This window comes from Buteo buteo, chromosome 3, assembly GCF_964188355.1.
Source record: "Buteo buteo chromosome 3, bButBut1.hap1.1, whole genome shotgun sequence".
Taxonomy (NCBI): Eukaryota; Metazoa; Chordata; class Aves; order Accipitriformes; family Accipitridae; genus Buteo; species Buteo buteo.
In genome coordinates this window covers 30,728,377-30,852,856 of record NC_134173.1, presented here as the reverse complement: position 1 = coordinate 30,852,856, position 124,480 = coordinate 30,728,377, and the positions used below count along the sequence as shown (strand labels likewise).

The following is a 124,480-nucleotide window of genomic DNA, read 5'->3' as shown; positions in this document are numbered from 1 at the left end:
GAGACAAGGATGTTGTGTGGGACAGTGTCAAATGCTTTGCCCAAGTCCAGGTAGATGACGTCAGTTGCTCTTCCCTTATCCACCAATGCTGTAACCCTGTCGTAGAAGGCCACCAAATATTTTACCGCAGTGTTTCTTTGCAAGCTAGTAACTTATGTCTTCTGGCTTAGCTTCCTAGATTTTTCAGGTAGTATCACCTAACCGGTAACATGCGCTGCTTTCCTGATCAATTTGAAGTAGAAATTATTTGTAAAGAGTAAATTGGTTTTATTTTCCTTTTTTTCCATGCGAGAATGCATGCCTGTGTGAATGTTCAATTTTCTGTGTACTTACACTGCATTTTCCCCTGAAAAAAATTCCCCCGGAAAGGGACCGGCAACCCTGAGTTGGTGGCTAGCTGAGGGATCTAGAGAGCTCACTCCATAAGACTAGGCTTTTGCAAAGTGTACCAGAGCAAAAAGGGGTAGCATGAGCAGGAGGGACAGGTAAAGCGAGCTATCACAAAACCTTTAAATTATTTTAAAAGGGTGTAGCTGCACAGACCACTCTCAGATTAGAGGCACTACACCTCTTTGCCCGTCTCAGCTGAGACGTATATGATGACTTTGACAAAGTATAGTATGCGTAGATCTGACAGGTAATTTCTGTTCCTCAAGAAATGACCTCATTAATTTATTTCACCTTAAACTGGAACAAAAGCTGAAATTTTGAAATCTACCAACTGGCATTTTTGGGGGAGAAAAAACCTCTGTCTGAAGTAAGCTGGAATGTTTAATTTTAAAAAAGCTTCTGTTTGACTTGGCAACATCATGCTTTTGCTTTTTAACCTATGCTGTAATGTAAAATACCTTTCTGAATTAAATTGAATTACTGAATGTAAAAATTTCATCACCTCCTGGGTGGTTTTGCAGATGGCTGAGGTCCCTCACAGCCCCGGATTCCTTTGAAAGGGCTGGTCCCATCTCCTGCCCAGAGCCATGGCCCCTTTCTCCTGTTTCTGCAGCTTTGGCCAAGTGGTAAGCTGGACTACTTCTTAAAAATAGGGTTAATTTTCAGATGGGTTAGTTCATTGCTGCAGGTGAATATGGGTCCACTTGAGAAAGACTTATGGAGGTACAATATGATAGCACAAAGTGGAGAGCAACTGGGGATGGTGGAAGTGCTTTTTTTTTGCCAGTAATTGGGGCTTAAGTTGGCTTCAATTACTTGTGAAACTATTCTGTAAGTAGACATCCACATGATGGCTCCTTAGATAAATAGAAATGCCCAGTAGTTATTTTTATTGCTGATCTTATTCAGTGAGCACTAGGGTTGAAAGAATTATTAAACTGAGTAAAACTCATAGGTTTTACATGCTATTTGGATTGTTTCATCTTTCCCTAAATTCTACAGACACACAGAATGAAAGGAACATGTAACTTGAAGAAACCTTTTCCAAGAGAATTTTTGATTGTGCCATTAGTAAAAAAAATACCTCTTGAGTAGTATTCTTTTTTGCTTTTCTCCTGCTCTTCAGGGTTTTTTTTTGCCAACCATGATAATGTACAGTCACAGAGAGTCTAAACAGGGTACTTTCTAGGAATACTGCAAATTCTGTTCATTAGAACCCAAATAACAAAATGCTGGGTTGGAAATATTACTTCTCACACCTTTTTGCATACAGTAAAGGCAGTTTTTAAAAAATCTTTCTACTTAATCAGACTGTGGTGTGATAGATGAATTGCATCTACTTGACTATTGCAACTGTTAAATTCTAGCAAGCTTGAGATGGCCTTTCTATGGCTGCTTAGTTGTTTCTAATGCATTGAAATACCTTTTGCAGTGAAAATCTGCACTGTTGATTCCAAGACTGAATTTCTTTAAATGATGAGGAAAAGTTTATTTAGTCTTATTGCTTTGCTTGGTCTCTTAAAAGTGGTAAAAGAAATCTGTTTGTGGAAAGACAGAGAGGCGATTCTTATCATACGAAAGACAGGAAATCTCAGATTGATTTTATCCCCTGGAGTAATATCTGGTGAACAATGGAAAACTCTGATGTTATCATCCCAAGGCACTTTATTATTATTGTGTGACTTTGCACTATGTAGCACTTTATTTATGTAACTAAAAACCCAGGGAAAATATTCTTTGTGAACCAGAAAAATACTGATTGCTAAATGAGAATCTACTGTTTAGCTCACTTTCATCCTTCTGTCTCCACAAGTAATTACTTAAATATGTCGAAAAGCAGAAAATTGTTACATACAACAATAATGTGCCACGATTCCCTTTTAAGAAAAAAAGATGAGAAATATTTAGTATTAAGATGTCTTTGCAAGTCCTTCTGCATTACGCATGTTGCTGTTTGACTCAAAATATTAAAATAGCAACAATTTTTAAATTCAGTATCTCAGGTCTTTTAACAACACAGCTTGTGCAGGTAACTTGCAGCTTCTCTGAGGACACGACTAACAAAAATCCATATGCTAGAAATATTGCATGTGCTCTTAAACCACAATCAAACCCGACTGCTTTTAAAGTAACTCGAGGACATGACAGCTTCCCAATCCCGCCCTGCTGCTGTCTGTGCCAGCAGGCCGGGGCGGCGGGGGGCATCGGCCCCGGCTGGCATCGTTGGCATTGGTGGCAGCAGCGGCGTGGGCCCCAGCATCGTGCTGCTGGTGGGGTGTGCTCGCCACACGCCTTGCAGTCACTGGTAGGAAGGTTGGTTTTCATACACGGCACTGTACGGTCTAATTTACTGTACATTTTTTGCAAACTAACTGAAAAGGTAGCTTTGGATCAGGATCTATTTAGTGTTTTGGTATATAGTATGGTATAAAAAAAGAGCACTTTATGTTAGAGAGAAAATAGTGTTTATTTTCACGGCATAGCAAGGAAAAGCTTTTTTTTTCTTTTCTTTAATTGAGAGGCTTTTCATGTGAATCCACCTCAGGGGAACAGATGTAGTATGTTCATGATTACATCATGAAAAGTTCTGAAATCACAAATCCACTGACAATGCATTTTCACATCCCCAGCTGTCTCCACATTTAAGTTCTCTAATTATTGTCCCAGTGATTTTTTTTTTTTTTTTTCCTGTAGATTGCTTAAATTTAACATCACTCTGACAGCTAAGCTCAGTGAAATCAGAGTGGAACCTAAGGAACTGGTTTTAATTAACAGGTTTTAGTTCATACTTCCAGTTATTCGTCTACATTTCTGTGTCCATATACTGTAACCAGAGCTTACCTTGCATCCACGTGACACGTACCTACTTGTTTTTGACCGCCTACAACTTGAAGCTGCGTGCTACCCATATACTAAGCCACATTATCCAGTATAGACATTGATATAGGGCCACATTATGTGTAGGGCTTTTGCATGTGACTAAGACTGCAAAAATGAAACTGGTTTGGGGAAATTAGTTCAAATGCTGCCTATACATTAAGAATCAGTTCATTAGTCAGTCCTTTTTTTAATTTAGTGACTCAGTTTCATCAAGCGGAGGCAACATCCCCAGGAATTCCTCTGACAAGGAGCCCCCCAGAATCTGGAAGATCATCCAACTACAATTTAAAGAAACGTACAGTGAGGATGACTGATTTAATTTGATTTAAGGTAGAAATCTCTTGACATCATCAGGAAAAGAGAAGGAAAGTGTGAGAGAGAGGGTGTGTGAGAGAGAGTGAGTGAACAAGCTTCACTTTTTCTTATTAGGAAAGTGAGAAGAATTATACCTGTCCCTAAATTTTGTGGTGAGTGGAGCCAAGGTGCTGAGTTTGGATCCGCTTGCTTTCCTTCCTTCCTTCCTTCTATTTCTGTCTCTCTCTTGTTATGTGCAGGCCTCATATTTACATGAAAAACTTACATTGATTCTTATTGAGTCTTTTTAGATTTACATCTGTTAATAAAAAGAGCCTCTTAAGCACTTTACTGCAATACCGGCAAAGAATAAAAGATTGCTGTTAATCCTGGGCTGAGTCAGGGGAGTGGTAGATGGCTGCTTCTAGGGGAAACAAAAGAGAGGTTCTACAGAACTATTACCTTGGAATTCCCACCCAGAGCAGGATCATCAAGAGCTACCAGCTCTTCCTAGCTCTCTCTAGGTACCGGGAGTTGTTCACAGGAGGAGCTGTATTATCATCCCTGGAAGGAGAACTGCATGACCTGACCTCGCATTCCCATCCCATGCCCACCAAAGGCATTGGGATCCCCAAGCTGGCATGGAGAGTGTCCCATTGATTCAAAAGAGCTGGGGATTGACCATCTACTACCATCTACTCCTCTTTATGACCCACACTGAGGCATGGGTGGGCAAACCTTACCGTTTAACCCTTGCAGCTTCAGATCTGACCGTCTGCTTCAGCCAGCCAGTCAGAGGATTGCATGGGCCGTGTTCCAGCCACTGTGGGCTTGGTACATACAGGCTTGGTAAATGCTTGAGGCACCTAGCACAGTTCTTACTGCCTTGGTGTGTAAAATCTTCCTTCAGAATTGTTTTTTTTGGTTGTCTTTTGGGAAAACGTGTGATGATTCAGCACAGGATGAGCTCTTTCTTTTGTCCGTGTGTGTTGTTTTTTGTTCATCTTGCAAGCTGCAGAAGGGCATTTCAAGAGCTTTTCCTGATCTATGGAAGGCAGTGAAACTCAGAGGGTTACTTGTGCATGGCAGACTGCAGGGACCACAGCCTCAGACATCACAGCCTCACTCTGGCAGCAATTCATCTTCCATACCAGTGATGCTGGTTCAGCACAGCTAACACAATCCCATTGTCCAGGAGGCTTGTGAAGGCCATAAGCAAATCCAAAAGCTGAGAAATTAGGGTTCTGGATTAATCTTGAGGAGTTACCACATGACAGCTATCTGGCTGTAAATCTGCACTGGTACCTAACTTGCAATGATTTGTTTGTGTATCAGTGTGGTTTATTAAAAAAACTTCAACCAACCCACTCCCCCCACCAATATGTAGCTTCTTGTGTGATGTTAGCTAAATCTTAAAATCTCATGTCAATTTATGCTGGAGTGAATTGCTGTGCAAAACACCACTTCTGTAACTCTGCAGAAGCTTGAACTGAGCAAAAAGCCATGTGTCCTTGAAGTTTCTAGGGAGCTGGGAGTCCACGATGTAAACTTTCAAGGATATAGTTTAACCTGTAACTAACAGGGAAACAGGCACGTTCCATATTGGAATAACTGCAAATGATAGCATTGGATTCAACTTCAGATTGCAGCATTTGCAATTCTATATTCTTTTTCCTCTGTCTTAAACCTACACAATAATACAAATATTATTTTATTAACAAGTGAAAAACCCCTTTCAAATAAACTTCGTCAGCAGCAGCTTAGTTCAGCAGAAAGCTCCCGCTCTCTGGCTCAGTGATTTGCATAAAGGAATCACAGAACTTGTAATTTCAGGAAGCTTTCAGCCTGAGGGAGTGAAAAAGAACTCCTGGCAGCAGCAAGGGAGCAGCAGAACGGTAGAGGCTAAGCACTTGCAAGTCCAAATTTTATAGTCATGTTCTGTTCTTTATACAGTTGAAACAGTGGAAATGTTTTTCTGCCTCGGTGATGTTTTAGTTCTGGTCTATTCAAGACACTTTATGACAATTTGTTCTCCTCTTCTATTCCCTCCAGCTAGGCCTCCCCTGACCCACCCATACTACACAATCTAACTTCTGTTCACCTGCTTTTTCTTTTGAGCCATCCCTTCCTCTGTAAAAACCAGTATTTTCAGTTAAATAATTCAGATGGTTGAAGCATGGATTCATGACTTCGTATTATCCCTTTGTAATTCTGTCCGCTATGTGTCCTATCTACTTGTACGCTGTCAGACTTTGAAAGCAAAACTTTGTGCACACATTGCCAGCCTTGGGAATGATACAAGTAATTAGCAAGGATATATTATATTCCTTCTAACGTGCCTTCTGCCTTGTAAATAAAGATAGCATTATTTGAATCCTCTTTGACTACACCACTTTTAGCAAGAGATCTGGGATACACCCTGAGCTACTGTCTTCATTGAAGATGGGGTTGTTTATCCCTCCTTAGTAGGGCAGGCAAGTCAGAGGCTGCATCAAAGGTTCTCAGTCATGGGGAATCATTACCTTGTCTTAGGACAGCAAGGCCATGAGACGGCAGAGCTATAGGAAACCAGCATGACAGAACTAGTCCTTTGGACAGTGTCATACTGGGAGAGAAGGTAATGACAGACGGAAATTCTAAGGACCAAATTCCTAATACTGGGTAAAAAGAATGTACATGTTTTCATACACAGAGAATAAATTTTGAGCACACAAATGTAGGTTTAGAATGCAGAGCTGCTCTAATTAAAAAACCCCAACGCATTTACAATAAAAATGAACGATTTCTCATTCTGTAATGGCTACGTGATTGCTAAGAGCCACACGAAATTTGAATCTCTGCCAGAAAGACATAATAATGATCAGAATTTTAAAATAATTCTAATGTCAAGCCATGCGTGAACCGGATTGGGATTTCTGATTCACTTCAATCTACCAGTTGTAATTTGTGTACTGTTCTGAAGAAAGCGCCCATGAGGAGGTCGTACTTTAAAGTATCTGTGAAAACTTTATTTTGGAATAGCTCTGGGGAATTTCCAAACGTGGATAAGCCCTAAATATTTGCAGAATGTTGGCCTTCACCTTGTTCTAAAAATCTATCAAAGCCAAAATATTTTTTTCTGCAATATTTAGCAGCTTTTGGATAACATTCCCAGGACACAGTCCTGAAAATTAGTGAGTTGTATGGCCTATTAGTTTTTTTCTTAGTGCCTACATTGAATTAATAACTAATTTTTCATTCACAGAGAAAGTTGCTGACCCAATTGATGTAGATGAATGAGGTAACACTAATTTCACAATTGCTGAATTTGTTAGGGAAGACAATTAGATACTATTTTTCAAAGTTTTATTTGGTTTTCAATTAGGATGTATTAATCCTGTAATATCAACTATAAAAATACCCTCATCTTCCTTTTGCTTTTTTTTTTTTTTGAAGTGTTCTTATACATGAGGATTTACCGTGGAAATTAGTTGCACATAAAGAAAACAGAAATAACGAGGCTTGGCTTCTTATGCCTTTGTAAATCATGCATCTGAAAAATAACGTGTTATCTCCCATGGAATCTAAGCGATAATAGCATCTCTGCCTCTGACATTTGCATTTAGGAAGGAATGATCTCATGTTTTAAGTCTTCCCTTGGAATAAGCTGTCTCCTGTACTTACCTTGCTCACTTCAGTGATTTGTAAAAACTTCCTGCTTCTGACAGGCCTGTCAAATACTCAGACATTGGCTAACGATTTCCAAACCTTACTGTTGAAATCATGCTCTATTATAGTCCTGTTAAGCCTTGATTTCCAAAGACATAAGGGCTTTTTGGCGATGTTCACAAGCCGTGTCCTACAGAGTGTCCCTGACAGCATGCTGAATCCCAACCCTACACCAGTACTCTATATTTGTAAAGAACATACTCAAGATGACTCGCTCTTAATTGTCACTGGTCATCACAGCCGTCTTCCTCGCATGTCACTTCCTTACTCCGATTACAAATGCAAAAGCCGGGCTTGGTATAACGTCACGCTTTAATAGGCGAATCTTGAACACGAAGCTATTTTGCACGATTTTCATTTCGTGCGTAGGACTGAGCAGTGACAGGTCCGCCAGAGAAACCCCAAACAACTCTTTCCTTTTTAACCACTCTAGCTTTTTTTTTTTTTTAAATAAACCCTCCAGAACTGTTTTTCTGCCGGTGTGTGTGTGTGCGTGTGTTAGCCCGCACCAACCCCCGCCCCGAACGCCCGCCGCCCAGCACGGCTCTGCAAAACCCCGCCTGACCCAACTTCCCGCCTCCTCCCGCACCTCCTTCAACAAGCAGCGCCTCCGCCGGACGAAAAGCCGGCCTCGGCTGCGGGCGAGGCGAGCGGCCTGCCCGGCGCGCACCGAGCCCCGACCCACGGCGCGGCCGGGAGCAGCGGCCAAGCCCCGCCCCCCCGCCTGCCGCCAACCCACTTCCTCCCCCTTCGCCGCCGCTTCCGCCCGTGGGCGCCCCGCCCCGCCCCGCCCCTTTCGGCCAATCACATGAGCGAGCGCGGGGGCCGCCGGGAGCGGGCGCTACCCGAGGGGCTCGGCTGAGGCGCAACATGGCGGCGCTGGCCGGTCGCTGAGCGGTCCGTTGGCCGCGGCGTCGGGGCTAGGCGGCCGGAGCGGGAGCCGCGGGGAGGCGGCGGCGGCGGCGGCGGCGGCATCGGCGGGCGGGCGGACGGGGTGGGGAAGCCGGCGGGGCCGGGCGGAGAAGAGCGGAGGAAGGTGGCGGGGCCGGTTCGGGCCCCCGGGCGGCGGCGGCGGCGGCGATGGCCCAGTGCGTGCAGTCGGTGCAGGAGTTCATCCAGGACTCGTTCGTGCCCTTGGTGGCCGCGCTGTGCAGCGAGGAGGCGGAGAGGCTCACCCGCAAGAACAGCCTGAGCTTCGCCGAGCTGGTGAAGCCCTTCTGCCGCCTCACCTCGGAAGGTCGGTGCCGGGAGCGGAGCGGGGCGGGCGGCTTGTTTACACGGGGCGGGGAAGGCGGCGTCCCCCGTCCCCTTCCCGTCCGCCCGGCGGGCGAGGGGTCCCGGCGGGCGAGGGGTCCCGGCCGGCCGGAGCGGCCGCCGCCGCGCCTCCTCTGCCCTGCTGCCCGGCGAGGCTGAGGCGAGCGGGGGCGGGAGGCGAGACCCCTTCCCCGGGGCCGCGGCCGCTGGGCCGGGCGTTGCCTGGAGCAGTGAGAGGCTCTGCGGAGGCACGCGTTTGCCGGGGTCGCCCCAGGTGGCTGTTCAGTCTAATTTCATTCGCTCTGTTCTTCTCTGTGGAACCCTGGAAGTTGGGCTTCTCCTGGAGACATCACAGAGCGCGCGGCTGGAGGGAAAGGTGCCTGTAGATCTAACTCTTCCAAACGCATTTTTCCTTTCTTCAAAACGACTTTACTGTTATCTGGCCAATACTTGGACCTGACTCTTGCTGTCGATCTTGGACTTCACGCTTGTGGTAGGGCTGTTACTAAAGTACCCAGTCGTTGAAAGTATGGTCAGTCTTTCAGAAACAGTAATTCTAATTTCAGTTTCAAGTCTTTGCTGTTTCTCACCTGTAGTTTCATTGTATATACTTTTTTGTTGATGTTTCTGTGAGTACACCTGTGCAAAGAGAAGGTGGGAATTGAGCTGGTTATGTGGAATAGGTGAAATGAACATGTAGGGTAGTGGCAAAACTTGAAATTGACCACTTAAGAGAAACAATAGGATTCTTCTACTGTAATGTTTTAGCTTACTATCTGGATTTTTTTTTTAATTTAACTGAGCTATGCTTTTCAAGCCACTGCTCATCAGAATAGCATGCAGGACAGCAGTTGGAATAGAACCGCTCGTCAGGATAGCAATGTGGTGGCATTTGTCAGATCTGGTTTCTGACAGACCCTTAGCTCAGACTTCAGTCTCCTCATGTCATGTGTTGAGGAAACAGTGTGAGAAGATGAAGCTTGTACTGTCACTTGAGTTAGATTTCTGCATTGCTATTTAAAAAACGGCACCAATTTAAAAGCTAGTGCATGTTAAAAATCTGCCTTAATTCTGTGGCAAGTCTTAATAACTGTAACCAGAACTTGTTTATAGATGTTTTTCTCTTTGTTTAGCGACATTTGTGAGCTATGTGAGAACGCAGCAGAGATAAAAATAATAAACGCAGAAGCTCACATCGTTGGAGTTGTGAAGTTACTTAAATATCTCTTTAGGTTCTTTGGTGAAAGGATTTCAAAATGCATCTAGTAAACAAAACCAGGGAGACTATTCAAAATGAAGCATTCACTGTGAAGAATACTTAATTCTGTTGTCACTTAATTGTAACTATTATTGTTCCAACTATTATAACAGTTAAGGAACTTGCAAACCTGAATTACCATCAATGTTCCTGGTGTAAATACAGACCTTGGTAGTATGTCCGTGCTTATAAACCAAACTAGTCTTCATCCTCTTTTAATAAAGGAGTTAGTTATGCCTAAAGACTAGACTCCCTCCCTTGATGTAATGGAAGACTTTGAGCTTATTACTTGAGAGACTGACACTGGCTCGATTTCTGCACTTGTCTAAAAACTTGTGAAGGAAAGCTCCACTGTTTGATTTTCATAGTTTCGTATTGATATTTGATGTTTCTGTAATTGGTCTTCTGCAAGCTCTGTCACATAATGAATAAATGAACGCCCTCATGAACTGCATCTAAATCCATATGATAGAGTTTTAATTTCCTAATTTTGCAGCTGTGGCCATTGCAATGAATCTTTGAGAAGGGCATCCTTGCTGTTCTGTGTAGGCTGGCTAACTGACAGCCTGAACCATCCTGTTCAAAACCTGACCTGAGGGTCAGATAACCGAGAAGCTGAAGCTTGGTACAGTGGGTTTTGTGACTGCACTACTCTCTGTGTATTCTGATTAAACAGGCCACAAGCCTGACTGCAGTTCTTCGCTCGAAGTGTGACTTCCTCTTCTAGCTTCATGGAAAAAACATTACTGCATGCTGTCTGTAACTTCTTATGGTGAAAGCCAGCATGCATGAGGGAAAGGAAAGCAGTACTAGGCATTTTCTTCAGGCAGAAGAGTAGTTCAGTGGAATAACACTTCCCATGAGTTTGTATAATGGTAAGCAATTTCTCTAGCTCCAGAATTTATGGAGCTCGGTGGCAGGGAAACCTGCTTGGAGTCTGTACAAACACTGTTGCATAGTGACACTGTTAACTGTATCCTGTGTACAAGGCCTGGGAACATAGCGTAAGTTCTTAAGTTGCTCTACCTTAATAGGTTTGACCAGACTTAGCAGTAAAACTTTTCCATGGTGCTTTTCATGTCCAATTAAGAGGATGAGAGGCATGATTAATGATCTGATCATGGTACTGCAGAATGTGTATACATGCACATACCTCCACAACTGTGTGTTTTGCTGTATGAAATGCTGTCCTTTTTTTGTTAATACTCCTGTCTACTTAGTGGCTATTTCATTGAATTTGTAACGTAAAAATGGGTTGATCAGTATTTAATCTCTTTAGAAGTAAGCTGTCCCTTGTATTTGTGCAAAACTTTGAAGTACACATGTTACCTCCTGAACTCTTCTGTAATTTGAAGAGCTCAGTCACTGGTTTGCTACTGCATTTTCAGAGTCCTGTTATAATACAGATTTTTCTCTGAAGTTTAGGATTTACGTAGCTTAAGAGCCCGCTGAAGGCTGTGTGTTCATCAGCTTTCTTGCTTGGAGAAGCAGTGTGGTTATGAAATGAATCTACCGATTTATGTGCCAAACAGTTTTGATACGCAAAAAACAAAGCTGAGCTTTCTGCTGTGCATGTATCACTTGTCCTTCATGTGTCAACAGAGATGTGAAGCCCCAGACCACTGCTTGATTCTTCAAGTAGTGTTAAACCTCATGTTTCTTGTGGTTTTTCGGTCCAAGGAGACAAGATTATATCTAATTTCAGGTAGAACCCCACAAACGTACACGGTGTATTTCTTAACTATGGTGTTTGTTGGTAACAATTGATGCCTAATTAGACACATGTATATATTGTATAGGTCAGTTTTCTTTAAAATAGCATCCTGCTTTTAAGAATTTTTAAAAATAACTTTCTGAATTAATACTGTCTTGGGAGGGAGAATTACAGCGTACACTTCAACTAGCAAGTATCGCTTTTAAGAGTAACCAAGGCTATCTTAACCAAAGTGGTTTATGTCTTAAAAAAAAAAAAAAGGGGTGGGGTTGGGGTGGGGTGGGAACTTCTGATAACTGTATCTGATTCTGAGCCTTAAATATATGCTGAAAGCAAGAAGGTATAATGGGAACACTGCATTTATTTAATGAGCTTGGTTTGATGTTAGGAATTCCTTGTTCATGAGTACCTTAGTCAACATCTGAATATACTCAGCTTCTGATGAGAAAGATCTTGTGGTAGTAGTAGTAAATATTAGAACTTCTGGCAAAATGCTTTCTGAAATGATCTTATGAACACTTGAAGGAAATGTATAACACTACAGATTTTTTTTACTGGGGATTAGGGCAAGAGCTTTGTGGGGCTCCAGGGGTGTCCTTTATGTCAGTACTTAGTGTGGCACACATGCCAGAAATGTCATCTGCATCCTATATGGAAATGTGTTTCCTCTTCATTATTATGGCTGTTAGTTATATTTTAGGAGAGACACCAAGGATGTGTTTTAGTGTTACAGCTGCACTGGTAAAGGCAAACTGGTTTCTTAGTTGTTAGTCCCTCCCTCTTCCTTTACATTTGATCTTTTCAGTAATCATGTGGCAATAGGGTTGATAATTTACCTATATGATAAGATGGGGAAAAAAAACCACCTCCTCCCTTCAGCTTTCTGGTAGAAATACTGAACTGGCTGAGTTAAGTTTAGCCAGCACAATTGCTCTCCTCTGTGTTGATACAGCCTTATGATGAACTGGGTCAATCTGAAACTTGCAGCTGAAAAAAACCCCACAGATTTTTAGGTTGTTTTGAGCAGGATCAGTTCTCTAAACTGCTTCACTGTGTTTTTCCATGAGCTTAGGTGTTGGCTAAAGGTTGGGAGTGAATGTGTGACTGAGGAGGGTAGAACTATGCCAGTCCAGACTTCAACTGCGATAGAAATCTTTAACAGCTAAGATGGACTGTAAACACATCTAGTGTGATCTGGCTTGGGTTAGTAGTTGCTACTTCTGAAAAGGCTTGTGGAAAAGGCATGGAGTGCTCTCCAGGCTGGAGGGGACTAAAGACTCAGTTTCAGAACTTCATGGTGTGAATTTTGTGGTTAGTTGCAAGATGAGGAGACCAAGAAATTTCCTTTGTACTGCCTTTTATATGCTATACAGTGATTTGTGAAAATAAAATGCAGAGGAGTCGAGGGCTGTACTGTGGGGCACATGGTAGCACCAGGTGTCTTGGGTGGACACACACTCAATGTGCCCTGCCTGCACTTATAGTCTGGCTTGCGTGGTGGTGCTTGTGATTTGAAATAGGGAAAACTATGTGAAAAATCAGAGCAGACCCAAAATTGTAATGTCTGTGGAAAATGTCATGAATACTTTTTTTAAAAACTGATGGCTTGAGGGAGCAAGTTTCACAAAGATTCTACAAAAGGAGCTCTGAATTTACAAGTTGTGTGAAGCTCAAATTATTGCTTGGGGTAAAATGTAACTTTGTAAGATACAAAAGAGATTTCAGCCCAATCAAATTTTAGTGAAAAGATCATAGACCTAGATCTTATGTAGAAAGGCAGGCCAGTACATGTAAGTGTAAAAAAAAAAAAAAAAAAAAAAAAAAACAAAACCCACCCCTTAGTTTTCCTGTGACTAATCATTTTTTTTTTGCTTTTCAGGAGACTGAGACTTTTTTTGAAAAACAACAAAACCTCCAAAACAAAACAAAAGCAGGAACTTAGGGAATAAAAGCAATCACTTACCATTAAAGAAAAAAGTAATATTTGCATGTTAAACATAGAGAAAATAAGGGCATCCTACATACAGATGTCACAGTTACATGGAATTTCAACTTTAACTTTCAGTTAAATACCATTGTTCGTTAATAATCTTGCTGGACTTTGCCACCGTGTCCTTTAGGTTTGGTATTGACCCCTTTGTGTGGGCTTGGGACTCTTTCTTTGGTGGTATTTTCTGTCTGATGCCTTTCTTGGAGAAGTTGGTCTTAAAGTGGGGGGGAAAATATTTTTTTTATAAGTCATACAAAGCCAAAACAGTGTAAGTTACTGTGTGCTAATAACATAAGGCTGGTATCACCCTTTTAAAGGCTCATTTTAATAATGAATCTGTTTCTTTTTTGGAATATTAGTTTCATTAGCAACAGTCTACATCACTTTTTCTAAATAAGCAACCTCTCCACACCTCCAACTTACATGCTGTCATAAACACTAGGTCCAAGGACACTTTCACTGCATTGTTGGGATTTTTTTTTTGAGGCTGCATGCAATAATCCACTATTTGTCAGGCAAAATTCTCATGGATAATTCTGAAATCAGTATTTAATACTCATAAGACTTTTTCTGGTTTTTAAACAAGCATTTAAAAGTGAATCAGGAATGCTGGTGTTACTAATGTTGACTTTATTTTTAATTGATTAATTTTAACCAAAAGTTTGTCACTCAAGAAATGTAACTTCAATAACACACTTTTAAGATAAATCAGTTGTATGATGCTGTTTAGAAAACAGGGGAGTTCTAAAACCATTTCTTAAAAACCCAAACAAACTTAAGATATTTAGTATTAAAAATGAAAACATATGTTAATTTTCCATGAACTAATACTATGCTATCCCTGTCAAGTTTCTTGAATGCTTTTATCCTGTACTGGGGTTTTCTTGGAAACTGGTGACTCCTTGGAATGTGAGATGTTATGTGAAATCCATATGTGGTTACTATAGGCTTTCTGTGCAAGTTGAGTATGTTCCACAAGGAGGGGAGTGCAGCAGTGTAGGGCATGCATTTTGAGTACTTTGTTACTCTGGATATTCTCCTAAGCTAAGATCCTATGCTATGTTTTCATCAGTCTGCCTAGATGAACCTAATGTTGAACATGAAGTAATTTTTTTGTTCTTGCATTCCTCCCACTCCATTTTTGATACTCAAGTGTTATGAACTGAGAAAGTAATCTTTAAAGAAAAAGAAAAATCTGTTGGAGAAATACTAATTTATGGTAACTACTTTAACTCTGTTATACTCCTCAACAAGGACTTTTTTCTTCTTTTTTTTAGTTCACATGAGAGATCCTAATAATCAGCTTCACATAATTAAAAATTTGAAGATTGCTGTCAACAACATTATTACTCACCCACCTCAGCCTGGTGCCATTCGAAAACTTTTGAATGATGTTGTATCTGTCAGTCAGCCTGCTGAAGGACTAGTAGCTAATGTGATCACAGCTGGAGATTATGATCTCAACATTAGTGGTATGTAATGATATTGTATTTTTCATAACTTAAACTGGAATTTACTGTAAGGTTTCTAACCTTGATTTCAACTTCATGGCATGTATTAAAATTACTCTGAGAGTTGATCAGTTTTGAGTCATTGTTTTTACTGAAACTTCACATTTATCAAATAGTTTTGGTTTTATATAATGCTAAAAAAGTGGCTAAACTTAGTAATTCTTAATATTTCCTAATGTTATGATTCTTCTGAACTTGTGTTAAATGATCACATTTTAATGTAGAAGATACTCATGCTTTGGTTGTGTTAATAGCTCATCAGATGAGAGAGGTTTTCTTGTTACAAAACTGATATACTGATTTGTTATACTTGGCTGAATAAATATCAGAAAATATTTATAATGTTAGTACTAATGTTCAGCTTTATGTTGAAGTTAGTCTTCCTGACTTCTTTTGTTTTTACTTAATACTTAATGCATAGAGTTCGTAAAGTTGTCATAAAAAGTTTAAGGAAAAAAGGTTTTGACGAAATGTTTGCGATTACTTGTCCTTCTTTTTTTTTTTTGCCATGAAACTCAGTGCTTCATATTTTGCTGTCAAAATGGCTAGAATATTCTAAAAATGTTTTTTTTAGATCTCCAAGGGATAAGGCCTTGTGAATAATACTAAATGAGACCTGATCTTGAGAGCTGAGAAGATTAAACTCCTCCCAATTAAGACCCTAATCCATTAAAGCCTTTGAGTACATACTTAATTCAAAGCATGTATGCATTGCCCTGTTTAAACATGAGCGATTTATTGTACTTAAAGTTCAGCATGCAGTGAGGAATTTGGCTCTGCTATAGCAAAAGACTGACAGAACTTCATGAGGATTAGTAACTGATGTTGTCATAGTATGTTGATTTTTTTTTATGTTGATGATGAAAAACTTGAATAATTCTACATCCTTAATACCTAATTTACAAGCACATCCTCAACTTGATGTGAAATATTGATATTAAAGGAAAAGACTTGACCCTGGAAGTTCTAACTTTTGAGAGCTATTGGAAACTGCACCCTTTCTTAGTTTCTCTGGCCTCGTTTATCTGTGAAATTCGTGAATTGTCATTTTTTGTGAAATTTTTTTTGGAGGGAAAGTCTGCTTCAATTCTAGAGACTGGAAGACCCTAAGAAAGCAGAATGATTTCAATAAAGAGACTTTTTCATAAGATTTCTAATGATCTCAATTTAGAAGTGAGGTATTGGAAGAAGGGAAGAAAAATAGTGGCTATATCAAGCCATGCTTTGTAGTTGTAGAAGCAAATAAATCTTTTGTTTTCCTTATTTGCTGCTGGAGCCTCAGATGTACAAATTACCATACTTGACTATCTTCTGTCTCTCAGTGATTAGGCTCTTATTTCCATTCAGACTGGCTGTATGCTTATGTGATGGAGAGATGTGTAAGTTGTTTAAGATCATACAGAAGGACAGAATCATGTAACAACTTTGTAGTTTTGTGGCACTCCATTTTAGGGCTTTAGCACAAAACACTGGCAGTGTTCTTGATGATGAAACTTGGATCCCATTTCATTGTAGGAGGATGTGAGGTAGTCCCTAGCTTGTCAGGTAGAGTTCCTTTTCTAATTGGAAAACTATGAGTATTTACTAAGAAACTTATTTTTTCCAACTTTGTTAGAGCGTTTTATTGAAAACCAATGGAAGCATTAATTCGTGGCAACAAAAAATAATCTTTTGGCATGGAAATGTGAAATACTCTAATCTGTTTTGTAATTAACTCTTTCTTTTGGTGGATTAGTTTTCTAGGATAGCAATATTAAAACATATTTCCTTAATCTTTAATGATGATCAAGTGCAGTCCATTTTGAAGGAAGACACAAACATTGTTTAAGAAGCTCATGTATGAGTGTTTCTGGCAACTGGGATCATGATCATGCTCTTTTTTTTTTTTTAGAGAAGTTTTGGAACTGCTGTGGTGAATTGGTTGAATTGTTTGTAATCCTTCTTTGTTACACATGTTGTTTAGTAGTGTCATACTTTCATAATTATCTTGCACTGAGAGACCTGGTTGATTGCTGGAAGGATGCTTATGTTCAGCCATGCCTGTTTCTCCCATGTACTGGTGCATGTGGAGAGTGAGGAAAAGTGATCCCACTAAAGACTTAAATTTTTTTTTTTCTCTCAAATAAGTTTTCAGCTGGATCACTTCCCTGGCTATGTTTGTTCAGGGCTGCATAATGCTAGTGCTGGCATGCAGCAATGCAGGAATGTGGTGGACATAAGGGAGAATGTTGGGGTAACCACTTTCAGCAGCTAACATCTTCAGTTACTTTAACTGTAGTACTACAGGCTGGGAGATCTCAGAAATTAGTGTCTTACATTTATAGTATCTTCCAACTAGAAAAATAGAAATAATATCTAAATATAACTCAAATCTTTACTACTTTATAGATTTACATTTTTATTCAAGCCCAGAATTTGGGCTGAACCAGAAATGAATATTGAATTCTATTAAAGTACACTGTCAAATGTTGAAGATCCTGAAATGTTCATGATTAAGGTTAGCTGGAATCAAATGTCTTCAGTCCCTGACGGGCCTGCATGGTATGGATTTTCTGCTTCATGCTACCAGAGCATAAAAGCCAATAGTGTGTTTGCACCTGACCCTTTTTAGTATAATAATACCATGTTTTTTCTATCAGATCGCTCAGTTAAAGCTAGTGTTCCTTGGTACAGTAATTGGAAAGAGACCCTGATGGAACTGAACACATCCACGTTTTATTCAGGTATTTTTTGTGGTTGGTGCCAATTTGCCAAATTGCCCTTTATTCCTTTTCCATGTGCCCCATCCACCTTTCCTTATCATCTGCTACAACTGTTTAGCACTTTTCTTGGCGTAGATGTGTGTTCCTCCATTTTTTCCCCCTAAATGAAAAATTGTTGGTGATGGTTGTTTAATTTTTCTTTTAGTCACTTTTCTACTCCTGTTAATCGAAATCATTTGGTCTTTCCATATAGTCCATAAGCTCAGAGTGGTGGTGGGAAATGACCTGATGCTGTAAAAGCACTGTCTTGTTTGATCCTATGGAACTGTATACTGTCACTGTTTTGTATTTCAAATGTAAATACTTTCTGCTTCTCTATAGAAGTTCCTTCTCAGGGGATAGTAGCGCTTTTGAAATTGGAACTGAATTGCTGACTGTACTTAAAGCACATATGCCTCTGCTACATTGACATTCTTTCTGGAGTATGACTCTCTAAAAAAAAAAGCTTTCTAATACATTTTCACCTAGTTTTTAAGACATTGATACCAAAACACATTGGTTATTGACTTCTCAACTTAGAGTGAAGCTCTGTGTTGTGGTCTGAGCCAGATTTTTATTGTTGTCAGTTTTAGATATTAACAGAGTTTATGCCTTTGGTTAGTAATAGCTATCCTTTCAGTAGTCTCTGTTCAGCTGCTGTAAATGCCTTCCTTTCTGAATGTGCTAGAGTACCAGTATCTGTGAAATTCATCTTGGTCAGTCAGGTAGCTAAAAAGTACAAAACTTCATGAAGTAGACTTCTCATTCTTAAGCTGTTATGTATGAGTATTACTTATTTTTGTTAACAATTTCTGAACACATTAACAAGTTTGCCTAAACTTCAGTTCTGCTTTTTTAGTATACTGGAAACATGTTACTGGAAAAATACAAAACATACAGGTTTCTGTACCTAAATGACACAGTGTTGCTATACACTGCTATAGTGTGTTATGAAATGCTATGTCTGTGAATTTTTTTTAAATATTGTTTTTGTTTTGAATATGGTGCATGTTTATTATTTTAAATATCTACTATAAATGATTTCAGCCCTGTAAATGCTCTTGAGTGAATACTGTTAATATATGTTGTGGTTGTGTAGAGGAAATCCAGTTGCTTTTGTAGCCACTTCCAAGGTTCTTAATAGGCCGAATGAGAAAGCAGGAGGGGGGGAGGGAAACACCCCACAAAACAAAGTAGTACTTCCCTCTTTGTAGCTGTGTCAGATTTTAAAAAACTTTTTTTTGCTGTGGTTCAGCTGTAAAACAGAAATGGAAAACTGAAAATAGAGCTTGAAACTAATATGCAGTTGAAATTTCTGCCTTTAGTTTAATATTGTTTGGTTTGAACCTGAGTTACTATAAGGCTGTGTTATACTTGTGAAAAATATGCATATGAGTCACTTCCTCATGGTTTGTTTTTAATAAGCTGTGTTTTCCTCAATTTAAATAGTTGGTATATTTACATGTAGAACTTAATAAAGCCAAGAGCTTTTTATACCCTAGATGAGCGCTCAGAGAGCGGTTGCTAGAAAGGCTACAATCAAAATCTAGAAGTTTGCTTCCTGTTGATCTTTATGTGAGTGAGATGTGCCGACTTCTAGGCTGAGTTCAGTTATAAAGTGTGACTATATCTGGCTTCCGTGTGGATGAAGCTGATGTAAGGTGGCCTGACAATGTAGGATTAAACAAAATGCATTAACTTAATGCACTAGAAGATAATTCCAACATAAGAATGAAACTCAATTTCTTAAAGTCAGCTAAGAAATCAAGGTGGTGGGGTTTTTTTTGGGGGGGGGGTGGAAGAAGGCGGGGGAGGTTTATAAAGTGTTAGAAATTCTTATATTAGTTAAATCAAGGAATGTGTTTTCTTGGGGCCATATAAAGAAAATAAATACCTTCAGGATTCCTTATAGTGCATGTTTTTCTGTACTAGTTATTGTTTTCTAGTTTGCAGGTGAGTTTACACTGGATTCCAGCTAGTTCCAGCATGAAACCAGGTTACTGGAAATGGACTGATTTTGCTCTGGGGCCTTATTTCCACTCAAGGGAAGGAGTTGCAGAATTGAGATGGCATAAAACAGAAATAATACTTCATTGCTTGACTGATAGTTGGAGTGGAGAGAAACAGACAAGATTTTTAAGTTCACATGTTCTTTGGATGTCCCAGACATACTTGTTTTGTTACTCTTAGGAAAATGAAATCCCTGTTGTAAAAGGGCATTTGAACATTGCAGGTTAACATTAAAAGGCATTAATGGCACAACTCAGAACTGAGCTTTTAGCTCTTTGGATCTCTGCTTTGCCAGCTGACAGCGGAACTGTTTATTTTAGCAGGGCAGAGGAAGGGGACTACTGTCAAGCCAAGTCATAACACTTGCAAAAGCTTTAGACAAGCTGGCAGGATAGGGTTCTGGTAATCCTTAGTTCCTCTACATACTCAAAAATTAATTTTGCATCTTGGTCAATTCTTATATTGCTAGCCAAGGCAAATTCAATGACTGCTTAGAAGAATTTTTATTTGTTCCCATGTGTGTTTAAATGGGTGATAAGGAGTAGTTACCCTGACAAGGACTGAATACATGTGAGCCTACAATATTGAGGAAGTTGAGGATATTGAGGATATCTTATGCTTAAGATACTATTCAGTTTCACAGGATTTGATTCAAAGTGTTACTGTTTTCCCCACTTGTGTGTATTTTAGATGCTTTCTCCTTAGCCTGTTCCTCCTTCTTTCCCCTGCCATGCAAACCTTGTCAGAGTTAGCAAGCCTTGCTTTCGGGTGTAGTCTTTCATATTTCCTTTTCATAAATGAGTAAACACAAGTTTCACTGAATATTCTAACTTGTCCTATCTTATTGTGTATTCCAGCTACTACTCCTTGGTTTGAGTCTTACAGAGAGTGCTTTCTTCAGTCCATGCCTGCATCAGATCACGAATTCTTAAACCACTATGTTGCATGTATCCTTTGAGTGTTAGACCTCTCTAGTGACTGCTGTTAGAGCTAGCTGCAGAAATGTAATGTAGGAGACTTTGAAATTTTGCAATAACTCCTTTTGCCATCTTTTTTTCAATATGTCTAACTATACAGACTCATTTCATAAGGGGGTCAGGGTTTTATTTGTGGTTAGTGTGTTGTTTTTCTTTTTTTCTTTTTTTTTTAAAACACACTTTTTTGTGTCAAACAACTCCTAAGTTAATACCTGTAAACTAGACTGCCTCATCCTAAACTGCTTTCTGCTTTAGCTCTTCAGGTATCTGTTGACTGTCCCTTATGTACAAAAGAGGCTTGTGTGTTTGGGATGCACCTGCTGCTTCTTATAGCTTTTCCTAGCAGATGGAGAGGGGAGGTTGGGGGGCGTGTTTTGGAAAATTGGTGAACTTTGAGCTATTTTGGACAAAAAGAAGTCTGGAAAGATGCCTAAATGCTTTCACTTTTACCAAAAGCTAGGCCTGATTTGCTTGTCTACAGGGAAAATAAAAATATGCACTGTTTCATGAGGTAGCTGCTGTTTAGCTTTACAATAATTATAATGCTGCAGGTTTCATAACACCTACTCTGTTTCTAACTCTTTACTGTACTTTATAATTTCAGTATGGTGAAACAGTTATGTTAGTAGCCATTAGAGAGAACCACTTGTGCAGAATTAACTTGGTAAAATATTGATTCTGGCCTTTGACTTCTGAATTTTAGTAACATTTAAAGTAGAACTTGATTTCTGGCTTCTCTGAATTAATGTCTTCAATTTGGTGGATAGATGTAGCAGAGCAGGATATTCCTTAATGATTGTGTAGTTGCATTGAGGTAAAAGTCTGAACACTTCTGCTTTTTACTGAGAAGATGTTGCTGTGTTTATGAATACTGGCTGTTACTGTTGCTCAGGTGATACTTTAAAGTCCCAACTCTCCTTGGAAGTTGAAGACTAAAGTACACTGGGGGTGAATTGCAGTTATATGTCTCATATGTGAACAGTTGGTCTGTATCTAAAATCTTAAATGAACTATTAGTTACTAAGTATCAGCTTAAATTTGGATTCAGTGTCAGAACTGGAGTAAACTCCTGTTCATCTCATGTTACAGATGTTAATTAACTGACCATTTAAATAGTGTTTTTTTAATCAAGACTAAGACCAAATTCTGATTGCACATACTTTTGTGGTGGTGTGTTTTACAGGCTTAAACATTGTACTTATCTATCTTATTTCATACACTTCCTATTTTATGATATGATTGGTGGTTTGTTCCTGGGTTCTTTTGGTAAGTGTCCTTAACATGAATTCAGGTATGCTTGTAGTTTCTTCTAGTGAACCAGAGCCTGTGGAGCAATTTCTGAAGCTGTCTCAAGAACAACATCGAATTCAGCATAGTAGTGAATACTTATATCCCAAGTGGTTTATACCAAACACGCTCAAATACTATGTGTTACTGCATGACGTAAGCACAGGAGAAGAACAAAGGTGGGTCTTCTGCATTCAGTGAACTTACAGATGAACTCTTTGACTGAAATGTTTGCATTTATAAATTCTAGTGAGAGTAGACATACAATAGGATCCATTAACTAGTATGCTGACTATTATCAAGGCAGATTTCTTTAAGTAATATTTTTAGATCTTCTACTTGTTTTAATATAAAATGAAAGGAATCAGTCCTAGCTTCTTGGGGTAGATGCTTTCTTTGCTGGCTCGCTGAACTAATTCTCAAAGATTCTCAGTTTCACTCTTGCATAAAGGACTGCTTTAAAAATAGGAGAATTTTCCTTTTAATCCCTATGGATAATAGTCTAAAATAGTTTGTTGCCGTACACACTTTGAATAGAATTGATTTGATATCAAGACAATTTATTTTTTCAGAGCTGACTCCATTTATGAAGAGATGAAGCAGAGGTATGGAACTCAGGGTTGCTATTTGCTGAAAATAAATTCTCGGGTGTCTAATAGAGGAATGGATGAACAGATACCAGATCCTTGGAGTCAGTACCTTCAGAAAAACACTATCCAAAACCAGGTATTATAGTATTCTAAAAACAATATATAAGGTGCATGTGAAAGCCCATTTTAGTTGTGTTAAATTTTGCCTTAGTATTATCTATGTGTTTTTACAGAATGGGCTAATAGACAGACTTCTGACATAGCTATGAATTTTGTGAGGGTATAAGATGATTCTTCTTAAAAAACTGTCCTCTGTGCTGCTTAAATTGACAGTAAGGAGCACTGAAATACTAGACTGAAATTGACTGAAAGAATAGAGTTGTGCTTTATGCACTGACAAGAGCAAGTAACCTCAGAAGTGTCCTATTCATAGTAACTTTCTACCTTCATTTTGATTAACTTTCTTCACTCTTAATGTTAGTGGGTTTTTGTCTAGGTCTTCTGTATTTCACTAAACAGTGTGGGTGTGTTGTTCTGTGGGAGTATATGTGGTTTTTCTGGTAACTTGCAGCCTGGTCTGGTCTGTCATCTGCTAAGATGGCAAATGATAGTGTGTGTTAGCTCTTGAGTTCAGTTTGCAGTAAATGTCTGTATTTTTGGCTTCAGGACCAAAAATATTCCTTCTTGAGTTTGCTTTTGACTGACCTGCAGTTTTAACTGCATCTGATTAAAAGGTTTGTTTGTGGAATCATAGTTCTTTACTAAATCTAGCTGGCGCTGGAAAGTCAAAACATCTCGTATTCTGTAAGCCAAGAGGACCAGTAAGTAATGTTCCACCATAAACTAATTAGATTTTTTCTTTTTTTCTGTCCCATGCCAACTGTCCAACATAGATGCCTTTTTTTTGTATGACGTTGTTCAAGAATTGCTTTAGGGAGTATATTTTCACTGCTGTAGGCATTGCTGCGTAAGCATTGGAGTTGCTTGCATTAGTTTACAGTAAAGCTATTTGAGCAAGCCAGAAGATACTTGCTTCATTTGGTGAATATAACTTTCATCTTTACAATAGGACAAGTTCTGAAAGCATCACAAACTACTTAAGAAATTAATATATATGAACAAACATGCTTTCTTAATAATTCAGTTAACTGTTAGTAAAGTTAACAACTACTATTGACTGACTTATGTGTGTGCTCTAGTATTCTTAAAATTCTGACTTTTTTTCTTTTTTTTTTCTGGCAGGATTGCTATGAAGATTGTCCTTATACTGTCATTTCAAACAAGAATACTGATCACTTGATATCAGATGGCTTAGACAGTGAAATTAAAGGTATTTTTATAACTTCTATCAAAACATTGATGTGATAGCATTTATACAGCTATCTCATGTCTTGGACAGTAATCACTTGAGTGGTCTGTTAGGGAATTCAAAGTACTAATTTTCTAAATGCTCAAAGATAATGTAACCTGGTGTTCATGAAGCAAAGTGCTGTGGTGCTGATCTGCTGGATTGGTGGTAATTGGTAGATGTATCCTTAATGAGATGGCTATTGATATAATGGGCTCATATTTTGTAAGATTAAGCATATTGTCTGCAAACTCTGACAATTAATAAAAGGTAACATAGGATTAATGGTTAATTTTTATGATAATAAAAATTCTGGTTAGTGTGCTCTAGCTTGGAAGCTGAGGGGTTTTTGTCATTGTTTTTGGCTTTAAATCTGGAAATGACTAGTGACTGACTTTGTAGATTGGCTGGAAGAACTTGCCTCTCAATTGAGTTCACAGATGGCAGAAGACAGTAAATGAAATTGAGTGCAAATTAATGCATGGTCTTTTAAATTTTTTTTTTAAAGCAGCTGTGTAGGATTCAGATGAGAAGCATCATCAGATAGGGAAGAAGTGGAGGTACCTCATGCTGTCTGGCCTGATTCAGCCCAGATCCTTCATACATGACTTGAAAGGCACAGGAAGACCTAGCGTATATAGGAGAGCCTGCAGTTGCCTGAAAAAGTGGCTTTTGAGGGCCCTACAGCCCGGATGTAGTCTGCAAGCTGCTGTTTGAACTTTACGTACCCAGCTTTATACTTCATGAGTAATTAATCCATTAAGGATTTGCTTTCACAGCTCAGCTTTGCTCGGTGCTAGTTAGGGCCAGATAAAGCAAGCTGATTTTCTTATTAAAAAAGGGAGTAATAAATAAGATAACTATGTAAGTCTTCGAGTGAAATGGTGTCTTGGTCTAGTTCAGAAAGCTAGATGCGATAGTGGTCAGCAGCCCTTCTCACTGAACTAAGAGGACTTCAGAGGAGGTTATTTACATCATGATTGCTGGGAAGGATGTGGAAAATTAGTTTGTTTTTTTTTTAACCTTAAAACATAAACAGAAAAGAGTGTATAGATCCAATGGAGCTGTTGTAATTGCTGCATTTCCACCTTTTGTGAATATTTGACTTTGATTTTAATGTTTTCATACTTTTCCTTCAATGTTGCTGATACTAGTCAGTGTACATGGGGTTTCTTTGCACTGTAGTTGAGAACCAAAACCATACATATTTAGCCATGTTGTAGGTCCTGAGATTCCCTGAGCTTTCTGAAGAATTTCAGGAGTGATGTAACACTTGGGTAGTGCTCTCCTGCTGTCTGCTCTGCATTGATCTGTAGTGCAGAATAACTTATGAATAGCTTTGCTTAACAGAGTTCTGATTAAGGAAAACTTTAAAGTAGCTTAATGAAAACGACATTTAAAACCCAAAATGTTTACGTAACTTTATACTTATTGGGGTTTTTGTTTCAAATTTCATTAGATGGCCTGTCAAATAACTTTAAGACTCACCCCCTTCAACTGGATCATCCCAGCGGCAGTTTGGATAGCACTGATTACGTGAAGGCTACTGCATCATTGCAAGACTCAAAGAAATCAAATTCTGGAACGCCTCATGGTGCTTGTTTAACACTCACAGATCACGATCGAATTAGACAGTTCATACAGGAATTCACATTTAGGGGACTTTTGCCACATATAGAGAAGACAATTCGGCAACTTAATGATCAGGTCAGTTTACTCTTAAAAACGCTTTGTGCTGTAATAAGAAAAAAAACAGTTGGGGTATAAATCCAGTTATGCAAAAATCTGTATTGAAATTATTACTTCCTTCTGCATCTTAATGATTTGATGATCTTATTGAAAACTGTAAGTAAATTTAAGAGAAATAGCTGAAGTTATCATTTTAGCTTAATTTGTCTTTAAAAAAAACAAAACCCAATTTGTATCAACAGAGCTTCAGTGCAAGGTGGCTTCTTGGTGAAAGCCTGTCTGAACTGTTATCAGCGATATCTGTCCTTGTTCCTAAAATCTTAATATTTTATGCTTCTGGACAATTCTGGCATGGGGAACAAAATGTACTTTTTGTGTTTCAACTTTAGAACGCACAGCTAGAGTTAAGAAATGTATTTTCATCAATAATTGTCTGCAAAAAAGCTGCGTACTTCCGTAGCTACTTGACAGGGGAGAAGTGCATGGACACCCTAAATCATGCAATTCTGTTTTGATCTCAGCAGTTTTTGCAACTGAATATTCTTCTCTCAAACTAGGATTTTTTTGAAGTGTGATAGTTAATATCATGCCCATGTTAAGTCACGTACATGTGTTAAAGTTATTTCCATCACAGTAAGGTCCTTTCTTTTATAAGTGTTTCACTTTTATATGGTCTTAAGCAGCTGGAGAGATGGATTGACTTACATTAATACAATCAAATTACTGTATTTAGCATTAGACTTGGATGCAAATATCAGTCTGTTATCTGAACTCTGTATTTTGATTGAATTGTCTATTCGGGTTATAGTTTTAAGTATGATGGGTTTTGATACTAAGAATCATATCCTGTAAGGAGTACTCTCTCCCTGAATTGACTTGTGGGAGTTTGCATATGCTGACCATGTTTGGAAAGTTTTATGAAGAAACAAAAAAAAGTGCATACATAAAGTATAGCAAACAGGCTTACCATTAGGAATGTAGTACTACATTCCTAGTCACGGTAAGAAAAGCATGATGTTATGATTTTTAAAACTATCTTTAAAAAGACATGTAGTTTGCCTTAGATCTTGGGAATGGTAATTCCCTGTGGAAGTTTCCTCGTTAGTGGAAATTATCTAAAAGAATAGAGTTGTGTAACCTTGCTTGCAGGTTTGACTGGTACCCTTGACACTTGAAATCACTGTTCACAATGTGGTAATGCTTTATGTGGGTGGTGATGGGGAGAATATTCTCTCTTGAAGTATGTACTTAGTCTAGATTTTAGATTGGACTAATACCAGAAATTAAGACATTATGTTGGATTTCAAACAGATAAATCGAATGTTTCAGTGTTTAGGATTGAGATGTCTGCAGCTTACAGCAACAATAGTGAACCTCAGCTGTCTGAAATAGAATAAACAAATGAATTGCAACTTCTCAGTGTCAGTGATTCATTCTAAAGTAGTGTGCTTTTGGTTATTTTGTTGTTTTTTTTATTTCTGTTTTATGGGAAAAATTATCTAGGAAGCCTTAATGAAGCTTGGGTTTTTATATTGGTTAATATTAGTGTATCTCTTGCAATGTAATGCTCTAATTCAGTGTCTTTTTGCAGTTAATATCCAGGAAGGGCTTGAGTCGATCACTGTTTTCTGCTACTAAAAAATGGTTTAGCGGCAGCAAGGTTCCAGAGAAAAGTATTAATGAACTGAAGAATACCTCTGGTTTGCTGTAAGTAATTTCAGTCTTACCTTTAGATCTAAACTGAAAATGTACCTTTTTTGTGGAGGGAGGGAGGTGAAGGGAAAGCCTGTGTCTATTTGATGGTGTTCTGCAAAGTGAACTACATGAGCAATATTGTAAAAGACTTTAATTGGAGAAATCATGAAAAGTGCTATGCCTGAACATGTACATTAAAGGAGTAGCAGAACTTAAAGAAAAAAGGGTTAAAAGAAAGTGTTTACAGAACCATCTTCCTGCTATACTTACAGTGAAGCTGTCTAAGTTACAAAGAATGTACATTTTTAAGAGTAATAGTAATAAAAAGAAGTTATGGTCTGCCATAAGGGATTTTTTTAAAATTAGTACAAGATATTTCTTTTCTTATTTAAGCCAAACCCCATGTATAGGTGGTTTTTTATGTAACTATGTAGTTTACTGCAGTTAAGTGTATTGCTTTTACAAGTGAGAGCTAAATTAAGGGGAATTTCATACCTTTTGCACCTGTATTTTACACTAAAACCAGCTTTTAAATTTTACCAGAATATTCATTCTATATGCTTTGTAATTTCCCTCTACGAATGAGGATGTATAATCATGAAAAGCACTCTCTTCAACTGTCTTATCTTAAGCACAGAACTCTAAATAGTTCTTGGACGTTACCTAGCCAGTTAATGTCCCTGACATTACATACTGCTTTAAATTCATGGGTTGTGTGTCTTTGGATTAATAATCAAAATGTTGTTAATTTTGGCTTTCTGCATTGAACTTGTAAGCATGGTTTGCTTCCTACAAAGTTTGACTAACAAGTGTTTGTGAAAATGTATTTGATCTTCACTGAGGTGATTTGTATATATTTGACTAACTGGAAGTTAGGCTGATGCTTGCAGAGAAGAGGAATTTGCCCAGTGTTTTGGCATAAGGCATAGTTTTTTAGTGGGATTTTTCTTTCAAGAGATATGGGGAGAAATAACTACAGCTAGGTGAACAAAGTCTTATTTTTTTCATTCTCATACAGCTCTGTTTAGCTCTAACAGTTAATCTTACTGAGCAGTTTGTGATAGCTGCATACTTTTTTCAGTATTTCTTGGCTAAGAGGAATGCTTGCTTTGAATGTTAGTGGAACAGTGTATCTTGTTAATCAGAAAGTAGGGTACAAAACCAAGTTACGTGCGGCAGAAAGGAAGCAGCTTCACTCTTCATAGCTGTTTTTTGGGTAAGGCTGAAGCAATGCAGTTTTTATTCCTACTTTGTGAATAAAAATTAAGATGAGAAGGGACAACTTTATAGAGCATGTCTTGCTCTATTTATTAAAATTATGACTTTGAATTTAAATATTTGTATTTATAGGTATCCACCAGAAGCACCAGAGCTTCAAATCCGGAAAATGGCAGACTTGTGCTTTTTGGTGCAACACTATGAACTTGCATATAGCTGTTACCATACAGCAAAGAAAGACTTCTTAAATGATCAGGCAATGCTTTATGCAGCTGGAGCACTGGTTGGTACTTCACATAACATAAACATTTTGTGAACTTTCCTAATAATCTCTAATATTTGTCTGAAGGTAACAATGCGATCTCTTCCCTCCACCTCCAAATTTATAAGGGTCTTGCCAAATTTGCTGCATATCTTTAGCAAATCCTAAAGTGTTCTCACATCTGTTGGCTGCTGTTTTATGAAGGGAATAAAGGTGTGAATAAAAATTGAAGAGTTAATTCTTAAAATGTGAAATATGGAAAGGACAATACCTAGAATGCAACTTCCAGCAAAATGGATCTTTAAACCTTTGGTCTGATAACTCAAACAGGTGTGAAATAATTTTATAGTATCTCTTTTAGACTTTAGCAAAATACTTATTTGACAGGAGGTCAAGACTATGTCACTATTAGTATGGTATTCTACCACTTTTTTTTTAAGACTCTTGAGGGATATAGTTTGAGTATGTCACTGCTGAATTTCACCGTAAACACATACTCATTCATTAATTTCTCTTGAGATTGAAAGTATATGTGACTAAAACAATTTTCAAGATAAATGGGAACACTGGGGAAAAAAGTTTGTTTTAACAATTTTTAGAAGCTATGTTTTGTAGACTTTAGTCTGGTTAACTTGTTAAAATTTGAAACTTTGTGGAGCTGTGGAAGAGTTCTTGTACACTGTCCCATCTTGATGTAAAACATTTACATAAATGTTTATTTTTGCAGTACAATTTTGCAGACAGTGGCTCTGCATTTGGATAACCTGAAAAGTTACCTTAATTTCTTAATGAACTGTTTGTGGAGCTCTTAATTATGAATTTTTGCAACCTACAAGTCTTAGCCTTTACTCACTGCAGAAAAACTTTGCTATCCTATCTTCACCCCATAAGCAAAGAAGTAAAATTTCAGAGTGCGTGTTTACTAGAGTTTCCTTAGAAGCTGAGAATGTAACTTCATTTAAGCAAAACTTAGAAAACAGTCCTCATCTTAAAATAGATGGTAGTGCTGCTTTATCAGAAAGACTATTCCTGCAATAGGAAATTATCTCTTGGACTTGTAAAGCAGTACTGAATCAACGTTTCTGTATATTGTCAGGGGTCCCATCAACTGGAAACACTTCTGTGAGTGTGTATAATTCTCTTGCTGTTGTCTGGTTAATTACAAGCAGAGCCATAAATAGGCTATTGTATTAAACCTTTTATCAGTCACAGTGTGTTGGGTACGCTTTTATATGCCAGTAACTGATTAGATGAAGATCTTGAACTAGTAGCTGTTGAAACTTGTTTCTCAGCATTTTGAGCTCTATAATTTGTTGAAAATACTACAGTGTCAGTAATCAATTTCTCTTGTAGGAAATGGCAGCAGTATCAGCTTTTCTTCAGCCTGGAGCTCCTAGACCATATCCTGCTCATTATATGGAAACAGCAATTCAGACCTATCGAGATATCTGCAAGTATGTTGTTTACTTCGGTACTGATCCAATGAAAGTTGAAAGACCTAGTGGCTTAACTTTATTCCCCTGCACAGTGATAGTGGCAGCTGACTAAAAGATCACAGAATGATGGTAACTCTTTAGAGTAAGATATGTTAATTTATCTAGGATAATATGGAAGGGGATCTGTGCTGTTCTTAGCAAAGTGCCTATTAAGCTTGTGTATTGGATTTACCTGGTAAGATTTTGGTAGTGGGGTAGCTGCAGGTTGTCTTCTGTGAGAAGACAGCAGGAGCTGCCTGTGTTGGACAGAGCCAGTTTTCACCCAGCTCCAAAATGGATGTGCTGCTGCCCAAAACTGAGCCTGTCAGCAATGCTGGTGGTGCCTCTCTGATAACGTACTTAAAGGGTAAAAATCACTGCACAGTAGCTGTGAGAGTGAGAAAATGAGAGAAACAGCCCTGCAGACACCAAGGTCAATGAGGGAGGAGGAGAGCGAGGAGGTGCTTCACTGCAGCCTGTGGAGAAGACCATGGTGAAGCAAGTTGTCCCCCTGTAGCCCACGGAGGGCCACAGTGGAGCAGGGATCCACACTGCAGCCTGTGGAGGTCCCAGTGCCAGAGCAGGTGGATGTGACCTGAGGGAAGCTGCAGCCTGTGGAAAGCCTCTGCCAGAGCAGGTTCTTGGCAGGAGCTGTAACCCGTGGGGAGCCCACACTGGGAACAGTCTGTTCCTGAAGGACTGTACCCCACGGAAGGCACCTATGCTGGAGCAATTCCTGATGAACTGTATCTGTGGGAGAGACCCCATGCCAGAGGAGGAGGAAGGAGCAGCAGAGGTGAAATGTTATGAACAGATTGCAAATCCTTTTCCCTGTCCACTTGCCCTGCTTGCAGGGAGGAGGACGTAGAAGAGTTGGGAATGAAGTTGAGCCTGGAAAGAAGCAGGAGTTAAGGGAAGGTGTTTTAGTTCTGCTTTTATGTATCACTAGCCTGTTCTGTTATTAATTGGCAATAAATTAATTTAATCTTCTCCAAACTAAGTCTGTTTTGCCCGTGACTAATTGGTGAGTGATCTCCCTGTCTTTATCTCAGCATGTGAGCTTTTAAATCTAACTTTCTCCCATTGTCTTGCTGAGGAGGGGGTGTGATAGAGCAGCTTGGTGGGCACCTGGTACCCACCAAGGTCAACCCAGCATAACTGTTTCTGGCTGTTGGACTACTTGTTTATCAGATCATTTAGGTGGATCATTTTGGTATTTCTATAAATACAATACTGTCTTCAAAAATGCTTTCTAGCTTTGACTTTTGAGAAACTGCTGTTATAGTAGGATAGGACGCTTAATGTGTCAATCTGTATGTGGTTGTCTTGCAGGGGAATGAACTTAAATGTATTTTACTTTACAAAGGATAAGCAGCAGAACATCAGTCTGATGTGATATGGAGAAAATGTCTCAGATTTGAGGTGAAGTTTTCCATGGTTTTTTTGATAAATATTTATTAATACACTTATGTTTTTGCTTTAGGAACATGGTTCTGGCTGAACGATGTGTGCTGCTTAGTGCTGAAATCTTAAAAAGTCAAAGCAAATATTCAGAGGCAGCTGCTCTTCTGATTCGTTTAACCAGTGAGGTAAAACACTTAGTAGCTTTTCCCACTCTTGCCCTCCCCCCATTTGTTTACTTACCCAAGCACTTCTAGGTTATATTCTAATTCTTGTCCTATGATATTTTCTAGACAAAGGTAGCAAATCAGCCAATATAAAGCACGAAGTGAAAAAAACCTCTGTTCTAGTCAAGTGACTTGCTTGATTTCTTTAAATGTGCATTTGTTATCTTTGGCTTTATAACTAATTTTTGTTGACTTTTGCTTAGCTCTTGTATGGCATAATTTCAGTTTAAGATCTCACGGGTTAAAAGTATTAGCATGGTTTTCCAGAGCCATAATGGATACTATCCTGCATATGATCAGAAGTTCTCTAAGTAACTAAGGCATTACTGTAGCTCAGCTGTTATGAATCATTAGAGTCTTACTGTAAGCGAAACCTAGTCTGAACACTTCGGTAATATTAATTGGTGGAAATTAGGCATGGAATTAGCTTCTAACAGCCCAGTAAGTGTCTTGCTTGAAAAGTGAAACGAATGTAATACAGTAATAGTATAGCATCTTCTATGTAGCTTGGAGGAAGGTCTAACTGGCAGTTAGTTCTGGCTTTGTGGCCAGCTGCACCAAATGTGATGCTTCTGAGACTTTTCCTGGGACAGATTAAGCATGGAATAAATTTGCTTAGTTCTGTAAGTTTTGCTCTCAAGTGTCTTTGTAGCTTCATTCTTGCCCTTTCAACTTAAGCTTGCTACCAAAATTTGTGAGCAGTATAAATTATTTAAACAAGAAATTTAAATACTACTGGCTCTGCACAATCATTTTATGACTGAAAATTATATGTAGTATGTTTGTGGTCCCTTTTGGCAGTTGCAAGGAAAATCTTCATAGGATACTGTATAGGTGTGTCTCAGAGTATATTTGTAGTCCAGACACATACTTGGACATCACTGATAGCATGGAGTTCAACTGTGGTAAAATCAAGTAGATTCTGTTCTGATTGGTTAAAGTAATATAATTGTGTCTTGGCATGAGAAGAGCAGGGAGTAATAATAAGAAATTGTACATTATTAAGAAATCATTCTGGTTCTTGTGATACAAATTTACTAAGTTCCACTGCTCCCTTTATTTTTCCTTTATCCTGTTAAAGCTTTTGGTTTGTTTCTAGCCTTAATATTTGCAGGGGGAGGGAGGGGAAAAGGTAGCAGAGTACTTCAGAAGTTATAGTAAGTGTTAGAAACTGTAGCTTGAGTAACTGAAAAAGCAGAAAATATTTCTTCTGTCACTTCTACTGAAACAGGTTGATACGTAAATCTCTCCACTGAAAAAAAAAAAAACAAAAACAGTGTGTTTGATATTGAACACTGTACATGTAACAAAGTGAAAAATACTTGTAGTCTTATTTTCTTTTGTATGCACACATAATACATACTATGTTTGTATATAAAAATCTTCAGTGTCAGCACTGTTACAGCCTACTGTCCCTCGTAGCATTAAAACAAGGCCACTGTTATCTTCGTTTGTATTCAACTTTGAGGCTAATTCTTCTTTTTACTTTTAAATAGGATTCAGATCTTCGCAGTGCGCTTCTGTTGGAGCAGGCAGCCCATTGCTTTATAAACATGAAAAGTCCCATGGTTAGAAAGTTTGCATTTCATATGATATTGGCTGGCCATAGGTTTAGTAAAGCAGGCCAGGTAAGTATTACCTTTCTGCATGGAAAATATGTTTGGTATTTGATACTTACTCTGAAAAACATGTTAAATGTGTCATTAGTCTGGAAAAAGATGCTTGGCTTCTGACACTTTTGTGTTAGTCAGAAGTATTGATCTTCTGAACATGACTTCTGCATTGATCAGCTTAGTCTTTTACTTCTGTATTTGAAGTAATGCTGAAGATGACTGACTTGAAACTTAAGTGATGTGTGTTTTTGATTTCTGGGTCTCGATTTTATGCACTGTGAAATACAAGGCTTTTTATTTGGGTAAAGGAGTATTTTTATCTCAAGAGTGAGTTGCAGGAGTTAGGAGTTTGTTAAACTCTAAATTTATTAGAGTAATAGCAAAATTTAGATCTCTGTTTTTCCTGGTGCCTTAACCAAATGCTTTTTAGTGGAGGTGCAGGGTATGAACAGTTACTACAAGACAAACTAAAGCATCTCTTTATGGCTGCTTAGACTTAAGTAGCAATTAAACCAATACAAATCCGATTGTTTTTACTACCAGTCACATTCCTGTGCAGGTAGCTCTAACTGTGGTAAATAAACTCAAAGTTTGTTTGACACAACTTGTGTGCTTTATTTCTGCCTCAGTTGTGGGATAGACTCTCTGAATATAGATTGTGCTTGATTCTTGCTGAGGTTAGCCATCTGAGTTCAGTTATGGGGCTGTCCTTGAATACAGTCAATTTAAGTTTACTGATAAGCTGCAAACCTGTGATACAAATTTATTTCTATTGCAAATCAATAATACAGGAGAACCCAGGCATCAGAAGTCTATTTGAAACAAAACCCTGTGGTCTTGGGAGGGGTTGTTCTCCTACCCCACCCAATCTTGTTTTTATCATCCTGGTAAGGACCAAGAAAGTATTGTTGTATTCTTGACTTCTGTTATTAAAATCACGGATGTGAAGAATAATAGGAGTATTTCTCCCCCCTCCTTTGTTTTTTTCATGCATTAGCTTCCCTGTCTATTGTTATGACAATACACTACTGACAGGGAGCTATTGATCAGAGTTTTTTTTATTTATTCTTTATTTCTCATTCCTTTGCTTGGAAAAGTGCATGCATTTTGTAAAGCTTTGACTTCTGTCTTCATGTGACAACTCTCTTGTCATCTGTGTCTAATTCTTACACGGATTCTGGTTTCCAAGGAATGCTTTTTCAGTGTTACAGTAAATGTAGGTTGTTTCTTTTCCATATCCTTCGAGGCATTAAAATATTAAATGCTACTGAAGAGAAGTCAGCCAGGCTGCTCAGCTGCATACTGTAATACCGTATTTTAAAGTCCCAGTAGTATCTGCTGATGTTAAGGACTTATTGCTTGTACCCTGTCATCACCATACCAATTTGAACATATCTTAGATTTTTCCCATTACTGCTGTAAATAAGGGAATGCTGTTCCATTTTTTTAGAAGCTGAGACTTGCCTGTATAGTGAATGCCTATGCAGATGTTCAGTACCTAGACTTGGGATTGAATACCCAGGTCCTGAGGTATCCACAGGAAAGGAACTGTGGAGCTGATTGGGAGCAGAGCATCTGTCTCCCAGTGGGTGATGTGATTGGTAATTTTGTCTTGTATGTACTGTAGGGCTGTTGGTTTGCTTGGCACGGATTTTGTCCCAAGTGTGTCTACTGAACACCAATTGACTGGAAGTGTCACACTGAAAGTTCAGTTACAGAATTGAAATGAAATGTGTTGAATCTAGCCTATATCCTAAGGCTTGGCAGTAGAACTTTAGCAGTCAGTCCTAAAGCAACGCAGAACACTTTTGAAAGTAGTATTCTCTTGTTACTTGCTTTTTTAACTTACTGCCTGTTACACTAGTCTTTGAAAACATGAACTTAATCTGCAGGCTAGGCTCTGTACTGTAGGAGCCAACACTTCTGTGCTTACATTAATGTTGACCAGATGCTATGAGGTGTAGTTCTGCAAACATTCCACTTAGCATAGTGGGGGTGGTGGTAGAAACTTCAGTAACTTTTCTGACTTACTGATCAATCTTCCTAATATTACAATTACAACGAGTGGTTAATGGGGTTATTTGAGAAGTTAACTTGGTTGTTTTTTCTTGCAGAAAAAACATGCCTTACGTTGTTACTGTCAAGCCATGCAGGTTTACAAAGGGAAAGGCTGGTCTCTTGCAGAAGACCACATTAACTTCACTATTGGTCGCCAGTCCTTTACACTTCGTCAGCTTGACAATGCTGTGTCTGCCTTCAGGCATATTTTGATCAATGATAGTAAACAACCTCCAGCTCAGCAAGGAGCTTTTTTAAGAGAATATCTTTATGTTTATAAGGTAAGTGTCTTTTGATTTTCTTTATTCCTTGAATAATAAGAAATTTTATTACCAGTAATTTTCTATTAAGTCATTAAATGATTTTCTGCCATATCTGCTTTGTTCCAGGATTGTTTTTTTTGTGTAGTTGATGCATTCATTTTTTACTTTAGGCTTCAAAAAACTAAATATGCTGTATCTCATGTATGTATTAAGTGTACTTCCAGTGATGGGTATTAGTGTGACTCTTTATGTGTGTGTTTTATTATAGAAGATGAACTCTTCCTTTTGAGGGTCGTGGCTGAATTGCAGCTTGTGATAGCTCAGTTTATTTTAGAGGAGGTGGACCTGTTTTGTTTTGATCAATTTATAGCGATTTTTGAGGCTTTTGATGATAAACATTTAGTAAAGACTAGGTAGTGCTGTCATCTTTTCTGGTACTATAAAGTACTCCCCATCCATGTTATAGTGAATTTTATTCTTTAATATGGGTTTTTATAGATCAAGTGTCTCTGAGTTGGCTATAAGTTAGTGAGTGATTCTGGGTTGTAGTATACCATTTACATTCTGGGATGTTTAGTGCTGATATTGCCACACAACTTGCAGCTGTGTAGTTACCTGCTGTCTTTTAAAGCTTGTAAACAAAATTGCTGTGGTGTTTGCTAAGTTATGGTAGACCTTACCAGAGATTGCACAGCTCAGCTGTGGTGAGTCTTGTGTGATGGTGGTGGTGTAGTGAATGTGGTTTATCAAATTGTGAATTAGAGAGTCAAGCTTTGCATCAAGTAAAGCTTGTTAACAGCCATGCAGCCACAATAGCGATTAGAGTGCTAGATTAAAATCATTATTCTTTTTCCATAAAGATTTAATGAACTTTAAAATCTTAGTGAAGAAAAAATACTACTTCACACTGTCAAAGCACAAGAAACTATCAAAATAGTTAATTGAAATTATTTGTTTCATCTTAAAAATACTACCTGTTCAAACATTGAGTGCTTATAACTTGGCTTCCTTATCATTCAATCATTGGTAACGTACAGCATGGACATTCTGTATTTGCATAATGGCATGACACTCTGTTTTCCTTCTTTGCTTCAGAACGTAACCCAGCTATCACCTGATGGTCCCTTACCACAGCTTCCTTTACCATATATTAACAGCTCAGCAACCCGTGTTTTCTTTGGGCATGATCGAAGACCAGCAGAAGGTTAGAAAATTTTATGTAAACAGATTGAAGTCCCTTATTTATGGAACCAAAATATATGTAAGAATTTGTCATTTAAAAAAGATATCTTTCATTATGTAAAACTAATGTGACAAGGTAACTTATTTAAGAAGACTTCAAAAGAAAAGCTTAAGCTTAGTATCTACTCACTTGATGTTTTCAGACTTCTTGCATAAATATGAAAGCTGCGTATGTGGACGTGCTGACTTCCACTATTTTTCATAGCTGGAAAGCTTCAATGCAAGTTTGTAATGAACTTAATGAAAGGGATAATTAATGCTTTAGCAAATGCTAGACACTAGTGCCAGTGCTAGAAATTAGCTTTACAGTTATCTTCTTGGATGAAATGTTTGTAACACTGTGATTTGTGAATGTAAAGTAAGCTGAGTGGACCAGGGCTGTACTGTGAAGCTGTAGTCTGTCATAAAGTAAAAATAATCTGTAAACTGAGTATACCATGTAGCATGCTAAAATCTTAAGATTCCACAATTTGCAAATAGAATTATACTCAAATTATCCTCAGCATTGTCTTCCGTGTATGTATTTCAAAATGTCTTGCAATTCACTGACTTAAATCAATTGTAACATAAAAATGACAGTGTCTGAGAACTTAAAATATTTTAACAACTTACCAAATTGCTAGTGCAGCCCTCTGTTGCAACTGTTGCATGCCACTGTTATCTTCTAAGATTGTCTTACTCATACTAGGTGAAAAGCAGGCAGCTACGCATGTAAGTCTGGATCAGGAATATGACTCAGAATCATCACAACAGTGGAAGGAACTTGAGGAGCAGGTTGTTTCTGTGATAAATAAGGGAATAATACCTTCAAACTTTCAACCAACACAGTTCTGTTTAAATCGCTACTCGGATAACTCCAGATTTCCACTTGCTGTGATAGAAGGTAAAGTTAAGATTTATATGTTTCAGAAATAAAGTGAGCTAGATAAATTTGTACAATATTTCCTGTGTTACTATAGATTTAAACCAATGTTCTTGTGCAAGTTGTTTGCACAAGAATGCTTTGAGTTAAGTGAACCTTCAGATTGTGGAAGGGATAGCCTGTTGTCATTATTTTCTTGCATTTTTTTAATAGAACCAGTAACTGTAGAAGTGTCCTTCCGAAACCCTCTGAAAGTTCCACTTCTTTTGACTGACCTTTCATTGCTGTGGAAGTTTCAACCTAAAGACTTCAATGCAAAGCATGATGGAGAAACAAAAGAGCTGGTAAGGAAAACATCCTTTTTCAACCCAAACCAAACAGTTACAGTTATGGAGTATATATTAAGTCTTCAAAATTCTGTGGCATGAAAACAGCTGGTTTAAATGTAAATTTAAAAAAAAAAAGGCAAAAAAAACCCTAGCTACAGAATTTCTTTATGCATTGTTTAAATTCTCCTAGATCCATAGGGCACAAAGCAGCCGAGTTAACAAATGTACTGTAGTGAGTATTGTACAGCTTAATGCAAAGCAGAATACTTACAACATTTCATTGTATGTGTAGTATGTCTATTTTGAGTAACGCTAGCCTTGACCAGCAGAAATGACTTGCAGTGTCAATAGTTACATTATCAAATACCTTTTTCTTACTTGAGCTTGGAATGTCACTACATCTTGAGTACGTAGTGAAATGTATGTTCTGAAAAGCTGTGCTGATATGACATAGGAACTTCTTTGTATCTCGATTAGAAGAATGAACATTTATTGTATTAAAAATTTTAACGTTTTGAATACTTTAGATGAACTACTTACTACAGTTTATTTTAACACTTCAACTGATACTGCCAAAACTTCCCTCTGAAGGACTGTTCTCACATTCATATTTTTAAGGTTTTAACATGTTCTGATACTGAATATTATAGTAAATTCCTTACTTTGGTTTCTTGGCCAAAAGCATTTGGAACATAGTGATCTCTAAAGGCACTGTAAGCGTTTGCCAGAGTTATAAACATGGCTTCATATAAATAAGTCTCAAGGATTACCATACACATTCCCTTCTGTTCTGGTCTGAACTGCTACTTTAATGATATGGTAAATACTTCTGTGAGTATCAGTGAAATTGATTGGGAGTGGTTCCAACTTATAGTGTTAAATCTTAAATTTCTCTCAAATAAATGTTTACTGAGCTCTCTAGCTGCTTTAATTCAGAAAGCCTGAGAAGCTGGGCATAGAGCACCTGCTGGTCCGAACTGTCTGCAGTTTGAAATTTGTATGCTTTTTTTTTCTTGAACACTTTAGGAAAGGTGGGGGAAGTAATATTTATGGCACTTTTTCTGCCTAGGAGTAGTAGTATCTGAAAAGCTGTTTCTTCTTCTCAGGGAGCATGCGATGATGATATGATAGGAGCTGAAGCAATAGCAGAATTTTTAATTAATAGTGAGGAGACAAAAGTGGTAAGTATTATAATTTGTTTTAAAAATGGTCTTTACAGTGTTGAACTTTAGGTTGGAGTTCAGACTTGTTATGATCTAAACTTAGTGCTAAACTTACAGAAGACATTACTCATATGAAGTGCTGGAACTTCTGAATCTCATCAATGTGTGTAAATATCTGAAGGGAGGATGTGACAGGACGAGAGGCAGTGAGCACAAACTGAAACATAGGAGGCTCCATCTGAACATCAGGAAACAGTTGTGTGTGGTGTTTTGGTGTGGTGTGGTGGTGGTTTTTTCTTTTTTTTTTTTACTGGTATGGTGACTGAGCGTGGGCTGCCCAGAGAGATTGTGGAGTCTCCATCCTTGGAGACAGTAAAAGCCATTTGGATGTGGTCCTATATAGCTGGCTCTAGGTGGCCCTACTTGAGCAGGCAAGTTGGACAAATGACCTCCAGAGGTCCTTTCCAACTTCAACTGTTCTGTGATTCTTCCTGTGTTAAAGTTCATTTTTGTTACAATTTAGGATTCTTTCCTAATGTAATGAGCATCTCTCAGCTGTGGACTGGCTTGATAAATTCTGTGCATATGAAATTAAATCTGGTAAATCACTTGTAACTGCACACAATAATTACATCTGACACAAATATAAAGTAAACTTAGCTGTGCGTGTCTTTAGCAACTGGACATTTAAATGTAATAATACATTTTTTCTAGTAGCAACAACAACAAAAATTTAACGTATTTCCACAGGCAAGACTAAAGCTCTTTCCCCATCAAACAGGGGAGCTACATATTCTGGGAGTCGTTTATAATCTTGGCACTGTTCAGGGTGCTGTCACATTAGATGGGATAGATCCTTCTATTGGATTACAGACAGGTAAGTATGTTATTCCTGTAAGTTGTGTGTCTCTGGAAGGGGTGAGACATGGCTTCTAGTGTTTAATGTTTGATTATCATGATGCAAGGCCTTCCCTCAGGTAAGGATGCAGAAATAAGGGAAACCACTGGAACAGGAAAGAAAAAAAAAAATTGGCACCTGTAGGAAGGAATCCCATGATAAAGGAAGTAACCTCTGCCAAACCCGTATTTTCCTTTTAAATATGTGGAAATTCTGAAGCCATTAAAAAATAAATAATCCATCTATGCCATGTTGAATCTATAACAACTTTCACTGACTCTTTTGCCATTCATTTTTCTTCTGGGTCTTTTCTCTTTGTTAGTTTTCAACTTTTGTCTAAATGTTGCACTGAAGTTCTTTGCATAGATTCCCAAATTTAAATTTGGCTGATATAATTTTTTAGCATCTTGACTTTATTTTGGTTCACTTTCCTTTGTATTAACATATAAATGGCTTGTTAATTGCATGTTACTTGATCTGTTTTGTTGAGTCATTCATCTGAAACTGTCTCTCATGGGGAAAACTTAGTTGTTGGAGGAAATGGGGATTAAAGCACATGTTTAAGAGTTCTAAAAGAAATAATGAAGCTTGTTTAGCTATCTACAAACTGGAAAACTTAGGAGTAAAAAACATTTGGAGGGGGTGGCCTGTTTTTGAAGGAAACAAAAATGTTTTGGGTGACTTCCAGCTCTGCAGAAATGGGGAGAGGAAATAAATACATCACCCTCATGCTCCATGCACCACTCCCCTCCCTGTAGTCAAACTGTTAAAGGGCAGAGTAAGTCCACAACAATGGATAACTGGCTGTCTGAACTCACAATAGCAATGTGTAACATGTGATAGTAAGCTTTGAATAGTTCTTTGTCAGTGATGTTGTTTGATCAGTGAACACTGCATGTGCCCAATAACAGAAAACTCAACGTGATTTTTGAGATTGGGTAGGGAGCTTTGGATCACTTCTCAGAAAAAAAGTTAGGAATTACTTTAAAAAAAAAATCATACTACTTAAAAATCATTTCAGGAAAGTTTGTCTCCAATGGGTTATCTGTACGAGGACGACAAGATTTAGAAATCCAGGGGCCTCGACTTAATAACACAAAAGAGGAAAAAACATCTATTAAATACGGACCTGATCGACGATTAGATCCTATTATTACAGAAGAAATGCCTTTGTTGGAGGTATGTGGCTACTTTCTATTGGCAGTTTTGAGCAAATAGCTGAATCCAGAGCTTATAAATGTAATTCTAACAATGAAGTTGTAGACTTTGTTAATGCCTAAATCTTTCCAGTTAATTTCTGATCTGTCATTGCCAAACTTCTGTGGGTTTTTTCAAGTGAAACTTGAAGGCTCCAAACTGATATCCTTCTGAAATTATGTTATGAAATCAGTATGAATTTTAGTTGGCAACAGCTTTTGTAGCCAGATTTCGAAGTGAAGGGGAATAGGCAAAGAAGCTTTTTTCTGTTTGTTTACCATTCATCTAGAATAGTTCAAGTTGGTTAACTAAAACACAGTGATTTTCCTTACTAGGGTTATTAAAATGGTCTAACTGGTTAATGACAACACTCTATAGAATAGAATATTTCAATTGAAAGGGACCTACAGTGATCATCTAGTCCAACTGCCTGACCAATTCAGGCTGACCAAAAGTTAAAGCATGTTATTAAGGGCACTGTCCAAATGCCTCTTAAACACTGAAAGGCTTGGGGCATTAACCATCTCTTTAGGAAGCCTGTTCCAGTGTTTGGCCACTCTCTTGGTAAAGAAGTGTTTCCTAACGTCCAGTCTAAACCTCCCCTGGTGCAGCTTTGAACCATTCCCACCCACCTGTCCTGTCACTGGATACCAGGGAGAAGAGATCAGCACCTGCCTCTTCACCCCTCATCAGGAAGCTGTAGAGAGCAGTATAGTTTTAAATGTGGTGTTGGTTGTTTTCATGTGCATTTGTAACTTGGCTAAATGTTTAGGTTTTTCTTTTCTTCTGTTCTGTCCCATACAGGTGTTCTTCATAAACTTTCCTACAGGGCTGCTTTGTGGAGAAATCAGAAAAGCATATGTAGAATTTGTGAACGTAAGCAAGTGTCCTCTTACCGCACTGAAGGTTGTGTCCAAGCATCCAGAATTTTTTACTTTTGGTGGAAATACTGCTGTTCTGACTCCACTAAGTCCTTCAGCTTCTGAAAACTGTAGTGCTTACAAGACTGTTGTGACAGATCCTACCTCTGTGCGTACAGCACTGCTATCTTCAGCTTCTTCTGTAGACTTTGGGGTTGGCACGGGAGGTCAGCCTGAAGTAATACATGTCCCACTTCCTGATGCTGTTCTTCTTCCTGGGGCTTCAGTACAGCTCCCAATGTGGTTACGGGGACCGGATGAAGAAGGTGTTCATGAAATTAACTTTTTGTTCTACTATGAAAGTATTAAAAGGCACTCAAAAATGTGGTAAGTTTTTATCTACCTTTTTCTGTCATACTTATTAGACACGTTATAAACATTGTAAGCATCAATGTAAATCTTATTGAATTTCTCTCAATTGCTGTGATGTAGAAGTGTCCTGTTATCTGCTATTCTAAGCGATAATTTTTTTCTACTATAAGATCTAATTTCCATATGAAACTATATAGCCTATACTGCTTCCATCAAAGTGGCAATTATAAAAATAATTTAATGGAAGGAGGGTTAATGGTATCCTCTTAATACAAACTCTGTTTGTATTTAGTTTCTCTGGAAGCACATCTTCCTGAGGCATAGGGGGAAAATTAATTCATTTGTTTCTGCATGTTATAGAACAAAGTCTTGTCTACTTTGAAAAAAGGTTTTGTTCTTAATTAAAATTTGGTTAGTAATTGTGTTATGGTGAAAGTTATTCTCTTTGGAGGGGTTAAATACCAGGTTTGACTTCCATGCTGTTTTATAGTTTCTTTTTGGACCATCTTGAGACAGTGGACAGTCAAATTTGACACCACAAGCTAACAAATAGTGGTTTCTTTGAACTTTACTTGAAAGGTAGCAAGTTGACTTTGTATGTCACTTATTCCCAAGTCCCACCCATGTCTGAGGCTAAGAAGGCTCAGGAGAACTTTTTTGAGACCTGTTCTGCAAAGATTCTGGGGTGAATAGGCCTTTGTTCACAAAGTGAAGAGATCAGCCTTCAGGAAGCCTTAGTGTACTCATCTAGCAAACAGCCACAATCAGAAATGAAGAGTGTCTCTTTACCCACCTCTTTTACTGTTCTGCAAATACTGTTATTACATTGCTACCTTACAGCTGTTAGAGCTCATAGCTAGAGCTGAGAAAAAGTTGCAACAGGCTTTATCTAGATTAAGTTTTTAGCCCACTAAGAGTACTGACCACAGACTTAATAAATGTTACTATTTAATTTTCTGGGAGATAAATTTATTATGGAGCTGGGTGTGCTGGATTTGTTTGTCTGGAGGATGTGTCTGTGCCCACCTTAAGAAGCAGTGCAGACTAGGAGGAGAGGATCTGTAATCAGGGCTGGGGACCTGGTGTTGTGGTTTAACCCCAGCCGGCAACTAAGCACCACACAGCTGCTCGCTCACTCCCCCTGCAGTGGGATGGTGGAGAGAATTGGAAGGGTAAAAGTGAGAAAACCCACTTCTGAGTGGGTTGAGATAAGGACAATTTAATAGGTAAAGCAAAAGCTGCGCATGCAAGCAAAGCAAAACAGGGAATTCATTCACTACTTCCCATCTGCAGCCATCTCCAGGAAAGCAGGGCTCCATCACGCCTAACGGTGACTTGGGAAGACAAACGCCATCACTCCGAATGTCCCCCCCGCCTTCTTCTTCATCCCCCAGCTTAACATGCTGAGCATGACATCATATGGTCTGGAACACCCCTTGGGTCAGTGGGGGTCAGCTGTCCCAGCTGTGTCGCTTCCCAACTTCTTGTGCCCCCCCAGCTTCCTCGCTGGTGGGGTGGGGTGAGAAGCAGAAAAGGCCTTGACGCTGTGTCAGCACTGCTCAGCAGGGACGAAAACATCCTGGAATGATCAACACTGTTTCCAGCACAAATCCAAAATATAGCCCCTTACCAGCTACTGTGAAGAACTGCTGCAGCCAAAACCAGCACACCTGCTCTCTGTACTGTACATAGTCAGGATGATGGTGGGGAGCAGGGCTACTTCAGATGAGCTCTAGTCACGTGGCCTGAAGGTCTGCTTGTGGCTGGAGCTTGTTTTCCTGGCTAGTTCTGAGAAAGAAACCAAGTTCATGTGCTGTGAGACTGCTCTGCAACGTAAACCAAAGGCAGAGTAACTTGAAGATGGTCAAGAGAGTGGATCAGCAGCATATTCTTGAAATCAAATTAAACTGTGCAAATGCACCCTTTGTTTAGATTTTTTGTAGCTTCTGAAATGCCAAAAATAACTTTTCATTTGGCTTTAAGCTAGCCTGTAGGTGTAGTGACTTTGACCCCCTACAATGTAGTTTTTTTTTCTTCCCCCTTTTTTTTAAGAACAGAATTTATTTCTTGTGAGTTTGTAGTATTCAGAAACTGAGTGTTTCAGAGCTGAAAAGTGGATGTTTGGGGAATATATTTGTTCCCTACTGTATTGAAGTTTCCGGGGGAACTTTAGTGATATGATCTTATTTAACAGTACTTTGTAGACTGAGTATAGCTTTTAAATTTTAAAAAATTATTTAATTTGTACCAGTTGAAAGCTATATAGACATCAGTATATCTGTCTGAAGATTAACTGTAAAACTGTTAAGTTTATTCTGTAGATCTTGACATTATGTGAAGTAGAGTTTAGGAAACAGATGATTTTCCCTCCTAAAACAAGTATTGCATGAAGTTTTGGCATATTTAGTAGGTAATGCATATCAAATTTTTACATGTCTATTGTTTCCAAGTGGAAGTTATGGTAACACAAAGCTTCTGTGTGGGGAAAAAACTCATGTGTTTTGATGGTGTCCAAGAATGGAAGTCTACTCATCTTCAGAAAAACAGGAAGATAACTTTTACAAAGGCCTTGCTGGCCTGGAGGTTGAGTGTGTCTGGAAAAAGGTAGAGTAGTGACGGTTCTAGAAGTAAACGTTCAAGACTCTCAGTTCAGGGGAATTTGTTGAATGCAGTGGTATTCTGTCTAAATGCTTTTTAGTAAATGTTTATGCAGGAGATGTGACTAACTAGTGGGCCTTTTATGGTTTATTTACTTAAACCCTCAAATTTCCAAAGCGTCGGGTGGCATTAAATAGCTTAATGATATCCCTGTACCAATAGGTGCCTGTTTGCTTTCACTGGGCCAGTTACCTTACATCAGAAATATTTCTGATGTATTTTTTGTCATGGTAACATGTGAACCTTTTTCTCCAGTATTTCAAACTGGCTAAGAGAATGCATGTTTGAACAGCACCTACCCATGCACCATGATTGTTAAAAATAATATAGTCTTGATAGGAAGCTAAAAAGAAAAGTGTCTCTTTGGTGGTTGAAAGGAGTAAATTGTCTAATGGCCTTAATATTGATGACAAACATAAAAGCTAAACTTCTTGATGACAGGTTCTGGACAGCAGTCCTGGTTGTTCAGAATGTCTTTTTTTCTTTTCCCCCCTCCTTCCTAGTCATAGAGTATTAAGGCACACTGCAGTTATTTGTACTAGCCGGTCTCTGCATATTCGAGCTACTGTCTGCAGAAGTAATGCACTTGAAGATGAAGAAGGCAGAGGGGACAGTATGTTGATGTTTGTGGATGTAGAAAATATCAATACTGTAAGTTCTTATTTTTAATAATCTATTCTAAAGCTTAGTAGATGTGTAAGTATCACCAGCAGAACCAAGACTTAAGTGACAGGCTTTTTTACAACTACTTTGTAAATGCTAAGTAAAGCTTGTGTATTTAATCATTCCAGTTAACGTTGGAAAAAGCGTACTAACATTAAGTTATATCTCAACTCTCTGGAAGTCTGCTATAAACTATCTCTATCCTAAGCAAATTCCAGTACTGTAGTGTAGAGTCTTTTTTCTTTTAGGAAGATTTATTCCAAATTCATGAATGTGCTTGATGATCACAATTTTCAAGGTAATTCTGAATGAAACAACCTGTGCCCCCTGCAATGTTTCAGTGAAAATACTGGTAGAATTAGTGGTGATGTGAAGTCAAAATTTAATTTCTAAATTGAAGGAGGCTTCTATGTTTACATTTATTACCAAACTCTAAAAGACATTTTTGTAAATATAATCCAAATACAGATATGTCTGTTATGATCTGTTGACTTAGCAAAGCAGATGCAAATATTTCAGTTTATCATACCATGCTAGTTTAAATTTACTCATTTTTTTTGGTAAAGCTGCTCCTATTTTTTCAACTACAAGGTAATCGAATCCTCTGTTTATAGAATTCCTAGACACTTAGCTGGTAGTGGGATCACTGAGCTGATTTGTCATTTTGTTTTAAAGGTGTGTATACTCAGTTTTTTGTTTAGCTACTAAAGTGAATATTGTCTCCTCCTTCTTTGAGGAGGAAGGAATGTTTTATAAAGTACTTACCAAGTTAACAGATAACATTGTGTGAGACTTGATTTTCCACTACCACCTCACTCTTTCCAAGAAAGGAAACCAACCCCAAAAGCTACTTTTCAGTGTGTATATATATATAAAAAAAAAGCTTGTATTTTTGGGATTTATGACCTTGCAATGTTCCTAAAGTAATCTTGGAAACTAAGTGGTCTTGCGGACAGTGTTCTGCATTGGAGTTAAAAGCCTAGGTTTTATAGTAGTCGCCTTAATCTAAAATACTAGCTTGCAGGTATTTTTCTGGGGGATCTTTGTTTCCTTTTCGTGTGGCTTTGTTTACTGGAACTGGAAGTTGCTGTGAGCTGGCACTGTTGTTTTACGTTACAGTGGGTATTAAATCTCTTCTTGTTTCTTAGTACTGTATTACGGATGGTGTGAATAATGAGTTAAATTAGGATTGTAACAGTGCCACCTTACAATGAACACTTACTATGCGATGTAGAACATCACAATTGTGACTGGTCTTATTTGACATAATTTTTGTTTCTTCCTTAGAGTGAGACTGGCGTTAAAGAATTTCATATAGTGCAAGTTTCAAGTAATAGCAAGCACTGGAAGCTTCAAAAATCTGTTAAAATCTCTGAAGACAAAGGTGTGTATCTTTATCACCGAAAGGATGGCAAGTCTAGCTTCTGCCTGACAAGAACAGTTAAAAGAATCTTACAAGGAGTTGAATTTGGCTTTCAGAATAATTACTTTCTAAAAACTTCATATCCCTTTCAAACATACTACAGCCTCAAACATACTATAGCCCTTCTTTTGTTAGTGTTTCAAGAAAAAATAGATTGACAGATAACTTTCAGACTTCATTAATTTTAAAAATTGGTTTAACATACAACTAGATTATTTCTGTGATGTAGAGAAGTCCATGTCTGGGTTGGCTGATAACTTGCCTCACAAGAAATATGTTTGAGTTTCTTTACTTCTAGTTATTTATATCAGTGTTAAATTTAACTGATGAACAGAATATTTGACAAATGCTCTATTCAATTACTAGAAATATACCAGAATTGCTAGTGCTGTATCCTGCCTTAGCTAATATAAGCTGCTAATTTTTGAAAAGGCTAACTATCCCAGGCAAAGACAAAGTGCTGTTACTGTATCTAACAAATGTTATTTTTACTTGTGTGCTGACATTTTATGTACCTAAAAATTAGTCTAGACATGTATTCCTCTTGTATTAATATTGACGGTGAACCAGTCAGATAAACTGAATCTTTTGTCTTCTGTTCCTTCCTTCGTTTCTCTGTATCTCCTTTATGTATTATGGTTCACTTCCTGCTCTAGAAGTAGGTGGAAGGGGTCAGCAGAAAATGCGTCTTCTTTACTACCGTGCAGTTGCTCTGCTTGATTAGTTATGCTTCTTGAGTATCAGTGTTTCTTATTTGTGAAGTTTAAAGGCTGACTTTTGGCTAGTGAGGAGGGACTCTGATTGTGTTGAGGGGGAAAAAAAATCTTGTAACCTTTTTCTTTCAGATACTAAACTCGCTAGCAGAGAGCGAGCGAAGTTATGCTTTAAAGCAGTAAGGTGCAAAAACTCAGAAGGTAGGTTCTGTCCTGAATATGGTTAACTTTTTGTTACTATTTGGATGCTGTATGCTGAAGTTGTGACTTCTCATGATGCTGAAACGATGCCCTCTCTTTTTATCCCTTAGAAAATTACACATTTGCAGACATTGTCTTTGGAAATGAACAGGTAGGTGAATGCATACAACTGCATATTTTGTCTTGTGCAAGGTATCCCTGTCATGTGCAAGTATCCTACTGAAAGCCTTTTTTTAAAATTAAAAAATGGGAGCAGTGCTTTCATAGTTGGGAAGTTGAGTTTTGCATGCCAAAAACTATTGGTCTTCTAGGTCAGCTCTCTTTGTAAAAAAGAGGAGGTAAGGTAGCATAGGCTAGTGGATGGTCAGGTATTTTAAGTTCCCAACTCCACAGCTGAACTACTTTGGGAGCACATTGTGATGCAAACTTCTTTGCCTAATGTTTTTCCTTCCTTTCCAACTCTTCAGAGCAGTTCTGAATATTTCTCAGCCCTCTAGTTTTCCAGTAGAGATCTGTGGATGTCAGATTCTCGTTCTATTGTTTTTTCTTGATTATATTTTTACTAAGATAAGTTAAAAATTCTAATTACAGCTTATTCTAAAAATAATCTGGAAACCTTTAGTTTCCAGAATTTCAAAACTACTAATGTAGGTTGCAGTCAGTTCAAGGATTCTGTTTCTTTGATTTTTCTTCAGAAAGTTTAACATTCTAGACTACTATGCTCTCAGTCTCTTTAAGTATACAGGTATCGTCTGGAGAAGAATCCTTTTAGCAAATGATCTTGGTACAGCAGGTGCTTTCCCAAAACCTGAGGAAAGTATGCCTCTTGCATCAGATCAGAAATCTACATTAGCATAGTGGATTTAATTAGCTGGATGTCAGATTGCTTGTTTTATGCTGAGTGTACATTTTCCATATATGTATCCAGGTCTTAAAAGCCAGAGAAAACTTACACACTGCTATTTCATTTTGTAGGCATATAAATTGAAGTTAGGACTAAAAAATCTGAGGTAGATGATCCCTGTTTGCATTTTTAAAGTTGGATGAGCTGCATGAACTTCAGCCTTCTTGTAAGAAAATATTCTCTAATGGGGGGATGGGGCCCTCCCTTCTAGACAGTTATTCCAAAAGCAGATTGTCTCCCTGGGTATGAGTATTCTACTAATGCAACAATTAGCAGCTCTGCAACAGTATGTTCTGGAAAGGCTAACGTTTTTGAAAGAGAGGGGTTAGCAAGATAAGTAAGAAACTAGGCTTCCTGTCTTCAAGTATCATTGCTGTCAGTCTTAAAACCACTGCTTCCTTATCAAGCTTTTGTGTTGGAAAAGCTCAGCACAAATGGTGACAAACAGCACAGTACTTCTGGCTGTGCCACTTATACATGGCGAATATGCTGTGGAAACTATTATCTTTGCTATTGCTAGCAAAATTTATGTTCCTAACTTTGATAAATAATTCTAGCTAACATGAGGGGAATATTAATAAGCAATAATGATTTGCATGTGAGTTAGTTTGTGAATTAGTTGGACACTTTGGCTCCCTTCACTACACTTAATTTATCACAGTAGGCTGTTTGGTAATGATTGAAGACCTTTTTTCCAAGTTTGGTATTTGTAGTTTGAGGCCAATAATCTATTGCTCTGTTTCCCTATGTTACCTTAGACAGCTCATTAGGTAGGGCTGATCTCTAACAGGACAAGCATGGAAACCAGGATGTGTGCCATCCTGTAGGTTTGCGAAGGGAAGCAAAGCAAGATAATGGAACTGAAATCCTACAGTGATGAGCTTTGTTAGACTAACTTGTGTCAGCTTGCATTCTGTTCTGAGAGCATTCTTTGTTTTTTTCGTTCTTGCAGATAATAAGTTCAGCCAGTCCTTGTGCAGACTTTTTTTTTCAAAGCTTATCCTCTGAATTTAAAAGAACACATGTGCAATCTCATGCTCATGCATCTCAAAGGGCTGCAAAACAATCATTTGATGAGACAGTCAGATTGATACAACAATGCAGTGAAGTTGATTTGAACGTTGTTGTACTGTGGAAGGTATGTATGGTTGTGGCCTTTGTAGTAATTTGGCCATGAAATATAACTATTAGAAAATAATTTAAAATGGCATCCTGAACTTTAAAGCATAGTCATACAAAATTTATGGATGAATTTTTTTTTTTCTGAAAACTTGCAAATGAACTAAAACAGTGTCAAGAAGCAAAGACAGTCTTAATAGCTGTTACTGTAATAAGTATGCTTAAGTGGTTTTACATTACTGTTGTGGTTTAAGCCCAGCCAGCAACAAAGCACCACAAAGCTGCTTGTTCACTCCTTCCCCTGCCCGGTGGGATGATGAGGAGAAAATACAAAGAAAAGCTTGTGCCTCAAGACAAGGACAGGGAGGGATCACTCACCACTTACGGTCACAGGCAAAAAACAGGCTCAACTTGGGGAAAAAACAAAATCAATTTAACTTATTACCAATCAAATGAAAACCTTAGAACACCTTCCCCCCAACCTTCCTTCCTTCCTGGGCTCAACTCCACTCCTGGTTTTCTCCACCTTCTCCCCCTGCCCTGCTGGGGGAGAGGGGATGGGGATTGTGGTCAGCTCATCACATGTCTCTGCTGCTCCTTCCTCCTCAGGGGGAGGACTCCTCACTCTTCCCCTGCTCCAGTGTGGGTTCCCTCCCACAGGAGGCAGTTCTCCATGAGCTTCTCCAATGTGGGCCCTTCCCATGGGCTGCAGTTCTTCAGGCACAGACTGCTCCAGTGTGGGCTTTCCCATGGAGTCACGGCCTTCTTCAGGGGCATCCCCCTGGTCTGGTGTGGGGTCCTCCATGGGCTGCAGGTGGGCTTCTGCTCCCCCACTCCCCACCATGGACTGGGGGGGACAGCCTGCCGTCTCACCACGGGCTGCAGGGGCATCCTCTCCTCTGGGGCACCTCCTCCCCCTCCTTTGCTGACCTTAGTATCTGCATAGGGGTTCCTCTCACATTCCAATCCCCTACTCTGCTGCAGGTTTCCCTTCTTAAATCTGTTATCCCAGAGGCACTACCACTGTCACTGATGGGCTTGGCCTTGGCCAGAGGTGGGTCTGACTTGGAGCCGGGGGAAGTTCCAGCGGCTTCTCACAGGAGCCGCCCCTGCAGCCCCTCCCCTGCTCCCAAAACCCTGCCACACAAACCCAAAACAATTACTCTGGACACACAGCTCTTATAAGTTCTCTTAAAAGAGAAAATTCTGAAGTCTTAAACCAAGAGATTTGTTAATGTTTGCTTTTATCAGAACTGTAAGAGTGACCCAGTCTGTTTTGAGGAAGAGGATCTTATTTACCAGAATGCGAATATTAAGTAGTGGAAATTGGCAGTCTAAACTTCAGCAGTTGTCTGTGCTTGCAAAATTAAAAACATACACATAAAATAAATACATGTCAAGCTAGCGTTTAGGTTTTGAACAGTGCAACATCTTCCACTTAAGTCAGGAGGAAAGTCAGTAATTCTGTGTTATGAAGCTTATGATTGTTTCTGGTCTGCTAATGTCTTTCTATTATATTCTGTAGGCATATGTTGTGGAAGACAACAAGCAGCTTATTTTGGAGGGCCAGCATCATGTTGCCCTTAATACAGTTGGGAAGGAGGCTTTTTCCTTTCCTCAGAAGCAGGTAATCTAGTGTGAAGTTTTTGTTTACAATTGCTTCTTTCCCAAAATAGACTTGATGTGTTTTTTTGTAAATAAGTGGAGTCACTTTGGGTCCTTCTGTAGAATCTAACATCAGATACATGTTATTACTAAATGATTCAGACTTCAATTTTGATAAGTCATCTATATTGAAATAGCTAGGCTCAGTTTAAAGATGAGAAAAGCAATTTACAAGTATACTGCTATGCAGTTGTTGCTGTAAACTGTTCTGTGGTATTTCAGGGTAGAACTAGGAGCTTATTAATGGTATTAAGTCAAAGTTAACGATTATTTCATAACAAAGTTCATAGTAAAATGGTGGTATTATTTTTGAGTGTTACAAAATCAATTTTACAATTTCTACTACTATGCACAACTTTAAAGTGACAACCTGTAGTGTAAAATGCTAGAACAGCAGAAATGCTGGAGCATTTAAAAAGACATTGAGAGCTCCATTGGAATTGATCAATTAATAGCATATTATTTCACTTTGAAGTTTATAGCCTGTCTGATTGTTCAAATAAAATAGCATCTGTAAGAAACTGGTGGATGTCTCCTGATACATGAATCAGTAACAGCTATGGAAGCTATAGATAAGTTTCTGTAAAAACATCTATGCTATATGCAATTTGTGTGTGAAGACTAATGTGCAAAATAAAAAAGAAAAGTCTTGTACTTGTTTAGTTTTCTGCTGAGCAGTACATTGCTGTTCCTTCTTGCTTGGGTGCCATTCTCATTATGTTTTTACCAGTGTTACAAACATTGTATATAGCTTTTAGTGAGCTCTTACTCACGTTACAGTAAATAGTACTATACTTTATTGTTTTCTTGACAAAATTATAGGTCAAATGTGTTTTCCTATAAATATTATGCTATAACATAAGTAGTGAATTACTCTGAAGCTGTGCACTTGGCTTTGGTTCATAAGCCTTTAAGTATTTTTACATCATTAAGATGATTTTTCCATTTACTACTTTGTGCTGTGAAATAGATGGTAATAGGTTGAAAGGGGCATGTAGTTTGAGCTAAACTGGCTGGTGTTCCTTGGTGAAAAATAGGAAAATTTTAAGTTCCAATGTCTGAAGATGATTTTTTTCACTTAACACACACCACACATCACCCCCCCACCCCTCCCACCCCAGAAAAAGCCTTTGCACATGTGGACTCAAGTTGTGCTGAGCCATACTAGGCTGTATTAGTCTAATGACAACTGCCCACTCTGATATTATCTTTCCTGTCTTAAGGTGTATGTAGAACAGTAGGTCACGCTGTAGACATCTAAAGTTAGGAGAGAAAACACTATGGACTTCTACTTCTGATGTCACTGAAGTCTGATTCTAGCAAATGGGTGGGAAGAGAAGAGGTAGGAATGAATCACATCTGCATCCTAAAATAAACAAATGACTGAATAATGCTAGGGGTAGAAATTAACACTTGTTGATTGCACTGGAACTCTAGTTGTCTGCATCAAGTTCAGTTACAAACTAAAAAACTAATTCTGCCACCAGCAACAAGGGGGATCCAGATGTACCCTCAATTTGTTTTGAGGAATACATGCTACTATTAGCATTCTTTGTCTATAACCTGTTTCTCATCAACTATTATTATTATTACAGCTATGTTCAGATAGATGCTACACTGATTATTCTATTCACTTTCTTCGGCATAAGGAACATACTTCCGTTGAAGTATTCTGTACCTTGGTTGGAAGCAAAGATGCATCTGCATAGTGATGCAGTTGAAATCTGGTATAAGAGTAACGGTGGTTGTTTTTAATAAATGTGTAAATTCTGTGTCCTCATGGTAACCAAAGTCCAGATTTAACTTGGGTTTTAAGAGCCTGTAATGTCAGGACTGCTAAGGATTGAGAAATTTCATGTGCTTACATACCACTATTTTTTTTTTTTTAATTTGCACTTTATACTGTGAGGATTGTAAACCCCTCTGAGATGGGAGGTGAGGTATAACAAATTACGTGATTTGAGACTTTGCAGCAGTTTACTTTGTTCATTCCACATTTAAGAATTAAGAGAATCCCCAAAATAGGATTAAATGAAGCTAGGTAGAGAAAATAATATACTTAATCTATTAAGGATTGCATATCGTCTTTGATCTTTTTCTTGCATTAGACAAGCAGTGAAAAGCTATGGGGGTGGAAATCTCAAACCCAAACATTACTTCTAACTTAATGTTTTCAGTATATAGTTTTGAGACTTACAATGTAACATTCAAATAGTTTGTCTTGTAATCTGTATTTATTCTCTAAGTCATAAACAGGGTTGGAAACTTTAGACTGTTCCTGAATGTCTTGTGCTGACAGTATAGAAGTTAGTTGTTTTCTGTGGTCTAGACAGCAGAGGGAGATGGAGATGCATGCTTTTTACCAATGCATGTTGGTTACCCATTCTTAAATGATAGCGGGCTGCTCAGATCTGAAAACATAAATTTATTTGCAGATTCTGAACAGGGTGTCACCTAGGATGCAAGGGTCCACTCCCTGCATTTCTTGCTGTGTTCTATTTGTTGCTCCTCTTCAGCGACTTTCTTCTTGACTTGAACTGCTTCTGCTTGATGCTGTTGCAGCCAGCAAAGGAATTTGTGTCTGTCTGGCTATACAGCCATCCCCAACCAAGAACAGTCTCACAATAGACATGGAGAAGACACAAAGATTGTTTCTCTCTGCACCCCTTTTAATTTTTTTAGCCCTCTAAGGAAAGTCTCAAATCTTACCTGAATTCATCAAATAACTACACTGAACAAATCAAGATAGCTTGCTTTATATTTTAGTTAAATTCTATGTACTGGTTGGCTTCTGCTGCTTTGTCAATTATAGTATATCTCAGACTAATTCTTTGCCAGCTTTTAAGGGTTTAGTTTGGATTTATAGAAGCTTTAGAACTTTTCAGGGAAGCAAAGCTGCAGTAAAGCACTGTAGTAGAAGAGCAGTAGATCTGTATTCATTGGCACCGTTATGTTTCTGAAGTTCTTCCAGCAGTTGCTGGTAGATTGGTAGTTAGGTGCACTGATGTAAAGTAACCTTTATCATATGTCTAAGCTAAGATGTTAGACTGCAGACTGAGATGTAGGGACAGGTGGTTACTTCTGCTTGGTTCATTGTGGAACATGTAATGCATGCAACAGGGATGTGGAACAGACAGCAGGATGTGATTATTCCTGTATTGCAGTAGCATAACTTGCCGTAAAATTTGATAAAATCAAGATAAAACCTCTGGTTTCTATAAAACACCAGTGGGGCTTGGGGGAGGCCTAAAATATTTTGCTGGGTAAAATTCCTGTGTGTACTAGCATAAAAAGAAAGAAAACAGTGAAATTCTATACAAATTTTACTTGGATGCTCAAATGCATGTGCTTCATTCCCATGTCTGTTCAAAATAGAATTATGAATTGTAAACTTTTTTCATTCTAACCAAGACAATGATAACTATGATATTGACACTTACTGGTTTTCTGTCATTGAATGTAGGGGTTTTTGTTGTTGTTTACACTGCAGGTTTTTTTGTGTGTTTAAATAGCACTGCTTTTGAGCATAGGTTACTGGATGTAGACTTGTCAGGTGATGTGATGAACTACTTACATCTTTATGTTCTAGAAGTTTGGAATCATAACACATAGTATGCTTGAAGGAACACTTAAAGAATATTGACTCAGTTAAATATTTCTTTGTTTCATACAGAAAGCTCTCTGAATAATCCTTTCTCACTTGTATTTTTGAAAAAATGGCCTTTTGCTAAAGGTGGGGAAAAAATCCTAAATATAGTTTATTTCTTTGAATCAGAAACACAAAAGGAGCCGCAAAGTTGTTACTAGTGACTATAACATATCAATATGTGAAGAATAAATCACATAAGGTGTTAGTAAGGTGAATAGGTCTGAACAGATGTGTTGGCAGTGGGTGTTTGAGTCCAAGTAGTAAAAGCCTCGCTAATAAAAATTAGCTGGGTATTTGTAACTAATGGCCATTCTTTTTTTGACAACAATACTGCTATGGGTTCTGTTTTTCTTCTGAAACTTGCTTTCAGGAATCAGGTTGTTTTAACTGAAGGTCAGCTTACAGTTGCATCCAAAATACAGCTATTCTGTCTCTTGTTCTTGACCTCCCTACCTTAACTTAGTAAAAGGACAAAAACTTCAAATACTTTAAACATCCATTCACAGTCAGGGCTGTTGATCGATATTATTTCTTATTGCTGTCTCCCATATTTTTCTAATCTGGTGAATTCAATCCAAAAACTCCAAAGGAAAAGCACTGTGTGATATGGTGGGATGGAAGTAGTAGTGTGGAGCTGGGGCATTTGCCACGCTTCTGATTGGCAAAGACTTCATAGTGGAAGGTGAGAAGCGGTGTAGTAGAGGCTTGTTACTTGAGCTTGCTGGTATGTTTGGGTATAGTGCACCCATATGTCTGAAACACATTAGCATGTGAGCGTAAACTTAGTTTTGACTGAAGTTTGGATGAGATAAAGTGTCTATGAGTGTGTTTTACATCAGGTGTACCTTTTTTAAGATACTGTCTCCATTTACAGGCCTCTGTTTTCATTGTGAAGTGGTCTTGTAATGCACTAAGTGGATACCTTCCAGGCAGATTTAATCCAGATGTGCTCCAGGACTGCATGTGATGTGCTTCTGGGCTGCTCAGTCCATCTTGTGGATTAGACCAGTGCTAGCCCAAAGTAAAATCCATAAAGTGCATACAGCATGGATGCAGGCTTTTTGGCAGTGTTTCACTTCAGAGATGATAATTTTTAGTAACACTGCTTCGTAATCTAGATGCAGCTTGGTGAGGCAGCAACAGTTTGGTTGGAAGTAGGAATTTCTGAAAGGTAGGAGTGGGTAAGGTTTAAACAACTTTATTTTTCCTAACAGTGAATTACTGGAAGTGACATCTTGTGCTAGTTCAGAATTTTTTTTTACAGAATACATGGGAAGTGATACTTGAATCAAACACAGATTGTTGGAATGGATTTAAGACTTTCTTTAAACCAGATTGGTGGAAGGAAAGCAAAGTTATTAAGGGTAAACAAGAGCTGAAGTGTACATTCTCCACTCTGTTGTATCAATTAATGTACCACTTACTGTACCAATTTGGGAGGACTGGCTTATGTTATTGTTAGGAATGAAATATTCCAAATAGCTGCAAAGCTACATCTGTTGCTTTACCCATTGATGGACTGCAAAGCTGCTGCTATTTGTGTTTTCAAATGCATTATTACTGGTGTCTTAGTAAAATGCTATTCCTGGAGTTGTCATTTCTATAGTTAGGAGCTAGAATGAATATAGATGAGTCACACGGTGAAGGAAACGAACTTAAAACTGAGGTTTTAAAATGGGAGTTCTCTGATCTAAGACGGGAAAGGGAGAAAGACACATCACCTAAGATTTCACTTTGTCTCACTCTTCTTCTGTTGCTTCCATGTATTCTGCTTTCACTTAAACTTAGTGTTGTTCAAGAGTTTCCTGTCTAGGTTTTCTTGTGCTGTGCATATTGGTCCCTCTTACTTGACCGAGCATGTTAATAATCCTTTTGGCTATGTGTAACTTGTGATTTATCGGGCAAATATGCTGAATTTCCATACAACTTGCACATCAAATCGCAGTGGTTAACATTTTATGGTGTGTTTAAGAGCACGTTGACCCAGTCATTGATAAGATTGTTTTAGAAATTGAAAACTTTAAGTTGTCTAATATTACGTAGAAAAATCCTTTAAAATAACTGTGTGTGAAGATAGGTACCATCACTCCCATCCATCTGATAGAAAGGAAGAACTTTTCAATTTGAAGTGCATTCTAAGAGATTAAAGAATGTATTATGGACAGACCTGTCAATTGCATCTATCAGATAATGCAAAAGATGCTTTGAATGGTGTAAATGTTGAATTTTTCCAGCTTTTAGCTTAGTACGGTTTCAGGAGATACCTAAAACCGGTGTGAATGTCTAATAGCAGTTTCAGAAGTATAAGTAGGGTTACCATGTAACTTTGTTTCAAAGTAGCAAAACATCAGACTCTAAAGGACTTTGCTTTTTTTTGTAACTACTGAATAAGTGAATATGTTGAGATAATTCTACTTGGAACAGCAGGCATGTGTCTAGTTTTAAGTATCTTTCTCTGAAGCTGGCCTTTGTAGATGGCTTGGGGCAGCAGAAAGCTTTCTAAAAATAGAAACATCTTTCCTAGCACCAACTGCACAGTTTGTAGGTCGTGGAAGGTAACTGTGGGAGCAGTGCGGTTCTGGTGCTACTGTCTGTTGTAGGTTTCTAGTAAAAAACCAAAAAGCTTAATGCAGCTATAAAATTTAAAACAATAAGAAAAAGCACACCACCACCACCACCACCCCTCCTGCCCCATACAGTTCTTCCAAACTGTTCTTATGATGAAGTCTTTCAGTGAAGCTTATCTGTACCTCTACCAGTATGTATGGATGAGACCTTCAAATTACACCTTAACCATTTTTTAAAGGGAGTACCTTTACCATTGTTGTGGCCTTCTTGTGTGCAGTATATGGTGCTTGCTGTTTATTGGAGCCTGTGGCACTTCTGGAGACTTTGTGAGGAGCCATCATGGGTCAACAAGCAGATTTCAGGTGTCAGAACTTCTCTTTTTGCCTTTATAAAGGCAGTACTCCATTTGGGCTGGTATTCTAGCAGTTCAGCAACAAAATACCACCTGTTTTAATTCTTGGTTTGTTTTGCTTTGTTTCTAAGTGTAAACAACCAAAAGTCTTGAGGCTGTTATCTGCTTGGTGTGTATTCTTGGAGGGAGTGTACAGGTGCCTAAGTAGGTATGGGTGTCTTTTTTTGTAGCCTTGATCAATTTCCCAAGCTACAGAGTAGGGCAGGAGTTTAATGCATCCTTAAACCTAGCATATCTTATTAGCCATCTCTAGGTAGCTCCTTGATCTGTATGTACATCTTCTTGGTTACCATTCAGAAGTGCTTAATTCTCTCCTGGAGCATTATGTGAGAGAATCACATTCAAAAATGACATGTCTTAGCCTTTGTTCTAGGTACACAATCGCAAAAAACTGTAGACTTTGAGCAGCTGAACTTGGAGACGCAGACATCTTTTCTGAGTCTGGTACCCAGAGGCTGGCTGGATTTTTTAGCTCTGTGATGGTAAATGGTTAATCTTACTGCTTTCCAGTCCTTCAGTAGGGGTATAATACTAGAACTAAAGGTTTGAAATATTAATGGCACGCTGTGCTTTTACCAGTAAATGTTCCTGCTGCATTTCATGATGTTTTTGTCTGTTTGTAGAGATAAACCTTCGTATTTGTCTTTTGTAGGGTTTTAAAAAAATACTCGGGATTTCTGATTGGGAGGACTTGGAACAGGTAATTGATGCTAGGGCAAACTACAGTGTGTAGGATGTTGAGATGTCGTTGAAGAAGGCATTGAATAATTGGTTGGACTGTAATTTGAGGGGAAAGATTAATTTAAATGAAATCCTATAATCTCATCTTTTGGAGGCCAGTGTGTTTCATGCTGTCAATTTTCATCAAGTTAGATACCCATAGGGTAGGGCGGAAATACCAAATTAATTCATCACTTAAAATATATTTGTTACTGTGACATATCTTTTTTTTCTTCTCAAATTACTTTAAATGCCCCGCCCCCCCCTTTTTTTTTTTTCAAGAAGAAAGAATTGTAAGCTTGATAAAACATTTGATGTTTTCCTGGTATTACCAGCACAGGCAAACAGTGACAGACATTCACACTCCCACTGTTTGTTATTTTGAGTCAGGTTTTGTTGCCTATAGTATTTCTTTTCAACTTAGAAGGTACAATCCACCACCCTTAAACAAATAGTATTACTTTCTTATGCTGTACTGACTTATTGGTGGCTTTTAAAAAATCTTTCACTTGCTTTTAGTAGTCAGTCATACTTATTGCTGCAAATTCTTTTTTTTTTTTCTTTTAAGGTAGACATTTTGCAGAATAGATTCATAAAAGAATAATGAAAGGCAGCCTCTTCCCAAATAAATTCTGTTTGCAAAACAGATTAGATGATCATGTTGGACAGAGTTACAGTAGTGCTGTAATGCTGGATCAAATGCAGCCTGATTGCCTTGTTTGGTGTTGCATCTTTCTGTACCATCTGTCTTACTCTGCTTCAGAGATTGATTCTGCCCACAGGGTTAGGATGAATCCCAAGTAGTGTGTCAGTGCTTGTCTTGGGCTTTCAGCTGGGGACAAAGGTAACTTTCATATCTGCAAGAGCTTGGCATACAATTTTTAAGATACGCTGCATTATTAAATCCTTCTGTCATTGTTAGTGTGTTCCTATAAACTTCTGTTTGCTTTACTTTGGATCCGTTTTGGGAAACTTGGCTATTGGCTTTCCTGTTTTGAACTTCCCAGGGCAGGTGATGGAATTTTTTTTTAGGTGCAGCTGCTGAATAGGGAACTGTTTAAATGCTGTCCCTTTTCCTTAGAAACAAAACCAAGCACTAACAAACCACTGCAACAATGGCATGCCTTTGTGAAGCTTGCACAGGTAGTGTTTTCACAGGCAGCTGTGAAGTCTCTGTCTCAAAAGATGGTAATGGATAAATCGTATCAGTTCCTCCTCTAGCACACTTAAATAAAAACACATTGGAAAAAACTGTAAGCTTCATGATGCTGTAGACTTAATTCCCTGGAGTTATAGTTTGTAATGGAAAATTGTAGCTTCTGTGACTGGATTTCTTGTGTTGTGTTGCACAGTACCTTACGTCAATATTTTAAATGTCACTCTGAATTTGTGTTTCAGGAATTACCAGAAATGGTTCTCTTAAAGTTTTTTCGACCAGAAAACACACCAGTACCTGCAAGACCAACACCAGAGCAGCTTTCTAATCTTATCAAGACAAGTCTTCATTATCCAGAGTCTTTCAATCATTCTTTTCATCAAAAAAGGTTTGTACAATGTTTTCTTTAGAAACTATTGAAATATTTTTAATTTGACGTAAATAATGAGAGATGCTACGTGGGTTATGATATAAAGGGTTAAAGTGTGGTGTGCAAGGGTGAAATCTTGCGCAATTCTGAAACTCACTGCTTCAGAATTGTATAGGTAAAATGGAAGTTTCATGTAGAGAAACAGGCTGTAATACCACAGTTGACAATTTTAATGTTAACTAGTAAAGTTATTAAACTTACTGCAAGAAAAATAATTACTCTGCTGGCTTTGTGTTTATTTTTGGTGTCAGAGTAAACAGTGTGACTGCTTTGAGGAGGTAGACAGAAAGTAAGTGGTGGTACTTAAGTCAAAAGAACTGCATATCTATGACATCTGACTTGCCAAGATTAGCTGTACATGGTTCTGATTTATGTTGGAAGGAAAGGTGGTAACAGTTTAGATCACTGGGGCTTGTCTCCTGGAAGAACATCAGAATTAACCTCTGTCAAAAACCAGACTGCTAGAGTGAATTAATTGGGGCCTGTGAAAGCCATGAGTCTTTCAAATTAAAACGATCTCAACAAAGCCCTCTGGATTCGTTTCCAGGTATGAAGTGAATTGTACTTGAAGCTACCTAGTTAGGTTTGTGTTGTTTTATCTGAGAACTCTACTGTGTTATACTTTTTTCTAGAATTTCAGTTAATATAAGTAAGTGGCCAAAAGAAAGGGATATCTTTCTTAATAAAATCTAATATTTAAACGTTTTATAAGGTGGCATGTTTTATTGACAGTTACAAAGCATGCATTATTCCAGTAACAAGTTCATATCTTATGCATTTTAGTTGCTAATTGTTCTTTTCTTGTTAGTCAAGTTTAGGATATTTAAACTGTTAAGCAATGGCAAGGAATTCCAGTGGCAGAAATCATTTGTTGCATACATGGAGCTGTTTCAACTGCAGTAGTTTGTGTACCTGCCTGTGGATATATTGGGGTCTTTCATGCTGCAGCATTTCTTATAAAAACAATCATACTAATTGTGAGCAAGCAGAATATCAACTAACTGTATTAGTTTTATTCAGGGTAAAGGCTTAAATTAACACCAAATGTGTATGTGCTGTCTGTTCCATTTGGGCACTGTTCTGGCTAAAACTTTAGGCCAGATGCCAGCAATTCCTCTACAGGAGACAGTGCAGAAGAAAAGTATCTAGACAAAATGCACTAAACAGCGGTTCAGAGAGTAGCATAGTGGGCCATGTTATCCCATTCTGAAATGTCTCTTGTCATAACAGTAGATTTCCTGTAAACTAGGTATTATTAATGATTTTACTAGTCTTTCTCAGCTGGATGAAGGAAGGTGGTAACTTCATTTGGCTTAATTGAGCCAAAGCTGTTTGCCTCAATAGCTTTTATTATAGGAAACTCTAGTCAATGTAAATGATTACATTGCTATGTACACTGACTGTTGCATAATAGACAACTACATGTTAATTTTATATTACTTGAAATTTATTTTAATTATTGAAGAGTATAATTAAGACTATCCAGAGTAAGACTTTTTTCCTTTACTATGGAACTATTTCTTTTCACAGCCTCTGTCTGGTACCTGTCACTCTCCTACTTTCCAATTGTTCCCAGGCTGTTGTAGATGTAATGATTGATTTGCGGCATAAAACAACAAGGTAATGTGTGAATATTAAAAAAACTGTATTTTTTGAGACTGCTTCCTAGTTTTGGGGAGTGTTGTAATCTTTTAACTGTATTGAATATCTGGAATATGATTTTTTTTCAACAGTGGCTTCTTTCATAGAATGGAAGATGATAAAGTAAAGGCTTTATACAGTCAAATGGGAGTCTTCAGTCAGTGCTCGATTTTACTTTGCTTCTGACTATTGCTAAGACAGGACCTTGAATTGTGGCTCTTGAGTAGTTAAACTCTACAGATCTTTTCTAGGAAAGTGAAAATGCTTTTGAACTAGTGAAATATGAACTTCAGCAACCTTATTTTATTAAGCATATGTTGTGGGGTTTTCATTTTTAAAATATCAAGTAATTTTGTAGAAAACTTTTGAAGTTTAAAGAAGTATTTCCTTGTGCAATTTAGCTTAGTATAAGATGTCATTGAACCTTAGGTGTTTTTAAGACTTCACCTTGGTTTATCAGTTTATTCTTATGACTGGCTTTTTGCTTAGAACTATAGTATTATGTATGAAAATATTAGCACTGAGGAAAAGTTTTGTTAATTGTTTCTAAAAGTTTTACTAAGGATTCTGTGGGAGAGAGAATTCTGTACCATGATACACCATTGTTAACTTTTCCACATCTGTTAACTCATATTTTGGGTGACACCAGCTCACCCCTGCCCCCCCGGTAGACATAATGCTACTTGGTCTGCTTACCACAAAATAGACTCTGTGGGATCCCTGATTGAATGGCAGGAGGGGGAAGGCAGATTGGGAAGACATTGAGGTAGGCTTAGTCATGGGGAACACTTCCTTCTGTGTCAGACACAGTCTGTCCAGGCAAGTAAGAAATTAAAAGGCCAGGGCTTAACACACAGGTTCAGAAATAGAGAACAGAAGACTTAAGTCTGTTTTATTTATTGATTGAGATTAGGAAGCTATTCACTGATCTGGTGTGTTTTCACAAGATGGTCATGCTTTGTAACAGTGTTGTAAGACTTGTCTTTGAAAGGATAGTGTAGTCAGGTGCCTTGAAATGTCCTAAAAGCAAACAGAAAATGAAACACACCTCCCATCCCCAAACCAATATATTAATGCAATGTCTCTAAAGCAGTGTATGTCCACATTGACTACTTCTGTGACATGCACTCTGATTTAACTTTAGTTCATGGGACAGGCCCAAGAATGCCTTATGTAGGAATTCCAAAACCTGTGACAATTTGGATCTCGTTACTGCATCTATTGTTAAGTGTTATGTGTTCATTATATAAAAAGCTAGGAATATACTGAAATTCATTATACATATATGTATGATTAATGTTCTGTATATAGTGTATGGTATGTTGGGAACCAAAGAAATGTTTTAAACTTTTGTACTGATTCATCTGAGCCAAGGGGCAGAGCTGCTGTAAAGGAGTGTGTTAAGTGTGAGTCAAAGAACACTAAAAAGTGTTTGTCAAGAAGTAAGGACCCAGAGTTAAGTTGAGCTAATGGGTGAACATAGGGATCCATGAAGATACCCAAGGGTACCTTAGGTACTCTGTCTCAGTGTGTGTATGTTTGTGGGGATGGGTGTGGATGTGGATGTAGATGTAGTAGGAAAGAGGACATAGACATGACCTATTTTTTTGAAGTTGCATTTAGCATCTTGATAAAATGTTGAGTGCAGTTCTGTCTATATCTATGATTGCAACTGTTATCCTTTCAAAGTCTAGCCTTGTCTTGCTAGAAGAATCTTAATCTCTTAAATATAAGGGTGGTGATGTGGGAAACAAAGCAAGCATGATGCATTTGGGGAAGGCAGTGACTTAAGGGAAATTATTGCAGGCAGTAAAAAAGACTCAGTAACTTTAAGTCATCAAAGATGACTGATGGTGGGCACTATCACATCCAAAGACTGCCAGAATAGTAACTTAGGTTTCCAATTCCTGCCTTTTGAAAAGAAGTTTTTGGAAAGCATAAACAAGCATCTCTTTGTAAGGGGATAGTGATGGACACATAATGCATTCTGAAATCTTGGGGAAAACTTGCAGTTGAGGGAATCATGTAAACTGGTATGTATGCTTCGAATACAGAGAAATAACTTTGCCTTCTTTTTCAGCCCAGAAGCACTAGAAATCCATGGATCTTTTACCTGGCTCGGGCAAACACAGTACAAGCTTCAACTTAAAAGCCAGGAGGTCTATAGCTTGCAGCTGACAGCTTGCTTCGTTCATACAGGTGTCTATAATCTCGGAACACCCAGAGTATTTGCCAAGCTAGCGGACCAAGTTACTTTGTTTGAAACGAGTCAGCAGAACTCCATGCCTGCACTGATTATTATCAATAATATCTGACCACTTCCTGAAAAATATCACACTAAAAGACAAAATAAATGGGATTCTTTTCTTATATTGCTGGTTGACATTTTGCTGCAGTTTTTGGAATAGCACCTCAAACATCTAACTTGTTACTAAAGATTGTGTAGGAAAGAAAATAGTAAAATACTCAGATGACTTGTCAATTTGTTTCTCAATGCAACGCACGTTGGACTGAAAATATGTTTATCCTTTTATAATGTATTTCTTCTCTGGTAATTAAGATATTCATAACACAAAATACTCTTTAACTCCAAATCTGAACATATTTGTATGTCCTATGCCCTGTCAAAAATGCAGCTTGACTGCTGTTACAACTTCCAGCATGGTGTGTTAATATTTGTGGCTGTATTAGGATATGGTTCAGGAAGAAACCCTCATTGGCTTTTTCCTGTCTGAAGCCATTAGTCATGATAAATCCCAACCTTACTGTGAAGTTCAATAAGGTGTCTCAAATCCATTTCTGTTTCTCAGTTCTTCAGTTTAAAATTTTGGTTTGAGTTTTCATGTTTATGGAAACTGGTGATGTTTCAAGGTTTACATACAAGTCCCACCTAAGGTGTTTCAGAAATAATTCCTTCAACCAGTTTGAGTATTTTCTCATTCATCTCAACACAGAATGCACTATTTCACAACCATGAGATTGTCATTTAAATTGTCACTTGCTTTATTATGTAACTATAACAATTGATCTGTTTTAAAAAAAAAGCTACTCAAGATTTTCAAGAAATGTATTATATTTATAACAAATGTACTGTAAATAGAATAAAACATACACCATATTCACTGTATGGACTCGTGTCCTATTTTCCTTCCTTTTTATACAGCTGTAGCAATCGACAGGTGCTGATACTGTATATATATTCTGTACTGTCTTCATTCTGGCCCTCTTTGCTCAGGTGAAGTTCCTGTCCTGTTGCCACATATAGTGTTGGTGTACATTGAAACTTGTAGCAGCTGCTATATTTGCCTTTTGAGTTCTTACCCAGTGTTCCCATGTACAACCCCCAGAATTCAGCTGTCTGGGAGATCTCAGTTACTTGCTATTAGCTGGGGATTTTTAATTTGAATAATAGCTGCTGAATGTAGGGAAGGCTGTGTGATGCAATAAAGTGCAGCAACACCAGCTAAGAGTTAGGAGTTATGGTTTATGATGGGTTAGCTGAGTGCAAGGGAAATTGAGCACCTGAAGAAACCTAAGACTTCTGATAGTCTGCTGTATCTTGTGGCTGAAGGTAATTCCTTCATAGGACATTGACTTAGGAAACAGTATATCTGCCTTTAGATGCCTATTTTTCTTTTTAGACAAGGTTTCCAATTTTACTTGTATGCAGTACAACTGTATGACTGTCTCCCAGCCCTAAAACTTCCTGGAAAGTCTTAGAACTGATTCACAGCACAAGACCTTTTGTAGTCATAACATGGCTGTGGATCATATTGATTTATCAAGAGAATACTTGAGTATTATCTAACAAATATATTGCTTCTGGGGGTGAGGGCTTTTTTCTGCTATTGGGCAGATTGGAAGACTACTCGTTCTAAATGATGGTTGGCATTGTAGCCTTACACTAAGTCATCAGTCCTCTTTTCATCTTCGCACTCTTTTAGGGAAAGAGAAGTCATTATTGATGCCATTCAGCTATCCAGCTGTAGACTACAATTTTCTAAGTCACAGTTGGTGTATTTTTAAGACTTCTTCAAATACTCAAGTGGCACAAATCACGTTATTCTGATAGAGGATGTTTCCACAAGAGTTTTGTGAGATATGGGTCGGAAGTTTAACTGCTGCTTTTTTTTCAGCCTGTCAGAAGAAACTGGTAAGAAATAGTGTCTCCTGTGATTTGGAAATTGCACTCTTGTAAAGAGCAGGCTTGACTAACAGTACAAAACTACCAGGCTGTGCTGTCCTGGTGACTGGTATGTTACTCGTCAGTGATCCTAACTTTCAGATTAAGTAAACCAACATTTGCTGTTTCCGTTAGTGCTAATCTAGGTAAAAAAATGTGATAAGATACATTATGTAGCTTGGCTTGAAGGAAATACTCTGTTGAGACTGACCCTTCCTCATGTTTCTGAGAATGTTTATAGGGTTATGGTGAGCTAATGATGTGGAAAGAAGCTAAAAGAGCTAGAGTAGTGTTTTCTTTTGTTCAGCATGGGTAAAATCAGCAGCCTCTTCAATGATGCAGTTTTGAGATGCTTTTCTATGTTTGTGTATCTAGACCTGGATTTTTTTTTGTACATATACCAAGTGTTCCCAAAGAGTTCTTGACAAGGCAAAGCTCAGCAGGATAGGCTGTCAACCCTATTATAATAATAAGCCAGACTTTAATTTTGCTGTAGACACAGTATCATGTAGCTAGAAAAATCCACCCCAAACAAATCAAACTTTTGCTTTCTCTTCACAATTAAGTGAAACCTTTCCTTTATTTTCTTTCCTTAGGTGGTGATTACAAAAACACTGAAGTCTTTTAACTTGTCATATTCTAAGACAACTTACTGAAAAGCAGTATCTGTCACACTAATGTCTAAAGCTTAGCATACTGCTACAGAAGAATGCTGTCATCCTGTGTCCAAGGAATGACTATTTTGTAACGATTAACACGCTTTATTTCCAAATTGGCACTGGTTCCTTCATGGTGCGTTGCTCATGATGCACATTATGCTGTGTAAAAAGCATGGAGCTGTTCAAAATAGTGTCATTGGCATGTCAGAAGTTTATTATGTAATGGCTTAGGTGAGGAGCTAGCGTGGAGGTAGAGGTAAACCTGGCTCCTTAATGAATTCTCACATGGAAAAATGTGTGCCTATGTATGGACCCACAGAGATGATGAAAAACAGTTGTATTGAAATGAAACTTGTCTTGCTATTGAGCAAGTAAGTATCTCTGCAAAGACTGAAACTTACTTGCAGAGCAATACTCCTTCAGAAGAATCCTGTGAACCTGCTGCAAGGCACAAGAGCATCCTAATGCATCTGTCACAGCAATGCTACAGCTCAGAGTAGATCAAAATATTGCATCTTACTTTGAGATAGCTAGAACAAGCCCTCAGAAATGACTAGATCCAGGGGATCTTTGTTGGTTTTAGCAATCTAATGAATTTTCATTTTTTACTACTTCTGTAACAGAAAACCATTAGGGGGTTTTGGTGAAAAGCAAAATGCCCAGTTTCATTCTGGGCTGGAATACTTGATATATGTACCAAAAAAAAATAATAAAAAAAATCAATGTCTAGATACACAAAAAATCCTGTTTAAACATTCTGTGTAATGGAATAAGGCCTTAACTAGCAATAAATGCGTAAGTCACTAACAAACTTGCTCCTAAATAGAGATGAATTCTGCCTTCAATTTCTGACTTAAGGGCATGCACTGGTCCATCCTGTGCTATGGGAATTCAGGTGGTTCTAGGCTTCTTTGCCAAAAATTGGTGAAATGCTGCATTGGCAGATTACTGTTTTGTGCAATGCAAATCTGGAGTAATAAGGCTTTATAGTGTCTTCTGTAGGCTGTGAACGTGATATAGAAAGCATGCAATATTTATGAAGACATAGTTTGTGAATGGAGAGAATACCAATCTGTGCAGCTGGTGACTTCTACACTTTACATCTCTTAAGTTTGAGAGTGAATTCTAATATTTGAATCCATTGTATAAATAACGTTCATAATATGGCAGCTAAATTGTTTATTTACTTGCTATTCTTCCACTTGCTCTAGTAATTCAGCTAGCCTGTTCTGTTTCTCTCTTCTATAAAACAGCAAAAATAATCTTCCTTGGTTAGTTTTCATGTGCACATTGAAGTAGGATGACTAATACTCCATATATTTCTAGTCTGCTTACAGAACTTGTATACATTTAGTAGTACATGTGACTTGGGGCAGTATCTAGTGGTCTTCTGCTTGTATGAACTGTCACACTTCCAAAGTACTTATAATTAAAGCTGATTAAGAATATTAGAGAAGAATGCCACATGGAGTTAATAGAAGTGACTAGGTGGCCGAATGGTATAAAAATTCAGCTTAAGTTGCTTTGAGTTCTGCATGATGCTATCTGACAAGGGTGCTGAGAAAGCTGCCTGTCATGAGGAGTTGGGGGAATGTACGAAGTGCTCAGAGGGAATGGGCTGAGTATGTCTCATGAAAGAGCAGTAGGAAACTCAACCACTGGGAAGGGAAGGAGGAAGAGAGGAGTGGAGTTGGACAGAGCTTTCCAGGTGAAAACCGGGGACCTTCACTGTAATGAAAAATAAGGATGATGGCCAGATGGTGCCTGCAGGCAGAGTGATTACTGAATGACCTCAACTGCTGCTTTTTTGAACCAAGAGGACCAAAATCTGGCTTTTAAAAAGGTGGTGGTTATCACTCAGGCAAACTGAGTGAAGGTATGCGAGCTGGGCAGGAGGGTTGAAAAGGAAGGGGCGGGTTTAGAGAAATTGTGGGAAGAAGAGGGATGGGATCTCATAGTATGGAACCAGACAAGAAGGAAGAAAAGGAGCAGAGCAGCACAGGAGAAAGCCCTGGCAGACAACAGGCAAAACCTATTTGCAAAAAAATGCTTAAAAGTCTGCCTGCATCTTGAAGGTCCATTTAAGTTGTTGTTCAGGCTCTTAAGCACAAATTCTGGAGTAATTATAGGTGGTGGTTACTAGAGGAGATGAAACCTTTATTCTGGGGGCAAGCAAAGACTGCTTTTAATGACTCACTTGCAATTAGACTGGCCACAAGTATAGCAGAATGAATGGCCAGAATCTCCTTTATAATTTTCACAAAGAGGCTCCATTTTGTGCCTCAGTTACAATATTTACCTGAAGGGAGATTTCTTTGATTATTTTTACTGTTCTAGAAGAAGACTATGATGTTATAGCAAGATCTTGTGCCTTTTCTGGTCTTGAGTATCAATCCCCATCTACCTTCTCAAAAATAGCAATCATACTAAATGCAGTATTCCCCTTGAATTGTGTACTTTATTCTAAAGATTTCTTAGAAGGACTGATTATACTGATATAGCTGTGGAGTTTTCAGAACTTGTCACCTCATCCTGTAAACTAAACTCTTCTATGCATTGAAACAGAAAAAATAATCTTAGCTTTAAATTAAAGTTTAAATTACTTATGACAGAAACTCATCTTTGATGTCTCTATCTTAAACTACGTTATTTAAATCCTGTTAAAACATTCTGTGTAATGGAATAAGGCCTTAACTAGCAATAAATACATAAGTCATATACTTTGCAAATTTACAGGATTCTAAAGTAGTTGTCTGAAATAGACAACAATTAATATTGCTTTTGCTATAAACTTAACTTGTAGACAAAATGGCCATTTCCTTACTATTGTGGTTGGTTTCATTTTAATTGACTATTACTGTCCTATTAGAAAAATGTCTACCAAATTACTTTAAATACATAAGTCCATCCATACAATGGATTTAGAATTCTACATAATGCTGGGCTTTCACAATACAGTTATTAAGATAGGTAGTATTCTCCTGATACTTGGCAGGAGTGAAAAGCTATCCTCTCTGTAGGAGTTGGTTACAACTTCAAGTTTGGAGATAATTGGTCTTTGTCACACAGCCTGAATTGATACTAATTAGTAAGAAATCATCTGAAGTCCACTTAATTTAAAGGCTGTTTCCTAAAATTAAATTTAAAAGCTGCCATGCTTCTGAAATCATGCACTTGTACTGGAAAGACTTTTAGACTATCTCTACAGTGAAACAAGTAGGGCTAGCTACATAGGGTCAGTGAAAAATTTACTATGAAAGATGAGGAAAAAAATCTAAAATTATCTCTTTCAATTTCAAAATAATAAAACTTTAACTTTCTAATTAGAAAAAAGACATTGAACTAGTTTCCTAGTTTCTCCATTGCATTTTCATAACAACAAAAATTTCTGAAGTAAAAGGCAACTTCTCTAGTTAGATTTCCCAGAGACTTTGAAAAATTCCACTCAAAATACTTTAACTTCTGCATCTGAATTTTTAGAGTGATAAATGAGATAGGGAGTATCTTGTAAAAATCAAAAGCAAAGTCAGAGAGACTGTCAGTGATGCCCCAAAATGTAGGTAGTTTGTGGGAAAAACACCATAGACATATACTGAAAAGGTCATGGATAAATCACAGTAACTGTAAAATGTATCCACTACACTGGCTTTGAAGATATATAGACCATTATAGGGAGGGAAAGTGATCTTATTTTTGTCTCCATCAAGAACCTGATACTTGACTGAGGGCCACATTAGTTCAGGTCCATTCCTATCCTTACAGCTCATGTAGTTTCTTCTGGTCCATGCAGTATTTGGATCTGGAGACTGTGTTCCTCCAGCAAAGTCCAGCTTTGAGGTTGAGAGATGCAGTTTGTATCATGCACAGTCAAAAGATAATCATAGTTATGCATTCTGTTTATTTCAAGTAGAACAATAGGGACATGCTCCTGAAATCTATTGTTTCCCTGTAACTTAAAAACTGGCACCCAACGATTTTTATAATGTACCAGAAGAGGACATTCCAGATTCGTAAAGTTATATTTGATCTGCAGATCATCCTGCTGTATATCTTTTCTGGCAAGAAAGTGTGTGTCTCGTATGTTATGGCTGATTGTATAACCGAAATTATTTCTCAGTCCTGCTTCTTGAATGAGGCCTTTGTCACATGCTGTTAGATTTTTTTACAATTCTGATATGTTTTGTGGGTGGGCAGGACACCGCAACAAGTGCAGTCAGGGGAGCCACATCAGTACAACTGACTGCATTGTCAGGGATATCCACAGTGGCAGTAGACATCTCTCCATCGTGTATGCTGTCACAGAAGTCTGTCTGCAAACTCAGAGAAATACTGCTGCTTCAGAACTATATGCAAGAGGTATTTGGTGTTTCCATCATATGTAAATTCCACTTCTATTACATATGCACTGAAAGCCAGCACATGGGTGTTGTTCAGTGTCACCGGGGGAGTGGACCTTTCGCCTGGCTTGGGCACAAATATGGCCTTCAAAGCTGGACTTTCATAATAGATCTTGTTCTAGAAGTCTCCCATGAGGATCTCCACAGTGCAGAACTGCTGAGTTCTCCAGACTGCTAACTGCAAGTTGGGCTTGCATTTATTGAAGTCATATGGCTGGGTGAAATTGCTAATCACAGAGCTGAGTAAGGTCAGCCACCCTCTTTCTTCACACAACATCCCTGTATTTTTCAAATCTATGCTCTCATCCTTGGCAATGTGCACTATGCTAGTGACCCGGCTGATGCTGCCGTAGAAAAGGTGTCTGTCCTGCATCAAGACTGCAATCTGGGAGCTGCTAGCAGTCACAGGTAAGAAACTGCTGCCAGGGAAGGTAGTGCTTTGAAAAGTCTCCAAGGGCATGACAGTCACTTCTTCCCTGATCAAGCCATTTTTGGCAGATATAAGCAGAGCATCTGTTGTCCAAAGGATGGTGAAACCCCTCAAGGCAAGAGTCTGCATACATCAAAGCTTAGCAAGGCCTTTGGGCAGCAGGTAGAAGGTGGCAGAGCTATGGCTGGACATACGACTTTTTGGTACTGTCGTGGTTTTAACCCCAGCCAGCAACTACGCACCACGCAGCCCCTCACTTACTCCCCCCCATCCAGCGGGATGGGGGAGAAAATCGGGAAAAGAAGTAAAACTCGTGGGTTGAGATAAGAACGGTTTAATAGAACAGAAAAGAAGAAACTAATAATGATAACACTAATAAAATGACAACAGTAGTAATAAAAGGATTGGAATGTACAAATGATGCGCAGGGCAATTGCTCACCACCCCCCGACTGACACCCAGCCAGTCCCCGAGCGGCGAAATCCCTGCCCACCCCCCCCTTCCCAGTTCCTAAACTGGATGGGACGTCACATGGTATGGAATACACTGTTGGCCAGTTTGGGTCAGGTGCCCTGGCTGGGCATGAGAAGCTGAAAAATCCTTGACTATAGTCTAAACACTACTGAGCAACAACTGAAAACATCAGTGTGTGATCAACATTCTTCGCATACTGAACTCAAAACATAGCACCATACCAGCTACTAGGAAGACAATTAACTCTATCCCAGCTGAAACCAGGACAGGTACCATTATATCTGAAATAGGTCTGTGCTGCCTCCCCTGCCCCATCCCCTCCGCTTCTGTTGATCAACAGGCCAGTCACAGCAGAGGAAATGAGACTGTAGACCCCGAGCAGCACTCCTTGCTCTCTTGTACTAGTCTCAACATGTGTAAAAGTGTAAGACCCGTCCTGTGAAAGGAAGATGTGGCTGTCAGAGACCGAGCGCCTGGTGTCATAAGCAAAAAGGGTCCAGCTGAGCTCCTTGCACTGGGGGTCTTCTCCCACATAGCAGCAGTGGGTGTTTGAGACTTTGGACATGAGGGCTGTGACTCCTGCTGATGGGACCCACCTGTTGAGGCTCTTGAAATACACATAGACCTGGCTGTTGACCACTATTGAAACCCTGTCCTTGTGCACAAAGGTGATGGCACTGATGGTGCTGAAGGTGAGGCTTCCTTGGCTTCAAGTTGTTCTGGGATGGAGAGCCGGAAGAGGCTGCTCTCAAAAGCATCCAGACTGATGAAAACATCCTTCCCCAGGTACACAGCCACCTTTGGCTCCCCCCCAACCTGGAGGCCATGCCCCTCACAGAGGTGCTGCAGGACCTCATGTGGGTGCCTCTTGCCAGCTTCGCCAAAATGTGTGGAGTACACCAGCCGCGTGTGGCTGCAACCCAAGCCTCCCCTGTGGCTACAGAGCTACAGACACAGCTCGGCCACTAGCCGTGTCCCTGGTGGCTGAGGGCCAGTGGTGGCCATTGGGGGGGGGGGGCTGGGGCTGCCCCCGTTGGGGCTGCATGGCCGTTAGCCCGCTCCCCCCGTCCGAGAGGCTTTTCTGCTAACAGTCGTGGAGGGCAGAGGTGGAGGAAGCGATGGCGACCACCCTGAGTACTGCCGAGGGGCTGGCTGCGGAGCCCGTCTGGCCTGGGGTGGGGATGTGCCGAGGGGATGGATTTTGCAAGGGAGAGGAGCCGCCTTCAAAGGGCTCTTCTTCAGCAGGTGGGTTTCTTCTCAGACCTTCTTGGCCATTGCCTGAGCACAGGGAAGGTATTTTTGTTAAGCAGCTGCACTGTACAGCTTCATTTCTGGGTGGTGGTCGGCAGTTTTTTTAATGTGAAATTAAATCTGCATTAATGTGTGATCTAAGCTTAGGTTTGAGCGCAGCCTTTGCTAATCCCCTTGCAGGACAGCCACTAACTGCTGGTGCTGGGGGTCTGCATCCTGTGTCTCACAAGGTGACCCGGGCTGTGTCCCTCATGTTTGCTGGTGCCTAGGACAGCAGCACTGTCCATCACCAGGACCAGGCCATGCCTTTTAATCACACCTGGTGATCAGGTAGCACAAGGGAGCTCATGCAGGTTAGAGACCTGCATGCCTAGATAGTGATTTTATCTGAGTCATTGAAGGGGGAGGGGAACTAGCCACAACCACTTTTTTTCTGGATCTTACAATGTTACCAGCTCTCCTTCAAGTACCTGAAGCTTAAGCCTTGTCTGAATTAATCACTAACTGTTGCCACTAATTGCAGAGAAGAGATTGCCAGTCCTTGGCAGGGTGGGGTGTTTCTCCCTCCAGCAGCACTAGGGCAGTGGTGCAGCAAGCAGAGGGGAAAGGGGTGGCGTTGCCCAACCCCCTGGAAGTGGGAGGTGGGAGATGAGACAGGAGCATTGTATACCTCTCCAGTTATGCAATACTTTTCTCTCTGATACTGAGAAATATAGTTAGTGGTTCTGTCACATTACTACTCCTTGTGTCTTTTCTTACGCCAGTGGCAAGTTGGAAGGTTGCTTGATTCTGCTGTTGCCTACTGTATTCACTGAGCATTTTATCAACAGCTTTGTGAGCTTTATCTACCTTGTCTTTAGTATTGAATTCCTGTCTCAGGTGCCGTGGGAAATACATAGAAATGGCATTGCTGAATATAGGTGACTGCTCCCCTTTTGTATCCACATTGAACGAGTTGAGCACTGCTGCCATCTAGTGCTTTCTGCTTCTAAATGTCCGTTCCGTCTCAGCAGTAAGCGGACGTCGCTTTTTGTTTTCTTCTGAGCCGGACACTGGAGGTGCCAGGAGGTCCAAGCCAGCTACGGGCGAGACTGTGGGATCTAGGAGTCTCTCACTCTGTGTGTGTGAGACAGCTGAGGAGTTGGCCACTGAAGGGACCAGGAGGTCCCACTGCTGTGGAGACCGTGGGGTCTGGAGGTCGACCAAGAGACCCATCCACATGTGTCTGTCTCTGTATGCAAAGCAGCTGGAGATAAGAAGATCTAAGGGTCAGCTGCTGGGTAGACTGAGCATCTAAGGCCAGTCACTGGAGGGATCCTCGGAGTGAGTGTGTGTCTATAAGCGTGTTGGTGTGAGCAAGAGGGCTCCTGTGTACCAGCAACTGGAGCAGGGCTGCCGGCATTGGTGCTCACCTGCCTTAGATGCCTGCAGCTGGGAGGAGACCAAGGATCTGGGCCCAGCTACTGGGTAAACCAAGGGTCTAAAGGCACTTGCTGCAGTATCCATAGCGTCCTTCTGAGGGGGTGTGCGTAGCTGGGAGCGAGGGGGTCTGCGTCAGCAAGTGGAGTGGAGCTGTGGTCCTCAGGGCTTGTCACTGTTCATGTGTCAGCAGCTGGGGAGACCTGGGATCCAGGGGCCAGCTCCCGGGCATCCTGAGCACGTGAGGCCAGCTGCTGCAGGGATCCACCCTCTATGTGTTTCCCACTAGCAGACCTTCATCCTGATAAGCCATTTGTGTTTGTGTGACTGCTGCATTTTCTTTCTGTTTTGATCTGTGGGGCTGGCCACGCGTAAGGTGTATTACATGCATGTATCCGTGTGTGTGCCTATTGGGAAAACGTGCTCACTCTCACTACTGGCTGAAGCCGAGAACGTGGAGCTGCGGCAGCCTTGCCTCTACCAGAACAGATTTCAACAACCCCTAACATCATTTCAGTGTCATTCAAAACTTCAGGTAAAAGAAGGGGGGGTAAGGGGGTGGGGAATGTAGGGAGAGCTCAGCTCTATAATTAGAAACTTATCAATAGAAATGTTGGAGTCCTATGTCTCTCCCACTGAGTACTTACACAGAAAGCCAAGTAGGATTCTTTATTATCCTTCATGTCATAGAACATAGATAAATATTATTGACTCTAAGGATTCAAGACTTGAAGCTAACAAAGGAAGTGAGCACCAATTCACTTTCAGTTTTGACTATGACTAGGTTTTGCTCAGATACAAATTCTCTAGTGACCTGTGCCTTGAAACATCAGCTTTTCCATAGTGAGGGTTATGTGTTCCTTGGTTAATATGCTTTTAAAAATTTTAGTCCTAGCTTTGTTTACTAAGTAGCTTGGGACTCCTCCTGGAATTAAATGTCTTCCCTCAGGACAGGGAAGTCCCTAAACTATGTCTCTGAGTGCAATTTCTTGACATTTGGGAGAAGTTCTTAGTATTAGGAAGTGATACTGTTTCATGAAACAAACTCAACCTCACTTCAATTTCACTTTTGAGATAGCATTTTGCAAAGTTCAGCAGCAGAATACACAAATTCAAAGTAACTATTCTTCGGCAGTTACTTACACTGTGTGTTGCTCCAGAAGGAACACACAAGTTGTCAATATAAAAATAGAAGAATTTTCACTTTCAGTGTTCGGATTTGTTGACAGAGTTCCTGTTCAGTAGAAATAATACTCAATACCTATGGCCTGTGTGGGTCCCACTGCATAGGTTGTATTTTGAGCTGTTATCAAATAGATACTCTTTCCATGTGTAACAGAGCCGTTTACGTATAGCATGATTGTTAAGATAAAAAGATAAATATAATTAATTATTTTGGGTTGTGAGAAACATTCTGTCAAAGTGCTAGAGTGAGTGGAAAATACTAGTGCCTTGGGGAGGAGGAGGATAGTGTATAAATAATGTGATGAAAATGAAAAAAAATTTTTTTGATGGTTTTCATTATTTAAACCTGAGATCACAATAGCTACATAATGTGAGGAAGCTCAGTAATATACCAAAGCTTTCTTACTGAAATAAAGCAAGCTTTTCCTCCACTGACTAAACCACAAAATTAACACTTCTATTATTCTTCAGTTGTGAAATCCAAGTACAGCTGCCTTACTGAAAGCAGTCACTCTGCCAGTGAGACTGCTTGGAGGAGAATGGAATCATATGTGGTACGATCGTGGCTATGCTCAGATTAATGTGGACAGAATTTCTCTTCAAGTTTGTTCCCAAAGATAATCACGAACCATAAAGCCAGACTTCCGACTTTACTCAAAAGATTTAATTTTAAAGCTCATCTAATTCAGTATCTACTGTGGTACAGAGCTGTCTATACTAAAGTGTCATCTAGCTCAGGTATCAAAAGTCAGGTCTCTGAATTGCAATGTATACAGTAGAGACTCCTGGATGCTTTTCACTTATTCTAGTCTTACTCTAGTGAGATAAGGGATTATGTCTGAGTATATTAAAATATAAAGATGTCTGCAGTAATGGAAATCCACTGAGGGAAGTTCAGACTTTCCTCATATGCACATTGCTATTATTTCAGTCACATGAAATCTTAATGTTTGCTGTCTTTTCAAAATTACCCTTGAATAATTTCATGAACAAAATTAATTCTATAGAGTAAAAAACTAGACTGGAATGGAAGATAATAATTTTTTCAACACTTCTGTTTTTAAAACCATGAATGCTGATTAAATGTATTCCAGGACTGAGTGATTTCTGGATCCCATTTAAATCAAGATTTATTTACTATTCATTTCTATCAGTTTACAGGAGTAAATCATTAATTTGTAAAATGTCACATGGCTAATGAGTTCTGCTAATTGCTTTAGTGGTAGCTGAAAAAGTAAAAAATTAACATGGTTTAAAAAATGTTGCTTATAGACTATAGCAGTGTATAAATCAATTCAGCTGATGCTTGCAAATGTTATTCTTTTGGGTTTTCCTCTTAAGTTAGAATAGATGTGGTGTTCTCCTGCTGGTAATAGTGGCATAGTTCCTTGCATTGTTTCCTCCAGGACAATGAAAATTCTGCTAGGAAAAAAAAAAAGACTATAACTAGATTTTTACTTACTGAAGGAAATAACTTAGTGATAGTCTTTAAACAGGTGCCTCATGATCCCTAGGTATTTAGAAGCCCTAGGATGAAGGAGATATTTCTGTATGTTGAGGAGGTTGCAGAGAGAGTAACAGTCACTTCTGACCAAGGAAATAAATACTTCTTGAAATTCACAGGCAAAACATTTCTTTCTTCCTATCCTTGTGAAGAAACCATCAGGCGATATGCCCAGCTTCCCTCCCCTCTCCCTGCAGATGCTACTGTCAGGGCCATGCCAGAGGGAGAGACAAGAATGCGCTTGGGACATGGGCTCCACTTCTAATTGCTGACACCCAGGGTGGTATTAATGACGTTTGCTGTTGCAGCTCAAGCCTGAGCTCTTGGACCCAGGTGATACTTTGAGACTCAGCTTTCTGTAATATGCACTGCTGGCTCTCACGATGCCAGGGAAACACTGGAGAACATGATCTGAGCGTGCCAAAAGCTCTGCAGCCATAAGACAAGTTTAAAATAAAACAAAACAAAACCCCTCCCTATCGCAAAGCCGTGGGCAGCCGAAGGGAGCTGCTGGAGAAAGGAAAGGGCAGTGGCAGCTCAGAGCACTTCTGGCTCTGCTTGGGAGGAACAGTGGGAGGCCTGTGAGGGAAGACTACCCCAGAAAGTTTTCCTGCTGTGACAGAACCGACTGAGCGCATCAGTCGAGTTAAGGAGACAAGGCTCAGGAATCGCAGCGAATACCGTTTTTCTTCCTAACATCTGTCCTTAAGGATCGTAGTTTTTATTCTCCAGACCACAGAGGGGAGATGTCACTGCCTTAAAGGTTCATGTTCTGTTTCTGGCTGCTTTTCAAATCCACTCTCTTCATCTGTAGGTCAAAGAAGCCCTAAGCATTCTGGATGAATTGTATCCTCAGCTACACTAAAAACACTATTAAATTTAATTACTCTTTTATAGATGCAAATTAGAGGAGAATGTTTCTTGAACTTATTGAAATGCCATTTAGAAATATATGTATTTTTAGAGTAATAAGTAGAACTTTTTCAATAACACAGCCATAAAAGATTACAAGGAGATAGGGAATATTTTATTGTTACTTGTCACCACATTTTTTCCTACTAAGTAAGAGGTTTTTTTCTCTGCAAGCCAGAGTTCAGAAAACATTAGCGGGTGCTGAACATAACCCTCAGAAAAGTTTTCTTCTGTCCAAGGCAATACTATAGTTTTGTTCAGTATGTTATGAAACTGGCTAGAATTTTTCTGAAGACTTGGTAGGTATTTTTAGGATTTTACAATATCCTTTCTGAGGGTGTGAAACTTGACATTGATGAAGATTGCCATGAAAATACATTCATTTTCTTAGCATTGAGAACTTCCCATTAAAAATGGGAAGTTTGAACCCCTTTCAGTGAAGGGCTTTGCACAGTGATATGCTTCTGTTACACAAGAGAAATGAGAATGTATGCATTAGGATGACAGTGGAAGGGCAGGTATTAATGGAAATCATCTTCACTGCACTGCCATCTTCCTCACTTTGGCTGCTAGGTATTGGTGGAAATCAGGGGCAGTTGTGAAAGAGCAGCTTCATGGCATGCATATATATTTATTTTTTTTGTCTTGAACAGAAACTTTACAAGGAAAACTTGTTAAATTTAAGTGTATAGGTTTGAAACTAGCAGCCTTTCTGTGAGTTGATGCTTTGCCTGAGCTGTCAGTGCTCTGTGCCTTAGTGTGAGCAAGGACACCGAGTGACAGGGAGGTGCCAGCCTTGCGGAAGCCCTGCAGTGCCAAGCAGCTCTGGAAGAAGAGTACGGGAACAAGAGCCCAAGCACCTGCTCGTTCATTGATCACATGAATCAATCCCAGAGCCAGCTGTGGGACCAACACAACAACTTCAGCATCCTCAGGAGCAGATGGGACAGCAGTCCAGAAACCTCTGCTTGCTCAAAGAGTTATGGTCCTGTGCTGCCTGGTGGTAAATGAAAAGGGGACTGTGCTCTCCATATTGTTAATCAGAGCAGTTTACCAAATACAATTGTCTCCTGCAAGTATATTTGGTCCTGCTCATTATGAATGCCCTGCATCAACTAATTTGGTAAAGATCCTATATGCTGCTGTAGATAGTTAAGTTTGTTAAATAGGTAATTATTCTCATCAGGGGTGTTTAGTCAGGTATGGCTACTTAAGAATGATAATACAATTCCAGCATGGGGTTACTTAGGCAGTAGCTGTATGATGGATGCATTGACCGATGCAGCGTTTCCAAGACACTGAAATGAGAAATAGACCCAACATTGACAGCACCACAGTGGGTACTGGCTACTGGCTGAGGAGAAAAAAAGTCAATATCTTCATTTCAAAATGCTGCTTTTATGCATGAAGAGTACAAAACTAACTGTTTGACACACTACTGCGGTTTGACACTGGATACTACTGATTAATAGAGTCTTTGTGTCTATGAAATGAATTGACGTTTGCCATATTTCTTTAAGCAGCAAGGACAAAAATCCCCAAGTCCTTTTGAGTTCAAATTTTGTCAAAGTCAAGGGGAGATTTGTCTGAGTAAAACCAGAATAAAATCTTTAGGTTTTGGACTAATAAGCAGACATGATCATTCCCCTGCCCCCAGCAATTTTCTTTTTCTCTCCCTAATATCTTTGGATTTTTTTTCTGCTTATAATTCTTCATTTTTTGGTATAATTTTTAATTTTTTCATGGTTCCAATCCATGCTTTAAGTGGTAAAACATTACTAATAACACTTGTTTTAGTCAAGGTACAAGAAGGAGGCTGAGATTAAAAACAACTTCATTATAGTCAAGTATTTTTAATGTTTCACTAGCTTACACTGCTTTTCTTCATGTTGTATGGGGATGTAACTTTGTAATCAGACAAGGTTCTCTGAAAAAATCAGCCCTAGTGTTTATAAGATTTTTGAGGAAAAGTGGTTTGTTGTTGCAACCAAGAATTTTCATAGGAAAATTCTTGACTGTGCAAGAGTATAACAAAGCACAAAAAAGAACATATTCTGAGCATAAAGTATAAAATAGACAAATTGATCCCTTAAACTGTAATTTTAATCCCCAATTGCCTTTTTTCTAGAAGCACATTTTTACATTCTTTTTTTAAATTTATTAAATGTTATACTACTAAGAATGTACAGATGTACAACTAATAACATATGATTCCTGAAACAGAACTGGCTTTTGTCAATTCTTATTTCATATTTGATTATAATTGTTTATACTTGGTGTTAATTTTTGCAAAGGCATGGTGCTGTGATGTCTTAGATGAAACACAGTATATTTTTAGTTCAGAGTAATTTTTGTTTCTTGTATGACATATATGGCATAGTGATTATAAACCTTTTCAAACAAGTTCTAAAATTCTCATTTTGGTGTGTTTGTTCTTGAGGTAAGGCAAGCTGTCACCAGATAAGTAAAAAGGGTCTGGCGGGAAACAAATATTTAATCCCAACTAAATTTATTCTGCATTTTGTTTTGAAACATTAATGTCCTGATACTGGATCTAAGAGGAAGTGGTAGGAAATGAGAAGTCTGAGCAGTGGTTGCACTTGGGGTCCTAAGAAGAGAAAAGGGTGGAAAACGGTATCTGAAAAGTGCTATAGATTTACTATTTGAAATCACCTATTCACACTTTGTTATCAAAATGGAAGCAATAAAGATATAACCACCATTCCTCAACTTGGATGGGAACAGGAGATGAGCATAAAAGCTTTGGGCTCCCTCTCCCTTGGATTCCTGTAGAAATATCAGGAAAGAACAGTGGTGGCTGATAGCTCTGGTGGCCATTTCTAGCAAAACTTGAGGAAAATGCTGATAGCGCTTTTCAGAAGCTAATCCACTTGTATACATTTAACTTGTGTCCTATCACAGAAAGCCTCAGGATTTTAGTTGTTTTGGAGACCAAATCTCTATTATCCTTTATGCTGCTTTAGAGAATATGAAGCCGAAGATTAGATGGCTTTCAGCGATGGTTGATGGATAATCACACAACTCTTTTTAACATTGCTGCTCATGAAGACTGTCTTCTGTAAGGACAAAATGAAGCTGGCAAAACAAACCTAAAAGTTACTGAAGGAGAAGTATTTGTATTGTGGCCCAGACAAAAAATCTGAGGCAGGCAGGTTTTGGGCAGAACTTCAAAAGGTGAAGGGGCAGATTGAGAACCAGGGGAGGTAGTGACTTTCTGGGTTCCTGGTATTCCCTCTTTACTACAAGCAGAGGGCAAAGAAAGGTCTCCCTGATTTTTCTTTCTTTTTCTTTTCTTTTTTTTTTTTTTTTTCCCTTGTTAAACCACTAGCATTCCATCAAAGTATTACTTCAATTTAATCATCAGTGAAAATAAATCCAAATTTCCTGAATGCTAATTGTTCAGGTCAAAAGTGACAATGACATTATATAGGTTCCTAGGAAACCCAGTTCTCTTTGAAGGTTCTATTTTTTGGAGGGAGGGGTGTATTTCAGCTACATATTATTACCTTGCCAGGAATTGGTATTCTGTTGAATCCTTCTGTGGAGATTTTAGACAGTTGCCAAGGTCCTGGAAGGACATAAAAGGAGAGGACACTGTATGCTAATCTGTATCAGAAGCAGATGAAAAGAAATTATCCTTTTAACAATAAGATAATGTTGGTTTTGCAGTATCCTTTAACTTTGGACCCAGAATATGCAGTAAATGAAACACTATGCAGCACTTGTGCTGACGGGATTCCTACCTAGTAGGAAGAGTGTGGTAATAGGCAAAGGTGTACATATGAAGAACTGACATGTATGAAGAATGCATCCTGAATCTCTAGGAAATTGCATAAGAATGCAAGCAAAAACTAATCTTGTATGAACAGAGTTGTCCATCGGAGCTAAAGGTGAGAAAAGGAAAGTCAAGGTTTATTAGAAGAGAGAGAGAAATTACTTGAGAAATGAAATATTATTGCTAGAATTAATATCCTAAATGCTAGTGTAAAGGCCAAATGCTGGGCTTTGATTTGTACTGTGGCTGCAGAATGAGACTCAAATGACAAAAAACAACCTACAAATGAAATATAAGATTAAGCTGAGATCTGATACCCATGTGCAAATATGGGCATGGCATTCCCCACTAAAGACAGTGTAGTCTGTGGGATATAAGACCCTAGATACCACGCTATTGACAGCAACAGTTCTGACATTGGAGAAGTGCTTCTGAATGATGGGGTCTTGATGTTCAGATACTGGCTCAAAGTTATAGCATTCACTAACACAGGATAGATACATGGATTCAAACTGAAGGAACCCAAAAAGGCAGAGCACAGCCAGTATGACCAAGAATGCATTATGGAGTGGCATGTGTGTGTATATATATATATATATACACACACACACACACACTTGGAAGTGATATGAAAGCTAGAAGCAAAAATGTCCAGTCTACAAGCAACAAGACAAAGGATATGTGAAGTAACCAATTTGTGTTTTGGTACTACAGCTACCCTAAGAAGAAAAAAAGCTACCCTGTATTGAGTGGGGATGCTAGAAGTTACAATTAAGATGAATGATGTGATTAGCCTAGCCAAGAGATGCATGCTGCAGGTGGCAGCTGTCAGCCATTCAACTGGTATTTTTTCAATTAATGTTTTTACAAGACTGACCAATTCATTTTCACCTGGATTGCTGAGCCATTTGCAGGGCAACCCCCACAGTCATAATAACAGCAATATTTGACTGGAAATGCCAGTTACGTACACCGAGAAATTTCTGAGTCCTGGAGCAAACCTGGGCTACTGATTATACATATTTAAAGAAACAAGAATTGTTGTTAGGAGCAGAAAAGGGATATCACCTGCTTGTTGGGGAGTAAGGCTGGGCACGAATAATCACAGGATAACAGAGGTGGTTTTTTTTTTTTTGAAGGAAGAGAGTCATGAGATGTATCTAGTAAACCTACAGGTCTTACTGAGAAGAGCGGTCAGGAAATGGAAAAAGAGTGGTAGCCCCCGATTCAAACAACAGTAGCGAACTGTATTGCACTGCATCATATGGTTCAGCACTTAAGAGGAAGCTGTGCAATGGTATTTCCTTCTGGGATCCAAAAAAGCAGTGGGAAGAGATTCAGCAATAAAGGCAGCTGGAATACTGATGTCAAAAGCAGACAGGCTCGGTTTGCCTTAGCAGCGTTGTACCATTCCTTTAAAGCCATTCAAGGACAGGGATGGTTTTGAGGGCCAAAACCACCCAGCATAGGAAAAGCTGTATCTAAGGCTCTGCTTCCTATTAGACAGCCCCCCCACAGCCTAAGGGAGGGATAGAGCAAGACCTGTTAGAGGAACACCGCTCTAAAATGACAGTTGCGTTGCAGGAGAAGAACCTTGGAACAGAGGCCTCTAGCCCTGCGTGAGCAGATCAAAGTCCCACTGCTATTAGCTACACCAAAACATCTTAAATTCAACAGTACAAGCAGCAGTGGAGTCAAAATCCCACGATGAAGAAGGACTGTGATGTTAAACTTGGCTTCAATAAGCAACTTTAATTTTGTTTTGGATTCAAGCTTCTTCATAGTTTTTTCCAGGAATGTTCATTTGTGGTAGATGGTAATTATTAAACCAGTCTGATTAGGATAGTATTTACACTAAAGCTGATGAACTTTTGATGAAGTGCCCAATGAAATTTTATTGCAATATTTTATATTGACAAAATATTTAGCCTTATGAACCACTGCAGAAAATACTTTTGAGGTCATAATCCATTTTCTCATGAATACCCTTCTAGATTGTGCTGTTTAAAAGTTATTGCTGAACGTGTGGTCATATTTCTAAACTATGTTGGTACATACTGATACAGAAGAACAGTTTTTAAAAATACGTTTTGTAGGCACACATATTCCATTTCTTCCAATGCATATCTGGTGCTTTATCTTTTTAGTTTTGGTTTGGTTTTTTTTTTTTTAAATCTATCAGGTCCCTCTCTTCATCTTTAGATGCTTAAATGGTGCTTTGAAAATCTAGCTTCCTAAATTTATTTGTAGTACCCCAAAATCTTCAGTTTCTCAACTGAATGTTTCAGCAGCTTTTCAATTATTCCAATCAAGAAAAAAAGGATGAGCACTGTTGAAAGATCCACGCCAAATGATTCACTGCAGAATTTGTTGTAATACACAACCCTCTTCTGTGATAAGAAGGCCATTTTGTCTCGCTAGGAGGGATACTTATTACTCAGAGTGGATGAGTAAGCATCTATAGGTCTTTTCATTCCACTTTGAACAATGTTGGTGTTGCAGTCTCTAAACAATAACTTCTCTGTATATGAATAAATATTGAGCTTAAAATTAACACATTTTGAATGAATGCCTGTGATGATGATGATACCAGCCTTCGTTCTTGGTTCTTGTGGAGAACATGTATATGCATATGGAGGTATGTAACCCCTGATGTCCAAGGAACCAGTAGGTCTCATTTCACATTGTGTTCATATGTGTAAGTCCAATAAAATCAGTAGTTGAAGAATGACATTAAGAGCCTGATAAATAAAGAGCATTGACTATTTAAATATTCAATACATGTTCTTGCTAGTACCGCCATAAAATTGTATTTACTTCTGTAAACCCAGACGTGTCTCCAGAGATGATGTGGTACCTGAAGTTTGATGGCATAGAGCTTTCAAAACGAGTAAGTTTATAAGAAAAAACTGATTCTCATACCAGGAAATGTGTATATTCAAGCTCTTATTTTATCCATTTAAGTTTGCTAAAAGAAGAATTAGAAAGCCATGGAACCTAATGTTCGGGATCAAGAGAATGCTTTAATTTTATCCACACAATAAAGCAAAAAACCCCCCCCCAGAATTGCTTATATTTACTGACAGAGTAGTCCAGCAATTGTTGTTTTTATTCCAGAACTTTACCGACAGAATTTGGCAGTTAGTCTGGAAAAGTGCTTTTATTATACTCATTCTGCACAAGGAGTGTGTATTTCTCTTTTTTTTTTTTTGTTTGCTTGCATCTCATCTACCTTTCACTGGGCACCTAAAAAAATTCAAAATATTTACCCAAGCAGTTGCTAAAATATTTAGCGATATATCTAGCGTATATTCCTGAGGGAAAACTGCCAATCCCTACGTGACGTTGCTATCTTTCACATTATGTGTGTGTTTGGGGCACAGAAGGAAAGTCTAGAAATGATAATTCAGATCCCTGACTTTAGGATCACTGAGGTGCCTCAAAGGGAATAAATACAGTATCATTTTTGCTATATCTTGAGTAATGGATTGTCATTTACTATAGTCTACTTAATTCATATCCAAAAATCATCACTTCAGATGCCAAATGTCTACTCGTTTGCTGCATTTGGCAGAGACAGTTCCTCAGCTGGTGAAAACTATGGTAAAATCATTCAGGTAAATGAAAGACTGTCCTAGTAATGTCCTCATGGAACATCAAGGCATGCAGCAAAGGTGGATGATGAGAATAAAGTGACAGTTACGTTAGTACATTTTAACAGTAGAAATAATGTGGATATATCCCATTCTATTGGTTTCTGTTTCTGGGTTTTTTTTGGGTTTTTTTGTTGTTGTTGTTTTTAAGCTTGATTTTACATTTGAAAAATGTAAACGTGTCAAATGAGAGAGATCACACAAGACTCTAAACCATACATGTCTTCCATGATGTATACCATCTTCTTCTTGAATACTGTGGAACACATGGGTAGGAGACTTTGATCCTATTAGCACTGCATGAGTCAAGCGGAAGTCAGTAAGAAAACGAAACCTCAAGTTATGCCAACGGGAAAGTCAGTTATGTAAGTAATTATCTACAAACATAGGAAAAAGTACCATTTATTTTACAAGAAACTAAGGTCATCCATGGCTAACTGGAAAACAGGGTTAGTCTGGCTCCTGACAGATCTGCCTGCAGCATTTTTGGTCCCACGTTACCTAAGAACCAGCAGTAAATATAATCTTGTTCTTCCATTTATCAAACATACTCAGGCCCTGTCCATCATGATATGATGTAGTTGTCCTTTGACACAGGCTACTCTGAGGGATCTAGTGTGGGTCTATGGCCTCATTCTTTGGAGCACATCACAATTTTTTTAAATAGCAAAGGTTTGTTAACTGGTTAAAACTTACTAAGAAGTTATAGTCTCCTTTATCTCCCAAAGGGCTTTAAAAAAACAGAATCTAACTTCTTTTTCTCTAGATTGCTGTCCCAGAAGTTCAGGGTTGTTGGCTACAGCAACATTACAGTAAAAAGACTTGTTCTCACAGTGGCTAATTTTAGATATTTTACTTTCAAGAAAATAACTTAAATGACATTCAGGTTATTTGTATGGCCTTCCAAATTGCATTTCAGGAAGTAAAACTGTACAAAGGTGACTAATAAATAGCAATGTTTGAATGCCATGTGCTTGATTTGAGTCTCACATCTGTTTTATTCACATGAAATACCACTGACTTCAACTGAATTACTCCTGATAGAAACCGGAGTGCAGTAACCTCCTAACTCTGCATTTAATGAAGCCAATGGTAGATCTTTAAATGGGTACAGCATCAGTGTCTGTTTGTGAAACAGCATTTCTCTGTGCTTGAAAGTGCAAAACTGAGGTGTGTGCTGCCAAAGATCCGCTCTGAGAGCGCTCTTTGTGGCTCTTGGAGGAGTGTGAAGGGAGGAGGTGCCTGCCCCGTGTCAGATGCCTGCCCTCCGCTCTGGCTGTTATTCCACAAATGCCTTGGATACTGGCAAAGCTGGCTTAAACCGTCTATACACTCCTGAAGCCATTGGCTTCTTTTTCTAGTTGTACAAGATAACTTTTGGGGATCCCTGTGATAAATCACAGCATTAATTAAGCAAGGTTAAAAGGACTCTGCCTTTTTTCTGTTGTGCAATGAACAGGGACCACCTGAAGAAGTTTCACTAGAAAGGTCGTGGTTGTACAGCAACCCAAGCAGAGCCAAGGCTGCTGTGGTCCTGCTCTCAATGAGCTGTTCCAGGGAGATGATCTAGTTGCTCTTACAGATTTTTCAATGGCCTGCATTCTCTGAATTGGCTCGCTTCCCCAAGAGATGGGGCAGCTCTGCAGCTGTACTGCTTTGCATCAGCTTTAAACTCATGTGGAACCCAATGCTGAGAAAAACACCCGTGGCATCAGGGTCTCCATTGCCTCCTCTTAATGCTGCGCAGGCCAGTGTTCAGTAACCACTGATAAACTCGTTACGGATAGCAAGGATGGCCTATTGCCATACAGGTATTTCCATCCGGTCCTCCTTCATTTCATGAAGGGATGAGGAACAGCTATTCAAATGCAACCTGAGCAGTCGAATTTCACCTTCTGCCTGCTGAAGTTTAATATGGAGAGGCAAGTAGTGATTGCTGCAGCTGCAGTGGTTGAGGAGGAAGCTACATGCCCCTCTGTGGCAGGAGCAAGTACAAAGGGTTACTGAGGTAAGGAGAAGTAGTCTTGGAGATCAGGGAATCTGGAAAGGCTCTGGTAACAACCAGTGTGGAGGTACAGAAATGAAATGTTTAGCATGCTTGTATTCTATGAACAGCAGCTAAAGAGTGTTGCATATCTGCAGGCTGAAGTTTAGAGACTGGTGATATTTTGGAGGCCAGTTGATAGAGTTGGTCAAGTCAGAACAGTTTCCAGGTGTGTACTAGCTTTGAAAAATAGCTTTAAGTTTTCTGGGAGATGTGCTTGTACTTGGGAATTGTATACTACCCCGTAATTATGCTTGTAACATCAACGGTCTATGTGACTCCTTGCTTTGTAGGAAAGGGAATGAATTAATATAAATGCATATCTCAATGGAGGAAAAATAAAGAATGGAGAGAAGGCTTTGATTTGCATCCTCCTCTGTTTCACTGTCATATTTTGATAGGAAAAAATGTGAACTCTAAAGAAAATAGTTGCATTTTTTTTGTACAAAAATCTGCATAAGAATGGTTTTAGGTAGAGGGCCTTTTTAAATTGATTTTTTTAAAATTTCTTGGAACTATATGGCTAATTAGGAGGAAGAATTTCAGTTCAGTGCTTGTGAATTGTGGCTTAGAGGATGCTCAGAAATGATGCTGTGTGGTTGGTGGCGTTGCTGACATGCCACCCTCCACCATCCTCTGCCTCAGTGCCCGTGCATTGCTGTTTCGGGAGCAGTTTCTATTTGCAGAGACATTTTGGGTTTGGCTTGAGCTGGAAGTGTGACAAATCCAGCCGTGCTTGGTGCCAGATGTGGGTGCGGATGTGTGTGCACCACTCTTACAGCTTTCTTGTATTTGACCTGGTGGCCTCCTGTGGAGCCTGGGAAGGCTAGAAGAGGTTGGCTCCAGCAGACCCCAGGGCACTTCTGCTCAGGTGCCTGTGGAGACCTGGGTCCCTGCAGAGGCTGTGGAGCAGCCCTGGTTCCACTGCAACAGGCTTGAGGTGCGGGGAGCCCCAGAGCCCTTTGCGGCAAGAGGGAGAGCCAAAGTCTGAATCAAGCGTCCTTTAGATCTGCCTCGGTTCTTATAATCAGATAGGCTGCCTCTTCCCCTCTCTGTATGCAGACGAAGGTTTTTAGGGATGGGCTTTTAAGACGTGCTGAGAACACACCAGTTTTTATGGTGAAGATAACGGGTTTTGTTTTGTTTGTTGTTGTTTGTTTGGTTTTTTTTTTTACCCCAGTGCTGCGGAGTCCGGGGTCGAGATTTTTCCCAGTGAGAGAGGGACGGCGACAGCTCTCTGCTGCGTGTGCCACATGGCGTGGGTCTAGGGGCAAAGCACCCCGGCAGTTTGGGAAGAGCCGGGACCTCAGGCGGCTCCAGCTGGCCAGCCCTTGCTCGGGCTGCTGCCGCGGGACCTTGCTGCCTCCCTCTCCCGCCGCACTTCGCAGGACTCGGCGTGCGTCTGGCCGCGCCGCGCCGCACCCGGGCTCTACCTCGCTGAGGTCAGAGGACGCGGGGGGGGGCCCGGGGGAGACCCGGGGGGGCCCGGGGGCTGCCGCGGGGGGCCGCCGTGGGGGCTGCCCGGCTCCCCGGCCCGGAGAGCGGGGGCCGGGAGGGAACCGGGCGTCGGGCGCCGGGGCTGGCAGGGTTCAGGGGCTTGCGAGGGGCTCCGCGGCGCGGGGGCCGGCCCTCCCCGAGGAGCTCCCTCCGCTTCTCCTCCTCTGCCGCCGCCGCCCCGCGAACCTGCGGGGGAGCGCCAGTCACTCAGGTCGAGCGGCGGCGCATCCCGCGTAACCGGCTTGTCGGAGGGATGGGATGGTCCGACGCCGAACGCTTCGGGACGGGGCTCTGGCTGTCGGAGCCCTCGCCGGGCGTACGCCCCTGACGGAGAGGAGCCCCGAGCCGCCGGGGTGTCCCCGGCCGGGGACGCTCTCGCTCGCCCCGCCGGCTCTAGGCCGGGCTGGCGGCCGCTCTGCAGGTGCTCCTGCTGCGGAGGGGTCAGGGGACATCCACCGCCCCGTCATCGGATGCCTTGGATCTGCGGTGGGGACACGGAAGCGACGGAGCTTTGGAACAGCTATGCGTCCTGTGTATTTTTCTATCTTGCGAATTGTTTGTCGCACGTTGCGGCATCGCCGTGATTGGAATGTCGGTTCCGGGGTTCAGGGAGTTACAGGAAAACCGTAGATTGAATTTAGGTAGGCTGCTATCCATTGAGCTCACGCCAAAAGCTTGAGTGCATCATTTCTCAGTCTCTCAAAGCATCAGGCAAAGAATGAAAACCTGGAGTTTGCTCTTTTAAAATCTCCCAATCTACAAAAAAATTAAATGATTCTTGGGGGCTGAACTGCGTGTGTTTAGTGCTCCTGAGGTTGGTAGAAGGGCCAATTTAATTTGTTATTTTTTGCAGTGGCTTTGAATATATATATATAATGTCTTGCTGCTTGTGACAGCTTGGAAAACAGTTTCTTTGAGTCTTTGAATATTTGTTAGCAAAGTTGAGATTTGATTAGTGAAGGTAGAGGAGATGGATTTGTACCTCATTTCTTCACCACCTCATAAGTGGGTTATACTTTGACCTGAAACAAAACCTGTTTCTTAGCTATTAAACACATCTCAGCTGTGAGTTTCCAACTTGCTTTTTGTGAACAGCATATCTAAATTCAGTTCAAACAACAAATTTAGTTAGAAAGGTAGTTTCAGAAAAGGAAGTTAAACACCAAGAAGTATGGTTGTACTCTCATATAGCAATAGGTAACTCGTTTTGATATTTGTCTGCAGTCCAGCTTCAGTTTTTCACTGGTAGTCAGAAAATACATAAGTTTTTGAATACGGACACTGTGTAGCACTGTGAGATACAGCCTTTGTAAGTATTAGTGGCTTATGGAGGTATCTCTTTTATCTTTGCTTTGGAACAAGTGGTTGCTGCCCTGTAAACAACCAGAAGGATTTGGACATGCAGTGTACACCAAGACTGTTTAACAGCGATATTGCTAAGTGATTCTGAGCTAGTTTGATTCCCATATATTTCAGAAGTTATGAGGTGCTGGGGGAATATTGCAAATCCAACCATTTTTAGTTAACTAAGCTTGGTGTCATCACAGTGTTTACAATCCTGGGACAAGGCAAGATCTGCAGGGGCCAGTAATGCATACATTTTTTAAACTATCTGATAAAGATAACAACCAGCAAAGTGTGAGTGCTGGCAATTGTGTTGACCTTGGCTTTTGCTTCAACCTGTCATACGGTAAAGGGATAATGTCACTTTTCAGAGCAATAGGTACTAAGCCTTTTCTACACAGAGAAGCAAGATCTGTTGGGTGATAGCGAGAAATGTGGCAGTTGTGCACAACTACTCACACATTTGGGCAGACTTTCTCAGAGATCTAAAAAGTTTTGTAGACAGGGACTTAGTTCAAAGTGTGTAACCACCAGGCGGTGGGATGCAAAGCCTTGTCTGCCACATGTAGGATGTGCATGGCCTCAGCCAGGTTCAGGATACAACAAGGACGTTCTGTGAGCAGAATTTTCCTTTAGGTTGGGGAATTGCAAATATTTTACTCTGGCAGAGAAACCCCAGTATGGAATGAGGCCACCATGTAAAGGAGAATTAGCTGAGGTGGCTAAAGACATATGTCGAGGAGACAAAACCCAATGTTAAGCTATTCTCTGTTTTGCCTCACCATCCTCCTCTCCCCCCAAAACTAAGTAATTCTTCAAGAACAGATATGGAAATACCTGGGAGGAGATATAATTCAGATGGGATTAGTTTTGCTGAAAATGTATTACATGGTTTAATGTAGGTCTGTGGCAAGTTCCCTTTAGTGCCCTGTAGTGTTTCCCTATGGCACTGTGCCTGGAATCACTGAAGTATCAAGAACCTCTCAGAACTCCAGAAACTGCCACTTATGAGAAAAACCTTGAAGCAGCTTTCCAAGCATCCTGCAAGACCTCAGGGCTAACAAAAATATCATATGAAACATAAGAAATGCTCCCTTAAATCACAGGGAATTAGACTCCATATAGTAAGGAGTCTTCAGGCAGCAAATGCCTCTAAGCCTGATGCCATGAAGAAGATCTGGGAGCTCTGTCAGAGCTGCCCTGGAGGAAGGTCATGGAAGGAGGGTTCTTTATAGTTTTTTCCTGTGGCTTGATGCAAGTCCTACAATGTCAAGATACTACAGCCAATAAAAAGTTTTAACAAAGGAATGTGAGGGAGAAGGCTGAAGAGATGTGTATTTTTCATACCTGGCTTTAAAGTACAAAAAGGTACCAAGTGGAAAAAAAAAAAGCAAAATATGTCAAGTGGACAAGAAGACAGAATAAGAAACAGCTGAGAAACAGTTGAAGACAATGACAGACACAGAAATGATGCAGTTAGGTGAAAGGGTTGTACCTGTCCTTTTAAGAAGCTGGACAAAGTAAATGAGACAACAGAAACCCTTGATTATTTAAGTGAAGAGCTTGAGGGAGAAAACTGAATGTCTTAAGCCTTGGTGTAAAGTCTTTTGAAGGGCTGATGGACTTGGTGTGAGAGCAGTTGTGACTCAGCTACAGATGGGGAAGGATATTTCCTGGTCAGCAAAGAGAGATGTGAAAGCGTGTGTGAAGAACACCTCTTCTAAGAAAACAGCTATAAGCTCCAAAGAAATGAGGAAAAATCACAAGGATAAAACATATGTTATTTGGTGAAAAATCATTTAGCCGAGCAGGAAAGGACAGTTTTTAAAGAGAGACTTTGCTGGGGTTGAACTAATGAGTGTTTGTTGTAAGTTTTCAAGTTTGATTTAGAGAGACATGTCATTATGGACAGTGGCCTTAGTAAATTTTAACCATCTAAAACCAGCCTGCAGTTTAATGTAGAGAAAGAAAGCAAGCTATGGCAGGTATTGCTACCAGCCTGGTGATGACAGTGCATGGGTGGCAGCTGGGACCTCACTTCTTGGGAATAAATCCACATCTTTCCCTCTGTGGAAGAGGATGCATAATGTGTTTCTAGTAGTGGTATGAAGGAGGTAAATGTGACCCTAGACTGCAACAGACATATCTGGTAAAATACTGGTACTGAGCTAACCAGTGAAGTACAGGATAGTTTCAAGGGAGTGGAATTTTGACTGGTAGGCAAGGAGGACAGGATATTTCCACACCCTTCACAAATAGGTTAAACCTGGGAGGGGACTCGGAGAGAAGAGACAGACAAAATAAATCTTTTGTCATTTTATTTGGAAATGGTAAATGGTGAGAATAAAACTGGCTCTGAAGAGGTGTGAATCGGTATCATGGTACTGGAAGACAAATTTGACTTTGAGTGTGGAGTAAGGAGTAAGCAATTATACAAGCACATTGAGGACCACCTAGCTAGCTATCACAGCTCAAGAAAGGAGTTTGGTAGTCCTAATGGTCATTCCTCTGTTCGTGTTTAGCAGCAATCAAAAAGAAAAAATGAAATAGAGAATTAATTATTTCACTGTGTGGTTCCACAATGTATTGGTACTACTTGCGGTTCTGGTCTCCGCATCCCCAGAACTCTGCAGCAGAACTAGAAAAGGCACAGTAAAGATCAAAGGTATAGAAAAAATTCCCTACAAGAAGAAAGAAGTTGCTTGTAACTCCACTCCCAGCCTCTTCCCTGTTTCTTGGTACTTTATGTCTACCATTACTTTCTGTGGGCAAAATGCCAGAACAATGAAGCTTCTAGAGAGAATTGTAATTTATGAACTGATTTGCTGGCTTGAGGTTGTGGACCACTGAGCTGGGCCTCCTTCATAATTAATTTGTCCTTTGTGCAAGCATCTTCAAATGATGCCTTTTACGATTGTACAGAGACTGTACCAGATCCCTGCTGAGAATGGTCAGGTTTTCTTGTGGCGCTTCCCATCTCCTACACTTCAGGAGCTTCCCCAGCCCTGGCATAACGACAGTACGCAGAGGCAGCTGGGCTGAATTATGTGCATAGCTGGTAAACAGGGTGATTTGGATGTTGGCATGCCCTTCGTATTTCATTTGGGTAAAGAACAGAAGACACTGCTGACTCCAGAGTTGAGTTGTCTCACTGGTAGTATTGGCACAGAGTAGCTCTTGAGACATGATTGATACAGAAGGAAAAAGCAGCCCAACGGGGCCTGTGAGATAACTGCTTGTTTAGGCAGGGATTTAGAAAAAGAAAAGTTTTAAAACGCCTTGCTGTTCAGAGAAAATGGGCTTGTTTGGCAGGGCCATAGGCACCTGTTCTGCCTGTTCTCTGAGCACTGCACAGTGTTTATCTGTCAGCAGTGTAACTGCTGGGAGGCATGGCAATTTGATCAGTGCGTGAGGTAGTAACATTTATAACCCATCATCTCTTTTAATGCTCTCTGTTAAACATGGGGAAAAAAGTTTTTGATGAAAGAGAGGAAAATCTATAAAACTACTTGTTTCCAAAGCCACCAGTGACTGCAGAGAGATTCCAGTTTTTATAAGCAGAATAAAAAAGCAAGCAGAACTTTTTCTGAATTTGTGCCTGGTTAAGGAGCAGCACCAGTGTAACAAGGATTGTATAGTGCATAAGGAGACTGAGTGGATGTAGTGTGAAAAATGTAAAATGAAGAGAGCAATTGACTGAAGGTGACTAACTCCAAAACTAATATTTTGCTTCTGTAGAGATGGCAGCTCCTGCTCCCTGGCATCTTCAAAAGCTTTGTGTATGCCTGGTTATTTCTTAAATGGATGACAACAAGAAGGTGCAGCATGTCCTACATTGTGACTTTGCTTTTGTTAGTGGTTCAGGTCAGGAAAAGTATGAGTACATGCTTCAGAAACCTAACCAGTGTTTGTGAAGTAATTGGTAAAAAACCCACACTTTTCCCCATGTGCAGTGGTTTTCAAAAACATTCTGAAAGAGATTTCATTATGGATTGAAATTCTTTCTTCTATCTGTGTGATTCTGTGTGCCCAGCTGGTGTGAGACCTATGAAAATTCATTTTGTTCCCCATGATACCTTTCATAATTTTTTTTTTTTCCAGGAAGAACACAAAGAAGTCTGTGCATAATGACTAACTCGGTTTTTGAGGAAGTCCTGGAAAATTGAGAGATCTTCTTGAAGTGGTAGCTGTGTCAAGTGTATTTGAGACCAAACTGTTAAGTACAATGTGAAATTTCTCTTGAGAGATCTCACTGGGAGAGTGCTTCAGAAAGAATGACCTGAAGTCTAGCACATCACTTCTCCATGCAATATGGTGGTGGCTCAAAGGTGAATTATATCCAATTACTTGCAGAGCAATTTGTGTACATCTCCCGAAAGCTCAAATCATTCTGGTGTGGTGGGTGATAGAAGTGCAATAAATTTAGCAATAAATGGGAGTCTTCAAGCTGCCACACTGAAATTATAGGTGGGTTAGGGAAATACTAAAGATTGATAGAAACTACATTCTGTATCTTGTGGTGAGACCATAGCTGACTGATATCAGAGGTTTGTGTGTTTGTGCCACAGCAGGCTCCTTGTTGAGGTCAGGACCCCGTATGCTGCCCTGGCCACTTGAGGGGTCCAGCTGGATGAGCAGAGAGGGAGAAGCCACAGATCTGTGCCCGTGGGCTGCAGAGGTCATGGCCACAACTTTGAGAAGATTGACTGAAAAACAAAGTTCAGGATGCAGAAAAATGAAGGGTTGGGGGCCTAGAGAAAATACCACCTAAAAAGAAAGAATGAAAAATATTGAAAAAGGAGTTCTTTAGCTCAGAGGTAGAAGTAGGAGTGGGATATAACAGCATTTTATCTATTATTTCAAGGCTGTTGCAAAGAGGAAGGTGATAATTCATTTTGGGGAGCCATCTGGGACAGGTCAGGAAGACTTCAGGAAAAACTTTCTAAAAGTAACATATTTATGAGCCTGGTAGAACACAAACTCTGCCATGGGAGACTCTGGAGTCTCCCTTACCAGACACTTTTAAAAATGGGTCACCAAAACATCTAGCAGGAAGGGCCAAAACTAGAGCTGATTATACTTTGTCATCCCGTGGATGAGATCCACACTGAACAAACAGAAGTTAGGACTATTTCTACAAAACCAAACCCAAACCATAATTTTTTTGTGTGTGGAATGGGGTGAGTGGTGATCTTCCAACTAGAATAAGTGATCACTGCATTGCACATAGGTTTTAGGATTGAGTATGTGTGAAAGAACTTAGTTGGCTGAGCAAACATTGGTCTTGTATCATACTTTTCTATTTATCTGTTTTCTGTAATGTGAAAGCTCCTTATCTTTGTTTCTGATCAGTGCCAATGCTTCAAGGATTCAAGACTACCTTAGAGTATGTGATCAGAGCCCTTCTGGCTCTTTTGAAAGACTTTCTTACACTGAAGTGAGGGAAGAGTGGAATGGGTGCTTAAAAATGTGTGTCAGGTGATGATATCCTGACTAGAAGATAGATAGATAGATGTGTGTGTGATATTTATGTGTGTGTATATATATAAACACATGATAAAGCTGTATTCTCTCTTGTGAAATAATAGATTTATTTTAGAACACTTCAAAAATAAATGAAGAAAAGTGGAAAAGCAGTTTGAGTTTCCTGGTTCTGTGCTGGGAGTGTTAACTCTGAGAATGAAGCTGGACTTAATGGCAAGAACTTCTCATGAAGTCATACTTTGTGCTAGGGATACCTTTTGCAGTTAGTTTTATTACTGTCTTTCCTAGTAATATGTAAGAAATAGGAAAAGTCCAAATGCATAGGGGAAACCCCAATCTTTGCTTTAAGGACATGGAAAAGTACAGTTCCAGAAACTCAAATGAGTGATACAGATTGAATCAATTACACTGTTCTGTCATCTCTTCCTATTACATTCTTTGTTTTACAAATGATCTGATGAAGCTGCTCATGATGCATGAAGCATCATGAATCTGGCTATGAAAACTGCATTTGCTTTAAAATAAGTGAGCAACTCTTCTACTTGTACATTATTTTTAACTAACAATCAGCTAGTAGTAAAAGTAACAAAGGTTTATTTCTAGCCTACCCATTTTTCACCGGAATGCAGTGCAGTCTCGTCCTGTTCTGTTTGGAGGTATTAGGCAACAAATGCCAGGGCTTGTGGGGAAGGCATCTGATGAAGTAAAGACAATGAACATTAACATTAAAGTGGCTTACAGTGTTTGCCATCAGTGCTCAGAAACATTAAATGAGAAGAAAAGACTGAAGTCAAAGGAAACACTCTGGAAGGGATCATAACAGTCTTAAAAGATTTAAAAACCCTTCAAAAATCCTTTATAAGAGTCCCTAGTCATTGGCAAAATGGCACTGTGGTCTGCTGCTTGGTGTGTATGTGGCAGGGTGAGCTCAGACATGCTAACCACCAGGAGGCTGTTTGTTCTTCTGGAACCAACAAGTCCTTCCTTCACTCTGACCAAAAACTGCTATCTGAAGCAGAGCTACTTTTCCCATTGAAGCTTCCACCACCTTCCAGTGTCTCAGTTTAGTCAAGATGGCACTTTCTGAGGGGAAGAAAAAACCTAAAAAATGATGTTTCCCCTGAAACCGATGCTTTCCTAGACAACCTTGCTGATAGATACTTTGGGTGTGTAAATGCCTGATCACTCTGTCTGGCCACTCCAGTGGATAGGGACAGTTCAGTTTCTTTTAACAGCGGATGAAACTTATCTGGTAGCAGGAAACTTCAGAAGGGCTAACCAGGTCTCCTGAATCCCTTTTTACAGTGGCAGTGTGTCACAGCACAAAACTAGTGGTATATACTAGAGTATATAAGCTCTAGCCTACCTTTCCCTATGCTCCAAATGAAAGAAGAATTAAACAACTCACTCCTTTTCCTTGTTTGTGGTGTTTGGGGTTTTTTTTAAGTTTCAAATTATTTATTTTTTGCAAAGATGTTTTTGGTGGGAAATAAAAGACTTTCTCATACCCATGCTAAATATGACACAGTTAACAATAGGACTTTTTTCCACAAGAAGTCTTTCAAGTATATAATTTTAATCCTTTTGGAAAGGGGAATTAAAGAAAAAGAATTAATTGAAAACAAATCTGGTGGTTGTTTGGGTTTTTTTTTGCAGATCTTAGTTTTTGTCTAATGTTCATTCTTCTTATATAAAAAATTTCCAACTATATCTAACCCTTTCTGAATTTGTTAGTCAAGTCTAGCCAGAGCCTGCTAAATAGTTGAAATTTTCTTAATTTGTGCAAAAATTGTTTAGAAACATTTTTGGAAGACATTTATTGCTGTTCTTATTCCTGATGACTTTATAAGATTTGCCTAGGTAGTGGTCTTACGTTGTTGCAGTTACAAGGGAATATACTTACTGAAAGACAATGCTACAAAACTTAGTGTATGCACTCTTATAGATAGGATAGTGCAGTGTGTTTTAAGGTACAACCATAAGATCAGATGAAAGCTCTTTGCTGCCTAAGATTTACGTTCATAAGACTATATAAATACCAAAAGCAAAGTTTTGGGAACTTGGCATGTTAGCTCTGATGATACTGGAAGGCAATTTTTTACCATCTAGTTTTAGTGGGACTTTTTTCCAAGTATAGGCATTCTGATTCTTGTTCCCACAAAAGAATGCCTAATGCTTATCTGCAACTAATGAGCTAGAATCATTTTTATGGGCCTAATTTTCTAAGTTGTAGATATCCCCAAACAAAACAAATCTGAGCTAAACATTCTGCTTAGTGAGGTAAATGTATCAAAGAAGTAAAGGAAAAACACAGGGACTGATTCAACACTGGTTTTCCCTGCTTGTCAGCTGAAGTACTTAGTTCTGAAGAAAAAATTGTTAATAAACCTTTTTTTTCCTGGAAAGTCTCAAACCCAGATTTTTTTAGTGGAACTGTACTATTTTTATTTAACTGGAGATTTTCCTTAAGCCTGGGATTTCACAATGATGGAAGAAAACGGAGAAAATGCTCTCATTCCTCCTCCTCCTTCCCAGCACAGTCTTCGGCTTCTTGCTTGAGGCACTTTCCTGGATGGATAAGACTCAGGTTGACCTAAGAGGGCCTTTGCCTAATTTGTATAAGGAACTTGTTTAGGCTGCTGTGGAAGATTTTGTAGCATGGAGCAAAAGGAAACTCGTGTTCTGTGAACAGCTTGCCATAGTTCAATTACTAAGTTACTAGCACCCAGTTTATCTGAAGTTTGGAGCCAAAATTGGAATCCGAATGTCTCTTTTCACAATGGAGAAGAGTATGCTTTATGTCCTTCTTGCCATGTAATTGTACTTGGAGAGCACACTAAGTAATTTTGCAGCTTTTTTACATGCCTGATCTTTCTCCAAGTATTGGTCTCTTTATGCATTTGTATACAGAAGATGAGCAAGGAAAGGGATTTTACTGTTCTTTCTGGGAAAAGATTTGCTGCAAGTTGCCTGCTACTGGCAAACAATTCCCTGAATCACAGGATGGCTGAGGTGAGAAGGGACATCTGGGGATCATCTGGTTCAAACCCCCTCTCAAAGTAGGATCACCTAGAGCAGGTTGCAGGGCTGTGCTGTCGGGTTTTGAACATCTCCAAGGATGGTGACTCCATAAGATCTCTGAACTGTTTGAACATCTCCAAGGATGGTGACTCCATAAGATCTCTGAACTGTTTGAACATCCTTACCATAAAAAGTTTTTTTTTCTCTGTTTAAACAAGGTTTCCTGCATTTCAGCTAGTGGGCTTTGCCTCTCTTCCTGTCACTGGGCACCACTAAGAAAAGCCTGTCTCCCTCCTTGTTACTTCCACCCTAATGTATTTGTACACTTTGGTAAGATCCCCCTGAGCCTTCTCTTCTCCATGCTGAGCAGTGCCGAGTTGCTCAGCCTCTCCCCACATGCCACATGCTCCAATACTTTAATCACCTTTCTGGTCTTTCATGGGCCTTTTTCCAGTATGTCCATGTCTCTTGTGTCCTGGGGAGCCCAGAACTGGACTCAGCACTCCAGCTGTGGCCTCACCAGTGCTGAGTAGAGGGGAAGGATCACCTCCCTCGACCTGCTGATGACCCTCTGCCAAATGCAGCCCAGGAGGCTGTTGGCCTTCATTGCCACAAGGCCACATTGCTGGCTCATGTTCAGCTTGGTGATCTATCCCAGGGGCAGGACGTGGCATTTCCCTTTGCTGAACTTCATAAGGTTCCTGTCAGGCCATTTCTCCAGCCTTCTGAGGTCCCTCTAAATGGCAGCATGACCCTCTGATGTATCAACCACTCCTCTCAGTTTTGCAAACTCTGCAGACTTACTGAGGGTCCATGCTGTCCCAGTGCCCAGGTCAGTAATTAAACAGTATTGGCCCCAGTATTAACCCATGGGGTACTCCACTAGTGACTGGTCTCCAGCTGGACTTTGTGCTGCTGATCACAACCCTCTCAGTCCATCAGTTCAGTCAGTGTTCAGTCTACCTTACAGCCCACTTTTCCAGCCTGTACACCTCAGTTTGTCCGTGAGGTTGTTATGGCAGAGTGTTGAAAGCCTTGCTAAAGTAAAAGTAAACAATATCCACTGCCTTCCCCTTGTTCACCAAGCTTGTAATTCCATTGTAGAAGACTATATCAGGTTGGTCAGGTATTACTTCCTCTTTGTAAATCCATGTTGACTGCTCCCCATTATCTTCTTGTAGTTACTATGTTTGGAAACGGTTTCCAGGATTGTTTGCTCCTTAACCTTCCTAGGGATCAAGGTGTGGTTCTCCAGATCCTCCTTCTTGCTCTTCTTGAAGATGGGAGTGACATTTGCTTTCTTCCAGCCCTCAGGAACCTTCTCTGATCACCACGACCTTTCAAAGATAGAGAGTGACCTCTCAGTAACATCTGCGAGCTCCCTCAGCACTCATGGTTGTGTCTGATCAGGGCCCATAGGTTTGTGTATGTTCAATTTGTGTAAATGTTCCTTAACCTGATCCTCTTCCATGGAGGGCAAGTTTTCCTGGCTCCACACTCTTCCTCTGGTCTCCCAGGGACCTGGGATTGCTGAAAGCAGGTCTTACCAGTAAAGAGTGAGGCAAAGAAGGCATTGAGTACCTTGGCCTTTTCCACGTTCTTTGTCACCAGATCTCTGCGCCATTCAGCAGTGGGCCCACAGTTTCCCTAGTCTTCCTTTTGCTGCTGATGTACTTGCAGAAGCCTTTCTTGTTGCCTTTCAGGTCCTGTGTCAGATTCAACTCCAGATGGGTCTTGGCTTGCCTAACACCATTCCTGCATGCTCAGACAGTGTTTCTATATTGCTTCTGGGTCACCAGTCCCTGCTTCCACCTACTGTGTGCCTATGATTTTAGTTTAGTCAGGAACTCCTTGTTCATTCACGCTTCATTTCTTGCTACTCAGGAGATTAGTTTGAGTGAGGTGATCCTTGAAAATCAACCAGCTCTTCTGGACCCCTCTTCTCTCCAGGTCTGTATACCATTGAAGTTCAAGGTTGTGATTTTGCTGTTTGCCTTGCTATTTGCCTTGTGCCCTTCTCTCAGAAACCTGAGCTCCACCACCTTGTAGCCAAAGTTGTACAGACCTTCACATCCCTGATCAGTTCCTCCTTTTTTGTAAGTGTGAGGTCTAGCAGACAGTCTCTTCTTGTTGGTTCCTTGATCCCCTTTGTCAGGGGGTTACCATCAATTCATGTCAGAAACCTTCTGGACTGCATGTGCCCTGCTGTATTGGCCCTCCAGCAGAATCTGGGATGGTTAAAGTCCTCCACGAGGACCAAGTCCTGCAAATGTGAGACTCCTTACAGTTAGCTGAAGAAGGCCTCATCTACTTCTTCGTCCTAATCAGGCAGTCTGTAGCAGACACTCACCACAACAGCCTACATCGGTCTACCCTCTGACCCTAATTCTGTAACTCACTTCACAACCATGTCTTTCCCAAGTGCCTCTCGGGCATGCACAGGAGCGGGTGGGAATGGACCCGAAGAGTTGGCCTGGCAGAGGAAGCATGCTTTTGGCCGCCTTCTTTCCCTTTTCCCTTCACCCACCTCTTCCTGCCCCTAATTGCATGTGTGAATGTGTCATGTGCTGGAACAAGCACAGCAGAGCCTTTGAGAAGGAAGAGTGGGTTGCAGTCTCAAAACTTGCTGCATGCAAGCTGGAAGTTAGTTTGGGCTGGCCAGCTTGGGCTCCTCATGTTAGCTCTTCGAAAGAAATCTGTGATGTGTTGGATCACCTCTCCTCTGGGACACTGATAAATAGAGACAGCCTAGCTGCCCTGGCAATAGGGCTGCGGGGCAGATAAGATGCCTCTAATCAGACACAGAAGAACAGCAGGTGAGACCTGAGAAACTACAACATTCAGCCTTTTTGAAAGGACTGAAAGGTGGAAATCAAACTTCATTTTTTTTCCCACTCTCTGCTGTCTCAACTACCAAATTATTGATCTGGGGATATGTTCAGAGACACACAGTCTCAGCTGCAGCACAGTGCTGGAGCACATCTTCCCCTCCAGAGAAGTCAAGATGCTATAAATGTGTGAGATATACTAAGAAGGGGTGTAAGAGACTGGGGAGGAGGGTGTGGGGGGTGTGGGGGTGGCAGAATGAGAGAATTTCATGCTAAGAGCTTTTGTCTCTTTGCTTGAGATGCTTCTCCAGTTAAGAGGTGCTTCTGGCTTGCATAAGAAGGATTGCTGTCAGAGCTGACCAAAGAGATAGGTTCCTTTTCAATTAAACGAGAAACACTTTTTAAAACAGAAAAAAATACATTTTTCAGTAAAAAGATAATGTTCTGACCAGCTATTATGCAAAAAGTCATACTGAATGTGATGTGGATGAGGGTTACTGTGTTAGAATGTAATGAAGCTTATCAGAAGATATCATGTGACTGGACTTGTAACTCTTCTGAGTTACATGCAAGGGCAACTATGGCATTAGGAAGTGTTTTGGTCAGCCTTTAATATATACCTTCCCAAACTGAAAGGTTTTGCTGTTTAGAGAGGAATGTTGGAATGAATGGGGGGATCATCAATACATGTCGTTCTGTGGTGATATTGTGTGTGTGGCATCTCTTGGCACTGGATAACAACAAAAACAAGTCTGGCAGTATTTCTCTTTCCTATGATTGCTCATAGCTGAATGATGCTGGTATTTTGTGTTATCTGAAGCTGAAGGGTCAGGCTTTGCTTTTTGCCTATCAGATTTGAATATATGAATTCAGTAAATAAGTATTAGGGCTCTCAGGAACAGTTCTTGTCTGTAGTGATCAGGATTCATGCATGGCATATATGCTTTTTGGCATCCTCCAAATCCCAACAGCAAATTCTTGCTGATAACCAAGACACTTCATGTCTAAAATATGCTATTTTCCTTCAAAAATCCAGCCTTCTGTCAGACATAGAACCTTGACATAATTGCTTGAGATTTACAGAGCAACTCCATGTTGTGATCCTGACTGTCATAGGAAGAAAAATTACTTTGTGATGTTTTCCATCAGCTGAATGGGAGGTGAATGTTCTGGACTTGCCAATGTCAGTGTAATATTCACTGCAGTGGGACCAAGATTTTTCCCTGCGTTTCTGGCCTGGAAAAGTTGCTTCTGAGCACGGGGATTCTCTGGTAAAACAGAGACAGTGCAGAGGTTTCTGTATTTATCCTAACAATATCTGCTTTTAGCTTTGAGTCTGAACCTGCTCAAAGTAGCCAGAAAATCACAGAAATTTTAGTGAGTCCGGTGCTGCATGCAATATTCAGTTGTAGCAGAGACTCTGTTTCCAAAAGGTAATAGATAGGTAACTTGCCTAAAATGGATACTGCTTATTTGCACATCCTTATTATAACAGGAATTCATAAGCAGTCATTTTACAGGTGTGACAGTGCAATTCACCTTTCATTGTGTTTATGCAGAAGAGCCACAGAAGCTATGTGTCTGGTATACTTCTGAGTCTGACAGCCCGCTTACTATCAGTTTAAACTGTGACTATGCTTTTAGCTCCAGAGATTGCTAAAGAGATCCCAGAATAATTCAACTTTGCAACAGCTTTTCTCTAATAATAATTTTAAAGACTAATAGTGTGGAAAAGCTAGGAGAGCTCTTGCTTCTTCCAAATGTCTTGTAAAGAATTATTTGAATATACTATTACTGGGCTACCGGCTTAATCTTTTTACTTAAAGCACAGTTTGTATGAGCCCTATTCATGTCTTCTGATTAAACAGTGATTGAAGTGCTCAAGTTCCTTTACAGGAACTTGTGAAGCTGTGGGCTTGTGGACTTCCCCAGCTAGTTGCACATAAAACTTGGTTATTGACCTGTGTGAAGAACAAGACAATTCCTGCTGTTGCTTCCTGATGGGATTTAGCATTCTGCTATAGGATTTGCCTCAAGAACTGAAACGGTGGTAGGATTCAGCTGCAGGTGAAAGCAGATCCTCTCCACCAGTTCTGATAAGTATTAAATCTTCTCCAGGTCTAGGAGAAGAGGAAGGCTTATGCTCAAAGGTGGGATGCAGCTCCAGATGAAAACACTTATAATGCCTACATGCATGCTGGGTACATAAGCTCCTCTGGCAGGCAGTGGAGATCTAACAATTTAAGTCAGTGGCATGTAGAAAATTATTCTACTGATCCACCTGGTTTAGGGTGAAATGACAAGCTTTCAAGGCTCTAGCAACTGTATTCACTAAATCTCCACTGAGTGTAGTGGGAGCTGAAACACCAGCTCCTTAGCTCTTACTCCCATAAGAGTGCTGGTAAGAAGGCTTACTCTGCTAGGAGACAAAAAGGGCTGAATCTCACCCTTTGAGTCTGAACATGCTCTTTCAGACTTCAGGAGATTCAGATGCTCCCCAACACTGGAGCTATGACCAACCTTTGCTCTGATTCTTTTTGTTTTTCTTGGTGTGTGTTTTTCTGGTTCTTTAGAATAAAGGTGCTGCTTTTACTTATATCTTTGTTCTTAAGGCATTAAATAAAAGGGAAGAAAACTTCTTGAGATGTCTATGTTTAAGAAAATGTGAAGCAGGATATGTGATGGTAGATGATGGTCAAGAATATGCAGCAGTTTTTGTAGACGTGATAGTCACTGCTGGACTCTACAAAAAAAACCCCAAAACCTCTACTTAAAGGAACTGAATAATTCACACACACACACGCGCGCGCACACAAATCAGCAAAGCTCCATTAATCATAATGATAGCATGAATTACACACCTCAGGGATTGTAAAAGAAGGAATATTTACTGTTATTAGTATAAAATATTCTTCAAATTTTGTATTTGTTTATTCATAGAATAGGACAAGAATAGAGTTTTTTATTATAATATTTGATTCATTACAGTAACTGGTGGAGGCAAAGGAACACAAAATCTTTGAAAATCCAGGCTAATACAGTCTGATGACACAAGTTTGAAATCCTCCTTATGAACATCCTGTCTCCCCCACATCCTTATTGCAGTGCCTGAAGTGTGGCAAAAGTAAGAGTTTCAGGTAAACACCCCTGCACCTTTTTTCTCTGCATATTGTTTCAGAGGATAAACAGTAAAACCTGACTGGAATTGGTGCTGTCTGTTTGTGTTGATCTGAAATGTGTTTAATTGTAGTTGATTTTGAAAGAAAATATTGCTGAATAAATAGTTCCTTTTACAGGCTTTGAACGTGAATTATTTGAATCCAAGTTTGGTATAGATTTGCCAGACTTACTTAATGTTGTCTTCATATGCTTGGAAAAATGGTTAAACATTGTGAGTCTGAAGGACTCTTTACTGCCCTCACCTTCCAAAACTGAATTGCAGTGAAACAGAATGGGATTGCACAATACCTCAACCAAAATTAAAAAATAATGAAGTTAAATTTAAGCGGAAACGTGGTTTCATTCAAATGGTTATTTTTTTCCCCATAACTGGGTATGAGGTTTCAGTGACCAAGACTTACAAAACAGGGAGTAGAGCCCTGGGAGAGTACTTTAGAAACTCCAATGGTAAGTAAAAATTTATCACTCCCATAAGAAATGCAAGCCTGCTTGATTCACAGTGCAGGAGGGTGAAAGTATTGATGTAAAGTAACCTCATTCAGGATGTTAACGTAATTCATGACATCAAAGGATTAGGGTAAAAGATCAAATGTAAAGATATAAATAAAATCTCAGATGCTTTGTAACTCCAGGGCATGCATTGTGTCAGACCAGAGGGACTGATGAACGAGGAAAATGGCTACACTGGATGAATTACCCGCTCCCATCTTGTAAATGAAAAGAAGGTAAAGTAGTTTTTTATTGCCTTGACATGACCTTCTGCCTAAGCCATAGCAGCAACAGCAAGAGAGATGTTAGACTTGCTAGTTCAGCTGTAGTTGACAGAAGATTTCCTGAGGTTTTGAATGAGGAGTGTTGTTAAGCACAGATATACATGCAATGGGAAAGAACTGACAGTGGAGCAAAGGCTGCTGTTAAATAAAATCTTATGAAGGAAATCTATTCTAAGTGTAAATGTGAAAAAAAAGGTGGAATAAATAAAAATTAATTAAGAACAAAATAGCTAAATATATTTAAAAGGCCATAATAGCAAGACCTGACATGCAGCTAGGTTGCTACTCTTTCAGGGTGGGAAGATATTTTTTCACATCATCACTTGGCCCTTGACAAGAAGCTACCAGTTTTTTTTTCAGCTTTACTTAAACAAACTGTTTGATAGCAGCAAGAAGTAATGTGCAGCATGAAGCAGGCCACCGTGGTGTGTGAAACAGCACAGCAACATCCAGGAAGCCTAGCACTGAAGCATGTAGTTAACCGTGAACAAATGCAGGTGGCGCAAACATGGAAGTCTATTGTGAAACATAATTAGTAATGAAATACATAGACATATTATTAAGGTTACTGTTTGGTGTTGATCCTGAGGGTCTTATACTTTCTTATTCCTTGGCCCAGAGTTCTGTGAAAGGGTAGTGCTGGGGAAGGGGGGGAACAGGCATCACATGGTCTGGTCTGCCTCCACTTCAGCTGGATGGAGGGGGGGGACCATAGGCTTTTTCCTTCTCATCCTCTTCCATTTGAACAGCTCAGGACTGAAGAAATCTGCTTATCACCTGTTGAGCCTGGGGGAAACCACAGACCAGGTGATTCTAAGTTACAATTTGCTTTCTCTTGTTTTCATAGCAGAAGCGATAGAGCTCCTTGGTTGGCATTCTAGCCAAGCTGGAAGATCATGCCTGGTCCCCGAGGTGAAGGCAATTGAAGTTCTCTTTAACAAGAATGATTTGGAAGTATCAAGATATGGTACCAATTCCTTCAGGAACGAGGAATCCTTTTCACCCGAAGGACCCCCTCTACACATTGCTGGGCGTTCTTTTTCTTTGGTTAATGGTTGTTTCCTCCTCTTTTCTGTTTAGTTTCTTTCCTCCAAGGAGCCATTCCAAACACTAGCAATAATCTGGAGCCATAAAAATTCCTGGAAAATATTTTAGGTTTTGTCCTTTAATGTTTGGCAAAACCCAACAACTTTGTAAACTTTTGGAACAGAACTGTGGTATTAAAACAATTTTAGAATCCCTTTGGCATGAGTCACAAAATCATGTCTAGTCCCAGCATGTAGCTCTGCAAGTCTTGATTTCTATCCACTTTCTTGTGCGCTGAAGTAATAACTCCTCCAAAAATATTTTTGCTGATTCATATTCCCGGGAAAGCTTCCCCCTTTCCTTCATGCTTGACCAGTAGGTTAGTTGGGAACAATGATATTTCTTGAAGGCTGTACGTAGACAATGACTTTGAATTCTTCTTTTGACCCACACTCAGGGTCCTAGTCTGAGAAACATGCAGCTTTTCCTAGCTGCTGGAAAAATTCTGTCATAATTTCTAATGTAAAATACTTCCAAAATGACAATGTTTGTAGATAGGTAATTCTTACCTCTGCCAACTTAGAAAAACAGCAGCTACAAGGCTGCCCCAGTCCACTTTCATTTTTCAAGGGAAGAGGTTGAAATGATAGCATGGAGGTATTTCCCACTTATTTTTCATTGTCTGTTTATTGCTGGCAGCTGGGATCATTAGGGAGATAAAGAGTACTTCTGAAGAAATACTTGTGATCCATTCTCAGCTACTTCTAATTTTAAAGGACTAAAATCCTTCCATAAGTCTGTGGAAAGTTCATCTGTCTAAAGGCTGGACTGTGTGAAAGGGAATATCTTGAAGCCCTTTCAGGGCATGTGGATGTGTTTGAATAGGTCCTGTTTCTACTTCAAAGTTCTTAGTTTCTATAGAAATGTGGCTTATCTGGGATTCATCAGTTCTGAGATTTATCAAAGAAAATGACCTGAATCAGTCCTTCCTGCTGTCCCTGGAAGCCTGAGGGTGCCTTGGCTGTGGTTTCTCATTTGAAATACTTATTCTCTACAGGCAGTTTTACAGCTATCCATCACTGGAGAACACTGGCCATGAAAGTTGTGTGGCTTAGCACATTTTCTAATCCATTTGCGCTGGGCTGTGGTCTGTAGCTTGAGTTGCCACGGTGCTTACTCCAGACATCAGTCAAGCTTTGGATTAAGACCAGAGACTTTGCCAACTGTTTCTTGTAACAGAGGTAGTATTGCATCACGTAGGTGAGGAAGGCTTGTTCAGTAATGGAGAACTTGCCCACTGGCCCTTTTTCACAAGATCAGGGTTTGCAAGGAGACAAGCACCTGTCTGTCACAAGCCCTTTCTCTGTTTTCCTCCTCCGTGGTATCTCAGGACCCTTTACAACTTTGTCTCGGTAAGTGGAGGAGAGGTGGATTTTTGAAAGCAAAGGTACCTCTTTCTGTTATCATTACTGACAATAATAATACTGGGTTTATAGTGATACCCTTCTGTATATGGGAGCCATGCGGTGTTTGCTGTATCCAGTCTGCTTGTCATGTTTATTTATTTAGTTTGTTCTTAGGGTCAGGGCCATCTGATGCAATATCTTTCAGCTATACAGACCCCGGAGTCGTGTTGCATTTAATTAGAAAAGTATAAACTAAGTAGAAACAAAAAATAAAGAAGATAGCATGGATATCAGGGTATGGGAAGAAGAATTAGGTGGGGAAAGGGCTGCCTGTAGCATGTGGCCGGGGTGCAGAAGGCAGGCTTTTTCAGTACCCTCACCCTTTTCCTGTGCAGTCCGTTCAGCTGCAGTGCCTACCCAGGAGAGACATCTGGGCTCTGAGCTCCATGGGAGCAAAACACAGCCTTGAGACAGGCAGCAAAGTCTGGAGAGAAGGTAAAATTCACAGCCAGGCCTATGCTTTCTGGCTCTTGGTGTTTGTGGATCACTCTCCAGCACTTCAGATCCTAGTTTTGGCTCTTTAAATCACTGTTCAGAAAAGGCCTATAGCAGCAGCTGCAGGGAATATGTTGGAGACTCTTAAATAGCCTCTTTGGATTTTCTGCTATGCTTGCATAATGTTTTTCTTCTTGGGATTTTGTCGTTGCATTAAAGAACAATCTGATAAGGAAGTGCTCTTGTGACATCAAAAAATTTAGGCATTCTGGTACCAGAGTGGAGTGTTTCTATGGATGACTACTGATACAAGTAATCAATGCGTGTTCTCTGGGAATAATTCCCAGATTTCTCCTCCATTGCTCCCCTTTTAAAGAATCCTCTTCTTTTAAGTCAGTGGCACCTCACACAACTACTTTGTCTCTTAATGTTCACAGAAAAAGATACTTGCATATACTTCTGACTTTGACTCCTACTATAAAAAAGTTGTAGCAGCACTACTGCATAGTGGATTATTTTCTCTTGGCCTTGAGTAGAAATATTGCTGAGCAATACGCACAGTCTTCATGGTGTAGTAATTCAGTTGATTGCTTTCCTCACTCTGTCTTTTTTTACAAGTTAATTTTCCATGGCAGGTTTTCAGTCTGAGAAAGGGCATGTAATAACTGGACATACTGGTGGAGCATCTACATATCCTGCAGCAGAATATTGTAGAAGAACTGCTAAGGAACTGTAGTTTATAAACATGGCAGGGTTGGTAAGCTCATAGACCACAAAAATGATGGGGATAGGTCTGGATGATACCAACTGTCTTAGTAGTAGAATGTGTGGTTAGGAGTGAATTCATATTTGGTTTAGCTAACTAGCACTTCAGCATCTAGTCTGAAACAGTTACCTAGATACCTTCGGTATCAGAGGTGTGTGGGGGGTATCTCAATCAGGATTATCAATACCTTAACCAGGTTTATCACCAGGGCCTTAGACAAATGTAACATCCTGTTCCATCAGCGTGCAAAGAGATGGCTAACACATGAGGTGGTGGTCTTTGTGGTGGACGTATCAGAGCAGACGCTCACACTGCAGTGTCACAGGTAGGGGCTTTTTGGCTCACAGCTGGCAAGCGTGGCCCATTCTGGAGCCCGTTGTTCCACTGTCACCTTTCCTGTTTGGCAGTATGTTTTTCACTTCAGCCATCAGCCCCTCTCCTTGCTAGTTAGCTAGCTGATCTGGCAGACTAGATCACGGACCTTCTGTCTTGCTTTGGCATCCTTGGATGTAGGTTTGAAGTGGTGCAACTTTCTTCTCATGAGAGAGGGACCAGCAGTATGAAGTCAGAGAAGAGATTTCCTTATCTGTTTAAGCTCTTAGTTTTGAAGAAATGGTTTGTCACATCCTGTGAGGATGTATGTGGTCATGTGCATATCAGAATGAGGTGTAACTGGGTATTGTAAGCTGTGAAGTACAAGTAATGTAACATTTTCATGAAGAAAGCGGCACTTGTGTTATTAACTGGTTGCTTGTAGGACATTTTCAGACTAGGTATCTTTTTTTCTTTTGGCAATTAACATCCAATATGGGCTGTATTTCTATAGAAATCTTATTTGAGGATGTTCCATTAGTAATTGATAGGTCTTTTAAAGTGCCATTTGTATTTCTTAGAAGGTGGTGTGACAGCACCGGAATAACTTCAAAAGAGCCTGCAGCAAAGGGGGAGAATGAGAATTTTCTGGTGTATTTATTCTACCTACAACAAGAAAGGAAACTGAAGCAGTAAGTTCCCAAAAGGGTAACAAGGCAACTTATTTCCACCTATTTCTCATTGTCACTTCTGGCATTTAGTCCTTTTTTCAGAACTAAGTTCCTCTCACTGAACTTCATGGCCTCAAGGAGGTTCCTATGGCAGCACCTGAACCTGAAGCTAGACTTTATTACTAAATTCTTATTGAAGGGGAAAACTCCCTTCTCTCAGCTTCTCCTACAGGCCACAAACCCTATTCTTACTTCAGTGTAGGGTTCCATTGAATTTACATTGTGGAAGTAAATTGTATTTCAAGTCAGTCATTATTGGGTTTGGTTTTGGCAAGGTTTCTCAAAAACAAATAAGGGCTCATAAATAGGGCTCTTATTTAAACCAAAATGAAGAAAATAGCTACTTCCCAAAGGCATTGTAGCAAATAATTAAATGGAAAATAGAAAATCTGACTGTCCTTTTCCACCTTACAAATAAGATTGGAAATAGAGTACTTGAGTACATATGGAGATTTATATAAAATAAGGAGTCTTGTTACTGTTTCAGTTATTGAAACAAGTAGAACAAAAGCACAAATGCTCTATCAATTACATGGGATAAATTGGAAGCCATGGCAAGAATAGTCAGTTAACTAATGAAACCAGACCTGTGTGATGAAGATGCTCTCTCATTTGCTGAAGGCCTCTTTTCCCCTCTCCTCTTGGGCAAAACTGCAGTATAAAGCCAATAAATAAGACTGGCAGTTATAACCAGCCAAAACAGGGGAACTTCAGCTGTTCTGAGAGCTATCCATCACGTTGACCTGCCACGCTCTGCTCCATACTGTTGGGCCTACACTGGTCTCTGTTCTTGTGTTTTGCTTTTGGTTTTAGAGCTATTGAGAGGGTTGCCATTGGAAACAAAGGTAATGTGATGTGTGATGTAGAAATAGTTCAGGAACCATGTCTTCTGGTCATAGTGAGTACCCTAACCATGGTTTTCAGGAGTGGTGTCCCTCTTCATTTAATTTAGTTAAACATTTGACTTAGTTTTTGTTATTTAATGTGTTTCTCTGAAGATAACACTTTCTACTCTGGTATTGGAGTTTTTGGTGGGCAGTGAGACAGTATGGATTTGACACTGTTGCAAACATAAAGGTCAGTAGAGGAACCCCTGCAAATATTTTCCTTGTTAACCTGTTAATAGATTTCTGTGACATTATGTTCTAACGATATTTCTGCTGTCTCTGTAGAAGGCATCTTTGTCAGCCACCTTCTTCAGCGCCTTGATCATCTCAGCTCTAAATATGTAGCTACTCTCTTTCCCCTTACTTCATTTTGATAGGAGCTCTCCTGGAGGAACACTGCTTGCAGAATAAAATTTCTGCAGCAATTCATGGTATTTTGCGTTGTTATGTTATCCCGAGTTTTTGCACATTCAGTTTACTTTGCTGGTGGCCTGCAAATGAAAAAGTTACAATCACAGCTGGTTATTTACTTCATTTATTCAACAATATAGTAAGAAGCTTCTTTATAGTGTACCTAGATTATCTGAATCCATAGGTCAAGTTTTCCTTTGGTTATTTTGGCAGGGAAAAAGTAACAGTCAATTATGTAATCACTTTCTAACATCTTCCTTGTTCCAAGGGCACCTATTATTAACAAGTAATACAGCTCCCAGTAGCTATGCCTTTGGACTGTAGTATGTTTTAATGTGTCTGAAGAAAACCATGCATTGTCTCTGCTCAGGAAAAGGCTGAGTTTATTCTTGCTGGGGGTTTTCAAGATCAACAATGGATTTATTTGCCAGGCATAAATAATTTGGTCTTGTTCTAGCTATGCAAAATTATTATAGGACTTCCTAATAAGCACATTTGCTTTCTGTATCATTTAGTCACATATGAAATGTTTTTCCAAGTATTCTAAAATCTTATTTTAGTGACTGCAATAAATTTGTCATAATGTTATTTTTTTTCTTGTAATCTGTAAATGCTTTAGGTGACCTCACTGTTCCACTGTATGACCTACTGTAAATTCTTTGGGGTTGGAACTCTTTTTATTACGTCTGGTGTGCCATACTGCAATGTTATATAATATTAATAGGCAAAACAAAGTAGAACAAGGGAAATAAAGGTGAAGAATGCCTTTTTGAGGAGATATTGGAAATTATGGACAGAATTGTGATGAGGTGTTCTCAGGGTACCTAGGTACCTTTCCAACAACATCTTTTGCATCTTGCTTGCTGCCAGCACTGCTGTCAGAGTGAGCATGGTACCCTTCTTGTAATGTCTGAAAGTGCCAGTTTGAAATTTTATTCTGTACACTTTGTAGAGCCTTTCAACTTTTAAAACCTTTTAAAAAGCAGATACAGAATTCTAGTATGATGACAGTTTTTACATTCAGTTTTCTTTGATTTTATAGAGATATAAATAGCATTCTAGATTGTCACTCATCTCTTAATCTCTAAGTGTAGGCCCACAAAGCACCATTTTTAGAGTCTCTTACAGGCAGGAGCAATGATTTAGATCTGACAGCCCTAATTCAGTTAGTATCTACAAATTGAGGGAGGCAATATTTTCTCTTCTAAAACCTGGCCCAATACTATTTAGTTTATGCTTGTGTTTTTCCAGGCAGTAAATTCATACAAAGCATTCCCTTGCCAGCCCTCTAAATCTGTGTAGGGTCCAAGTTTCATGTTTCATGAAGAGGATCAGCATACTTAGTAGCAGGTAACACTGTCTTGTGGATGATGAAATTCCTGACTTCCTTGCTGAGAGACAGGATTTCAATCCAGAGAGCCTTTAACATGCAGAAAAAATAATATCTCCATTTAATTCAAGGGATAAATGAAATAAACCTTTTTTTGCAATTCACATGAAGCAACTGTGGTGGTGCATGTTATCTTTTATGCAGTACTATTCCCTTGCTCAAGGCATCTTTGTTTCTCTTTTTTCTTAATTTTGAGGTTGATACCAAACTCTAAATCAATAGAATTTCCTTTTTAATTTTTTAGTAATGTAACCTAATGGGCTCACAGCTTTGGACTGCTGGCTGACCCATGGAGCTTTCCACCTTTTTAGGTATTTTACCTCTTTCTTTGATGCAAGATGTCTGCCATTTGGTGGTTTAGGGTTGAATGATATTCTTGCTGCCTGAGTGTTCTTCAGAAAGGTCTATATCTTAACCACTTTGGAAATTAAAATCTTAATGTTTGCTTGTATTTTCAAATATTGTGCATATTATGCAGCCTTGCTCCTTAAATGCACAAACTGTAAATGGTTCACTCTTAATTTCCTAATGTCTCTGTGTGTCTGTGAACACACGTGATGCACTGCCAACCCCCTTTATGCTGACAAAACCTGGAAAGTCTGATTATGACATAAATCAATTCACAAAATAAATTGTAGAAACTCTGGAGCACCGCTTGATTGAGACTGTATTACAGTTTCTCTGTTTTGAAGCATATGAAGAGTTTTCACAGGTTTCTTACAGGGCTGGATGCAATGGACTCAAGTGCTTCATCACAGAAAGTGCAGTCAGCTCACAGAGGGAGTCTTGGACCTCAACAGAGCTGACCAAGGTCTCCTAACTAGGATTTTCACTCAAGTCAGACATCCACAAGGCAGTATTGTGTTCCCTTTCCTTCCAGATTGGTTGAAACCTTGTGCCTATTTTTATTCTTTAGCAGAGATTCTTAATGAGTTATTTCCATTCGACAACTACTACTATAGGAACCTCTGTTCATTGAGCGATCTACTTTTAAGGCCTAGGTTACTCAATTTTTAAAAATTCATAGGCAAACTGGAAAATAGAGAACTATGTGCAAGCATCCCATTAGGCTAAAGATTATTTGGCAATAATTTTGTTCATGGCAGGTTTAAATCTTATATTTTGAACTGTGCTTGTTAAGAGGGTTTACTTAGTCTAATGACTGCTGTATAATTATATCAGTATTCATTAGTTTTGAAATAAGCATTTATGTATCAAAGGCTTGTACTGCAAACTTTATCTTGTTGGTTTTATTCTCTGGGGTCATACCTTGTAGAGCAGAGGAGCAGGTTGTTATTTGTTCCAGTTCTTTTCTTTGCTGCAACATAAACTGAGATTCTAATTACAAGCTGAAACATAAAAACAGTTGTAAGAGCATGTCCTCTGTGCATATTGAAGGCATGGGTGGATGGTTACAGGAAAACATTCTGGCTTAGACTGAAGCAAGCATCTTGCAATATAATCAGAGTTGGACACCTTTCTAATAGGTACGCAGACCCCTACTGTGAGGAAAAAAAGGTGATTTTTATCCTTCAGAGGAGCAGAAGGGGATTGTGTTTTGTTCCTCATAAACTCTCTGTTTACGTGCCTACTATGTGAGAAAAGGTAGGAGTAGCACTCAATGTTTTCCCTATTAATCAGTTCAGTATTAATGAATGGATGAAGTTGGTGGGTCTGTATGGATGGTGAAATTGGAGCTCAAAGCGTTAGAGATTAGTGAGGCATTTAATTTATTAACGTATGTTTGTGTGGTTTTACCTTTGAATATAGATACATCTGCGTTTAGATACATCTGCATTCTTTGGATCTGAGATGTTTCTGTATGTTCAGCTTCCTGTGTTTGTAACCTTGTGTTTTAGACTGCTCAGTCTGCTGACTTCATCTGACAATAAATAACACTTTTAAAAATAGAGCTGATTGGAAATTTTCTATGGAACTGGAAAATATATTTTTGCAGGAAAACTTTAATTTTAATGACAATGAAGTTAGTATATTTGGAAACTTTAAATAAAGTTTCACTGTTTAGGATTGGGTCCACTCAAAAGGAAACCTGATTTGAAATTTGTTCATGTTTCATCACTGTATTGGGTTTGTGTGGCAAGGTTTTGGTAGTGGGGCGGTTACAGGGGTGGTTTCTGTGAGCAGCTGCTAAAGTACTGTTTGCTACTGTAAAGAACAGCAATTTCAGGAAGATGGGACTCTGTCTTAACAATGAACAGAGATGAAAAAGTTGTTCTTTTGATCATATTTTTCTGATGTTTTCTGAAACATTTTTCTGATTTTCTGAAATTTTCTGAATAAAAAGTTGCTCTCACAATGTAGATAACAGGAAGTGCAGGACTTCAAAATTTAGAAAGTGTCAAAAGGAAAACAAGAAGGTGCTTTGGTTCCTAGGTCACTGTTACATGGAGCCTTTCTTGGTGTAGTTTTAGAGTGTCCCTCAACCAGCAGAAATGAGGGCCAGCGTTAGCTCTCCCCGTCCCTACTTGTAGGGCGGAATCTCCTGGAAGTCTATCAGCAACTTGATTCTGTGTTAAGTATGAATGTAAGCACAATTTACCAAAGTGCCACCATTTTCAGTAAGTCTGTCCTAGAGTGGGGATTCTCAATCCACCCCTTCTCAGCACCTTTTTTATATTATACTACTGGAGTCCCAGGGAGTTGGAAACCGATCTGTCATACTCTTAACCAAAGATAAGCCTCTTGTGCTTCCCTCACCTCCATCCCTTTCCTCATGAAGGTCAGTGAAATTCACTGCTGTTTGTGTTCACATTCCCAGTCATACACACACGAAGCCACCTGGAAGGCAGTTACTGCTAAATAGGTTGGGCTGTTTTTTGACAGGAGCAACCTATGTAAGAAGGCCAGACAAATCCATGTCGATCTATTAAGTCACCTTGATAACCCAGGCAGATGCCAGGCAGGGAAGGGGTGACAACATGTCTAGCATTCCCTAACCTAAAATGTCTTTGATCTCAAATCACTTTAACAAACCCAACAATTTTTGTGTGACAAAAGTTGGAACTTGGTTTTGTTTTTAATTATCATTAGTATGTCTTTAGGAATCTACACAGGTCAAACAGGACGCACTATATAATGATAAACAGATTGCAGAAGAGAATTTGAATCAAGTTTCAGGGCTGCACCTATGTCATGCCTACAGGTTTTGGTGGATGGGGGCCTGAGCCACGGCAGGCACCGCAGAGCACTGGGGAACTGCCTTGTATTCCTGCACTGTTTTTTCCTGTCATGTTTCACTGTCATGTCCTAACTTCCAGCCTTTTCTTGCCTTGGGGCCAAATGGTTGGCTGACTTTGGACATCTGGCCAGATTTTTTTCACTGGGATTAAGGAAAGGGAGAATAGGATTGGGGGTATGCTGTATCTATGACCCTGTTTATTTGCAAGGTGTGCATGCAGAGCACTGCACACAGCTGGAGGATAGACGTCCTCTTTCCAAAGTCTGAGCCTGCCTTTCAACAACTGCTCAACAAGATGAGGCAACTCCTGGCTGCTTTCCAGCTGTCTTCAGCTATTGCTTTCGATTCCTTTCATTCACACATAGACTGCCAGACTGATGTCCTTGTGTGTGCACTCACTCTCTAGGGAAGCCTTCCTGGCTGGTGGTGCAATAGTGGTTTCTTTTATTTCTGTGCATCACTTTACAAAGAGGTGCTTAAGCATTCCTTTATATTAACAGTAAAAAGGCTGAGTGTGTCTACTAACTTTTACTAGAGCTGGAGTCATAGCTGCATTTAGCATTTTCCAGAATATTACTGATGAATTGAAGTTCCAGATTTACACTGATGAATTGAAAAACTAATCATAAAAGTCAGCTTTTTTTTTTAGTTTTCCATTCTGTTAATATTGTAATTACATTTTTTTCCTTTATCTGCTGAATAAATTTGGTGTCAGTGAGCAGATGTCTCTGCAGTAATAATGAACCACCTGCTAGACAATCTTGAACTTTTATTTGCTTTCCTATTGTTTCACCTCACTTCCAGGAATGACAGACAATTTAATCAGCTTCAGTTTTACCTTTTATATATACTATTCTTCCAGTTAAAACGTGCCCTTTCTTCTTCCAGCTCCATTAGACCTCTGAGGGAGTGCTTTTGTTCAAGGGCTTGTTGCTCTGTTGTTCTTGTAGATTCATACATCCTCACACATTGTTATCATACATCTCTTGTACGATGTAAAGTCTGTGGGTGTAAAATGGGCAAACAGTCTTCCTCAGGCAGAGTTCCTTCAGTGATCATGTCTATATACCTTTCTAAGAGTTGATGATCTCCTGTAAATGTTACTAAACATTCAACCATTAGTGGACCACCACTTGCTGATTAGAACAGAAAGTGATTTTAAGAATTCATATGCTCAGTGAGTAAGATTTAGCATTATTTATTTGATAATTTAACTGTTATTCCTCTTTTCCCTGTAGGCCAACAGGAGAATTTAATTCTCCCAAGAGAATTCAATTGTTTTAGGCCTCAGTATCAAACAAATAGTTTCCATAATTTATTACAATTCTCCGATGAACAACTAAAAGGATAATTTGATGCCATCCCAATAAAATAACAGTATTAACCTTAATTTTTAGCATTTTGTGATACAGCAAAGTACATATAATTAGAAAGGAAAACTTGACTTTTTTTTTTCCTGTTTGCTAGGAGACTGCAAGATATTGAAACAAAAATTAGTTTGGAGATTTCTTCATTTGATACTTCTTGGCCAATGTACAGTGGAACTGCAGTCCATATTGTCCTGGTTAAATATATAATCCATGCAGCATTTTTCCTATTCTTAATTCGGCACAGCTATTTTATGACATAAAATAGGAATTTAGTAATTAAACTGGCAATTCAAAATTCTCTTTGCATAACTCATTTATTGGCCTGGTCTGCCACTGATCTACTGCAAGCAGGTAAAGGAATATACTGAAGTAATCTTCTGTAGCTATAGGAAAAATCATCTGAGGAAGCAGCTCATATGCTTCTTCTCCTAAGAATTTGTTTCAGACACTGTAGTGCTTTAATGTTTGTGCGAAGCAAAAGAAAATACTCCAACAGAAATACATTTTGAAGTTGGTCAGAATTTTGCAAGAGTTAATTTATTTCTTGCCCAGTGCACTGCTTCATTAATAGCAGTATGTACTAGGGGCTTGGTTCTTTAGTAGTATAATCTGGCATGCGTGTAGTGACTTTGCTAGGAAGAACACTAGCTTGATTAAAAAAAAAATAAAAATCAATGTACAATGCATTAGGTTTCTAAAATGGTTATCTGGAAGTACCTGAAAAGTAATAGAGGGAAAAAGAAAAAAGCATCATAAGCAGGATCTATCCATAGGTCTGCTCCTGGCTAAGCATATTTCAATATTTTTCAGCAGTGATTTAGAAGAAATATTTCCTTTGTTATAAAGGAAAAGCTGGGTCAGTCAAATACAAAGGCATACACATAGCATAAAACAGCCCAGTATATTAGGAAATAAGAAAAGGGCTTAGCAGCAGCAGTAACTTATGTTTGACCAGTAAGTTCCTATTGCAATGCTGTGATGGAGAAGAAATACTAGCTATGCATATCTAAATTGGGGACTATTAAGTGGGAGAAGTTAGATACTGCATTCATGAAGATATTTGGGGGTTAGAAGACTTGTGCCCCAGCAGGAGAAATGCAGGCTGAACAACTGGGAATGAGCCAGTGAAAGTTCAAGGGTGATTAAAAAAAAAAAAAAAAGCTCCATCATAAGATAATTAAAAAACTCAATTTATTTTACCCCAGTGATGAATATGACATGTTTTGCAACTATGTGTTTGGGAAGTAGATTCCTGATACCGGAGAGTTTTTCAGTGGAAAATGGTAAAATGAATGCAAGTTAGTGGTTGGTACTTGATGCTAGACAAATTCAGGTTAAAAATGGGAAAAGAAAGATGTAAAAAATTCTGTATTGAGAATAATCAACCTTCAGAAAGTGTTGACTAGGGATATTAATCTCTAAGTTTCTGCAAACAGAAATTATAATGTGCTTATACTTTGTAATTTGGGAGGTTAACCTGGAGGCTGGTGGTCCTTTCACTGCTTACAGTATCTGAGCTACACAAATTTAAATCAGATGAGGAATTACCTCCTACACATAAGTTGATATTAAGACGTATTCTTACGCTGAGCATGGAACATTCCTGCCACAGGTTAATAGTTTTTTTTCTCCCATAATGTTGCCCCAATTTTTTTTTTGTCTGAGAATGCTTTATCTTCCAATAAATAAAGGAGCAATACACAAAGCATTTGTTTCTCAGCCCCTCCCGTTCTGCTCTGTCTGCATATACAAGCAAGGTTTATAAAGCAGTTTTGAAACTGATAACTGCCAGAATAGGAACATGCATTTTCCTCAGTAAACTTTATGTTATAAATTGATTGCAAGAAGAAAAAATGCAACGAGGAGAAGAAATTATGCGTCGAGGGAGAAATAACCATACGTTAGGGGGATGTCTTACTTGAAGAAGAGAAAATGGAAGGAAATGGGACCCTTCTACACCAGACCTTCTTCTTTGTCCCATCCTATCAGTTTATTACTTTTAACATGCGATAATACGATATAGAGATCATATGATGCTTAAGCCATAGCTTCTGTACAAAGGCTACTTTTTATCTCAAATGTGGATGATGCAAACATCTGCCTTGAAATAAATAAAAATATTTGTGCAAAAGCAGACCAATTCATTAGTTGAATTATCATAACAAGCATTTCTTAATGCATTGAATGGGCAAATGAAAGTTTATTTTGTATTTTACTTTTAAAGAGCCTAGCAATAATTCTGGGTATTTTTACTATCCTTATGACTATGCAATATAATGGAAATGACTGTAATTTCCTTTAATTTTTCACAATACTATAGGTAATTGAACACATTAGCTATTTTGATGGAATAAGCAGCAGCTCATCTTGTTTAACCTGTCTAGTCTATAAATACCTGGAGGAAAAGAAGAGCAATCAAAACGCATCTCTAAGTCTCCAAAATTTGCTAAGAGGCTAATCAGTTGAGATGCTGGCAGTCTGATAGGGAAATGAATTTGAGAGTCACAGGCCACTTGCATATTGGCAACTGTTCCATCTGCTCAAGGGCAACAATAGTAATGAACAGCAGTCCACTGCTACCGCAAGCCCTTCTTGAAGGGAGGGAAGAGACTTTTCAAGTAATCAAATTGCAAATATCTAGTCATCCACAGAATATAAAGCCATATGGAGTATAATGGGTAACCTGCATGAATCACAGGCATTGAGGTAAGAACTTTGTTAATAAGCGGTTATTCAGTTAATTTTGCAGTGATAAAAAAACCAGCTGAAAAATTTTGAGTTGTTCAATAATTTCAATAAAACAAAGTCTTTAAAAAAAATTGAAATAAATCTTGAAGCAATATATCAAGAGCTATTAAATTCAACATATTTCATTAAAGTATTATCCTGGGGTTTTTTTGGTTTATTAACCAGGACAGCAGGGAAACCATGTGTGTTTTGCAAAAAAAAAGCGTGTTGAGGTCAACTAGAGCGTTTAATAAAATTTTATCAGAAACATTTCACACAGCTCTAGTTAATGGGTTTGAGGATAGGATTTTGTGCCCATTGTAATGAGGTCACATTTCTCATCAGCTTCTGCTTCTTGTTTCTCTTCCAACATAGCCTTGTTTGCTAGGTCAAAACATAAATGATAACAGTAGCAGCTTATATTTGTGTGAATTATAACAACAATTTCACTAGGTGGAGATGAAATAAATTCTGTTGGACCCAGTTGTTCCCTGGATACTGGTGACCTAATCAGGATTAATGAGAATTTTTTTCTTGTGGACCTGAATCAATACTGTTTCACTCCTTCAATTTTTTGTTATTAGTCAGTTCTCTTTCTAGCAAGCAGTAATATTCCTGCTGTATACACTGATAATTTATTTTTAAAACTTTGGAAAGGTGGTTCAGCTCAGAAGACATGGGAGTATAGCAAACAGTCTTCTTTATGGCCTCTTGAGAGACAAAATTAGCAAGTTACTGCTGGAACTTCTCACTGAATTGTCATTGTTTTGTTCTGTTATCTGCACCGTTGTAGACTGTGATCTGATCAGCTTTCACAAACCTATCTCTGGTAACTAGTGCAGGGTATAATTATAAAACTTGGTGGAATTTTATGGTTTTCTAAGTTTTTCTTTGTTCATTGGTTAAATAAATCCTCCATTCATCAGGTAGAAACAAAATCACAGGAATATTGAAATTAAACCATGCACTTTTTTTCAGCCAGCTGTACAGTTCAAATTATGTTCTCTGTAAATATTCTGCACTTGAAGTTAATATTTGTGTTTTTCTGATATTCAGGAATGTTCTGAGGTACTCAGTGGGAGTAGTTTGATTGTTGTCAAAGCTGAAAACAAGTTCTGAATATAAACAGTATTTGTACGATTTTTTCCCTTTTTTGCCTTGCTTTTCTGCTTTTTCATCTCATCTCAATAATTAAATTTTGATTCCATTTTACTAACCTTGTCCTACAATTGAATACTGAATGCTGTTTATGCTTTGCTTTGAACAACTGCAGCTTTCTAACTACAAGGTGACTGAGTTATAGTAGCTGAATCTAAGAGCTTTTTGTATATGCAATAGATTTATAACATGAATAATGATGTGCTACAAATAATGATTTTCTTTGCTGAGAATTACCTCATCCTCTGGAAAGGGCTACACCTAGGAAATGAGAGTGCACACTGCACATCCCATATGCATAAGACCTGAGTTTCTGGAAAGTGGGGGAATATATTATGTACCCGCATTTAAATTTGACCCCTTGGGAGGCATCAGATCTAATATGAATTCAGTAATATCATGGCAGGCAGCTCACCTTGCCAGTAGAAATTGTGTGCTCTGCTCAGGCGGAAAGGTTGGTCATCACTCTCCTCAAACACCAGGATTTTAATCTGAATGCGTGTAAGTGAGGTAGAAACGAGTGACTAAGCTGTGCAGGCTAAACAGTGCTAAGGGAAGGCATGGGGGCTGTCCAGCTTTAATGCATTAACTGAGTGAGTCCAGTTAGACTGACGTCCCAGCATTGGGAAGGAGCAACTGAAGGTGAACTTCACGGTTCTAATGACCTGATCCCACTTTAACCTAATCAAGCTGTAAGATCTGCTAATTTCTCCCCTAGAGAAGCTTTTTTTCACATCTGTGTTGGTTTTGTGCGGCAAGGTTTTGGTACCGGGGGGGGGGGGTTACAGGGGTGGCTTCTGTAAGAGGCTGCTGGAAGCTTCCCCTGTGTCCGACAGAGCCAATACCAGCCGGCTCTAAGACGGACCCACCACTGGCCAAGGCCGAGCACATCAGCGATAGTGGTAACGCCTCTGTGATAACATTTTTAAGAAGGAAAAAAAGTTGGGATGGGGAGAAACAGCCGCCGGAGAGAGGAGTGAGAACATGTGAGAGAAACAACCGTGCAGACACCCAGGTCAGTGAAGAAGGAGGGGGAGGAGATGCTCCAGGCACCGGAGCAGAGATTCCCCTGCAGCCCGTGGGGAAGACCCTGGTGAGGCAGGCTGTCCCCCTGCAGCCCAGGGAGGTCCACGGTGGAGCAGATACCCACCTGCAGCCCGGGGAGGACCCCATGCCGGAGCAGGTGGGTTCCCTAAGGAGGCTGTGACCCCGTGGGAAGCCCACACTGGAGCAGGCTCCTGGCAGGACCTGCAGATCTGCGGAGAGAGGAGCCCACGGAGCAGGTTTGGTGGCAGGACTTGTGACCCCGTGGGGGACCAGCGCTGGAGCAGTGTGCTCCTGAAGGACTGCAGCCTGTAGAAGGGACCCATGCTGGAGCAGTTTGTGAAGAACTGCAGCCTGTGGGAATGGCCCACGTTGGAGAAGTTCATGGAGGACTGTCTCCCGTGGGTGGGACCCCACGTTGGAGCAGGGGAAGAGTGTGATGAGCCCTCACCCTGAGGAGGTGAAGCAGCAGAAAATAACGTGTGATGACCGTAAACCCCATCCCTGTCCCCCTGTGCCACTGGGGGGGCTTGGTGGAGAAATCTGGGAGTGAAGTTGTGCCCGGGAAGAAGGGAGGGGTGGGGGGGAAGGTGTTCTGAGATTTCGTTTTATTTCTCATTACCTTACTCTGGTTGATTTGTAATAAATTGAGCTAATTTTCCCTAAGCTGAGTCTGTTTTGCCCGTGACGGTAATTAGTGAATGATCTCTCCTGTCCTTATCTCGACCCGCAAGCTTTTGTTATATTTTTCTCTCCCCTGTCCAGCTGAGGATGGGGGAGTGATAGAATGGCTTTGGTGGGCACCTGGCGTCCAGCCAGGGTCAAC

General features: G+C 39.5%; 1 protein-coding gene across 6 annotated transcripts; it reads left to right on the top strand.

Moving 5' to 3' along the window:
- Positions 1 to 8,152: 8,152 nt before the first annotated feature.
- On the top strand, positions 8,153 to 65,825 carry TRAPPC8 (trafficking protein particle complex subunit 8). 6 transcript variants are annotated; one of them, XM_075023204.1, is made up of 31 exons: positions 8,153 to 8,509; positions 14,766 to 14,960; positions 17,639 to 17,722; positions 20,608 to 20,697; positions 22,019 to 22,193; positions 22,587 to 22,740; positions 23,847 to 23,934; positions 25,412 to 25,659; positions 27,233 to 27,348; positions 28,687 to 28,837; positions 30,170 to 30,270; positions 31,775 to 31,880; positions 33,416 to 33,547; positions 35,647 to 35,871; positions 36,949 to 37,057; positions 37,784 to 37,978; positions 38,171 to 38,301; positions 39,393 to 39,467; positions 40,200 to 40,326; positions 41,369 to 41,526; positions 42,349 to 42,791; positions 45,938 to 46,085; positions 47,385 to 47,481; positions 48,366 to 48,434; positions 48,545 to 48,585; positions 50,291 to 50,476; positions 51,983 to 52,084; positions 59,404 to 59,451; positions 60,870 to 61,015; positions 62,588 to 62,677; positions 64,779 to 65,825. In XM_075023204.1, exons 1-31 carry the CDS (start codon positions 8,353 to 8,355, stop codon positions 65,011 to 65,013), a joined length of 4,422 nt encoding a protein of 1,473 aa, XP_074879305.1. In that variant the 5' UTR covers positions 8,153 to 8,352; the 3' UTR covers positions 65,014 to 65,825. The 6 variants fall into 6 exon arrangements, with proteins under 6 accessions (XP_074879305.1, XP_074879307.1, XP_074879308.1 ...); XM_075023206.1 differs by lacking the exon at positions 17,639 to 17,722; XM_075023205.1 differs by lacking the exon at positions 59,404 to 59,451 and having other exon boundaries at positions 8,156 to 8,509.
- Positions 65,826 to 124,480: the final 58,655 nt, after the last annotated feature.

Excerpts from the sequence above, each read along its gene's own strand:
- TRAPPC8 (XM_075023204.1), top strand. The coding sequence starts at position 8,353 with ATGGCCCAGTGCGTGCAGTCGGTGCAGGAGTTCATCCAGGACTCGTTC. Across the intron at positions 25,660-27,232 it reads TTCGGCAACTTAATGATCAG|TTAATATCCAGGAAGGGCTT; the intron begins GTCAGTTTACTC and ends GTCTTTTTGCAG. Across the intron at positions 35,872-36,948 it reads AATATCTTTATGTTTATAAG|AACGTAACCCAGCTATCACC; the intron begins GTAAGTGTCTTT and ends TCTTTGCTTCAG.